The sequence below is a fragment of the Dromaius novaehollandiae genome, chromosome 3, assembly GCF_036370855.1.
Source record: "Dromaius novaehollandiae isolate bDroNov1 chromosome 3, bDroNov1.hap1, whole genome shotgun sequence".
NCBI classification, from domain to species: domain Eukaryota; kingdom Metazoa; phylum Chordata; class Aves; order Casuariiformes; family Dromaiidae; genus Dromaius; species Dromaius novaehollandiae.
The window spans coordinates 106,060,089-106,204,267 of record NC_088100.1 but is presented as its reverse complement, the minus strand read 5'-3'; the positions used below and the strand labels follow the sequence as shown (position 1 = coordinate 106,204,267).

The following is a 144,179-nucleotide window of genomic DNA, read 5'->3' as shown; positions in this document are numbered from 1 at the left end:
AATGCAAAGTTAAATGCATTCCTTCTCCAACAGCAAGGAACCCAAGCATTCTTAAATCATCTCAAGGAGACACCACAGATACCACAAAACTCAGGTATCCAGACATAGCTTATAGATTTTGACTAAAATCCTAGAGCAAAGAAATCTCTTCTTTACTTGTGGCTTCACCTGAACACTCAGTGCTTGCTTGTTTGCTTGCTTGTTTGCTTGCTTGTTTGCTTGCTTGTTTGTTCACTTTTTTAAAAAAAGTGAACTGAACTTTGAGACAGAAGGTAAAGTTTAACTTATCTATTTCATTTTTTTCTCTGTTATATCTATTTCCAACCAGGTCTTCAAACTGAGACACCTCGAGGAAAGTAATTTTCTCACTGCATTTTCAATATAAGTGGGAGAAGAAAATATAAATTCATTACTGGAAGACCATTAAACAGGACTATTACCTCTCTGAAGACTTGTTACATTCATAGGTTCTACCTAACTAGACCCTGGGCTTCCCAAGTAGAGAGGACAGCCACAGCTGGCCTGCCTTAGGTAAACCAGCTGGCAAGACCTCTTTTTGACTGACCTCCAAGTTCTTCAAACTTGGAATGAAGTCATCATTCTGGCAAAGTGGGAGACAAAGGACCCTGGTGTCAACAAAACTCAGCTCTTACTAAAAGTAGAAAAGTCTGAGAAGGGCTCAAAATCAGCAAGAGATAATCATTCTCCTAACCAGTTTAATGAAAGCCAGTAAACTTGGATCAAAAACTCACAGTGATCACCCTTATACAGTAATCATATTCCAGCACTTTTAAACACAATGATACATCACATATAGTATGCATGCCCAACTTTTAGAATAGAAAAAATGGGAAACACCAGTGGCACTCTGTGATAACTCTGTGGCACTAGTTGGCTTCTGCATGTGGACTGCTGCAATAAAATGCATTGCAACAGTATGACAGTTCCCTTTAAAGTCTGGGATCCTCAGGTCAGCTATCTCTGTCTCAACAGAGATGTCTCAACATCTCCTGCTTAAAAATGTTTAGTGCTGGGAAGGATAGGCAGATGAAGGTGATAGACAGAAGACAAGAACTTGGGCTGTACAGCTACCTATAAAGGACTATAGAAAAGCGGTCTTAGCACAGTCCAAGAAGTATCTGAGACAAAATGAAGATTATGGTGAACTGGAAATTCAAGTACAGCTTTGAGAAGAGCATGGAGACTCTTCTCTGTGCCAGTAGGAAATGGACAAAGGGATCAGGCTAGAAAGAGACTTATAGAGAGGTCCTTTCCCGGTGAGCCTTGGAGTCCAGACTAGGAATGGCATGGCTTATTGCTAAGAACTGGGGAAATGAAAAGAAAAACAGAATTTAAATGAAGCCCTAAACCAGGGATAAAATACAGATTATAAAAAGGAATAGTCAAAGAAATTGGGGGATTTGGTTTTCTTGGTGAGACCTTGAGGAAAACATTTTGTTTTAAAACTACTGAATTTGCAGATGTCAAAACCAAAGGCGGAACTAAAGGATGATCAGAGCGCAGTACTGCACCACAAGGGGAAAAAAACCTAGAAGCCAACCTCATACCCGAGTGCAGCTGGAACAAGATGATTGCATTAAAATTTGAAGATTCAAACTACTAAAAATAGAAAATTAATCATTAATTTGGGGGGGTTTTTTGCTTTGTTGTTTAGCCTGTCGTTCTTCAGCCTGTCGTTCTTCAGGCAAAATCTAACCTGACACCACATTACACCGAATACCCTGTGCAATATAATCTCCATGCTGTCCTCCATGTTATGTTTCCGTGTTTGAAGAAACATGGGGAAAATCTTGTTTTTTCAGTCATTACTTGTCTTCTCAGTTCACTTCACCTCCACTTTTCCTCTTTTACTTTTTCCATTTCATGTCGTTATTTTTCTAGCTCTCCCCTGAACTTTAAATTTTATGAATTTTCATCCTTTTTAATAGTGCTCTCCATTCCCTGAACATACCTACTTGCTGCATCCCAGCACTTTCCTTTTCATCTCCATCTCCAAGTAAAAGACCACTCCTTTGCTCTTTAGAGGTTGATGAGTACTAGCTAGGGGCAATCACTTCTTGTCAGATTAGAATCTAAGCTATAAAAGTTTCAGGAACATTATAAAAAGCCACAATTCCATTCATGGTTTCAGTTTAGGTCTTCAGGGACAAATGTCTACATTGCAAACACAGCAAGCACACATAACATTAAGATTCTTGATCCTGCCTCAACACAGTGGTTGCATTAGATCATCTCTTGCAGTCCTCTTCCAGTTGTGTGGTTCTCTGATAATTAGCAACTGTGTTGATAAAGTCAACACAGAGGCCAAACAACACAAAGGAGCTGCTTTCCTCCCCAAGGGTTGGATTCTGGCTGAAATGAATTGACAGAGCCGTGTTAGACAATTTGCACGGTTGTATGTGCTCTATAAATAAACAGCAACAAGAGATACTCTGCAGCTGGCAGGTTTTGCCAGCACCACATTTACATATAAAATATTGTTCTTAATTAGACTGGACTATATGATCTCCTGAGGTCTCCTCCAACCTGAATTTTTCTCTGATTCTATAAAAGAACACAATGATATCATAGAAAACTTTCGTTTTGTTCAAATATCTCAATTTTCTTCTTAACAGCCTCACAGGGGAATTTATGCAAACGTTTAGAATCAAACTTTCCGCGCCTCTGTTTCTGCAGGTGACAAATGCTGGTGAAATAAGGCTCAAGTAGGAACAGGCAGCAGCTATTATTGTGCCCGACTGCAACCCTAAACTCATGTTGTGTAGTGCTTGCTCCTAAGAGTCATTTCACTGAAGCCAATGCAAGTCCAAAGTACACTGTACATGCTGTGGGTCAAGTCTGCATGCGTGATGTGTAAGGGTTGTGGAATCTGGCACCCAGCACATGCGATCCACTGTGCTTTCAATCCAAAGCCCAAAACAAATACAATTGGTGCACTTTAAACATCTTGCCACCTTTGTGAGCATCTAGCGAATATAGCCTTTGTTTGTTTGCCAATCTTTTCACATTGCATGAAAATTTTAAACAATTTCACAGCCATGGGAGTGCTAATTAAAACATTCAGCAGTTTTACTGTCTGAGTAATGTAAATATGATGTAAAAAGAAAATTAAAGAGCATTTACACAGATGCATGCTTGTTCATTGTAGCCATAAAATCTAGCTGCAGGGACCTGGCAAGAGCAAGAGTCTCTTATTCTTCAAAACAAGTTATTCAGCAAAAAATCAGACACTGAACTTTAGTTTGGAAGAGTTATTCTTTGTTAGGTTCATTTTTTATTCATTCTTCCAACGCCACACTTCCCTATGTTTTTCATGGTTTATATTACTGGTCACTCAATTTACTGCTGAAATGGGTTAAAAGCTGACTTGAAACAAAATATTTGTTTCACACTCTTGAGGTCACAGTCCACACACAATTTTTTTTCCCCTTTTACTCATGTAACAGTCTCTTTTGGATAGTGAACCCCAGTCACAGAGAATAAAATCCACTGAAATGTCAGTGACAGGCTATTCCTAGGACAGAGGAGGCATTCTGGAGTATCTTATTTTCCAGTGCTGGTTGATGTTTTGGTCTGGGATTTCAATAATCCCGACTACTTTGTTTACACTGCAAAGAAAGGAGCTTTTTGATCAGGAGGAGCTGAGTCATTCCTTGTTAGTTTTATCATTTTGCAAGGAGCAAGAGCTGATGCCTGATCTTTCTCTGACCTCTTATTCAAACTTTTTTAATAGATTCCCAGGCTGATGTATTTTGTTTAATCATGTCTTTTTGATATGCAGAGGAATCAGATATTTCTTCATTTGGTGTTACATGATGTCATAGGCAAAAGCAGCAAAAACCCCATGAGGTTTCCATCTGGTCAAAAGGTTTACTGAGAGGGTGAGACTCAATCCTAGACCTTTTTTCTGGGTTCTGAGATATTTTCAGGGCTTGGGGGGGGGGGGGGGTTTGGAGGGATGCTGTTTTGGTTTTTTTGTTTGCTTTTTTTTCCCCACAGACATTGTAAGACAAACAGACCATGGGTCAGGTAATGTAAGCAACAGACCACAAAACCATTGCCAAAAATGTAACCACCCAATAGACTCTGAAGGAAAAAAATCATTTAAGTGACACATGTTAATAGTATTGAATTCAAAACACTTGTTTTGACATCCAGATGTTGGAAAGTGCCATATCCTGATTAACAAAAATATTTTCTGGTCTTTCAGATCTTCCTTCCTTATTTTGATCACAGTTCAAGTTTTGGAGAAATTCTTTCCCACTACTGTCCACTGATCACATCACTGAAATATTTCAAAATTTTAACTTGTTTCCTATAAGGAAAAAATGGAAAGCATAACCACAAATATTTATGTCAGTGTCACTACTTATTATTGGAAGCTTAGTTCAGTCTGCTGCAGTGCTGTTACAAGAGCATACCATCGGATATGGCATCCAGTTCCTCCAGGCATTTAACAACAACAACATCAACACACACAATCTTTATAACCTGGGAAAGACACAGTATCCAAATGGAAAAGTGTGAGTGACATGCAAAAATCTCCCCATGCATTTTCCTCTAATTGGAAAACTTTGAAAAGGTATGTCAGTCTTATCAAAAAGGATGAACTTGAGGCATAAGGCAGCTTTGGATTTCCTCACTCAGTAGAAAAAAGGAGAGAGCAAGATTCTGATGTTAACTCATTCAGAGCAGGCACGGCCACTTGTGATACTCTGCAGCTGGGTGGTTGCTTAGCTGTTTGCTACTACAACAGACCCAGAGCTTTCCTGCAACTTGGCAGTGAGGGAGGGGGGGAATTTAGAGGAGACTTTAGAGAAGGGAGGAGAAGAATAAGGTATATTAGTTCCCTAATAAGTCACTATATAATAAAGCTTGTTCTGATTTCAATACTTTCTAAGAGTAGAACAGGTAAGTGGCAAAAGTCCCAAGTTTATCCTCTGCTGCAGAAAAGCCTTCTCTCAGTCCTCTTTTTCAGATGGATAATCTCTAATCAGTCGGGGAAATAAAGGCCCTTCTTTTTTTTCAAAGGTTTTCAAATCTACCAACAGAAGGAGCTAATGATAGGGAGTTACTGAAATATAAGGGCAATAAGAACAACAAGGAAAGACAGCATCAAAGTAGCCTAATCAAAGGCTAAAGGAAGTTTGGGGCATGGTCAGCTTCCCCCAAGTCTCAGATCAGAGCCATAGCCACAGATTTATTCTGTTTCTCGATTTAACATGTTTTTGATACATTGTTACATATCAACCAGGCAGCCTCATTTTCCAGCATTTTAAGGTTTATGACCCATTTCGGTTTCTTCCTTTATTTTATGGGAAACACATATAATGAACTGTATTGCAAATATTGGGCAAAGTCTTGTCCTAACCTAACATGACTGAGCAGTGTGGGAGGAGGAAGTAATGACTTCCCCCTGACCTGTGTAGCTGACATGAAGTCTGCCAAGAATTACAGACTCTTTGCTCAAGGGAACACAGGAGCAACTCTTCAGAGGAGGCAGGGGGGTGAGTATGTCTCCACCCCCTCCTGTGCTCCATGTGGCAGAAGAGAGTGGCTGCACCACTTAAAAAGAAGTAGTAAATTCCTCTCCACCTTTTTCCCCATCGGTAGTTCGCTGGGGTGGTGTAGCTTTGCACTGCCGCTTCCCAGATTGGTACAGTTTTGCAGTGCCCACAACATGGGGTAGCATATAAAAGGCATAGTCTAGCCCATTTGGAAAAGAAACTGGTTTTCCTGCATGGCCAGAAAGACAGAGCTGTGCTGTAAGGCTGAAATTTCACAACAGAACAAAAATAAAGCATAGCACTGTTCCAGAATTTCTCGATTCTTATTCTAAACAGTAATAAACCCACCTCCCAAACCCCAGTCTGAACAAAATATTAGCATTCGCTCTGCTCTGGTTACAGCTCACATCCCTCTTAATACCTCTTGCTCTGCCATGAACTATTTGTATAAGAAAGGCTTATGTTTGAACTGGAATTGGCACAAATAGTTACCCATTGGATATTCTTTTTCTGCAGAAATCTGATCTCTTTCAGTGCTTCACAAATCACAGAATCCACTGAGGACAGAAGCCTGCGCTTTCTTCTTCTCCAAAGAGAATAAAAAATCGTCAGTAACCCTGACAGCTTCCTGTAGTGTGGCTCTCACAGCTTATTCCAGATGAGCTGAACATTAAACTTGCCATAAAAAAGTTATGATGGGTGGATGTATCTCCCACACTACTCAGAAATTATTTAGTGAGTTTTACCATCATCACCACCAGACTGTAACCATTTCCCAACCCTCTGAGAGGTGGAAACAGTAAGATTTAACTTAAAAAAAGGATCATAACAATGACAAATAAAAATAATAATTATCATAGGCAAGAAAAATGATCAAAACTTGCACAGAAATGGCATGAACAAAAAGCACACGGAAATGTGTGCTTTGTGAACGACTTGACCTCACCTACTCAGGTATAGCAAAGCCATTGAGAGATCTTTGCCAGGATCCATCCAAGTCTGCATGGGAGCAGGGCTAAACAGCAGCAGGGAGGCAGGCCCCGTACTGACAGCAGGAGGATATATTTTATTTCTGCCTCCACCAATAACTTGCTGTGCCTTTGCAGTCACTCAGCTAGCCCTTCTGCTCCCCAGGCTCCTCACTGCGTAAGGCGAAGCACACCCTCTTTACAGGCTCTCAGCCCACTTTATGGTAGTGTATGACAAGCCCTGCGTTATATTCTTTATTGATCCTTGTGAATGATCAGCCACTGAAATCTGTCAGGCTGCCACTGATGTCACCAGTGATCACCAGCTGAGGATCTGCCCCCTATGGTTTTCTTCTTACTGAGCAGCTGCTGCTCCTTTCTAGTGGATTTGGTTATGTCATTAGCTTTTTAAAGAAGGGTGAGGAACCTTAAAAATGCTTTATGCTCTCAAGAGATCTGGAATTTCTCAAAAAAAGTTCTGATGTTTCTCAAGCCTCCCTCCCTTTCCCCTTCTGAAAAGGTTTTTAAAATGTGGAATGTGGTGGGAAATTACTCAGAATGTAATAAAAATGTACATGTAAAAAAAAAAAAAATCTAACTCACAGCTTCCTTGGCTGGAGTGATGTCCCAGGGCTGGATCCAGCTCAGCAATGCTCTTTGGCCTTTCTGTAGCTTTCTCTTTCCAGGACCACATCCCTCATTTAGTGTCTGCTTCCAGGATCCCCTCTCTCACCCGCACACACCACATAAATATACAGACACACAGAGCTCTGACACACATTTCTTTCTATGGCACAGGATACCCCCCAAAGCTTCTTCTCTCTTTTACAAAGTTCAAACAGCCCCTATGCAGAGCACCTCCCTTCTCTCCCCTCTGGTCTCCAGCTAGATATAAACAGTCCAAAACACAGTTTATTTACTGGATGTCCTTTTTTAACTGTTTGGTCACTGCATCATTCGTTTCTCCTCCATAGGTATATTATAAAAAGTAACAAAAACACTTCTGGAAAGCACCCGCTGCCAAGACTTTTTGTATTTTACAAGGTTAATTTAGATTGTTTGTTCCATACACACACTTACAGCTCATCAAAACTTCACTAACAAATAACAGTCAAAAACAACTTAAAGAAATGTGGATGCTAATTTTGGAAAAGGCCATATTAAAGTTTCAGTAAATATGCCTCTAAAGATTAGAAAATATTTAAATATAAATACGGGGGTTACTTTGATGTTTTGCAAAATAGAAACAGCCACCAAATTTCATTGTTTTGGTAATAATTTTAGCTTTGTTATCCAGAAACTGCTTTAAAAAGTACAGTGTTCAGAGCTACATATGCATGAGTCATTCTCTCCACCTCTTTTATACCGCTAAATATTCCTGCCATTGCCATTTTTTAACTCCAAATAGCGTGTTGTTTACACCTTCTCCATAAACACATGGAACTTTTTTTTAATTGAAAGATGTATTGAAGATGATAATTACTTTTCAAAAGAGCACTGCAGAACTGAGCCTGCTCATTTGAGGCTCAGGCTGAATGACTCACATGTAATTCAGTGGTGTAGAAATGGGCTTTTCAAAGCTAGTCACAAGCATGAATTGAGGAAAGCATTTCACCATGCACTCCATTTTTAAGCATGTAATATTATCACTGAAGCTGATTAGACTACTTGCATGCTTAAAGTTAAACATGGGCTTTAGTACCTTCCTTGGTCATGCCATAAATGAGGATAACTTAGATACGTAAATAGTTTAGAAAACACTGTGTCCTTAAAATAACTTTTTACCCTTTGAAAACACTTGTCCATTTCAGATTTTCCATCTCTTAGGCTCTACTGCCATTGAAGGACACAAAGTTGAGTATGTTAAACCTCTGGGGCTTCCCAGCTGGATCACTTCTGGTTCCTGAGGTAACTCGCTTCAAATTGGCCGACAACCCTCTTTGCACTGCAGCATGTAGCACGGACATGCTCCCAATGACCAAAGTTCCCTCTGGTGTCTAGGCGCTGCTCTCCCACTCAGCTCTTCTTCTGAGAGGTTTGTGAGGGATTTAAGTGATGGGGGACCTCCACAAGGGATGAATTTTCACCCACTAGGTGCTTCTGTTTTGCCATTGCTATCCCAAAGCGCAAACTCCAGCCTATGCATTATCTGAGTCACAGGAACGGAGCTCAGCATGACAAAAGCAGCAGGTCTCCCAATCTTATAAGTTATTTTAAGTTTTATTGTTTATATGTATTTATTCAAATTTTGGAGGCACTGCATTAGTGAACACCCCTCAAAAGACTCTGCAAGTCTCCTGTGTGGATGAGAACTGAAGTGGGGTCATACTTTCTCTGCATTATACCATTTTTTCCAGGCTGACAGTCAATGGTGACATTATCCTGTCTTCCAGGATAGCTGTTCTTCAGATGAACAACTCCCCAGTAATACAACAAAAGCAGTTGTACAGAGAAAAGGATATAATATGTCTCTGCTATTCACTCATATTATGACACTGATGTATTTACAAAAGCATGGCATTAAACTTAGAAACTAGCCCAAAGTGCTGTTAGGTACGTTACTAGACTGAAGGAAACTATCTCCAGACAAAGAGGAGCCAGCAACAGCTTCACAGAACATGGTTTCGGCAGAAACCCTCCTCTTGGCACATGAGAGCTGGCTGGAGTTTGGGAGCTGGGGTATAACATCGCAGCCGGGTTGCAGGGGTGAGCTGTCGCTTCCTCCTCTTTACAGTGTGATGAACTCTGTGCACGGGGACATGTGAATGGGGAAAACTCTACTTCTACAAACGGTGTATTTTTCATGGTGAAATGAAACAAGAAAACTCTAAAGAAGTTACATTCAGAGCAAATCAATACTGTTTCCCCTCCCTTTAAAATTATCTGGAAATGTCTGTACAATTAAGAGTCTTTACAGTCTTGCTAGATACTTGGGGGAAGGGCTTTTTCACACAGGATGTTTACTTCATGGCTGCATTGCTGATGTGAGTGTTCAAACCAGGTACCAAGAAATTCCTAGCAGGAAAGAGTGACCTTTCCTTGTACTGCACCACGAAGTGTTCTGTTACAGATGCTGAAGTGACCACAGTGAACTCAGGGTAACTCCATACAGCCACCTTGCCAGCTTTGACCAAAGAAGCACTTGGCAGAGTTGAGCAAAGAGGGACATAAATGGTTCTTTCCGGTCTTCAGTTTTCAACCCACCCCCCACCAAGGCCTGATATGGATAAGTGCTGCAGCAGTTGAAGGTCACCAAGGTGATGAGAAACTCTCTATTTTGGCATTTGCTTTCCAAGAATTTCTTCAGCAAGAGAGAGCTTCCCAAGATCAGAGACACTTAGGCTGGAGTAGAGGTGCAAAATAGCAAGGGTAAAGTAAAAGATACGGTGTCTTGATACCAGAGGAGTTATTCCAGATCTACACATACATCTTAGAACAGCATTTAGCCCACAAACTTCGTGGTTAAAAACACTTCTGTCGCGTTCTGGAAATGTGGAGCCATGAAAACCTTTTGCTCTTTCCTGGTGCCAGAACAAGGCTAGAATTTGCAAAGCAGGTTTTAGGAGCCCAGCTCCTATTGACTTCTGATGACGGAACACAAACATCTTCAGGCATTTATTTGCTAAGACACTTGGGGTAATTCAGCCAGTTGCAGATAGTGTGCAGAAGTGGAACAAACTGACATCTCTGTGTTGTAATAGGTGCTGTCCTGCGTGCACAAGTCTAAATATTATATTGATGGGTATAGTGTGGATTATTCATGTGCCACAGCTAGTCACCACCATGACATATAACACAAAAATCAAAATAATGACACTGTACTGATATGCAAAAATTGCAGTGCTTTTTATGAATACCAGTTGCACCTCAGCTACATAGAATGCTCAAAGTCTCCCAGAGAAAAGCACAGAGTAAAGAGTGCTGTGCTTGTCTCTTAAAATTCCAAATTCAATTTTGTGTCTTTTGGAGTTCTTCCGAAGGAATGACAGTAAGCAATCAAAGAAAAAGATGTGTAATTCTATCGCTGATTGTATTGGAATGTCTTGGAAAAAGAAACTCATGGAATCGCTGAAATGTCATTTTAGTGCCAGTGTGAAAATTACATCCAGATTACTTTGCTTGAACATTAATGACACTGTAGAGGCAGGCAAAATTAATTGCACTTTGTGCTATAGACTAAGAAATTAGTGAATGCACCTGCCTTGCATAAATGGCAGTGCTCTGCATGCTATTAAATTACCTCAAAAACAAACATAGGCAAAAATTATTGAGTCTGCTTGCACGCTGGAGAGACCTGCTCCACATGACACAGCAAACTTAACTGTACAAGGTGATTAGTGCTACAGCATTTGAACTTTATAGCGGATGGCAGACAATCTAATGGATAATTAAGCAAAGAGCTGTCCTACTACTCAGCTTTAATGAATACTGTATTCCAAGGGTGAAAGCATGGAAAAGTATTTAGATATGATTTGCTGAAAGAATTACAAGGAATCTCACTGCACCCATAAGGACTATGTTGACATGGAAGAATAGCTGACCATTTAGTCTGAGTAAACTATTACATAACAGCTAAGCTATAATAAAACCCTGATTCCAAATCAAATAAGTCTCCCAGACTGCTTAAAATGAGTCACCAACAGCTTTATAAACATACAAAATACTTGACAAGGAAGTCTCTGATAATTTTTTAGTAATTATGTCTGTGAATTGTTCTCTGTTGACATCACCATTAGAAATGGTTTCCCATAAGTTTGCACTGCCTGTTAACATCTGCTCATTAATCACTGAGGCTTCGAATATTTCTTTCATTACAAGTTTATTAGAGAGTTTACACAATCCCAAATCAGGTTGTTCGGAAAGATGTTTAATTAGCACAGAAACAATAGCTAAAGACCATACAGTGTTACTGTGTACAGATTTTTATGGCTTCAAATGCATCTTAACAAGAGATGATTTCACAAGGCAGTCAAAGATGATAAAATACCTGTGCCTCTCAGAAATTTGTAAGGAATAGAAAGCCATTTTTTGTGTACTTCAAGGACACTTCTAAGCCTGACCTATGTTCTGAACAAAATTGTAAAAGTTTTGCACCAAAATGTGATTTGGAAGTAAATGCAGTGTCAAAACTAGAGATCAAGCAGTGTTTTCTTGAGACAGTCTAACAGTCAGACTGATACAGTGACCAGATGAAATTGGCCTAAAAACGAACATGATAAAGGAAGGATATAACCAGGGCCTGAGGAAAGAAGATCATCCTGGAGGATATGATTTTTGAGAAGAGAGGACAGTCTAACAGTTGCAACACAACATTTTGGAGGCAGGAAGGTCCTAAGTTCAGTGGGAACTAAAGTATCACCAGAGGCAATTCACTTGACCTTTTTGGTACCTCAGTCAGCTAAGCTGTAAGACTGGCTTCCATTGAAATCCAGATGTTGCCTCTGAATTAAACTGTCTTGAGTAAATAAGTTACTGAAAGAACTGCATATCAGAAAAATGCTTTAGCCAGAGGTTACTAAAGGATATTACTAATGACAGACAAATGAGGAACATCAGAGACTGCTATATTTGTAGATACTTCAGGCAGAGATGCTACTTTATGTAATGCTTGGAAGAAAATAAATGAATAATGAATGTCATTATATTTTGAAGCAAAAAAAAAAAATCATAGTGAAAGGACAGATGCTATAGTTAAATGAAAATTAAAATCCTTTCAGAAAGAACAAAGCTATGGCGGCAACTCTCAGCAGGTTTCATAGGCTTCAAAGATGCAAATGAAATCCTACATAGCATAGTATATCTTGCAAGACACAAAACTAGGGCCCCTGCAGACAAACCTTATAGGAAGAAAATACTTCAGACACCCAGTAAACACTTGCACTGCACTGCCTACAAAGAGGCAGATACCAGCCTGCTCTGCACACAGACAATGGAAAGAAATCATTGGAAGGAGTCCATGAGAAGCCAAATGGAAGACGATGTTGACTGTGCCAAAGGCTCTGACTCCACCCGAGCATGGCTTCGTCCTAGGAGAGTAAGCTTTGTAAGAGGAAGTTTGGGTTGTGTGCTGAGAACCCCGTTTGGCTTTGCATTTCATAGTCCCGCTACCATTTCAGCCTAAAAATTACAGGATGGCAGCAGCTATCTTTCATCCAGCCCTGAAGTTTTAAGCAAGTAGGAAATTGGAGTTTTATTTTCCTTTAACATCTATAAACTGCTTGATAAAACAAAATCCAAGTTGTGTCACAAGGGATTTATTGCTCTCCTCATTAGCACAATTAAGCATGGCACTGACATAGTTTTCTAAAATATATTAAAGAAACATTAGCTAAATAATAACTGCTACCAAGGCTTTCAGAAAGAAATGTTCTTGCTGGTAAGCTATTTGAAAAAAGAGGTTGTGGCATACTGAACTGCAGAGAATACCAGAACTCAGCAATTTGGAATCATTAACAGAATGTATAATCAGTGAAAAACTGACTTTGTGACTCAATAGCAAAACATGTTCACATTATTAGCATTAGGATTTAACCTAATTTGTGTACAACTACTTTGTAATCTGATCTACTATACCTGCCCAAGTGCACAAAAAGGAGTGAGATGAGGATCCTGATATGGGCCCATGGTTTTGTGGCCCTGATAAAAAACAGCATGGGGAGTGGGGCTGCCTGCCTATTGCTTGCTCTGCAGAGACATTTTGGAGAAAAGAGTGACAGCAGAGGTAGCAGTTGAGATGGCTAGGTCCAAAGGGCAAGGGATAGGGTATAATAAACCATTCCCATCTTCGTCGGGACCAAAGTCCTAGAAACTGCAGCTTTGTAAAGTACCTTGCAAGGATAACGCCTGTGACAGTCACATTTATCTCCTGTCCACAGCTGAGGACTACATATAACGTCACAGCATGACAATACGTAGCACCCAGCGTGCAGACTAAACCATGGAAGCAAGAAATGCCATAGATGGTGATCGTAAGCCCAAAACCAATAAGCAGATCTCTGGGTCTCGTGACTATGTCTTTCAAGTTCCTCATATTTGCATATTTTTTACCTGTGTTTTCATCTTTACCTCCTTCCTTCTAGGGCTTTCTTTGGAGTATCAAGCAGAGTAGCAAGAGCTCCACCTAGCACAGGTTGCTATACTGGAGTGGGATGGACAGTGATGTTTACACCTTTCTTCTACACAAGCAGCTTTGGTTTGAAAATAGTCTCTAGAAATGAACAGGGATTTTGCCATTTTTTTATTATGTGCAAAATGCTAGGAATGTTTAAAAGTAACAGTAACCAAAGTAACAGGGAATAGGAAATAAGAGAGACATTTATCCCCTTAGAAACAGCTTTATTCCCCTTGCATTTCTACAGGAGCATAGACGTTTTCTGTCTGCTTTGGCACCAAAAGCAACTTTTTCAAACATCAGGAATTTTTCGGCCTTTTACAAGGGTTGCCTATATTGGATGTGAGAGCAAGAAAATGGACTTCAGTTTTAAAACACTTTATCACTGCTACCAGCGGGACAGTGTAACAAATAAGAAATTCTCTTGAATGAGACAGGCTGCTTAAGAAATATATAATTTCACAGCACTCCACAGTCTCTTTTTGCTTTGTAAACTAGTTTCTGCTTTGTCAGATCCTCTCAACTAATGACATCAAAGCAGCTGAAAAACGTCGACTAGGTTAAGATGAATGTATGTGTCACTTGCACTCCTCTGGCTGGGAGGTAAGTACATTTCAGCACTGGATAATAGGTATTTTTATTGTGACAGTGATCCAGCAAAATCAGTCACAAGGAACCTGATCCAAAGTCCATTAACATCCGTGTAAGTTTTTCCACTGATTTCATAGGCTTTTAATCAGACCTACTGCCTCTTTTACAAAATCCATCTACTCTGATCTTTGAAAGAGAAGATTAGTACAAAGCAAATGAGGTACACACTGCCATGAAGGTCATAATCACCAATATCCTATAGCATGTGCATTAGACAGAAATTGGTGTAGTCTGAGTTGACATCAAGAGCAATTTAGAATTAGAAGAGGGTATTGAATAACAGAGTTTTAAATACAGTAATTGTAAGGTCTTTGAAACAAATACTATCGCTGCGATTTGGGAAGCCTAAGGAATTTAATCAGCCATTCTTGATCTAATTGCCAGAGTGATTTTCACTCTATCAAATGTGAGTTGTAACTGCATTTGAAAAGTGTGACATATGATAGGCTTCTGAGTTCTAATTTAAATCCTTTATTTATATTCTCAGACAACATTCTGAACACAATAGGTAACCTAGTCTGCAACTCCTGTCCTTTTTCCTATGACACAGTGAAGTTAGTACTGAAATGGCCATAAGAATGGCTCTGGAAATGGCTCTATGACAGCTAGTAAGGGCTGAGTTATTGATAGTTACAAAGAGCCCGAAATCATTTTCTACTAGCATACAGTATTTTAAAGATTACAGTGAGCAAAATATCAGTCTTTGTCTGAAATCCCAGAGTACAAGAACAAATTTAGGAAAATGAAAGGAAATGCTTCTTCACAGTGTGGAATTCATTGCTGCAGGAAGCAGTTGAGTCAAATAATGTGTCTGGATTTGTTACAGTACTGCAATGGCATTGGTAATAACAACTGTAATTTCAATTTAATGCCTCAGTCCTGCACAAAATAAAGCCATTGCATGATCTGGGCTTTGATCTGCATATTCTCTGAGGCAGGAACTTGCATTCAGAATTATCTGTGAAACTCACACAGAGACTACAGAGCACAGAAATGACGGCAGAGGCGGCATGGGTGCCCTGCAAGGCTCCCGGCAAAAGTTGGTGGCCCTAGCAGAACAGGAGGGACTTTTGCTGCCTGCCCCCAGCTCAGGTAAAATGTTTCCTTCTTCAGGTGTGGAAATTGCAAGTATAAAGGAATTCAGGGGTAACTTACTTCACTGTCTTCCAGCTTGTCTAAATTCAGCAAAATACAGAGACCTCGGAAAGAGCAGAAAACTGATCCCATTATTTGGGTTTGAAGGGTTATGTGGCTGCACTTCTTCCTACACAAGAGAAAATGGGCAAGTGCTTTCTGTGAACTGAGGAGTGTGGAGAGGGGGATGTAAGGAGGCTGTAAAGAAATGTGATGCAACAGGGCTTGGGCCTGATCCAAAGCTCAGTAGAGTTGATGGAAAGAATCCTAATGAGTTTTGGATCCCAGTCCTACTGAATTGTAACTGTGCTCCATAGGGGACACAGAGCCCATCTTCACTAGCTGCAAAATGCACAGTTATTTTCAAGCAAGGCTGAAACATTGTTTGTTATTGTTATTGTTATTATTGAAAGAAGTATTTTCACAGCAGTGAAGGTCAGCTACAAATGATGACTCACTTGCACCACAGATCTACACAAATAGCATGTGCTAAGATTACCATCTGGTATAACAATCTACATCACAAGACTCCACATTTCCTGTTACCCAGGGTAAGTAAATTTCAAGCATGAGGGAAAATTTTAGCAAGTTTCCCCAAGTACCTTTGCAGAAAGAATAATGTGGCTTACACAGAGGGGGGAAAAGAAAGGGAAATTATGAGGTAAACGCGACTCCCCTCCCTTCTGCCCCCTCGTCGCATAAGAAGAAAAACATATGAAGTTTGCAGTTCTCATTTCTATCGTATTTAAAAAGTCAAATCTATGTAATGAATACCTGCCTGGAGGAATGCCAGCAGGATGCTGACAGCCAGGCTTTCTGCACACTGTTTGAAAGGGATGGTGTGCATTTCACTCACTCTCTCCCCCTCTCTTTCTCGCTCTCTTTTTTGTGTTAAGACAGTGTCATGTGCAACAACACTATAAAGAGCTTTAGGGCCTGGAAGCGCTCGTTGTGATCTCCTCCTCTCCATCTCACTGGCTGGGCCACGGCCCCGAGCTGTGGCGTTGCCTCGGGAGCGCAGAGGGGCCACCGTGCAGCCGAGCCGGCCTGGAAATGGAAGAGCCGTCTGCTCCGTCCATCACCTCCAGCACCTCGCGCAGCCGTAGCCCGCCACGGTCTGGCCGTAGGTAATGCTGATGAGCTAAACGCACAGGCAGGCAGCAGGTCTAGCTGACATGCTAGACAGACAGCTTTCTAAATAACTTACAGACACGAATGCAGGAAGGTGAGATGCCTAGCTGGAGCAAATTGGCTTATTTCCACGGCCGCCAGCAGGCCCAGGCAGCGTGACAGCGGATGAGGATCTTGTCCTGACTGGAATCGCTCCCATTACTTTTACACCTGTCCAAGTAAGCAAAGGGAAAAGGGAATTTCTGTAATAAGAGTTAGCTTATACTTACGAGGTGCTGGGGGGTAATGTTTACCCCGGCAAAATTTCTCAGTGCCACTAACCCTTGCTTTTTCATGTCCCTGTGTCCTATCTGCCCTTTCCATCACACGCATGCACAGAGAGGCAACATCCTCGCTGGAAACCAAATCCAAAGCCTAAGTCACCTCTCAGCATGAAGTTTTGACTTTGCAGGCTTACAGGTTGCCAGATAGCACAGCTTCGACCTGTGATCTCACCGAGGTCATGCCTGCGCTCCAGTCGCAGCACACGGTCCCTCTCATCAGCAGATCCTTGTGACCAGGCTGCTCGCTGGCCTGCTTTTGTCGCCAAGGGACGTGAACCAGCCCCTCCTCCACAGACGCTCCCGAAACACGTGGCTCTGGGATTTGGCAGGAACTGAAAGAAGGACCTGAATCTGGGAGGAAAAACAGATAAGTCTTTTCCAGACAAAATAGGGGTAAATTAAATAAATTAATAAATAAAGCTGGGCAAGCTACTGAAAGCCAGACATTCAGTACATGAGCAAGGTGGCTGGGAATCCCCTTTGGGAGTCTGGCAAGCATTTCCTTGGCCTCAGGGAGCTAGTGATGTTTTTCACCGTGACTCAGTGCAGTTCAATATAAACTGCACAGAGACAGGCCCCTGCAAAGATGAGGGAGATTTCAACTCTCCTTCACATTTCAGGCAGAATCTAACATTCAAAAGAACACTTCTTTTTGTTTGTTTGTGAAGGGCTGGCATGGTCACTTTTGAAGTCTTATCTTTGATGGGAAATATCAGGAGGACACGAAAAGGCAGCCGAGCAAGAAACACAGAAATTGAAGTTACAAGCAGAAGTGCCCTTCTCTACCAGTTCTGGGCACTCTTCCTGCCTGCCCTACCCTGACACACCCCTTCTAAATTCCCCTTCCAAAATTCCCCTTTGTGGGGCTCGCAAATGCTTGAAACCATCTCAGGGAAAATGCTGATGCCCAGCCATGGGCAGATCCTCAGCCAGGATAAACTGGTGTAACTAATTAGTGTAAACTGATGTATTGAAGACGCCTTCTCAGGTAACATCATCTGAAGAGAAGACCCTTTCTAAGTGACGAACTTCCTCGCATTTTTCTCCACAGCTTTTGGTGTCTATTTTACAACAAAAGACACTCAGGGTGAACATCAGATTTTCCTGAATATTTTGTGCAGGGCTAAGGCTATTGTCAGTGCCTGCAAAATGACTACTGCTTTCTGAATTAAAACAAACAAACAAACAAAAAAAAAAACAGGAAGTAATGAGAAGATCATGAATTGAAGCCCTGTGCAACCTGCTTGCTGACCATTTTCATTCACTCCACCAACATACATCTAACAAAACTGGTTTCTATAGATGAGGTAAGATGGAAGACTTTTATGTAGCTGCATCTCTACCTCCATAAATACTGCTGCCCCATGGTGCCAAAGAGACAGAGCTCCCATTCTGCACTGGCATTTAGTCAAAACAGCCTGCAAAAGCAGGGACAGCACCTCAGAGTAAGGTAAGAAATCCGTCAGTGAATATAGGGAAAGAACCAATTGTTTTACACTGGATCATAGAAGGTCAAACTTTTTCCACTCTGTGATCTAAAGAACCTTTAGAGAAGCTTCAAAGAGTTAGATTGAAGTGCGAGTATTCTCATGAGGTAGTAATATACACAAAACACCATACTGTTTCCTGTGATATGCAGCATCTATTGAATATATGATGAAATACAAGGAAAGCCTGGTATCCCAAAGCTTGTACCACCCAAGGTCAGACCAATGTCATTTTTGTTCCTCATTCTGGTTTATCACAGCCTAGCCCAAACTTGCACTGATGCAAATTACTCCTCCCTTGAATCCACTGGAATTACACTACTGTGGCACACAAAGAACCAGTGTGAAGGCTCAGTGTGCATGTATCAGAACAGTTAGTCATGATACAGTCATATGTAACTTCACATCCTAATAAACTGAAACAAAAACTCCCAAACCCCCAAATTAACTTTAAATCATGTCTTTAAAGGATGATAGTTTGGACATAGCAGCTCAAAAGAATTTCAAAGCAGGGCAACTGTAGGGATATTACACTTTTCATTAGGCTGTGAATTTTTTTTTTTTTTTACATTTTTAATGGTATTTTCTTATTTTGTGAAAATATTGCCTAAACCCTTCTCTGAAACCTCAGGACCAAGCGTACAGAGTTCATTAGCAATCCTACAAGAATAAAACTGTGACTTCAGCACTTCTGAGTCATTCTTAACACATGAGACATTTTCTGGAGAATCCAAACATTTGATCAACTTTATGAGAAATACCTGTGACAAAAAGAAAACATTCAATGAGTCAGAGATGTCAGTTACAAGCTTTCAAGCACTTTTATACTATAAATAATGAATATGGACCAATACAGTTGAGAAGGTGGTTTATAATTCTACCAATGTCCTAAAAATATCCTTTTTAGTTTTTCATGGTTTTGTTTATTTGTTTGTTTCAAAGCAAAAAAGACAGGCACTCTTCACATCTTGCATAGTCTTTCATAGCATAAAGCAAAACAAACTGTGAACAGAACTGCAGAACTGTACACAGACTGTAGATTTCAAACAAATGAAACACTTCAGTATTTTTTATTTCAACCACAGTTTGTTTGGATGGATAAGCACTGATGTTGTTTTTGTGCTTTTTAGGATTTGTTGGTTTTTTATATTCTCCTTTTCTGACCATTAAATTACTGTGCCTTGGGACCTGATTCTGCATCACTGGTGTTAAGAAGAAACTTACCACTGACTTTGGAAAGACCACATTCATCTGTCAGCATCTTTGAAAGATGATCTTAGACATTTTGATTGTTGGTGTCTATTTTTAAGTGTCTTACAGTGCCTTCAGTTTCAGAAAATGCTGAATGCCACTTCCCTGAAATGCACAATCTTTATATGACTTGAAGGCAGACATCTGGAATATCTATCTGCTTTGCTAGATCTTACTTTTTAGTCTTCCATTTTTGCTAAGCTCTCCGTCAGCATGCCAAGAAACACTGACCACCGGTATAACAAGGAGCAATAAAACCATTCTAGTTTAGCCTCTCAAAGCTCATGTAGACTTAATTCTACTTTTTATCATTATCAATAACACTTCGACTGAGAAAGAACAGGATATTTCCTTTATGCAATTAGACAAATATCCTGGACAGAGAAAATGTTAAAACTTCTAGTTTCACTTATGTACTCAATGAGCAGACAGGCTAATTCCAACTGCTTAAAGGGTTCTTCCATTCTTTCATAGTCTCTAGGCCTAGCTGTAATACTTCATGCTTCCATTTTGTGAAGTTTCTTGCAAAATATATTAACCTCAGTAAGAAATCTTCAATTCCCACGGAGAATTACGTTTCAAAATGATGCTCCGTGCTAGTAAGTAATATTTTTCCTGGGCTTCCACATATGGCAATATTTATCTTCAAAGTTTTCCTCCTTGGCTCGTAGGCTGGTTTGTAAACCAGATGGTCTTGTGTGGCCTAATTGTAAGATGATTTGTTGTGTGATTCAGTAGCATTGTTTATTTGTACAGTGGTTTGATGGAATTTGTAAACTGCATAATATTGTTTTACTGTGTTTTCTTTTATGAAACAGCCACATCTTGCTCTGGCATTTGTGGCGGCAATTATAATTAAATGTAGTTCTCAAAATACTTTGATCTCTGTTTGCTTGCTGCATTAAACTGGTAACGTAACAACACAAAATTTCTTATTTAAGCAGGGAACCAGTGCTGGGTTTGAAGGCTGAGTGACTGCACAAGTTTTGTCCTACAAAAACAGCTATATTCAGACAAATAAGATGTTAAATTGAATGGTGGAAATGTGATGGCTTTTCGGCAGTGTCAATCATCTTATTTATTTGGAGCTAACATTTTAGTCCCCATTTTAATGAACCTCTTTCATGTGATTTCTGTAGAGATATGTTCGTTGCCTTTCAAGACAAGAATAGCTTTGTCCTATTTGATCACTGCATATGGTTACTTGTATTCATATGAGTGCTCCTTAGCTGTGAATATATTTAGGCTGCCAAGTCTATTAAAAGATCTAAGAACATTCTGGCCTTACCACTCAGTTTCCATCATGAAAGGTGCCTTCAAGGATCTGTTTGGTTTCTGGTGAGCAGGCTTATGAGGGGTTGCTGTGACTGGGAACCCAAGGAATAGTTTGGAGAACAGGGGTTCCAAGCTTGGGAGATTGGGAGGCTGCTTTGATTTTGAGGAACCTAGTGTCAAGCCAACCCACTTCACTTAAGCTCCCATATCTCCTGGCTATTGTTGGCATATGTGGAGCACTGACGGGCTCAGTTCAATTTCTTATTCTTTTTAAAGAGATGTCCACAAACATACAAGAAAATCATCACCATGATGAAACCAGATCTCAGGAGACAGACTGCAGAGTGAAGAGATATAAGAAACAGGCTTGTCTTTTAGTCTCTGGAAATAGTTCCCTTAAAGCAGAGGCTGAACACAATGACCAAGCTTTTAGTCATGTAGCTGGCTCTGTACTAACTGTGCGTTAAAGTATCTCCAGGACTGCTGATCAGAATCCTTCCAGTGTCATTGCATTTCTCAGCAGTAGAAAGCAAAGGCTATTGTCCCCTTACAATTCTCTCAGCTATGTTTTATCTTGGTGTTGTACCTCTGTGCCTGTCATGTATAGGCATATTGCGGTGTACTTCTTTTTAAGGTATTTATGAGGCATGAATAAGAACCAATAAACCAAATATTTGTTTATATGGACTGGGAATTGTTTTAGTACTGAGATGCTGAGCCTGTAACCTCCAGTAAGTGTTTTACAACAGATTTGGAAAAAAGCAGAAGCATCACAGTCTCCTAAACAAAACCTGTAATTATTCCAGTAGGGCATATGGATATAATGGTGATTCACACAAAAAGGCAACAAAAGAGTCTGGCTGATCTTTCATTGTTATTTGGACATGGCCTATTTCTCATTCGTGTATACAAACAGGTTGTGTTACAGATTATCCTTGGAAGAATTTCAAAAGACTAGTTCAAAATTCAGAGACAGGAGCACATGGGTAAGTAACGCATGTTCACATTGATGCTTAAGCTAGACTGTAGGGAAGTTACTTCCACACCACGCCTGGTCAGTCCAGGAATGTGTTCTCATTTTTTACTGCTATGACAGAGGATAGACACTGATCTTGCACTTTCCTAAGCAGGTCTTTGTTTCATATCAAAATTCAAAACTTCTCTTTCTGCCATTTTGACTCTGGAGAGATGGCATACAGCTCTTCTTGTTCTTTGTGATCATTTTTACCCAGATAAACTTCCTTCAAGCTTCTATTTTCTTTACTCTACTGAACATCAAGATGTGCTTGAACACAGTCTGAATTCTGTTTAGACCTACCTTATCTCAAAGGCCTATCATAGCTTCATTCTCATGTCAGGTTGCAACTTCTCAGCAGTGAATAAAAACCCAACTGGAAGTGAGCAGTACAGAAAAATAGCTCAGTTAGAGCAATCTGCTTCTCTTTTCAGAAGTGTCAAGCATGGCAGCAGCACATCCCATTAGCTGGTAGAGCGTATTTGCACTGAAGTGCTTCACAGTTTTCTCAGGGAGGAGGGGGCTGAGCTGTGCCCTAGTGTTTCCAGAAAGGCTTCCTATTAGGACACATTCACAGGTGGAGCAGTTCATGCTAGGGTGAGGGGTGTTTATTATTTCTGCGGAGAATGCTGCCAAGACTGAAAGCAGTTTATATTAGCAATTTTTTTTCCCTAAGAATTTTTCTGTTTTTCAACAAGAACCTGAAAACCTGAAATTTTCATTCTTGTTTTTTAAATACCAAAGAAGAAAGAGGAAAAATGTTTGACTTGGGAGATTTTTTTTTTTTTTTTTTTTTTTTTTTTTTACTGTATGTTTGGGCTGGTGGGGAAAGCCATTCCAGGGTACAGAACATATTCTGAATTGAAAAGCCACATAGGGCACAACTTCACTCTCCTCAGTGCTTTGTTTCGGCTATTCAGCAAACTCAAGTAGACGTTGCTGTGTTAACTCAGCTCATGGTTTCAAGCTTTCTTTTACAGTCAGGAACACTGAAAACTTGCTTTCATGTTTGAAATGAAAGTTGAGATACTGGTATAACTGTATGACCCCAACAACCTAGAGTGCATGTGACTGAATTGTGCTTTCAAGCTAAGCTATGAATGCACAGTATTTCTGATTGGAGAGTATGAGACAAATATATTTCAGCAAAGTCTGATAAAACTTTGCAGATAAGTTTATCTTTGGGCTGAATTCCAATATGAAAAAGTTCAGCCTGAAAATGATTAGAGAAAGCTACAAGCAACTGAAAAGGGTAGTTCCCCCTAAGTTTAGCGGGATAATATACACACGCAATACACAAAGCACAGAAGAATTGAAGCCTGTATTAAAGGCTACATGCTTTTATTTTCAGTAGTGTTGCGTGTGATAAAATAACAGCAACACTTTGCGAGATGTACAAGTTTAAGTGAGAATAAGATCATTTTCCTTCTTCAGTAATTATCATATTCTTCATTTTTTGAGATATGTTTCAAATACAAAGTCAAATGTGCAACATAGATGCTTTCATGTAGGCTGTTGCAGGTGGTCAAACACTTTTTGAAAGCACACACCCTATGTGTGAAGGTGCCAGTTAAACAACAAACTGGGCCTGACTTTTCTTGTCTACTTGACATTAAATCCTGGTTTGTTCCCCATTGAAATAACTGGCGTAAAGCTAATGTAAGAGAGCTGGGAATAAGACCAGTCAGTTCAACTCAGTCGCTTCCAAAAGTCATTTCCTGCATCAGCAACACAAGTTACAAAAAGAACCTGCCATTGCTGGAGTAACCCAGAAGTGAAATGAGCTCTGAAATTTCCTTTTTTCCTCCCTAGGGTCATACAGTAAGATTGCTAAGAATATAACTAGTTAAGCTGTCCAGATACTGCAATGATACTTAACAACTAGATGAAGAGACTTATGAATACTGAAGAAATCACACTGTATAAACATTAAAGTCAAATACAAATTTTAAAGAGAGCTCTAAATTTATATAGATCACTTCAATCTATGCATCCACACAAATGGATCTAGTGTGAATCGATTCCTTCCTTTCTTGATATGTAAAATCTTTTTTGCTGGTGTATAGATGTGGTTTTCATATCTGCAACCTGGGACACCTATTTTTTGTGTACACAGATTCAGTGACTTCTGATGACAGACTGCCTCCAGAGTGGCAGAGAGTCACTGATTCCTCCTGCATTGCTTATAAAAGAGGAAGAGGTTAGTTAAGATTGGGGAATCTGTCAACCACATGTTAACAGCCACACAGTAAAATCGGCTAGCCTCCACCTCCAGCCTGGAGTGGTGAGGGACAAGTTGATGGATGGGATGAGCCTCAGCATGTACCAGAGTCCAGCCGAGATGCAAAGCTGTCTGGAAACCCCTGGTTTGCTTTCTAGCTGTCATCTTGCTATTGAGAGGTTGAGCAAGGAGCAACACCTTTCCCTCCAAAAAGTATCTGGAGAATGGCTACCCCATTAATTCTGGGCCTGACATGGGATAAAAGGAGCCTAGAGAGCAGGATGAGGAGGAGTGAACACAGCATGGCAGGTACAGGTTAGATTATGAAGCGAGTGTACTACAGCAGGACCAACTCTGCCCTCATGGGTTGGAGACAGGCCCAAGAAGCATCAGTGTCATGTTATAGGTTGTGGCTAGTGAAGCAACTGAACTCAGCTAGAAAAGCAGATCAAACCCATGGATCAGCTACTGAGGAGCAAGCGCCTGACACTAAACTAACTTATCCTGTCTAGGAAGAATTAGGTTGTCACTCACTAGAGAAGCAGAGCTGATACAGACCGTTTGGCATGGATTGACTAATCAAAGTTGTATAATTGTATGTTACACTGGAACCCAGGACAGAAATCCCACTGTGATTAATTTATTCCTCTCTATGAGGAAGGTCTGTTCAGTGAGATAGTTATTTGGATGTGTCCCTGAGGGTCTTGTGGACACCAGAACACAACGTGTTTTCACTGTTTATATGGATTGCCACTGCTGAGAGTGCATTTGGGGGGCCTGTTTTGTGCCCAGCCTGCAGAGAACCTGAACGGCTCATAGAACTGCGTAAAAAGACCTGGCACTAGAGCAACTCTTGGTTTTAGCGCTCAAGATCTCTTGCTCAGTCCTTGGGATATTGGCTGAATTTTCAAATACCTGATAGACATAATTTGTTACTACAGAAAAGTGAAGGTACTTTTAATACTAAAACAAGAGACTGAGACCAGAAGAGCAGTTAGGGGTGTTTAGTTATTGGAAGTGTTACTTATGGTCTTGTTAATAGCTCATTTGAATTATGTCTCCTGACTGATAAACGTCTCAAAATATATTAATGACTTCCAGTTATTCCCTGGTAGATTTCTACCTCCCTTAAGAATCCCTTAAGATTCCTCTATTCCAAGACAAAGTGATGAGAAACAGTAACAGCCCTTTGTGCTATGCAATCACAGCCAAGGCCAAAGCAAAAAGTGCAAGAAAATCCAGTGGTTTCTCTATGGCTTCATTTAGGGCCTGTACTTTATGCTGACATAATCCTTCTGCTGTATTCAACTTTACTGCTCTGCTTTCTGTGACCTGGCTCTGTCTACATCAATTGGCTGTATCTGAGACTCAAGATCTGCAATGATTCATCTCCTGTGTTACACACATCATAGCTAGATATCAATGTGAAAAAAAAATAGCCAAATCATATTCTTGTTTACAGTCTAGACTTTTTTCACAGAAGTAGTGGAGGAAACAACATATTTCAGAATCTCTCTAAACCCAGGTTTCCCTCCCAAATGTTCACAAATTGATCCAGACCACCTCTTTGAGAACAGGTTACACACTGCAGTGGAATGCATAACTTGCCCATGAACTGCTGCATATTTTGTCCTTTGTATTTACATTTTTCCAAAGGAAAAAAAAAAAAGGCAGTTTTTTCCAGATAAAGATATTTTCTGCTTGTGATGGATGAAATAAATCTGCATGTCCCTGAAGACTGCCAACAAGTTTACGCTAGGAACTGGAACGAAGCCATCAAGTCATTTCACATGGGTTCCATCAGATGGCAAAAAACCCATCACACCAGTCCCATACTGCTGGTCTTTTAATCGCTTAAGAATGAGGTGACCTAAGGTCTTCGTATCCCACTATTAATTCCCTGGGAACCAACATGATGTGTAGGGATACTCTGACTGTCTCTGACTGCCATTACGACAAATGGCAGTTAGGTCTGTAGATCTTCCTACCTCAGGAAGAAATAAAACACCCCTGCAAGGCTTGCACCTGGCATGCTCAGAGCTGCTCGAGTGCAAGAACTTCCGGCACCTTAAGGCTTCACACACTCCAGCAGTGAACGTGGCCATTAAAGTTTGTTTATAAACCAGTTGCAGGGATTGGACCTGACCAGATTTTGGAAAAGTGGTTCAGACTTGAACATTACATCAGAACTCTAACCACCTGATTTCAGACTTTGGTAAAATGGGGACTCACATGTTAACATTTTGGTTTGATCCATCTCTAATTAGCTGGAAGAAACAATATGTAAGAACTGCCTTCTGCACCTCATGGTGTGTTTCACTGTATAAAAAGAGACTCAAGTCCAATTTGCCACTTGTATCTAGCTTGTTCCCTGTCTTATGGCAAATATTTTTGCTCTAAGTTGCATGGACTGTTTTAAGGGGGAGCAGGCTACAATACCTGCAAACAGTACTGAGACCCAGAGATCAGTGACTACTGACCCTTCCTCCATTCCTGCCATCATCTTGGTTTGGCATTAACACACCCCACTGAAAGGCAACATTTGTTTCTTGGACCACCACATGTTTTAAGAAAGGTTTATACCCAAGGGATTCTGTATTAGATTCCAACAGGTTACTTCATTAAATGAGCATATCAAATTTGATTGGAAGTTCTCATCAGCTTTCTGTTCCATTTAATTTTATTTTTATACAGATGAAGAAATTACTGTTACACCCATACCCACTGACAAGCCAACTACATTACTTCACATCTACTTTATAACCACATATAATTACATAACCGCTCAGTTTATTTTCTTCCAGAACTCATGGCTCCTCATAGAGTCTGTTCCGTCTGATCTAAGAGGCAGATTTTGGCCTAAAAACTGGTTTTCAAGACATTTACATGGTTTGGGTTTTTTCCTATATTGAATATTCCACATTTATTAACCACAGTTTGATTCAAGCAGAGCAGAAAGGGCTTCCCTGATACAGTTTGGAGAGGCTGTGTTAGTGAAGGGAAAAGACAAACCCCAAAGCAAAATATTCTGCATAAATAATTTACTTTTAGTTGGGCGTAGCTCTTAGATTACATCTCATTATCGTGGGAGAGCTCCCACTTTTTTCAGCCCCACACTATAAAATCTCTCTTAGCACAATGTGTTCCCTCCACTTTGTGCCTCTTTAATTATCCATACAACTATGATTCTATGTAAAAACGCCAATCCACATTCCCCCTCAAACGCTCCCATTATTCATTGATTTCAGAAATAAAGCAGCCAGAATTGCAAAGTATTCTCATCTGTAGAAACTCTGTGAGGGCTACCTTTCATAAGAATGGGGCTGGCAGATTACATCCATGTCAAAAGCATGTAATTACAGTTATATAACTAAAAACAGAATGAAAATTAGTATCTGACAATGTTTGCAGGACCACATTTTATGCTAGTATAAACTCACTGAAATCAATTAAGACAGACCACTATAAGACTGGAGTATAACTGTGGTTAAATGACCCCGAAGATTGTTTTTATGCTCATCCCAAGTTGCATTCTTAAACACATATTCACAGACCATGGGGGCCATTTGTTATAATTTATCACAATAACACTAAACAGTTTGGCATAAACATATTCTTTCTCTCATGCCAAGAAATGCTATGCACCCCTTAGATCTCAGAGAAGCCACCAGGAGCAGCAGACGTTCAGCCCTTCTTGTGAGCAGTCTTAATGTGGAAGCATTTTCATGTATGATTTTATCAACTTTAAAAGTCGATAAAAGTTATATCCTGCAGCCCTTCCTCCTGTGAGTTTTATTTATTCACATGACTAGAGCTGCAGAAGGTCTAATAAAGCAAAGCTCCTTGATTCTTATTTGCTTAGATAATGCAGTTGTATATTGCAGAGCACACCGAGAGAGACTTACAACAAACTATGCAATCCTATTTCCCTGTCAAAGAAAACCACTTCCACGCAGCTACATGTCTGCTGTTAACAAACTGAAATAACGGTGGTGGTGGTGGTGTACCAGCATTTCTCACATGCACTTTGCCAGTGACAGAAATAACGCCTGAGTAGGACTGTCACGCTTGCAGAGTCACAGGATAGCTCAGGTGGGAAGGGGCAATCCTCCCTCCAGCTCAGAGCAGGCCCAGTCAGAGCAGCCGGCTGCTCAGGGCTGTGTCCAGTTGGGTTTTAAGTATCTCCAAGGATGGAGATGTCACAAGCACTGGACAACCAGTCCCAGTGCTTGACCACCCTGACTGTAAAAACCTTTCCTTGCATGAAGTCAGAATTTCCCAAGTTCCAGCTTATGCCTCTCATCCAAAACACAACCTCATCCCATACACCAGATCGTACAGAGTGCAAAATCAACAGTTTCACTGAGCTCTGCTAAAGGATGTCATGGTGTGGGCCCATTTACCATACGGGCACCAAGAAATGGATTCAGATCAGCTTCTCACCTCCCACAGCACTGCAGAAACAAAGAACAAACTATTTTGAGACCCAGCTGATCTGAGTTCAAACCCATTACCAAAGATAAAAGCCACCATTGTCAGTAACTGCAGTAGCACTTAGGCAAAGAGGTGCTGAATTAACAATGCATGATTTGAATGAGGGATGGGGCACAACTGGGCAGTGGGGTAATGCCTGTCCTACCCAGGGCAGTCTCTGTCCTCGTACACATGGGACACCGCTGTTCCCAACAGTCAAGCAGAGCCATTTCTTTTCTGTAGGCCAACAAATATTTTGCAGTTGCTCAGGGGGAAGCAATCCTTAGAGCAGAAGTGATCCATTCTTACCCTAAATGGTTTTCTTAACCTCAGTCTATGCCGTACCATGTCAAGGTCACACACACAAAAAATGCTTTGCACTGATTAAGTTGAGACAGAGCTAAGGAATTTGCTACTTCAGAAGAACACTGCCATATGAAAGCAACACCAGCATATAATTGAAATAATTTATTTACCACTAGAGCACCACAAAAACAGACATACAATGTGTTAAAATACAGAGTAATCGATCACCAAAGTACAACACAGCTGTCCTTATGTTCTTTTTTCCTTTAAACCATGCCAACCATACAATTATATTGTTGTTAAACACACAAAAAAATGCTGTCCTAACCCACTCTGCTAAGTGCTAAGATTCCCCCTCAGCCCTACCCAACCCCTTCAGGTCTGATTTTTCAAGGGGCTGAACATTTCCTGCCAAATGTTGGGTACCACCAGGTCTCAGTGACTTTGCTGAGAGACAGTGGTAATTACCTCTTCATAAGAAAGCCTCTGGTACAAGGTCTTTGAGCTGTTGAAGTCCCATCTAAACATCATTCGGGGGGATTTACATCGCATCTGAGGGGTGCTTAGGCCTCACAATATCCCCCTCTGTAGAGGGGAATTTCATCCAGGAGTTCTGCACGTTGTAGGATCAGGCCTAACATCCTTGATAACTAAAGGGAAATATATGTCTAATAATGCCCCCCACCCACCAAGTTGTAGGAGTTTCATAATAGAGTATTTCAAATACTATCAGTGCATTTCTGAGGAAAAAAAGTAAAAACAAAAATATATCTGATTCTGGGGTAATGACTTGAAGGAATAAGGTTTAATACTTAGATTCAGAGAACAAAAACTCCAAACCCAAACCGAAATTTTCAGCTGCGTCCAGCGCATAGTGAGTATAGTTGGACAACCACGGTATCTTGTATTCCACTTTTTCAAAACAGCAAGCTTCAAAACTGGCTCTGAGCTGCATTCGCATGGTAGAGAATTGCAAAAATGTTTTTAAGTTTTTTAAAATGTGTTCATTCTTGCTCCCTTTCCTGCCCAACAAAAACACACTTCTCATACTGAACCTGATAAAACTACTTTTGCTGCTGTATACAGCAAAATCCAGAGTATTTACTACCCTGAGGAGTTTCACTGAGTTCAGTGCATCTTCTCATTGGAGTAAATCTGGCTCACACAAGTGTTAGCAGGACAGATTTTTCACTTGTTAATCTTAACTCACTAAATACATCAAAACTCTAACATATCTCCTCCTCTGCACTGAGTCAATGCGTGGGATTAGATCATCTGTGGGGCTACATTTCCATCTAGGCAGTAAGCATATGCTCTCCTGAAGTCCAGAGGAGCAACGCATGCAAGCCACTGTGGTACTTCAGCTTTATATCAGTGTTCTGCTGAAGTTAAAGAAATTGCACTTCTTAAAACTGGAGCTAACAACATAAAGCCCAGGAACGTCTTCCTGATACCATCTAGGTCAGTGACAGAAAATGTCCTTCTCATCCAAGTAGTTTGTTTCTAGCACAGTTTTCGAGCTTTGCCACGCAAAACCATTCATCATGTGAAATGAACTGAACACTTCCTCTTCAGGATTTTTTTGCTAATTTAGTTTGGGGATTTTTTTTAAATGAAATGGATGATGCAGATATTTTTAAACATGTACGAGAACAACAAGATCCTAGGAACCTGTTTCTTTTTCCTTTAAAAAAAAAACAGTAAAGATTTTTGTGCAAACTCAATTAAAAAAAAATCTGACAAAGCTCACAAAATCAAGGGGCCGATCCTGTAACTGCTTACATGCACCGATAGCCTCCAGGGGCCTGCCATGCCCTTAGAGAAGTTAAAGGCAAACCTCTTAACTGCAATAGGAGCAGGATCAGTCCTACAGCCTAACTGCAGGTGAAAGTCCCTGCTGTGTGACAGGCCAACGTGAGGCCTTTGCGTGGATAACGTTCCCACTCGAGCCCTGCTCTGAGGGCAGTGCTGAGGCATCCGCTTCGTCCCAGCCTCCTGCACAGTGGTGAATGTCATTCTCTGTAAGGGTTTGCCTCACCTCAGTCAGGCTGAGGCATCTTTTCTCAAAAAATCTTGCTCCCTGTCCATCTGTTTAAATGTCTATAGCCAAAAAAAAAAAAAAAAAAAAAGGTGTAGAAGTCTGAATCACACTGCAATTCAAATGTTACAAATGGGGATGAATTAGGAGCGAGGGAAGGAGAGATCGTTTTAATCCATCCTTTTTATAAAACAAAAAACAAATGGAGTCAGGTAGCTTATGTCATAATGATGAACAATATACAAAGCACATGTATAGCAATTATTATAAAACATGTATTTGTAGTGCAAGTCAAAATATAGGGACTCTACTCATACTGGCCAGCTAGAGGGAAACACACGATTCTGAGTGATCAAAAAGAGCCCCAAATTCAAATTCAAACTCATGAGAGCTGACAGTATTACAGATTACAAAAATATGGTGAAAATTTACACATTACACATAAAGTACTTAATTTTTTAATAGTTTACAAATAGAGATCTACAGATATGTTTCCAATTAAGCTGGCTTTTACTTTTACTACCCACCTATTGTAATACTCTAGGTATGGTTACATATACCAAAAGAACAAAAAATCCCATAGCATAGCTATACAGCAACATATTAAGGTCTGAAGATTAGACCAGTACATGTTAAATATTTCACTGGTTTACTAAACTGACATTTTAAAAATCATTTACAGTAAAAAAAATCTTATTGACTTGTCTTTGAGACTGAAACAGAGTGTCCTTTATTAGTAAGTTATTCAGTATTTAAAACAAGGGTTTGAGACCTTACAAGAAGCCTCCCTAGGCAGCTGGCATGAAAAATAAGGTATTTTAAAGGCAGAGTTTCTCAATAATGTAATAACTGAATTCTATTTTAATTGAACTAAACTAGCCATTACTTTTCAGAATCTTTTGAGCTTGAGTTCCTTTAGGCTTTATATGTACTTCTGGCAGCTTATTTGGTCTCCACTTTATCCACATTTGCTGGTTTTCTGTTTTCCAATGGTGATATGGAAATGTTCGTTTGATAGTTTTTACACACAAATAAATAATGCACTGTTAACTCTAAAACTAAGAGGAATGGGTAGGATGCCTATTGCGTAACAATACAGAGAGATCAAGTAAGGCACGGGACAGATACAGCAACTCCACTTCATGGGATTTTCCTGTTTTTTTCCTTTCACATAGTAACACTAACAAATTTCTTCCAGTGTTTATTTTTTAAAAGGTTTTTTTTTTTCCTTTAACTTTGCTTCTTGTCTATCTCACACTATGTGTAGGTGAAATGTAGGATAAAGGCCTTCAATGTTTTGCTTCAGATGCCAGTTTAAAAAAAAAACAAAACAAACTTTCAAACAGTTCAGACTAGTACCGCTTTTTTCTTCTTTTTTTTTTTTTTTTTTTTTTTTTAACACTGATGAACCTGGGTTTTCATTTTTCTTTCTTTCCCTCTCTCTCTCTTTCTTTTTTCCTTGGTAATTTTTTTTTAATACACACACGCCACGCTGTTTCGGGGGTATTCTTTAGCTGCATTTGCAAGACTTTACGATCATGTTGGACAGCTGTTCAATTTTGGGCGTTTTGCCAATGTAGTACAGGATGGTGAGGGGCTCTAAATCCTGGGACACACAGCACGGAGAGGCAGACGCTTCGGGATTTATGGTGTTATACAAGCTGAGTACCTAAAAGAAGAAAGGAAAAAAGGGTGATTAAGACAGTTATCCCTGCCTTCCTGACACTCTGCAAATCACATTCCTTTCTGCTTCATTTCTTCTGACGGTGCCTGACAGGAAGCCCACTGAAATCAACAGAAAGATTCCCGCAGGGTAGTATTTTAGTACGTTTCTCCAGTTCAATCTGTTGTCACCCCTGTGAGTTTCCTAAGCTTTTAGCTTGCCAGTATTAAATCCCAAAACAGGGACATGCCTGGAGCCTGCCTTGAAAATGTCACCCTTCAAATTACCAGGCATTCGTGTCTTCAGACTACCATTTGCTGTCCCAGGATTTAGGTTTTACAAGTGCACCAGAGGAGAGAGCCCTTCAGCGCATAAGCATGCGTCTGCTGTTCATCCCATGCTGCTTTTTGGTAGGTCCATTAATGCCACTGTGCAAGAACCATGACTCAAACAGCAGTTGCTCTTACTGAGAATCAGCTGTGGTGAAGTCAGCAGCTCCAGCGCTTTCCATCACATTAGATTCCTATGCATGGGTCTCTGCGCGGGAAGTATGTAGGTTACCCACTGATGATACATAGGTATTTCCGAGGATGCCATTAATGTGTTAGCTAAACACTAGGTGACCTTTTCCTAGAGCTTCAGCACAACATTTACAGCTTAGAGAGACAGAAGACCTGTTCAGGACAGCAACACTACTTACTTTATTAAGCAACTTTTGACTCCTTGGGTAACTATCCAAACCACATATTTTTGACCATGACAGTTATTCTTCCTCTTTCCTTAAAAAACAAGTGCTGCTCCAAACTATGTACACTATTACAGCACATCAGCAAGGGAACATACTTACCATATTTATACCTGTGCCTGCTGACATGGCTAGTACTGCAGTGACACAGCCAGTGACAGCTATGAGGGCCATCTCCATAGCTACAACAGTTTTACATACCAAAGGGAAAGCAAGCTGCCCCTTTGACCAGAGGAGTTCTCACTGCTGGCTAACGTTGATCTGATATTTTAAAGGTGGCTTGGAGAGAGGGAGACATCATTCTTAGTGTGAATCTGATGGTAGAAGTCACACTTTATGACAACTGCAATGCCTATGTCTGCCTCTTACATTTACTGTCTAGACAGCCTTACTGTCAGTAGAGAGAAATAAGCACTTTAAGGCACAATTCCACTCATCCTAAGGTAGGTGGCTAAAATACCACATCCAATCCCTAAAATAAAAGACACCATCCCAGATGCCTGTCAGTTCATCAGCATCCCAGACAAAGAGTCTCTCTTTTACATACAAACTTTCAAAGTGCGAGAACTTTCAGAGGAAAAGAAGAAATACATGTATTGGCACATTTTCATGAAATGGCAGTAGATTCAGATCATTTCTTGGTCTGGTAGCAGATCAATAACAATGGAAAATGAAGAACAGCAGATCATAAAGTAGGTGATAATCAGGCGGTAAGATTCAGCCACACTATTACTCTGATAGTGTCTCCCTCAGTGCCTCTCCATAGAATCCATTGCGCCATCTTTCACTTATGCTCTTCAGTGAAAGGTCCCTCTTTCAGGCAGCCTTCCAAAGCTACACCATGTTAATATTCAGAAGCAGTATTTGATACATCCATATGTCATATTGATGAACACATTAGAAATAAATCTCTGGGACAATAAATGCCCTCTGCTTCAACTCTAGCTTGAGGTCATGTATGGGTCCCTCTGTAGGGCCATATTTCATCATCCTAAGTTATTAGGATAATAAATGGAATCTTTTGGCATTGGTACTGATGACAGTCCTAGAAACACATTTCATCCTGCAGTTATAAAATAGAGCTCCTGCAGTTATAAAATAGAGCTGAAAATTACCAAAGTCGTTACTTACTCTGCTGTGCTGAGTATCTGAGCTCCATAAATATGGGCAAGCTCCTGCACAGAAATTAGCATGATACCCTTTAGGTTCATGAATCCATTTCCAGCCAAGATCCCTCTTGAAGTCAATATAAAGTGGACGCAGGCAGCAATTATCCTGCACATTCCTGGAAATAAAATACAGACAAATGCATCAGTCATAAAAGCCTACACAGAGGATAAAAAATAATCCAGTTGCTTACTCCCTGGAAGATGCTTTACAGGCAGGGAATTCTGATGCCCAGCAATTCACAACCAAATCACGCTAATCGTAGCTTATACCGTAACTGAAATCAGGTGCTCAGGCATGGCAGTACTTGCTTATACAGCCAAAGCTAATGGTTTGTCTGGAGAATCAGTAAGTGTTTTTCTCCAGGTCCTCCTGAATGGCTTATCCGAGTAGGTGAACATATTGGAAATAACAATTTGCTGATAATTATGGGGCTGCTAAGCCTGGGAATCATCCCATATGAAACTCAGTTTCCTGCTTTCTAAGGCTATAAGCATCCTCATTTGCCATTATCTTCCCTCAGAGGGGAGAGCGCTTGGCAGATACCAGCTGCACGTCCTACGCAACCGTGAGAGGACTGCTGGACACAGACACCGCTGGTCTGCAAATGAGGGGCCAAGTCCTGTATAAACACCTATCAAAAAGAAACATCAGCTTACATTATAAGCAACTACATTACACCTCAAAGGGACTTAGGTTTGTGTGACTATGTAAGTATACTGAATATAGACGCATAGTTACCTAAAACAATAGGCAGCATCTAGAGCACGCTTCTTCCGCCGACTGGGCTGTTGCGACTCAAGTCTGTAGGAGGGTAATAACATTAGCAGAAGATGTGGGGTCTTCCCACTGTATTTTTTCCTATTGGACTTTAAAGCTTTCACATCACCACTGGAATATGTGTAGTCATCAATACCTTCAAAAAATACATTTTGGTGATAAACATTGTGTTGCTTTTTCTTCACAAATTAAATAAACCATCCCTTTAAAAATATTCTTTCAGAAACTGGGCAATGATGGTGTCAGCTGAGTGTGTTTACTCGCAAAGTGGGGGCAAATTTCAACCTGAGATCCCTGCATTAAGACATTCACAGTTCTTATGCATCTTTCTTATCTGCCATCCCACGTTCAGAGCCATCAGAATGGCTTTTCAGTACATTTACCAAAACGATTGAAATGAATAACAGAAAAGACATCACTTACTTCATCCCACAACATGTGCCTACTCGCTCCGCTTAACTTAGTTTCAAATGTCCCAAGCAACGATGCTTTTGCCACTTCACTTAGGGCAGTATTCCAATCTCCAAGTAGCTACATATCTTTTAAAACCTCCTAACACCACTAAAGCTACTCTGGATACTTAAGGTGCACTTCCCACTGCTTACTGCTATCCCATTAGTTCTCTTTATCAACCATTACTCTACCCTGAATAACTCCTCCTCTCCATCACATTTACCTCTTTCTCATGCTTGTAAATTCTCTTTCTGTCTCTCATTGGGAGTCCATTTAACTCTGCTAATCTCCCCAGGAAATCAGTTATTCTAGGCCTTTCTTTTGTATGCATATGGCAAGGACATTGATCAAAATATTTCTTGTTGAAGTGGAAATCAGTGACCTCACATTTTGTATTTTCTCTCTTGGAACACTAATTGCTTTACTAGCTTCTTATCTTGGCAACAGCATGGGCAAAAGAACTCAAGGTGTTAGCCTTTTCTATCAGTTGAAACAGCGAATATTATGCTAAGCACCTTTTGAAAATTAACCTCCTGAAGCAGATAATGCTATCTAAAGAGAAAAAGATAGACTTTTCATTTTGTAACACACACATTTACAGTGATCAAATGTCATACCCACAATTTTTAAATTCATAGTAAATATACAAAGTGGCCTTAATCATACATAGAATGCTGATAATTACTTAGCAAAAAAACCCCAACACAGTGAAACAATGGTAAAAAATATAATACTTGAGAGAGATACAGCCAAATCCTTGAAAAACAAATAAATGAACTAAATCATGATATAATTGAATAAATGAGAATTTCACAAACAGAATTTGGGTTGGTTCTAATATAGCTATATTGAGTATGTACCGGTTAATGGTAATGACTGCACAATCAATGTCAATTAAATAACAATTCCTTTTTTGAAACTGAAACGTGGTTGAAAAACAAAAGGGAGTTTATGTGACCTTGATATACTTGCGCTATCTCACCTTGTCTGCTGTCCATGAGAAGCACACACATCCATAGCCCTAACTACTAACTATTATTTATTATTTAATAGCCACACAATCCAATCTTTAATTTTTCACCAAGCAAACTGCCTGCATAAAAAATACTATGTGCAATGAATACACAAAATACAAGTTACAATAAATGGAATGTGTCAACGATGGTGAGTAGATATAGAGATACTCAGTGTTAACTAATGTAATTTGGTTAAAATATTACTGACATGGCCAAAAAAAAAAGTAAGAAAAAAGTTATTTAGTATGCCAAAAGAGCTGGAAGTATTTTTGCAGGTACTTACAAAGGCTCTAATGCTCTATACACAGTGAGGATAGAGGAAGGAGCCTCTGTATAGCAATTCATCCCATTCTGCAACAGGTAGGATGATTTACATCCTGACCATGTCTTTCTCCTCCCATTGACTGGGTAACTGGTTTAGCTTAGACACCTACTATTAGGCAACTTAAGTTAGATGAGATGACTTTTCACTCTTGGATACCAGGCAGCCAGTATTCAATGTCTTTATGTCATGGAAGTGACTCTCCAGGGAACTGTGCCCTCACCATTAGAACTACCTTTCTCACTTGTTTGGAGAAGTTCATGAGCAAACTAGCCAGCTGTTGCCTAGACTTTGAAAATTTGCCATGCCAAGGATTGTTTTCTCTGACACACTCATAAAATGCACCATGCTCACACACAGATCTACTGCAAACAGTTTACATGTGTGCCAGATATGATCCTAATTCAACTTTCCAGCTGTCATCTCCTCTACTGAAGCCTGAACCATTACAGTGCTAGGATGGACAGCAGTCAAAAAGTTTAGTTTGAAAGCACTCAGCAAGTTTTCTCATGACTATCCGACAGTGGCTTGTCTACTGTCCAGTAGTCTTCCCAGATCCCCTAGATACCCAAAATTGAATGTATGTATAGCCAGTGTGCATGCTGCAAACTGTAACATGAACACTTAAGGACATCAAGGCTGAAGGCATGGAATGAAACAGCTCACTCGTACCCTTTGCTTTTAGAATAGTTCAGCTGATAGTTTTACGCTAGTGCCTTCAATACCATTTCCTACCAGTTGGGAATCAAGATTCTCAAATGAGTAAGCTCTCAATAAGCTGAATTCTATTTTGAAGAGACAGTAAGAGCTCTTTGTTTCTCTCCAGAGTTAGCAAGTATCATAACATTTTAAGAATTTTTTTTCTTTCATTACCTGCAAATCTTGCTTCAAGCTCCTCACTTTTATTTGGGATGATATAATTATTGGAAGGCACGAAGGTGCAGCATGGACAATGTAAACTTATCTTAAATCCAAGGTTCCTGTCTGCAAAACACGAAAGTAAGTAGAATTGATTTTTACATGTGGAGTGAACCTGAAATAGTGCTGAATTAATGGAGGAGGAGTTGGGTCAGGAGTGAGGGGAAAGAGCACTTGTCGTCACCTCTGTGATGAAGCCATTCGTGTACAGCCTCAGTGACATCAAAAGATAACCATTCTCCTTCAGCTCTTGTTTTAACTACTTTGCTGTCAATGTAGCGCTGTCCTGGTGATGATAATTCTTTGGATTTTAGAACCTGCAAGAAATAACAAATATGACTGCCTACATGTTAAAATTTAGCAGGTTTTTATCAAAATAGACAGCCAGTTAAAACAGCAGCAGAAACAATCACAGCTCAAACCCCTACATAGCAGATGAATATTCGGGCATGTTGTCAGTCCATTTCAGTACTGAAAAATAACAGTGTGTTTCTTAGTACATGGTTTTGACAAAATCTTTACTACCTACTTCAACAGCAACAAGAACAGGGACTAAATCACTATACTACTTAGTAAAGGTGACTGTCTAATAAGGTCTTTGATGTCTCATTTCTCTTGAGATTTGTGCCGCAAATTGTCTCTACCCATCACCAGTTGTTCCACACTTCTAAGTGCAGGGGTACAGCCATGGCATCATTCTGCCCTGTCACTGCTGCAGGGCATCCCACAACTAAAGATGTTTGACCCTCAAAAATGAAGAAATGTATTCCCATATTATCTCTTTGCTTTATAAAGAATTTTCTCAAAGGGTGTGGGAAGAGGAAGGCGATTTGAAAACACCCTACAGAAATCGGCTTATGCTGTCAAGTAAAACACTTGCATATTCCTTGCTAAGAAAAATAACACGATATGAAAGATGGCACAGAACTCTTGTCTCACAACACAGGTGGACAACGAACCACAATAAACTATGACATCAAAAGAGAAGTTATTTTACCATCTTCAATAATACTTACACTGGCTAGAGCATACCAGATGCTAAAATGGAACCTGTATATTATATTCTGTACACTGACGATATATATTGCTCACCCATAACTAATCTGTGCACTATTGCCTTATCAGTGCTTCCAGTTTTCCCTTTGATTTCAGTTACTGGTCACACATTAAACAGAAAAAAAGTATGGTTCATACAGCTAATCTGGGGGCATGCAGAAATTCTGTGAGGTGTGAAACTTCGCCACACAAGGATTTGTGCAACAGATGTTGCTGCTTCTGTCCAGATTTTGATCTCAACTGTCGGTATTTGTGTCACAAGGTTTATCAAAGCTAGCTATAGAGCATGCAACAAAACTACCTTTAGAAAAAAAGTCTTCGCTTTCAAGACACAGGAGCATGTGCCTAGAATGTCAAATCTTCCTTATGTCTAAACAATTGAGCAAGCACTTTCCCACACACAAGTATAGACTGCTATTATTTTCTCTAACTTTTGAAAGAAAACAATTGGGCTGTTGGCTGCTAACAGGTTTCTAGTTTCCTGGTTATTACTATGTTGATAGTTCTGTGATGCAAGGAGCCAGACTGCAATGCAACGTTAAGTCAATTCTAATCAAGAACATATGATAACACCACTTTGTAACTTTTGGCATGTCAGCCATGTGACTTCGTATGTTGTTTTGGGTTCTTCCTTTATTTAACCACCCAAGTCTATCTCTAAATGAATAACTGGCAGACATTTCTCATTGTTTCCCCTTATTTTCTCAACCTGGACCTACCTGACATCTAGTAAACTGTGTTGGTAGAAAACAATGGTGAAACTGCATAAAATATGTAAAGAAAAATATTTCAAAAGAGGTGTGAAATTATGTCATCATGATAAAATTATGTTTTTCAAAATGAAAAAGAAGCAACACTGAAACGAGCAGACTCTATATGCCCAACAGAGTTTCCCTTTTTATTTCATTGGAGCACTAGACCTCTCAAATGCCAACAGTGCAGGTCCTATGATAATATTTGTCTTATGAGAGGAACAGCAGTGCAATAAGCTATAGCTCTTCCTTCTGACCAAGGCATTTACAGTAGGACTAGGGAAGTGGAAAGACATGGGAAGATGTTGGTCCAAATCCAGAAAATTATCAGGCCCTTAGGTAGAAATTGAGGGCATTCGAACATTTAACATTGGGGCCCCTTTTTATGAGGCAACCTTCAAACAAAGTGTTTGAACAACTGTTTATAGAGAGTCTGACAGCACAAGGAGGCTCTCATTGCTCAGCAGTGCCAGAGGGATAAGAGAATCAGTAATCACTGCTGGGAAAGTCCCAGAGAAGCACAAATATAACTTTGCCTTCCCTTTGGTCTTTACTCAAGTGTTTCTGAGAATGTAACACAGCTGTCATTCTGCAGAGATATGTTTGAGGAGGGAAAAAAAGAAGGCAAGAATTTGGTTCTCCCCTTCCTTTCTGCACAGTCATATCTTTCCAAAGACTCCAGAAACTGCATACCTCACAGCAGGTTTGGCAGTGATATAAGGACCTAAAAATAAGTAATATGTTGAGAGTAACCTACTGTTAACTGTAATTGATCTTCAATACATTATGAAGACTCAGTTGCACCTTGGAATCCAAAAGAGAGTATCTTTATCCCAATCCCACTCCCATGAAAAGACAAAGTCAAGGACTGTCAGTATGTACCTGTCATGAAAGGCATTTATGAAAGTACAAGAGATGATCACTACACATATTCAAAGGTAGAGGGAAAATCCATCCTGACCTATGAATCAAATGATAAGAAAAGCATTTGTGGGTTTCAGAACAGGGATGACATCAGTGTGGATTAAAAGAGCTGTGAATGCTATACTATATGATCCATACTGATAGATAGCTGAAAGGGAGGCTTCTCTCCAAGTTGTTTATGCAGCATGTTCTGGAAGAAAGTTATGCCAGCAGGAATGAGCAAAAGGGTCACAAGCTGAGTACAGCATAAGTAATTTCCATGATCAGCGTCATGGGTTTAGCAGGCACTAGTAGTTCTTAGGTAAAAAGCTACTAAGTGTGAGTACAGCCACACCGTGAGATTAGCAAATCTGCTTCAGTCTCTGCATTCTACATGGTGATAAATAAAGTGGTGTAGCTGTAAAAATTTCTGACCTGTATCCACAAATACAACGTGTTCTTCAACTGAGTGTTCCACAAATTATTATGTCATAAGCACTCCAGGTTTTCTCTGCTGTCCTCCCTCTTTGGTCCATTGCTTTGCACTTCATCTCTGGTCATACCTTCCACCTCAGTAACATCCTTTTCTTCCAGTACACACTGAAGCCCGTTCCCTTTGGAAAACTTCTTTTCAGTACTTCTGACACATTCTTCCTGCTAGATCAACTTAGTTTTGTTGCAAAAAAGAACAGCCTTTTGTATGCCTTGCAGCTTCTGTGCTTGAAAGTTTGTCTACTTCTTCCAACCACTCTGACTGGTCTTAGAAGACCTTTACCTATAAACATTGCTTTACCTATAAACATCACCTTGCCTTTGTGCTTAGTCCACCATAATCACATCAAACCCCACTATCAGATTTCAATTTTAATGCTGTATCAGCCTAAAATACTATTGTATTACTTGTATTTGCAGGAGTTAAATGAAAGATTAAAAAGTGAAGGCCTTTGTCCAAAAGAGTTTATCTGTAAAATCTAATTCACATTTTCAGTGCACTAAAAGTATTAACAGAAGACGAGAAGAAAAAAGAACACAGGAGAGAAGACTTTAAATCTGCATGTAAAAGAGACTGTGAGTTAAAGTTCCACTTTAAACCTCTACCATTGTCTTCTGGCATCTTGTCTAAACACTCCCTCTTAAAAAGGCATAAAGAGTTTGATATCTCTTTGAATCACAACCTGAATTGCTAGTCTTTTTTTTTGCCTTTGGTGCATCACCACCTGCACGTAGAAATGCCAGATTCAATCACTTGCATGAGTAGGAGACAGAAATTCTGCACACACAGCCTCATCCCCCTCACTCACAAGCAGCACATTTGAACATCTGCATGCATAAGTAGCTGACAATGTACAAAAAGTGCATACATGCAGGTGTGAGCTTGTACACCTTTACACATGCATGAGCAAAAGCTCAAGACCAAAATATTCTAAATTTAGATTGTGCAAAATGTCTGCAACTTTTAAATACGGGATGTTCTTGTAGGTAAATCTGTTTGTTTGGTCCTGCTTTCAACAGAGGGATAATGCATTGCTGCCATTTTTAAAAAAGGATTACACAGGGAATATATATGCATATGATCACATCATGCGGGGATTAGCTGAATACGTGGAAGTGTTAAGAAAAGGTTATCCAGCATACTTCTGGCCCAGGGTGCACAGGAATTTTCCTTCAGTAGCATTGCTTTAAGTTTTAAACTTTTTTTTGTCTGGCCTCTTTTCGTATGAGATTCCTCCCTTCCTCATGAAAGCAAACTCTTAGCCAAAAATCTTTTTAAACACTTCTCATCACAGTATCTTCTATATTTGAGCCTTGCCTTCTAAATATCATTTTCTATGGGCACTGCTAACCCTTCTCCCATCATTTTTTCTGTTCTGACTTTTCTTAAAAACACACAAAAAAACCTTTAAAATACCCACGAAGGATGTCTAGATATTACATAAAGATACCGTCAGCACTATAAGGAAACACAAACACATACATAGTGTGATTTACCTAAATGAATAAAGCAGGTAATTGTTGGAAAGGGCTGAGGAAGCAGCACAGACAGATGCAAACAAAGAATTGCTCTTGCTTGTACATCTTCATATATTTAGGAAGCCTCCTTGGTGTTCTCAGCGATGAGAACATTTACACGCCACCTTTATCAAGCCTACCAGATTTCTGGTATTTTATTAATCCTGTTGAAATCTTCTGCTCTTTATTTCTATAAAGGCATTCTGCCCAATCCTGGTTTTTAAAGGGGAGATTCTCTGCTGTGCTGGCAGTGATTTATCTGTGTTCCTCCCTGTCCGTTATGAGGAGACTCGACCCCGATACTACCTTGCAAGCATATCCTGAATCACCATGATCTCTGCAATTAGTAGTGAAATGGTTTAGTTTCATCTCAAACTGGGTGCAGAAGAATAACAAATGAGTTCCCCGAAAAAGCTGATCTCTAAAATACTTCTGCCACCTGCTCTGTGTATTTGTCAGCTCAATGAGAGTGTCTTAACTGATATATCTTTTTAATTTGAGTGTCTTAACTGATATATCTTTTTAACTTAAGTATCAAAAAGGTGAAGTATTGATAAAAATATTGGAGGATAAAATTATTTATGTGCATGCATGCTAATACTCCCAAGTATAACTTGTATAACAAATATAACTATCACTATAGGTCAGCTCCAAGTATAAAAATAAGGACAGTGATTGTCTTAGTGCGTATCTTATGAACTGTAAAGTACACTGAGAGTGCTATATAAATCATAATAACAAACAAAACTGTTTGAAAAAAACAGTAGAAACATGTCATCTTTAAAAAAATGAGGCAAATCAGAGGCTGCTAAAAATCAGAGTACCAGGATTTCATGTCAGTGGAACTGTAGCAGTTAAAAAACAAAAACAAGAACAGAAGAAAAAACTCCAAGATCCAAGACTCTGTTAACGGAAACAGATAAATATTTTGCTCAAATGTTTGTCTACTTCCTTTCTCATATATATGTAGGCAGCTAAAGTAGGGGATAGCTGAACGAAAACATTAGTGTATGTATTCTAAACACTAACTACTGAAAGCAGCCTCCAGAACGGCCTGTCTTTGTGTCTCATTACACACATCACAGGAAAGAGCTCCACAGAAAGACACACTGGTTCTTTCAGATAACTAGAGCTCCAGAAGAGCAACTGGCTTAGTTTATTTCAGGCTTGATGGCCTGACCAGTAAATACTCTTATTTTCCTATAGATACCACAATAAGATGCCAAAGAGCAGGAAAATTACAATTAAACATAACTTACAGAGCAATAGTTTTGGCTAATAAATTCATCACCTCCCAGAAAGCAAATAAACAAAAAATTGACTGTGGTTTGGCTGTGATGATAAACAGGCTGATGTGTCAATGACATACACCTGCTGAAGCCAAGAAAACTGAAGGCACACATCAAAGGCTATACTTTAGCAACAAGGGCATTTTATAACTAGGTTTGAGAATAATGGTCATCAAGTGGTAGGACATATTTTTGGCAACATACGCTTTCTTTAAAACAAGCTGATGAATTTGCAAAACATAATAATAAGATCATCTAGCCACCTAAAAATACCTCTCTTGTCTTCCATGTTGACCTGGAACTCTGGATGGTAACTGCAATCAGACAGTGTGGTTTCTAGCCATCACCGAATAAAAGTAAATATGGTATTATCTTGTAAAAGCCTCCTATTAATCTGTTTTTTCTCTCCATTTATTCTGAACTGTCTGATCTCCTCCCTCCAGATGCTGTTGGCTCCCTGATAACTTCCTTCCTTCCCCTCTCTATTATTTCAGACTTCTGTGATGTTCTTGTATTACAACATCTTGGCGGACTCACTAATCTTTCTCTTACTTATCAGTCATTATCCGTGGTTTCCACTGGAACTTCAAGGGCCTTTTATGATAATGGAAATAACCTGACATGTACTTGTGATCTCAAAGTAAATAACTCCAGAAAACAAGATCCAGGGGTAAGTTATGTGCTGGTTAACATTGGAGCAGAGATAAGTTCAGCTATACACAGCATCATGGCTGAAAACAGCCATTTAGGATAACCTCTTTGGAATTAACAGAGTACTGCAAGGGACTAAAACATAACCCTGTGCAATATAACTAGATTCCTAAGATTTGCACATGCAGCCTCTTGTGGCTTCAAAATTTGTATGCACTATTTGCTGCCTGATTCCTAATTTCAAAGGCCTCTTCAGATAGAAAGGACTGGATGAAGTCACTGAGAACTGAAGTTTAAAGTTAGAAAACAACCTCCATGTTAGTCCTCAATCCTTCCTCACTCTCTTGTTCAAGGCCTTGGATGTTGTCCTGGACACAGGGTAAGCAAACCCTTAATTCTATTGCAAACCACTACAATCTCTTCTCTCCAATTTCTTATTCAGTGTATGTTAAAATATATGTTGTAAAGTGTAAAACCTCCACATTCTCTGTGTGAATTTTCAAACTCTTTTTGTAACTGTTTTGCAAAAGATAAGGCAGATTCTGCTTTCAGTGCTATGGAGTCAAAAGGGGTTTATAGCCCTCCTGTTTATCAATGGAAGTCTTTCCATTACTTGCAAAGGTCTCTGAATCAGGCCCAAACTGAGGGCAGAATCTTTAGAGACTAGTATATGAGATGCAGAGTGCCGGCCAAAATACAAAGGTATGGAGTACTTGCCAAAGTTTTAAAAAAAGCTATAGCTCTCTGATCCATCTGCTCAGAACTTGCCAGACACGTTCTTCATGCAAACTTGCAAATAAAAAGAACATATTGCACGCATAATCCAATCCTTTCTATATCTGGATGGGCTACAGCTGCAGCAAGATTCCCTCACTGTGCTGGCTGCTACTCACTTTAAGGTGAAAGAAGGTGAAGTGTGAAGAGGGTAAACAGATGAATGGCTAAAGCAGGTCAAAAAGGGAGGGGACATCAGATATTTTAGGGAATCACTGCGACTGCCTTGTTGCATCACCCTGTGGTGACGAGAGGAGCCTCAGGGAAGAGAATGTACCATGAGAAGGGATTTCCTCCCCATTTGTTCCCCAAGCAAAGCCTTCCTCCTGCCACTGAAGATACATGTGCAGTATAAGTTGGGGATGCAGCCCTGAGGCTGTTCAGTCTGATTTATGCTTAACCTGGCAGGAAGACTCTGCATTGCATAAGCAATAAACAAGAATGGAGGGTCTGGGGTCCTTCTCTTGGAAGATTTTGAAATACTGAGTGCAATTTCCTGCCATTTAAGAGATTTTTAAGATAGCTCCAAAGAAAGATTTTATGCAAAATGAAGCAAAACAAAAAAATCCTGTGAATTTATCTAGTACTTAGCTCTAACTTGCCAGAGGCACATTATGTTTTATTAAAATATCAACAAAAAGGAGCCAAAGTCAACAACAACAGAGTGGGTTCTCCTGTCTCCTAGCCAAATCCCCCGAGTCCTGCAGGGTACTCCTGTGCTCATCTCCCCTCTAAGTGCAGGTCCCACAACCCCTGCCTCTTCCTTGGTCCTGTCCCTGACAGCCGTATTTCACTATCTACCATGTGAAGCTTTGTTGGCCAGGAGCTCATGTTCTTTTCCTACACCTCTCTTCCACAGCTTTTCCTCATAGGCTCAGTACTGAGAAAGGGAAGCAAAGCAGGAGGTCCAGAGTCATTTTGTTGTCTCATCACTGCTGGCTGAGTGACACTGAGAGCATTTTTTGGAGTCTTTTTGCTGAGGGCCTGTCACCTGCTTGTCAAGTTTGAAAAGGCTCTATAGCATGGTTTTCCCTCTTTTGGCCTAAGACTTAATCTTCTTCCTTTCTTCCAGCCATTTCTGTTGGCTAGCTCGCCCTGAGGACAACGCTACCCACTCCTCCTGAACACCTTACTTTCCGTGGACCTCAAGGGATCTGAGCTACCTCCTCATCACTTAAGGGCTTCCTAGCACAGAGCTAGAAAGCCAACCTAATATTCTTCAGCGTGACAGCTACTATGCTGCCGAGTTTGGGTGAAACTTGTGCCTCTCTCAGCACACCCTGGTTTCTCTGACAGTCTGCAGCTTTAACGGCAGGAGCTTGACCCGGCGAGCCAGAGGCCTGCTTCTGACCTACGTCCCACATTGCTATGCTCCCCATAACGTGTACCTACCGCAAGCGGCAATAAACCTATCAGCTCAGTGCCCTAGATTTCTGCGCACAGTAGTGCATAGCTGGGAGGATGCACTGGCTTATGCCAGTAGCTAATGGGATATTATATACTTCTTCAAGTCATCTTCAATAACTGCTCTGTTCCTGGCAGGAGGTGGCTGCATCGCTGATAAGCTCTCGAGTCACAATGAATATGACGCCGGTGTTAAATACCTCCCTTAACCCACGCTCGTAGATCATTTGCCAAAGGTACTCTATGCATGGTCTCAAATGTACTGAATTTTTGTAGGAGATACAGTATCTGGAACAAAAAAAAGGATTCTGGAACAAAGAGAAAGCAATTTGACTGAAATATACTGCAAATTAACTTCCTCTGATCCTCTGGGCCCGAGTAGTTGCTCGGGGGGTTTCAGGGGCAGGAGGGAAGAAGAGGTTGGTAGAGCAGCAAGTTATTAGGCCCACACTTCATGCTGCATTTGGCACTTCAAAGAGCACTGCACATTTGCCAAGTAATGTAACCTTGCAACCTTTCAGATTACAAGAGTCTGGTTTCAGGACAGCAATACAGAAATTGTGAGATCCAAACATATTACTTTATATGTGGGTCACAGAGACGGCAGTCAATTAAAATCAAATGCCCCAGGTGATATCTGTAATACAGATATCCTGCACCAGTGCAGAGCCACAAATCCTGCTTCCTGATATTTTGTTCCATTGCATGAGAGACAGTACTTTTTGGCAAAAAAAAAAAAAAAAAAAAAAAAAAAAAAAAAGAGAGAGAGAGAGAACAAGGCCCCTCTGCTCTTGATTATACTGGGATCAATCTGGAGTAGCTCTACTGTAGTTAGTGTAAATTGCCTCAGATTTGCACTACTGAGATTTGGCCCAAATTTATAGTAGCTCACTCTAAACATATTCCCTAACTGAATAACAAGACAAAACACTGTCTGAATTGGAAGTAAGGTATTTGAAAGACTGACTGTGGTTTAAATTTAAATCTGACTCATAATGGGGTAATATGTTCCATAGCATCTTCTTTCTTTTACCTCCAAGTGAAGAAAGAAGCCCTTAAAAAAACTGGGGTTAATGGTGGCTGGAGCATAGGCGGCTCTTATTCTTCAGCCCTGACTGAACACTGCAGGAGCACTTGGTGGGGACCAGGCTCTCCTGACACAGAAGGACCAAAGTTCTGCTCCCGCTTTCTTCAAAATCTTCACTGTAATCTGTTGTCCCCCTTGGGCTTTAACCTGGTGCTGTACGTTTACTCTGACTCAGCTCTCTCTTCCTCTAATATTTCATGCAGTATATTCCTCTGCTCCACAGTCTATCAGGTACCCACACATGCAGCAGCCTCAGACAATGACAATGAAAAACAGCATTTCAGCCGCATTTTTCACAATGCTTTATGATGTGCTACCAAAACATGGCACTGTTTCCATAGGAAGCAATTATTACTTGTTATTATTTGACAGTCTGTACATAATAAAACTACCTTAAAAACAATACGACAACACTTGATGAACAACTGTTTTTCACCCTCCCAGTGTTTTGACTTGTCCAGCTTTGCGGTGATGCCTATTTATTTTTTGGAATGCTTATTCATAAAAGACAAGCTTTTTTCCAAAGGGTGCAGGGGCTTTATTCATAAATACAGAAGCACTTTAATAAAAGAAAGATGTGATGAAGTCTTCAAAGCAGGCAAGAAAACTGATGAACAAAGACATTCCCATAACAACTGAGCTTTATCTGATCAAATTCCAATAAAGCCTGCATTTGGCATAAATCTTTAAAAACATAGCAAGGGCCACTGGAGGATGCTAAAACTTGTTTATTTAATATTATTCCTCCTCCCTTCCCCCAAAGTACTTTATCCTCTTAATATTTTCTGAAGACTTTACGTACGTTAAAAAGCGCATCAAACGGACACACTTAAATGGAAGGATGGGAAGAGAAGCACAAAAGAGCTCTGCATCTGAGCTTCTGCCGCTTTCCTTCCTTCCAGCTTCCCACTCTCCAAAGTGCTGATGTTCAGCAACCATGATGAACATATTAACCCTCACTTTCACAGAAAAGGAACAGCAGAAAGGAGAGTGCCCTTAATAAATGTAATTCTCTGTGGCTTCATTTACCATAGCCAAGAAAAGACAGCAGCTTTTGTATCTATCTTATAAAAGAAACAATTCCTACTTCTGTCAGTTTTCTTTTATTATATTCCATCATATGACCGCTTAATATGTGCACTGTGCTTCCCATTTGCACAGGAACACACAGATGTTGGCAGACTAATCCTTAAATACCAAGGGTAGTATTCTTGGTGAAAACAGATATTAAAGGAAACCGTTTCCACTCTCTGGGATTACCAGTCACCCACTGGCTTCAGTGGACTATTCGAGACATGACACTGGAGTAAAGCATGTTGTACAATGCTGTCAGGGGCCTCATTTGACATCATGGAGAGCTAACAGCAGAGACAGGTGGGAACACGGTCCTGCTGTTCCTGCTCCAGGAGGAGCCACAGGGGCATGGCATGGGCTCATCATGCCAAATAGCCCCAGATTGCCTTACTGGAGTCGGTGCAAACAAGGCTGTAGGAAAACAAAAAGTCCTTTTCTGATGTGGTTTGGAAAAAAGAGGCAACTGTTAGCCCTGGGGAAGCCTAGACAAAAAGGTGCAGTCTTTTTCTTCTTTTTCTTTTTTCCTCCTGCAATTTAAGAGCCAGGTCTGTAAGGTCAGGGCACCACACACACCCCAAAAAAAACAGGAAGAGAAATATGTGTATTGTTTGTTTGCTTCTCTAGCCATTCCTAAAACAGTGCTTCAGAGTACTATTGTCTTTTCTGTACCACTGGTGCATAACAGTATTAATTTGCCACTGGACAGAATCAGAGAGCTCCAGGAGAGCAATTAAGAGATTCGCATGTGTTCAGGTGGGCTGCTTTCCCAGGAAATCACAACAGGTGAGATCTTACTCTCCCTAGATAATTTCTGCCCCTCTTTCTGCTTGACAGAGAAAGAAGAGGGGACATAGGAACAATCATTCCCTGAAACAAGTATGAGAGAAATTCTGAAATCCCTCATCAAGCAGATCTCAACAAAACAAAACACTAAGCAACCCTGAACTTAGTGAGAGAAAAAAAAGCTAGTAATTAAGTGTTGATTATGCAAGAAAAAAAAAAATCACATTGCTCCTTCTGGACATAGCACTGGCAAGCCCCACCAGCACGCATCTCACAAGAAGACGGGAAGCAGTGTTTATGCATGGACATTAGGTGCACACGCCAACTGTACTAGCAGTCTCCTCTGTGAGGCTCTGTCCATGCATAGCTTTTAATATTGGAAGCACAGAAGCCTGAGAAATTCTTTAACCGTTAGAGAATGTACTTGCCTCTCTCACTTCTACTGAGATGAGCATCTTCTTCATTCTCCTCTTCTCACATATTTGTTCTTTTCTCCAGTGCTAGACACTCCTATCACTGAACTGTTCTGAAGTTCCTCCTGCATCACTAAGGCATCAATGCTTTGACCTACCTTTCTCTACCTTCAGCTGCCTTAGATTCTTTCTACTCTCTAAAAGTCATATTCTGATTTCTACACCCTTCTCTCCAACTTCTCCCTGCTTTTCCTTCTCCTGTGAAACACTCACTGCATGCTAATCTCAAGTGTTGTGATGGAAATCAGATTTAGCAGTATTTATAGACTGCGATTCTCCTACAGTGAGAGCTGCTAGTAAGGAACCCATGCAGTTCAGATCAGCCATCACAGAGATAAATGAATACCGGGATACAAGCTTTTGCAGAGCACTGCATATAGGACTACAAGAAGTGGTAAATATGACTGAAGAAAAAAAAACAGCAGAAAGATGAAGGATACCGAGTATCTGGAACTTATAAGAAGTAAAGCAGAGAGAAGCACTAAGAGGCAGCTCTATCATTTTGATAGGTGCTCTGCAAGAGAAATGCTCCAGAGACAGCTTGCCCCTCTACGGACAAAGGAGCAAAATAACACACCTAACATCTGATAGCTACCTCTGGCTTGCCTGTTATTTGATATAGGAAATATTTAATTCTACAATAACCTGCACTCACTACTCATCTAACACATCACACACTATCCCTCACCCAGTCCAGAAAAGAAATTGCTTTACTCACCAGCTATATAAAGGACTAACATACCAGCCCTGGATGCAGATGTCAGTCATTTCCATGGGCATAGGCTTGCTGGAGTCATGCTCTCTCAAATAAGCTCCAGCTGTTTCTCATCACAAGGCAAATTCTCAGCCAAGCAAAGGCCCTTTCTTCCCTACCTCTGCTGAACCCTTTGTGTCCCATGTTCTTCAAATGTGGTAATGCAATGAGCTGAGCTCAGGCACTCTCAGCTATACTCCTTTCAGGTAGCTGATTAACAACTCTCAAAAGCAGAACAACGGGAAGTCCAAAGATACCCTTGTCTCCTCTAGGATGTCTGAACAGTGAGGTCAAGTCAGAACAAACAATTGCTTTTACAGACTGGTGGGGCAATGTCATGGGGACTTGTAGTGTAACTCCCTGTGATCACTGTAATAGATTGAGAATATCAGCAACGTTCATCAGAGATTCCTGTTAGTTTTATCTTTTAACAAATGACATGTTGTTTAGTTAACTTTTCTCCCAGCCTGTTCTCAGGAACAAACACAGCCAGGTTGCAGTCTTAAGGTCAAGCATTCAGTGACCACCTGCTGACCACGTTCAGTTGGGAATCACGCTTCTGCTACGTTTAAACAGTCCAGTGCATCTTTTCCTGCTGTTGGTCTCTCAGGTTGGCTTACACAGTCACTTTAGCTAGCACATGAATTCCCCTGTCTCTGGTATCTAGAAATATGATTTGCGCTTGAGCAGACCAGGCAGGAAAATGTGAATATGCAAAGTGTGGGAGAAGACTAACTCAAATTTGAACCCATGGGATCTGAACTGGACCCTATGGTGCTGCAAATTCAAGGCAGTGCTCAGGCACAGCTAACAGAAATGGGAAAAACATAGCCAAAGCGGAGTTCAGTACACTTTGTTTTAAAAAATGGCATCTTACCTAGCAGAGTCTTCAGCAGAACAAGTCCCAGGTTGCTGAAACAACCATAAGGTTTGCTCAGTATAAAACTGTTGTAAGTTAAACACCCTTTTTGTTGTTGTTTTTCTCAGCAAGATGAACTAAGCTCTAGATGAAATACATTCTAGAAAAGATTTGCACAAACAAGTGTACAGATTCTGTACAATTGACTTTCGTGGAGTTTAATTTGTGCTACATGATACATTGTCTAGCTAGGAGAACCTCTACTAAAGCTTGTTAACATACAGAGGCTGCTCTGGGTGGTTGTGATGGTTCCTATACAGGACTGAATTTGCTTCTTTGGTGATAATGCTATCTTACCAAGTTTATAAATCATCTAATGTTGTTAGCTGAAGTGCGCAACGCAGTTTTAAAACAAAAAGAATACAGATAAACCTCAACAACCTTCAGGAGTAAAAGAGTCACACGGTCATTTTCTTTCTCTCTCCTCAGTACCAGAATTTCCCATTCTCTCACTGCAACCTCTGGGCCATCGTACAGAAATGAACCAGCCTGAAATTGTTATGCTTTGAAACTCTATTAACAATGACGTTTCTGCAAGGAACAGTTAATAGGCTTATCCTGAGCACAGGCCACAGAAAAGGAATTTCATTTCTCCTATGTAAACTATATTATAGGTCAGGTGCTGGGAGACAGAGATGCTTTAGGATTACTGTTTGATATCTTGTTCCGTCATTTACTTAAGGCAAGTCATCAACAGTTAACTTTAATAAGCCTCCTCTATCACTGTATGCTGAAGCTTAGAGTCCTGAGGCATACCTTCTAGAAAAGTTTGCATATTTCATCTTCCTATGATTTTGAAAGATGTTGTTTCTAGAAGAGGCACAGGAAGTGGGAGGTTACTTTTGAAAGATGGGACTTTGTCACTTTTCCCTGTGGTTTACTCTACCTGTTAAATGGGTATAATGCTAGTTTACCTCGTAGAGGTGCTGTGAAAACTAAAGAATTTACACATATAAAGCACTTTGAGATTTTGCAATGAAAAGTGATAGGGAAGTGTAAAATTGTACTATTCTTAGTAATTTACTAGACTGCTCTCTGGAGACACCTCAAATCAGTTTTTCAGCTTGGCCAAGCCTTTTGCCTGGGAGGCCTGATCCTTTCCCTATGCAGCAACATTTAAACCAGAAGTAACCGCACTGAAGCCAGAGGCATCACATCTGTGTAAATGTGAGGTGCGTTAGGCCTGGCGAACGTGATGAGAAGGCAGCGGTACGATAATGCAGAGTAAGAGCCAGAGCTTTACCTGATACAGTTCTATCCGTTGTTCTGATACCCGCGCCTTTGAGTTCTGCAATCGAAAGACTCTAAACTCTGCCTTCACCAAGTTGGAAGCATTTTTCTCCATCGCTGAGACATCAAATCTTACGATTCTGAAGTAAAGGCTGTAGTAGCTTGGTGGGATGGCATCTGCAAAAAGTCAGCGTAAAGTTTTAAAATGATAAAATACACTGTTTTTTCAAACACTGTAATACAAGAGAGCCTCAGGAACCAGCAAGGGAAATATCTGTAGCGTGATTCAGTTTCCAATGGCCAATTTAATATTTTTAACAATTTAACAAAAAAAAAAAAAAAAAAGAAAGAAACACGTGTTTGATTATAGGAATAGCATATTAGTAGAGATTAACAACCATTTCCAACTGAATTTCACGGTGTGCATTTAACCCCGCTCTTTCAACGTACTGGTGGAAAATCCTGGATGCTAATAAATGGGAAAAAATTCATAACAGTTGGTATCTGGCAAATGCTTTCAGTCTTGCATACAGTTGATCAGATCTGCTAAGAAGACATGTAATTGCAGATCATTTGTTCTGTATGTTCTCTGAATCCCATTTCCCCCATGAATCTGGAGTATAAATAAAGTATAAATCAGCCAGCTTCAGATTTTATTCTCTATTTAGTGACAAAAGAATTTTAGTGGAATAAAATATTTATTCTGATTATAATAACCAGGGCATGAATAGGAGAGAAGAAAGAAAAAAAGGAAGAAAAAGACAAGGAGATAGTAGACAAAAATAAAATTATATTCATTTTGATCGCTTGGAAGCAGTAAAAGTCACAAACATAACCCCCCTCATTATACACGGGGGAAGAGCAGAAAAAAACAGTTGGAAAAATTGAACCAGGTCTTCAATAATCGTGTTAAAAATATCAGTTTAGGTTTCAAAACAGTCTCCTCTTCCTTCCCAATTGTAAATGCTGACTGAGGTTAAGAAGCAAAGCACTTTTGCATAATTCCAATTACCCTAAAGGGTTCCATGATTTTCTCAGGCTGTTCCACCTAATTCCGGCCAAAAGCAAAACAGAAAACCATGTGTAGTGCCTCTGAACATGCTCTGTATGTGTGACACTCTCCACACCCTGTTGCTTGGCAAGAGTTTCCTCAAACTGCGGAGGGGGCACAGTGAGCCAAAGTCAGGGATGAGTCGAAATGACTCAAAGGGCCTGATAAAATCTCCATTCAAGCTGATGGAAAGGTTTCCTCTTCTCTTACATTTTTAAAACTGAAATGTACATAGAAAAGGAAGAAAGATGAAATTTTATCATGATGGGAGGAGGCAAAGATTCTCAGCAGAGAAAGCAGACTTCACAGGCTTTTTGGGGGCCACGACAACAGAGAGACTTCAGACAACAATTCTAAAACATTACATTTTTCCCAGTAGTCAGTAACTCAGGACTTGCTGTGCAGTGCCAGGAGACACCCTCTACAGCAGAGAGGTGAGCAATTAAGCCCCTGCAGAAGATCCAGGCTTTGTCAGAGAGCCTAGTGAGGCCTCCTGCTCAACACCTTCCCTCAGTTTCGCAGCTATCTAGCACATTAATCCATTCATCTATTGATGCAATAAATAAAAATATATTCTTTTGGAATATACATATTTCTTAACAGATATAATACACATAATATGTAGTTTCTATGTACAGCAATTGGAGAAGACAAATCCAATATATTTAGTTTTATTTCTAGCTGTTAATGATAAAAAATAACTTGAATAAACCTTTAATAATACATATGCATATTACTAATACAAATTAACAATTTAAAGACTGTATTGCATATATTCAGTGTCTCTAGACTCATTGTTTTTATTATCTGAACACATTATCTGAGCTGATACATTGCTTCCAAGCAATGTAGCAGCTCCAGACAATACAAAGAAGCACCACTCTCAGTAACACATTTAATATGCAGGTTGTTGTAGCTCTTCAAATAATTCTTTCTAGGCTTAGACTGACTGCAGAATAAGTACCAACTGCAAGTCAGTCAAGAGAAGAATAAAGTAAAATATTTAATCTGTCTTTACAATATTCACAAGACAGAAAATGATCAGAGGTGAACACTCCTAAAAGAAGCCTAGATATGAGAAAATCTTCAGATGATAAAGGACAAATTTAGATCTCAACTCTAGATGCACTGTGAGGGAAGACAAGCCATCAAAATGCTTAAAAAAATGCTGAAAGAGTACTTCCCAAAGGAGATTCTCAGTACGGTCAAATGTGTGAGAGGTACAAATATGAACAGGAAATCCCACGCTTCCTTATGGTCCCCTTTAATTAATAATAATAAAGAAGCGTTCTCAAATTTCCACACCTGCAGTGCTCTAAAGTAAACTGCATCATGATCAGTATTCTTGCCTACCAGGGTTATTGACAATTTTTTTTGCTACAATCTTATAATGAGAACTCAAAGAAAAATATACCAGAACTGTTCTACTAAAGCAAGTAATTGAGCAATTGAGTAATACATTAGTGTTGGTCTCTCTCAAAATACTCGATGAAGGCCTTCTAAGAAAAGCTTAACCTTATTTAATGGTCATCTTAATTTTGACAGACTTTGAAAATTTTTATAAAAGCTATACACTTCAGAGGTTATATCCTCATTTAAAAGAGAAATAGTCTCTTAAATTTACTTTTCTGCTATAGGAAGCTCTGAGACTGCTACTTGTTCTTCAGCCAAACCTAATCCTGCTAAGAATGTAATTTGGCGTAATAATATGTATATATATGATTGATGTTTCCAGGATGAGTCGTAAGTTGTCCTTCCCTGTCATTTATTTGAGGCATCAGCCTACAATTGCATTCCTTGTCGATAAGCCAAACTAGTAAATGAGCACTTGCCCTGGCACACACAAACCCTGTTCATCTTTACTGTATTTCATATTCAGAAAATCCTATTTAACCCTGTTTGATTTAAATTAAGTTTCTGATTTATTTCTACAGGTTTCTTGCTCTGTCTTTGTAGGGATATTTTCTTGTTCATCATCAGTTTCTCTATTTTAGATTAGATTGGATTAGATTTAGATATACATTTACAGATTCCTGTTTATTAGGAATCTGTGAACGTGTATCTGAAAGGATTTTCCTACCTCACCTCCACGTTTATATTTTTTCTCTCTTTCTTATGTAAAGAAGATAGAATCAGACAGAGAAGGAATACTGTTGTAGTGTATATGTTTTTGTGTTCATGTATGTAAACATTTGTTCACTGTATACACAAATGCACTTTCCATGGGAAGGAAGGTGTAGGGCACCAACAATCTGAAAGGAATGAATTCTTATCTTATAGAAGTTTCTTATTCTACAAGATAAGTATCCTTATAAATCTTTCCTTCTTTTACAAGATAAGCATCCTGCAAAAACCCACATGAGAAATCTGGTTTACTTATTCTATCATCCACAACAGTATCCACAGGAAGTCAGTTCAGGAAGAGGATTTATTCAAGGACAGCTAAAAAAAAATGCCTTTTTACTGGCTGGAGCCCTTCTTCTGTAAAAGAATGGCTGACTGCAGCATTGGGGTTTACATGAAACTTAATCAACGTTAAGACAGAGAACCCTATTGAGTTTACAAGGTTTTGGATTAGCCTTTAAGTGATTTCAGATGATGCAATTTATATCTTTTTGTGACTCCACCTTAACCTGACAGTTGTGTCAATTCAGACACAGTTGGACACATCTGGGCTCCCCTCTGATTTTGGCCCAATGATTTCAGTGGATGCCACGTTAACTTTGACCAAGCTAGCCTGCAAACACAGTTATGCTGTTACAGAGTAGACTCCTTAAGTATTCTTTGAAAGATTATCACTAATGAGTGGAATTAAACCAATATGTTTCCCGTAGCTAAGAAAACATAATTTTCTTTTGCTTTGGAGAGAGGGAATACTAAATGCAATCAAAGATTTCATCTTTATTGTCTTTAAATTATTCATTAATTCAACCCCAAATCACTGAAGACTTCCAGCTGTAATAATCAGTCACAATCACCACAGTAAAGTTGAGACAACAGCTACAGAACAGTTGGAGAAGGTGAAAGCAGCATCCCTTCCACCTCCTTTTAGTCCAACAGCTTAGCACTCTCAACACCTACCCAAGATATGAGCCTCGCAGGCTCAGCTTTTTTCTTCTTTTTTTGCTTGAACAAGTGGAAACTTCATCAGCTCTTTTACACAGGAGAGTCCAAATTCCCAGGTTAAAAAGTACTGTGACACGTGAATGCTTGCTGAGGGCATAAGGACAGTGTGGTTTCTGGGCCTCTTACTGACTTTGTTCAATTTGGTGGAAAGGCTGAAACCCAGGCACCCTCTAAGCTCCTGTGCTAACAACTAGGACAGAAAATGGCCCTGTTCCTACGGAGCAGAGCAGCACCAGCGGGAGGGATGCAGGGAACCTCTCCAAAATACTGAGCAGTGCTGTCAGCAGTGTGATACCTGCCCACAATATTGCTCCAATTAATACTTCTACAGGATGGAACAGTGTCAACAGGAAAGGCTGACCACATCCTGGACCAGTTGCCCAAAATAGCATACAGACACCTAGGCATGGCTCCTGGCAGGAGACAGAGATGGATTCAAGTTCCCTTAAACTGAAAGGGGGAAATGAAGGCGTTTGTTTCATCCTAGAGATATTCCCCAAGTCAGGGATCTACTCTATAAAAGGGTGACACTTTTGCCTTCAACACTTGCGTTTGATGAACTAAGCCCTTCATTTCCATTGCTCTTCTCACAAGTACTGAGTGTACCGACATTTCAAAAGAAACAAAACATTCTGTTTGACACAGGGCTTTTAGGATTTGGGCTTTGTTTCTGGCAAGAAAAAAGACCTAAGTTCAGTTGTATCCAAACTAGAGTTTTCCCCCCTGAATTTTCATTTCTCCTATTGAATCAAAAAATTAATTATATGCACAGCACTAGTTAGGAAACGTAAACAGCTTTTCTGTTCTTGTTGGAAGAAGCCAGACAGGCCGACTTCACACATACACCCACACTGGAAAGGCTGAGAGCTTCATCCTAATCCTTCCATCAAGGGCTTGTAATAAATGCTTCAAAGATTTATTTTTATTTCTTTTTGTGTTTATTAAACTTTGGAGGGCTTCTTTTCCTTTTTCTTTTCTTTCTGGTGTTTTGCCCATTCTTTATTACAGCAGCTACAAAACATGGAGTGTCCTTTTTTTCCTCTCCCTCTTCTTTTTCCTCCTCTTCTTTCTGACTGCAGTACATGAATGACCATGTAGTGGGCTTTGAAGCAGCACATGCAAATATTTATAAGAGTAGCTTGATTGTTATTAAATGCAGTTGTTATGCTTTCTATGCTCTGGCAAGCTTCCCTAAACCCTGTAACTATTAGGACCATTTAGGCTGTTTAGATTTCAACTCACTGATAGCAAATCCTACGTTTTTTTTTAACAAGCAGCAGCCCCTTTGCATAACATGACATTGTTTCTTCTCCTGTCTGAATTTTACTCTCTGATCAACATATGGGTTCTTGTCATGAGCCAGGCCAGACATCCCTTTAATGACATCAAAATGTGATAAGTGAAGCAGCATGCTCAACAGCATGGAAGGAAGGGCAACTTGTAAGCTAAAGCTGCTCATCTTTTCAGCAGGATCCTGTCCTTCTGTCTGGCACACTCGGGTCACAAATCCTCTTCTCTTTTCCATGGAAAGTCTCTCTGAGAAATTAGAAACTTGTCTAACCCATCTGGATTCCTAAAGCTCATGGATAATTACCCTGCTGACCCCTCCTGACCCTGACGTGACCACAGAATCATGCTGGAAACAGGCTCTCTAGAATGACAGTGGATATATAAATACAGAGAACCAAACTATGGAAGCCTACAGGTTATATCTGGGAACTGAGACTGGCCCTCAGAGATAAATCAGCTGTACATCAGCTTTTCATTATTTCTGAAACTCTATCCTGCTGTGACATTAAGTTATGAACACATCCATTAGCTAATCAGTGCTCTTGGACAGAAATACTTGTGCAGCTCTCTATTCAGACATCATTTGCAGCCTCTTGCAGCAAGTCTTCAGAGTTGGACTGCACAAAAGCAATATAAGAGACACTGCACTGGCCCTGTGTCCAATTCTAGATTTGCTTTAATATTCCAGTTTTCACCTTCAAAGCTGCCAATGAACTATTATCTATATCTGTCAGCAATCATTTGCTATTGAGGTCAGGAGGGACATTGTGCTGAAAGTCAGAATAAAACTACTGGGAACATAGCAAATACAGTTTTCAGTTGAGGCTTAATGGCTCTGGAGCAGCTCTTCCCACAGAACAGGATATATGTGCATCTAGAGCATAATGCAAGGCATATATGTTCTGTTATTGCACCTTTTGTTAGTGAAGAACTCATACAAAAAGACTGGTAGCTAGATGTCTTTCACAGACATATAATCTATCCATGGCAAAGTGGTATAGATGATGAACAATTCTATATTCCCTGATGCCTTTAATCTTGGTATTTACTGCATTAAGTAGCTGTGGATAGCAGACACTTAGCAAGAGACAGACAGGCATAAATACAGGAAGAGAAAGATTTCCTCAGCGAAACTGAGAATGAGAACAGGTTGCGGGCCCAACTGCGCAACGATCCTTTTAAACATCAGAACAACTAAAGACTAAAAATTGAAACCACTTCCACTCCTGGACCACTAGTACTGATTGCTAGACCTGCCACTGCAGTCAAATGGGGAAGCCTCAGTATGTGTTTACTAAGAAAACGGATTTTAAAGTCATGAGGTTATTCCAATGGGGAAAATCAAAGAAACATAACTCTTGTCCTATCGGGACTCCTACTGCAGCTATTTAAACATGACTATTTCACCAGCTATGCTAACAGAAGCCAATCTCGAAAATGTTTTCTTGGTATATTAGCTAACTTTTTTTTTCTTTTTAATGAAGACACATTGGGCACCAGACATTCAGCAGGGAATCCATGTGTGTAATTATTATGCCATAAAGTGGTTGTGAGGACTCAATGAATGTCACAAGCTCTCTGCAAACGCTAGGCTGCCAGAGCAAAAATGCTTGGTAGTACTCATTTAGTACAAATACGTACTTTATTCCTCTGCATACATTGTCTCTGTCAAGCTCTATATGCCCATAAAATATAAAGCAATCAAGGTCTAGGTGGGCACAGATTTACAACAGAACAATTACCAGAGTTTGTGACATATTCTCCACTGCTGAACCACTTGCTATTCCTCCTTAAAAACATACTGAGCTCCATGAGAAAATATGGAGGAAAAAACAAAAAGAAAAAAAATAAATGATGATCTCCTGATTGGAGAATTAGGAACAATTAGGCCAAGACAGAATTTTGTGAAGATATGATTGATCGTATTATGTGCTCCTTAAAACCTGACAAAGGGCTTCTGGTTCTGCTGCTACTTTCTCATTCCTTCACCATCCTGAGGGAACAGAAGACTTGCCAAAGCTCTGACCTCAATCGTACAGTAAGCTGGCGGTCTGGCTTCCGGTTATCGAAGTAATTAAATCTATCAAGCTTCTCTTACTGCTCTGGGGTTTGGTGGACTTTTGACATTCTTATATAATTGTCTTTTGTATTCTTGATTTCCATAATGGTGAAAAATATCCTGCAGTGGTCTTCGGGTCAAAATGCAACTGGCATAACAAGGCAATTGAGGCAGTGTGATTAGCCATTGGAGAATCATAATTAGGGATTAGGTTGTGTTCTCACAAAGAGAGGCAGTAAAATAAAACTCAAATCACTGGTGTTGTCCTAGCAAAGCTGCTGCATGGGATTCGTGATACAAAATGGCTTATGTCTTTGGCTTCGCTATGAGGGTCATTCTGAGGACACAAAGAGAAGAGCATCTTGTTACATGCTCCCTAATTTGTGTCGCTTCTTCTCTACGAGCACACTGGAGTTGTATGAGTCCTACAGTGAGTATCAAGAAAACCCTGACAAGAAAAGCTACTACTGCAGTTTTAAGGTTCTAACAATGTAAGTCATTTTAGACCTGTGGGTTTTTTTTAATTGTTCTTCCTGGGCTAGACCAAATCATGTTGCAAATTAAACCTCAATTGTATTTAAATGCTGCAGCTGAAACTGACATTAGATGTTCCTTAATTTGGTCTGGAGACCATTGTAAAAGGGCTGTATTCTTCTTGTATCACTGAACTGTCTGATTTAACTGAATCTAGTCAGCCAGAAACCCTCCATTTAATTCCTTTTCCATTTGGTCATTCTCTCTCTGTCATTCTTTCACAGCTATTTCCAGGAAGCTACCAGTCTCTGAAGTCTCAATCTGAAAAATAATTTAGTCTAAAAAAATCAATACTATCCACACCAGCTAAAAACCCAAGAAAGACAAAGTATTAATTTTCAGCAGTCAGCTACAGCATCTCTTTTTATTTCCTCCTTTTCCTACTGGTACCATAGGAAAAAAAATCCTGCTGGACCAAGATCACATATGTTTGTCCATCTTCTGTGAGGTGCAACACTGACAGCCAGGAGGCCTGGAGTATGGCAGATTCCCATAACAAATCCTTCTTGAAAAACGTTCATGGCTATTCCATCACCCAGAAAGTGAAGGAGAATGAAACTTAATACCAAAGAGAAATACTTCAGGAGCACTCTGCTTTATCTGAAAGCATGGCCAAAAGCCTCCGGTACAGTCCATATGATCATCCTCCTGTGAAGGATATTAGAGGCATTGCTGTCTGATATAATGCTGCTGCAAGGGAACCAGGAGTTAATGCAGGTACATGCTAGCACAGAAACACTCAGGTTCTCTTTCTAGATTGTGCTACTGATGCTAATGTGCTGCTAACACAAATGAATTAACTCCTTTTGTGCACTGAGCCAGGTTTTAAAGACCAGACCAGATTTTCAGGTGTTTTGCACCCAGTGATTTGAGGCAGCTTTTCCTTCTTTCTTCTTCTTCTTCTTTTTTTTTTTTTTTTTTTTTTTTTTTTTTTTTAATAAAGATCTCCATAAGAAGTTGCAAGTGAATGTTTCTGCCCTGATTTTCAAGGAGCCCAACAGTTCTTGTGATGTTTTGAAAATCAGTTGTGGGTTTTGGCACTGAAATGGAACTGGATCTCTTGGCCAACTAGTCCCAGCCAACTAGTCCCAACTTAGTCCCAGTTAAGATGTACAGAAAACTTTGACCCTAAATCTTGTCTGCTCCTTGGCTCACCTTGTCTGAAAACATACAGCAAAAATACTCCGTCAGTCTCTGTGAGCTGGAGAATAGTCACATATGTAGAAAATAATAAAAAATAATCAAAAACATATCTGCAGGATTAGAAGCCAAGCCACTAGGCTACACAGAAAAAGCAAATTACCAAAAAAGCAGAAAAGTTACAAAAACCCCCTGTGCATCTCTCCTCTCCCTCTCTTTGATTCTGTATATCAGCCCTCATCTAACTTGTCAGCGCAGTATATCACTGGATGTCAGTGGAATCGGCTACTCTGCTTTTCTCTTCCCCTGACACTGGCTGAACCATTAAAAAAGGATTACCCCATCAAAGCTACGTGCTGTAACTGCAGAGGCAGCAACAACTAAACAGTTCAGAGAAAGAGCTACTGCCTACTCCATTACCTTCTGCATCCTGCCACCTAGAAAGTGATAGTGAAGGAGGCAGGCTGGCCAGCAAGTGAGGTGTAAATGTCAGCTGAAATCACCACCTGCAACTACAATAGCCACAATCCCCTTTCATCTCTGATTTGTTATATGTAAATGTCTCCAGACTGAGCCATTATCTTTGCACAGATCAGAGATGCTGTATGCAATCAAAAAGTGATGCTCACAGAATAACCCTTTTCTGAGCCAGACTGCAGTACATCTGCCTGAAGAATTGCAGTTTGAGTCTTTCTCTGGCCTCCCTCCCCCCCCCCCCCCCCCCCCCATAACTGCACATTTGCAAAAAAGATTAGAGAATCAATGTGTTTCAGGATTGGAAGAGAAATACTGAAGAAACGTATACATCAATGCATAGCCCTTCCACGCACAGCCATGCTATTTACTTAAGAGGAAGTCAGTCATCTGTATAGGCTGTCCTGAATAAAAGGGAAATATCTGTGGAATGCATAGGAAGAAATCTGAAAATAAGGACTGGAGACAGTGCACATTAGGTTTACATCTTCAAATGTGTGTTAGGATAAATTAGCACGGAGGTTTCTAAAACTTTTGTCGTTATTACTTTACAGCCATAGAGCAGCAGTGAGGCAATTACAAGTCACAATCCTGGTCCTTCAGAAACTCTCCTGTCCCAAGAGTGCATTCTATTGAATAAGACTCTATTCCTTTAAGAAACTGCATTTTTCTTCTGTAGCTTTAAGAAAGTGAGGACTTCCCAGAAGATCACTTCTGCTATAAAATAAATTTCTACGAGCATTAACTTTTAGAACAGTCAGACTAAGTAAGTACAGAGCGCTGAATCAAACGCCTGGATCCAAACCTCTGAAGTTGGAGGATGATCAGAAACCAGACTCCACTTGTTGAAACTTCTGGCTGAAATGAAAAGGGAAACTGTCCGGTCTCTTCTAGGAAAAAAAAATTCCCCCCCAAAACAAAACCCAAAACTTTTTTTTTCCCCACTCTGATTCTAGTATGTGTTCACAAGCCATCTTTTGTCACTGCTAACCCTAGACTGTTATATCTGCTGTGTGAGCAATGCATAACGTTACATTGCTGGGAAAATGATTAATGGACCTCTATATTCATGCCCAAAGCACAGAGAGTACAGACGAGACCAAGCAACCACTGGTAGCGGCACTGTGACAGCCTTAGTGCTGAAGGCTCCTGTTTCTTAAAATGAACATGGAAATCTTCCCACATTATGAATCTGCCCCTCCAAATTACACCTCTCTGGATGAAGCAGAACATGTAGCACAGACCAGCAACTGACTGATCTTCCTCTCTGTGAAAGATCAGCTATTTGCCTACTTGCAAAAACCGAAGTAAAAGGAAAACTGGGTCAGCTAGCATGCAGCATGTAAATACTTGCAAGTCTCTCTCAGATGTGCAGTGCTCTGTGTGTGCTTTCTGATGCTGCCTTTAAGATTGCTCGGAAATGAATCTGCTGAGGAGAAATTCCACAACAAAAACTCACCAGACTCTCCTCTTTGCTTTCCTTAAATCTTTTTAGGCACTTGGCTTGCTCTCACCCTTCCAGCTGAAATGCAGGGGCCAGGCAATGCAAACAACACTAATGCATCACAGAAGAGCTGTTTTCGGGTCTGAATTTTGAGCTGTTGAGCAATGTTTAATTGGGGTAACCTAAACTAACTCAGGAATATTTTGAAGAGCTGCAAATGCTGATTTTTGCATGCTGGACCATCTTTCAGGCATATACAAATCTTCCATGCATTTTAGAAAGTCTGAAAGGTATGACCCCAATTCTTCTTTTTTCAAAGCCCTATTTACACATCTCCTTTCATGCAGAGAAGCCAAAAAGGAACGTAAATACAAATCGTGCTGCTAACTATCTTTGCTTCTCAATGAAGACATCTTAATCTCATGGCAGGTTAAAACATACAGCAGGAAAAAACAGCAGAACTACTGTCTTTCCCAAACAGAAACCCCTTAGAATCTCACTGCTGCTTATACAATGCTACAATTTTAATGGTGAGAGAAAAAATACATCTTCACAAGTAAACCCAGCAGCTTTGCCTGCTGCTCCATAATGAAAGCATGTCCCTCATTCCTCGGTCTCATGCCACCGCAGCAGTCCCACGACTATATGTTCCTGATGGGAACTGTCAGATCCTTTTCTGCTGGGAAGATGTGTGACAAGCTAACAGCAAAGCTGCTGCATCCATCAACAGGCATCAGAACAACTTATAAAGTTACCGAAGCCTCTCAGAAATCTGAGCGATGCTTTGGCCCCATTGAAGTCATCGACAAAACATTTCCACCACTTTCAAAAGGCCCAGGAATTCACCCCCACACTTGTAAACATAGAGAGGATTTTCACACAAGACAACTGTCTTCAGCCTCTTTGCCTCATGCTTTCTGTCGGTTTAGGTTGCCAACAAAAGGTTCTTCAGCTTTCAGCAGTTATTTTGTGAACATTCAGGGAAGAAGAACTCCTTTCAAATCACCATCAGGTTCCTTTGAATGAAATCCCAGATTATCATGTATCACCACTGAAATCAAATATGTAAATAGATGTGTGTTGTGTTTGGAAAATTCTCAGGTATGTACTTTGCTATTCTGCTTACACTGGAATGCAAGAAAAATACTCCTAGTGTCTTTCATCTCTCTCCATGGAGTGCTGCTCCTCTTTCAGCTAGGAATCATAGCAAGAACTACCAGTACACTCTCCTATCTCCTCTTAAAAGAAAAAAAAAGTACTCATCAGGGAATACAAACCAACAACCTCAAAGGCAAAGGCAGATCTTTTGACTTGCCTGCGTTGTTGAGCTGAGTGTTTGTGACTGCAACAATTTCACTGACTTAAAACAGATCAGATCAATCTTCTATCGTTCACAAGACTGACTAACAATTTTCCTCGTAACAAAGACAGTGACCTTTTCTTTCTTTCATTTTCCAACCTCTTTTTTCCTGGTTGCATACTGGTAACATCTTCAAAAGTAACCTGTAACAAGAGACCTCCCCATTGGTAGGATGAAGGAACAGCTGTGACCATAAGTCTAGCAGCATCACTTGTAAATCATACTGCTTTATACAGAGACTTTGGGGTGCTGACTGCAGTGGTTAAAAAATCCTGAGTAGCCATCATTCCCCCACAAAACCGAGCAACCTCAAATTTTTATGTAATAAAATATTTTCTCCTCTCTTATCAACAATAGACTAGGTGTAAGGTTAGATGTGTGTGTGTGTGTGTGTGTGCGCGCACGTGCATGTGTTTGAGAAAGAAACTATGCATATATATATATTTTTTTAATTTTTCCTCTTCTTGGCACCTTTCTGATAAATGTCACTTACATGGATGCTTAGCCAGCTGGATTAAAAATGACTTCACGGTGTTATCTCAGTGCCAGCTTACTAATGAGCTATATTTAAAAATATATATATTGTGCAGACATACTTTTACTGAATCCATCAGACTCAGTGAAGCCACTACTTCTGTTATGAATCTGTTCTTCCCTTCAGCATGAAAGAAAGACGCTGGGCATATCTACATACATCTGCTTATGCTCTGCATATCTCTCTCTTCATAGCTCTAGGATTTCTGCAGGCTTTGAGGCCGAGGCACAAGGTCAGCACCAGGCACGTGGGAACCGATGAATCTTAACAACTTCAGTGGGAACCTGCCGCAGATGGACAGGATGCACCTGCACTCGGAGACAGCAGTCGGGTGCCAAGGTGGCTGCTCGGGCCAGCTCAGAGGCAGCAAGAATGCATTTCTCAACACACTGCACCAAGTGCTAAAAGGATTTTTCACCATTGCTTGGTAATAAACTGAAAACTATAAATATGTCAGGCAAAGAAAGTAACATTCTTTTGGCTACAGCTAAAGCTCCTAGAGTGCACACTGGACAGCTGGTGATACTTCTCAGTGACCTCTGCGCAACCCAGTTTTGACACTTTCAGACATAGACTCAGCATTTTTAGGTGGCCCCACACCTACCAAATGTAAATAACTTTGACGCTGTGATCACGAGACTAGGCTCAGAGCTGGGCCAAAGACTTTTCAGGAGGGTGTGAGAGATTAATCTACAGAAAACCTCAAAATTAACACTCACTTTAGGCAGTCTGGGACCAGAGGACAAGGGACCAGAGGACAACCTCATGCTCTTTTTTTCCGGCAGTGAACCACGCTTCAGATGCTTACACTGGAGCAAAACACCTTTTGAAGTGTTTTTCCCCAGTATAAGCACGTGAAGCATGCTGCATGTCTGCAAGGGAGGACATCATCACGGTCAGCATCTACAGGGTGTCAGTCCCAACCTCCAGAAAGCAGTGCACGAACCCTGGTGAAATCAGCACACACCTTATTTTCCTCTAAGGACTTGAACTCCCCTGTTATTCTGGTCAGGTGACCATGTTAACGTATATTATTGTCCCTATCCTACAGACAGGGATATTAAGAGTGGTTATGTAACTCAAGCAAGTGAAAGAATCGAGTGTTGGTCATGTCAGGCTGCAGAAGCCCCAAGTGCCTTGCTTAGCCCACTTAATAATACAATTTACAGAGTAGGTGGCCAGCTGGCAGGACCAGCCAGCTGTTGCTGCAACAACAGCCTGGAGACAGTGCTGTCCTCAGGTACTGAGGGGTCCTGCTCCCCGCGGGCCCAGGGAGCCTCGGCGGCGTTTTCTGGGACCCCAGAGGGCAACTAGTCTAACAAGGACTGTGACTGAGCCTGATCCTTAGACAAAAGCATAGGCATAAACTTCCAATGCTAGAAATCAGATCAGTACATTTTAAAGCCTAATCTCTCTAAGGAAACACACTCAATACTTCTTTTAAGGTAAGCTGTGCTTAGTCTGTAGAATTAGGCCATTCACCAGTAGTCGGTTCTGCGAAGCCTGCAACTCCTACAGCAAACACGCTCATCACAGGCTCTGACCTGCGCGTTTTAGTGCTGGATGACTTGAACTGTGTTTTAAGTCTCTGCGTATGTATCTGCATTTTAATTTTCTATGTAAAAGGGCCTCTAATCACAACTATTGTTATGAAATCCAAGAGGATGCCTGGAAATCTCTTGGATATATCCTCAAGATTATAAAATGCCACAGTGGAACAACACTATACAAAAATCTACTTTACAAAAAATGTAACACAGAAGAGAGCTGTGCTGGGGAGGAAAAAACAAAACAAAACAGAAAACATTTTGAATTATTTAAAGAACTACTAGGAAAACTTTCCCCAAATCCAATTTTCTCCAACAGTGTCACAACAACCACAAAGCCGTCATACATGACAAACTTAGTGGTGTTGAAATCAAGAAAATGGCAGTGAAAAGACATTCCCAGGCTATTTCACAATTCAGTTTAATCTGTTTGTACTGCTGTGTTTGTGTGTCTCTCTACCTTAGCACAGAGTAATCCAAATTTCTCTCTTTTTTTCAAATGTTTTATTTTCCCCTCTATTCTTCTTCAGGGTGATTTAACTATCTAGAAATGAATGTATGTGAGATAAGTGATAAAATCGGCCTGAATCTTCAGTAGAATAGCAGGACAAGAAGCCTACCACTCTGATTCAGAAAAGAACCAAGGCATTTACTTCACTTTAAATACAGTCCCGCTGAAGTCAGCTTATGAGCTTTCCTAAATAGCCATGTGCTTAAAAGCCTTCCTGCATCACAGCCCTTAACAGTAAGGGAAAATGGTATGAATTTATTTCTCATGAAATTCCTTAGACTGAGAGCCCAAAGGATCAAATCCTTGATGCATCTCAGTCTAGCAATGTGATTTTCCCTGCTGCTTTCTCAACCTACCTAACATCTGTGTTCTGGAGAGAACTCCTCTGCACAGGAGTAATAGAGGGTGTTAGTTTTCATGCCTATGCTATTAGTGGCCTTCCTGTTCAAACTACCAGTGAGAGAGATGAAAACGAGTGTCAACTTTTTGTGCGTATTGAGAGATTTACCTACCAGGCTGAGCTCCTCCCATTCATGTCAAAATCGCTATTACACAGACACTTGCTAGTAACACTCTCCAGACCTCCCCAGCCTGGATTAAATTTCAATCTAGATAGAGGCATCCTGTATTGCAAAATACTTTTCATTTTAAAGTGGGAAGAGAGTACTGTCTCAACTGAAAAAGACTGTTAACATAGATGTCTTACACAGAGATCAAATTAAATAGTGTATCCCACACAACCCAGTAGAGCACTGGTCTTTGCTCAGTCATGGATGAGCATATCAAGTAAGAGCATACTACAGACACTATCCTTAGCTGCCTTCCCTGTTAACCTGAAACTTGGAAGTGGTGGTGTCCTACTGCTATAGGGCAGAGGAGGGCAAAGTACTGCCTGTTAGCTCCAGTTGCAGACCACTGCACCAGCTGATTTACCTTAGAACTGCTGTTTTCTGAACAAATTGTGAATTATCCTCTCCCTCTCTCTGTTTGCATACTTATCTAACCCCAATCACCACATTTTTTAAGCGCACATCTACCATTCATCACAGTTGGTGGTAGCTGTTTTACTTCTGCTGCCTCATCTCACTTGGAGCTCTCCCATCATTTCATTCCTTTAAACCACTGAGCCATTTCCCCGCTTTAATTAGTCCCTTAAAACTTTCCTTTCTCTTTAAGCTTATGATTATTCTTTCATTAAGAGCATTTTGTGGTGCCCTTTAAGCAGAAAAAAATGAAATAATAATTAAAAAAACCAATTACACTGTCAAGTTCTGTACAATGGAATATAAGTACAACTTACAAGAAAAAGAGACAATGCACAGATTGCTAATGAAGGTAACACCATCAAGTTTCACCCTCTTCTGGGAGGGAAAGAGTAAAACTGAACATACAATCATAAAATACACAAAATTAAATAGGCTTCTACAAATGAAAGTTGCCTGTGAAAGCAGTTTCCAGGTCTATGGTCTTAATTACTACATAAATGAATGGAAAATAGGATTAAGGAATTTGCACAATTGTAACACATCCTATTTGGAATTACAGCATGTCTTTGAGCTACAATCGCATGAAGGCATAATCAAACAAAATCCAATTGAACTGGAGCCAATTTCCCCCTCATATTTCAGTTTGGAGGACAAGAATCTGAAATCACTCTCCAGCAGCATTCAGATGAGACTGAAACACAAAGTATGTGGGTGCTTTTGCCAATCTCCCTCATGTCTTCTGCAGCTTTGGATTTTACAATTTGCTCAGATCAAAAATGTTTATGAGTTCCAGCATTCGGCTTTGGCTCATTGACCAGCTCTGTTTGTAAACAAGACTTCAAGCACTGATTGAGCCATGGAACATGATCTTCTCTACCAGTAGAAGTCTTGTGACCAGACAGAGCCATGTGGGTGCAAAAGCAAAGCATGCATTGGGGCAAAAGTGTTAAAACTGCTGTTGTGTCATTGTATTTGCAAATGTGAACCGATTCTTACATATCCCCCACCAAGGCGAGACAGCTTTCCATCCATGGTTAGAGCAGGTCTTTCATTTTTTCCCTTTCCTTTTTCTGTTTTTCTTTTACTGCCATGCACAGTGATTTTAGCCTGAATAAACTGCCCGTGAGTTACTGTTCTTTACAACGTCTTCATCTAAGTCAATTACCCAGGAAGAATTTAGCATGCTGTACCAGCTCATTCAAGCTTTTCTTCCTCAAGCTTAAAATCTTCCTAACTCCCCACTCCTTCACAGGCCCGCTCTTCATCTCTAGTTAAACTGAAATCTGGTAAATATTACACTTACAAGGTAACAGGTTTGGAATGTGAAGCATCTAAAGCTTAGCATAGTCTCTTCTTGGCACCTCAATGTATATACTTTGTTGCCTAGTGCCAAACAGTATTCAGCTGGCTTTATTCATTCAAATAAAGATATTCAAACCTAGGACTGTATAAACATTGTTTACCAATCAAAACCATAGTTAAAAGAAATGCCTTCCTAAGGGAAGCAGACAAATGCCACTTGCCTTTTTACAGTCCCTGAAGAGCAGTGTCTCAAAAAAACCTTTCGATCGGGGATACAGAAACGTATGCTTACATTTTTGGTACCAAGCCAATGGAAGGAAGATCAGGCTTGGTCTGTTGTGCTTTTTCCTCCCATTGCTCTCCCTGTGACATTACCACCTGCACAACAGCAACGACTGGCATATGCAAATCTCTGACATTTTGTAACAAAGTTTACAGAACCGTATTATCAACCAAGTGAAGGCCTTTTCTGGATGGAGCATCTGGTATGCATTTGACCACTGCCCTGCTTATACTGAATCACCCCTAGATGTCCATGAAGTATGACACTTAATGAATTACGGAAGCCAGACTGGAGACATCTGCTTAAAGCTATCTTCCATAACTAAGAAAGCAGAATAGGATGCATTTACTTGTCCTCTTCTTCATGCACAAAAGATACTGTTGATGCTGAAGAATAAGAACAAGATTCATAATGCAACGACAAAGTTCAATTCGCTTTATAATCAAGCATTATTGACTGGCAGGCACTTTCTGCATCATACTACATCAAACTTCAAATATTTCTTACCCACTAACTTAAGGCTAAGACCTACAGAGCTATGCGCTTAGTTTTGAAAAACACTAACTTCCAAGGGCTTCCCTTAGAACCCCAAGACCCCCGAAAGCAAGAAGAGCTTTTCTGAATTTAATACTTCTTTCTGCTAACTTAATTGCATGGATTATGATTCCTCATATCCAGCACAACAAATCAGAAAGAGAAGGATTTTCAGCTCACAAACCTCTTCTGTCCAATGTCAGTGTAATGGCTGGCCATAATTACATGCTAATATATATTTAGCTCTGAATGTTATAGCTGGCTAAATTGTGAAGACTTCTAGAAGTCAGCTGCACTGACTTGTTCAAGAAACATTTATAGATTGGGATGGGGAAAAATTATAAGTGTGCAGAATTCAAAATGCAGATAAGAAATATATCCATCTCTCTTCTTCCGGAGCTGTCAGTGGTCTCAGGATTTTCCCAGTGGCATTGTAACTAAATGCAAATGGATTTTGCTCTTATTATACATTATAGAATTGTTCCCCTAAATAGCTTACTTGGCTGAAGCCACAACATTTTTCAATTAGTAGTGTCTGTGAAAGGAGCAAAGACGACCCAACTAAGAGATTTACACAATACATGGAAGTAGGTGTCTAGTATTTCCTCTGAGAGAAGGTGTTAATGACAACAGTTGTCTTACTCTTTGATAGAAAACTTACCCCTGTATAACTTTATTAATCTACATATAGACTATTCAGTGCTCACATATCTTGCAGCAATCTAAGAACTTCAAAATATTATGCCTTTCTAACCCTATTCTCAAAATCGTGAAAGCCCAGTCTCCTCCTCATGTGTGAGAAATGTATTTCTCTACTGAAACTAAAGAGAGAGACTATTCCATAATGACATGCCTATGAGAGCTGTATTAAGACTTGACAGAATACTAAAAAAATACATTAAACCATTAGTCGAATACTCATTGTACCATCAAGCTTGACCACCCAAACTGATCACAGGTAACAAAACTCTATTAGCAGTTAAAAAGAAGCTGACACACACGCAGAGGACAGGATCTTGACCATAGCCACCTGCAGTTCAGAAACTGCAAAAAGATTCCTGTCTTCTCCTGATATAAAGAAGTTCAGAGCAGCCAAGGGGATAGTTAAGTTGTATCATGACACTTCAGACTGCACAGCAGGAGATAGCTGGCCATCTCTTTGCATGGTATCTACACTCTTGCAGGCATGAAGATGTAAAACAAGTCTTCTTCTAGACAACGTTCTATAAAAACACTATGATTTTGATGACAATGCAAAAACTAACAGAAAGCCACTGAAGTGGTACTAGAGCCTCAGCTCAGTATCAAACATATGGGAAACACTGAGTATTTTTAACTAACGGTTCTACTTCAGTCACTTCTTGTTGATACCAGATCTGGAACTGAGTAGCTCTGGACCTAAATACAGACTTTACCTCTCAAAATATAAAACGGAATCCAAAAAGACACCAACACTCAGCACAGATGTTTATGTAAGAGCCTCTGACCAATGGCTTACCATTGCTTCTCAGACCCTGCTGTTTTGTTCAAACATTTTTTTTTTAACCTAATGCTAGAAATGTTCTGAATACTGATGACAAGAACTGATTTATTCTGATAGTCTACTTTTTACTCAAAAACACCTTCTTCATGTCTAGTCTAAGTTATGGTCTCCAACCCTTACTGGCCCATGCACAGTAACAGTGAGTAAATAACACTGTTGTGAACAAGTGAGAGCCTCGCCAGCATGCTTCAAAATAGTGATAAGTTAAAAAAAAAAAAAAGAAAAGATGTTTTGCCAAAAAAACTACGGTCAAGCGTTTGAACTTTTCAAGTTCTAATGTTTGTTACTGCTATTACAAAACTTAGCTATTTCCGACAGTTTTATTTAAAAAAAGAAAGATCATTTTTCTGAAACATTTCAGGCTAACATAGTGTACGATGTCCTAGACAGCTTTTTAAGCTTTAAAACCGTCCTGCTTCAAATATTGGTTAATGCAAATCTGGAAAGTTGCCTTGTCTAGAGTAAAATCATACACAGATTGAAAAAGGATTAAGTTTTTGTTACAATATATGCACTTTTTGTATTTTAACCTCCTACTGCCTGGATTGGAAGAAGAGAGGAGGGGAAAGAAGAAAAAAACCCTGACTGTTACAATTTACTGTAATGACCACTGCTGCAATATGTACTCTCTTTTCATAACACACAGAGTAATATGGGGCATTACAGACACTTAACTGCTACTTTGCAGTGTGGCCCCTCCTTGAGACAGGTTAACACACCAGAGGGACCACATGAGTAAAGGACACAAGTCCATATTGTAATGAGCACTCAATTCTTGTCTGTACTATTCATAAGGGAGTTTTCCGGTTTATAGGGCTAGTCTAGTTTTTTTGGATCTTACTGAAACAGCTAGATGGACCCAGTTGGATTTTCCAAAGCATAGGACAAATATCCTTCACTGAGACACTACAACTATCAGTCACTCAGGAGTGTGGCTACCCGCTTCGGATTCATCAGCAGAGGACTGGCTTTTAGAAGTATTTCACCAAGACTGCGTTTCTGATCTTCTTTTTTTTGGTGAGTTTCTAGTTATTATTGCATGCTGATCAACTCTTCCACACGCCAAAGGAGACGTCACAACAATAAAACTGCGGCGCAGAGCAGCACAGAGACACATCAGTAGCAACGGGTAGGAACACAAACCACAAGGCACATACACAGGTGCTCAGACTTCCAAAGACCATGGAATTGTGTCCAAGCTTAACAACAGTCGGCCTCTGGCCTGCTGGTTTTAATGGCGACTTTTGCTCAATTATTTTCATCCCTCCAACTCTACCTGAAGTTTCATCTGTTTTGTTTTACTTATCCAGTCTGTCCTCCTCCGAACAGTAATTTTAGAAAAACTGCTTCCATATTTGCAAGCAACCGTCTTGCTGCTTTCCTGGGCAGGCATATGTGTTTGAGACAAAATTCCCTAGAGAAAGAGGCGTGCACACAAACACATGCGCGCACGCACACACACACACATATATTCACATGAAGAAATGAAAAAATAAAAGAATATGTATTTCAGACTAAGATGATGACATCCAACTAAATATTAGAAAAAGATGTTCTGACCGTTTATGGTTCAGAGGGATCCAAAACTAACGCAGACTCCAGACAGAGATCACATTCGGTGAAAGAGCTCCACAAACGGCATCATACAACACCATGACTGCGATAATGAATATGGATAGCAATTACAGAGTCAACGTCTGCATTTCTTAAAGATCAAAACAGGCTAGGAATGCATCAGTGGCTTCTCAGAATAAGCTACAGAATGAATCATGTGCAAACACATAAGTTCAAAGCCGCATGAGAACTACAGTGGCTCTCCAGAGCAAGCTGTAAATTTCCTGCTGTATGTGCATTATTAGTCGTTCCTATTACTAGGGTTACACAGGTATTTGGTTGACCTACATCTACAGAAGCAGGACTCCAGTAATAGTCTTTCTTCAGTCACTCTGGCTCAGATTATACGGGATACTTAAGGTTCTTACGAATCACATTCAGAGGTAACACCACACTGGGAATGACAGTGTGAAACAGGGAACTGTCCAGAGGGCTTGTTGTTGGGCTTTTTTTTTTTAAGTAATAGTTGTATACCCTGGAGGCAGAGTCCATCTAAATGCTGCTATAGAAGAACATGTCATTGTGAAATATCATTACATGAAACACAGTACGTTTCAGGAGTATTCTAGCTCTACCCAACCCAAGGTTGCCCTACCATCAAGATGAAGGACTCCACATTTCAGAGGTGGAACTTCTAAATTCACAGTGAAGGCATCTCAATAATGTACATGAGAATTATTACATCTATTACAAAGAGGTGATGCCTTTTACCCAGGTCGATATATTTGACACACGTAACGTAACACAACAGGATGACGCTTTCAAATGTGAACTACTGGACACTTCAGCTAACCACACCATAGTTAAGCCAGGTAACAAAGAAGAAAGATATGCCATTTTTCAATTTGCACAAAAATGTTAAGAGTTTCTTTTACATGCACAAAAGCTTTTTTGGAACCCAGAGGAAGCAAAACCATAATAAAAATTAATTGCGAATATTAAGATGACTGAGAAAACAATCCAAGATACTTATTAAATTGAAAGGAAGAAAAAGCAAGAGACACAGGGTAGGTAGTGTACGGCAGATAAGCAGTTCTCATTGCAACATTGCAGCAGAAATAACATGCTCTGACACTGCAAGGAAAGGTGAAAATAAGTCTTTTAGTACACACACTGATTGAGATCACATCAAGAATATTCCTTTCAGTGCTGGACATCTCCTCCCAAGAAAGACAGTGGCAAAAGGAAGAGAACTCAGATCTAAGCAGCAAGATCTGGAGGCTCCAGAGTCAGATGGAAGACAACAAAGACTAAATACCAATAGAAAAAATAATGGAATGGGTCACAAATCAACCATGCAGTCTCATCTGAAGCATGCAATCATCAAAAAGGGACAGTAACTTTCCAGGGCAGTAGTACTTGTTCTTTAGGAGAAGTTATGGAACTGAAACTTGCTTGTGGAAACTTACTTTTCTACGCATTTCTGGCCTCGGGATGATAAATACAAAGAAGGCAGAACAGAGTGGACCAGAAAGAGTAAAGTGAAGTAAAGCCCACTCCAAGAAAGACCAAAAAAAAAAAAAAAAAAAAAAAGCACTTATGATGCACATCTGGCAAATTTAGCATCTCTTTAGAGTGCGATATCCAATGTAATTTTCTCCTTGGTTTGACACAGTTTGATATTTCACTTAACTGTAGCTGGCAGATAAGCATCAATTTTAAACTAATATTCCATGTGGCATCTAAAACTAGTGGAAATGGCTGGAAAGCAACACATTTCATCCTAAAAAAGGGTAGGATTAATCTCCCTTTGGAGGATATCCTTTTCCATTCATGGTAGAAGAGCCAAAAGAACTACCCTAATTTTTCAGCTACTAAAATTAGGTAATATAGATATCAGTCCTAGAGACTTGCATTCTTCTAACTTGTACTAAGTACCTGGATGACTTTTAGGACAGTGCTTAGTTTCTTAAACTGAGTGAGTTTTTTTGAAAATTGTAGCCCTATTCCTTCAAAGATGACTTGGGACCAAAAATTTGTGTACTTGGCTTTTAAAACTAGACTGAAAGAAAAGGACATACCAGCACTGGTAGGGAAACAGACCATTTGCCTATCAGATCTCTTGTAACCTCAGCTTCTCTGACATATATGCCCATGTATGTTTATAGCTGAACTCTTAACTATACTGTCTAGACGGCAGGAGTAGTCAGTGGCTTCTCACAAAGAAACACCAGTAAGTTCTGGGAAGCTTAGTATTTTTGTCCTTTTCTTGGCAAATATGAAAGCTTCCCTGCCTCTGTATGTGGCATCATGAAGAATATACACAAATACTCAAATCTCAAATTCCATTAAAGTTCACAAAAACATCTCAATTTGGGAGATCAAATGAAATGCATAAAACAGTCCATGAATAAGCTTTAAAAAGATGCTTATTATTTTTATTATTACTGTATTTCACATTTTATTAATAAGCTGATTTTTATTGCCTTTTCCTCTCATAGCCAGTTACTGATTACAGACATTCAAAGAAAACTCAACTGAAAACTAAAAAAAAATACATTAAAAGAGAATTTAAATGGCTCTTCTCATGATTTATCTCTAAATCTGTGCTGCCACTTAATTTTCATTTAAACAATTCGAGTAGCTGAATGCACATTCTGATACAAGTGACCAAATCAATTCCTGCTAATTTATTACTCAGCACTGAAAAAATTATCAAGAAAACATTCCTGATCTGCCAGGAAAAACTGTGCTACAGATCTGACCAGAGTAACGAAGACAGAAGTAGAAAACAACTTCCCTCATCTCCAAAATGTGAAAAAGGTGAAACACAAGCCCAAATGAGCTATTAACAATAGGCTGAGAAAAGAAAAGCATGCGTATCCATGTATCCATGCATGTAACTGACACAAAGTTAATACTTCATGCCTACACTTCTGAGATCTTGATTAACTAAAGGCCAGAGCTAATACTCTGTTAGCAATTCTGTGGTCAACAGCTGGCACTTTAAACAGTTGCTGAATTTGGTATGATATCCTCCAAACAAATATCAAAGCTGTACCAGGTCAGGTTTCATGAGGGTCAAGCTACCTCTTACATAAGCACGTAAAATTCCCATGGATTAAAATAAAAGTTACAAACACAGTTACTAAAAGTGGGAACGGGCCCGCAGCTAGGTGTTAACGCTCCCATTATAAATTCCCATTCTCCATGGTTTAGAACGATCTTGGAAACATTCTGCTTCATAATTAAATATGGCATAGCTACCCTTAAGATTTACCATTAAAAAAAACAAACAAACAAACAAACAAAAGAAACTTTGCAATAGATTTCCAAAGGAATTCAAAGTAGTACTGTGCAGGTACATCAGAAGCAGACTCTCAGCTGGAACACATCGGGGCAGTACCACTGAAGCGGATGCAACTATGTGAAGTTACAGCAGCTAGGGATCTAGCCCATGCACATTTAATTCATTTTGAAAACAAGCTACCAATGTGCTAAGCTAACGATTAGGTAAACAACACATACTTCTCATAAACCAAATCTGTGGTTGAATGATGGCATTTCAAACACATAACGCTTCTCTTTGTCGGCTCCCGCAAGGGTGGAAGGAAGAAAGCACAGAGATAGCAAGGGAGACATTGAGACCGAAGCAGGGGGAAGAGAGAGAAAAGGTAGAAAAAATGAGCTCATTAGCAAAGTCATATAATCCATGGGATCAAATGTAGGCCCCTGGAAAAATGATGCTTGGAAATCACTAATAATCAGAGGAGATAACACATTAGTGTCCTGGAGACCTGGGCAAGGTACTGTGCTAACACAAAACTTAAGCAGTTCCTATCCAAAAGGCAAAGATCAAGGAACCTGGCATATTCTGTTTCTCATAAATATCAATTATATGATTTAGGAGAGCAAACCTAGCCGGTGCTGCACATTCAGTCAGGGAGATGTTACCACTTTGCTTTTATTTCTTGAGGAGTGTAAGAAAAAGTTACTCTCCTAATTCATTTGTTTATTTCAAAATCAGAGGCATGAAACAAAGAAAATGTTCACAATTTATTTCTCCACTTTTCTCATCGCTTCCGTTTTTGAAGGGGAATCAAATCCTAATTCCACCTGAGAGAAGGAACGGCAACAATAATACAAGGCAGGAGGTCAGAGCTGAGGCCTATTCCTTTCTTTTGATAGCCTCTTGTAGGCACCTGCACAGGGTTTAGAGACCCTTGAATAAAAGCTACTAAAGAATGCTACCTTGGATTGATTCTTAAAATGAAAAAAGGGTGATGGTGACAGCATTCAAATTTGACAGGTACCTGTCACACACAGACAGCAACTCGGTTCACTGTTTGCAACATATTTCCACAGAAAGGATTCCCAAGGCCTGTCTCACCCTTCCAAGCAGATGGCAAGCTACAAAACCAATGAAGTTCAGCACGTGGCAAACAAGGGCCACCACACAACATAAAAACCCACCAGGCATAGACAAGTGACATTTGGTAAGGTAGTTTCATCCCTTCTGTCCACAGGGCCAACATACAAGCTTGGACACAAAGGACTGTGGACATCTACACAAATTTTTCACTTATCTAAGCTTTTGAATAGTTTTGCCATAATGTAATCCATTAGCCCTTAGGTATTTTAGTGTTTGTTATTGCTTCTAGTGGCAATTATGCTTACGTGTAAGAAAAGATGTTTTAAATAGGATATAGCGTCAGGTATGGAATATCAGAAGGCTGTAATAGAGCAAATGTTATCTATAAAAAAAGGAAAATAGGAAGTAATAAGGAACTATAGACAGAAAAAGAATGGAAAAATATTCAAATGAAATATTTGCTAGCACCTGGAAGAAAACAAGGGGTTGAGTAACAGCTCACATGGACTTGTCAAAAGCAATTAGTGTCCCAAAGAACTGAAGTGCCTTCGGGACTGGATAACAAGCTTTGCAGATAAACCACAGATGCCATTAATCTTGACTTTAGTAAGTTTGGACACTGACACATCCATTATCAAATGAGGGAAATATGGTCTAGTCAAAAAATACAGTATGCAGACTGCAAGACAGGAAAACTGAATTGAGAAAATACTTACCAGTGGTCCCCTGTCAAATGGAAGGACCTATCAAACTAGGTGCTGCAGAGCAACAAGCTTATTACAGAACTCTAAAACATGGAGTAACGGGTAAATCTAGGTGGCTCAGCCAAAGGAAGAGAAGACTGAAGGTGTTACAGAAGAAAAAAAAACCTTCAAGTATGTAAATGGTTACTGGAAAAAGCAGGGGAATGATCTGTTTTCCATGTCCATGACATGAGTAGTTCTGAGCTGCAGCAAGGGAGGCTTGTGTTAGACCTCAAGAAAGTCTCTGGACACCAAGGAAAATGAAGCTAATACAATAGGTTGCATTGGGAGGCTGTGGTGGCGACTGGAAGTCTTTAAGAGGTTACACAAATATGTATCTGGAATGTATATACACACTATATAGTCCATACCAGCTAAGCAGCCTCTTGAAGTCCCTCCAGCTGAGCGAGTCTTCTGTGATAACTGGCTGTTGGCAAACAGCTCACATTTCCAAACAAGCTTTATGAATGCATCTATTGATACCGACATGCATGTCAGATACATTTATACAAAGTAATTCAGGAATGTATGCCACTAGGTCAGGTCCCAGAGGTTAAAGATCAATATATTAACACTACTACTGTCAACAGACCTATGCTCATTCAGTCAGAACTGGGCCCACTATGCAGTAAGGTAATAGTATCTGTGAGCATGAAGCTGAAGCTCTCATACACAGAAAACTCCTTTTACAGTCGCAATGAATGACAGCCTTCTAAAATTCTTTCTGTGGGAATGATTTGTACGTGCTATTAAACACAGAACTACAGACAATCAAACTTAAAGATTTGTGTTTCTTTGAAACATTCTGTTTCCTGCGGAATCCACTTAAAATAACATCTGCTATGACTATACTGCATGTAGCTATCTAATAAACCGTAACAGCTAAAAATACAAGCCCTGTGTTAAAATAATTTATATTAGTATGTTCAAAATATATAATACAATCAGTAAAATCTCTGTAGTATTAATGTCAAGCTCACGCTTAAAACAATTCAGTAAGTAATTATGACTGATATTCCATCCCATGGTCTTGAATTCCCCAGGCTAGGATGCTATGTTGTACAGTGCTTTCTTCCACTACTGATACATCATCTTGGGAGAGCTTGTTAGAGAAAAGTTATATTCAGCATGCACAGTGATGGTGAACTTTCAGTGAATTTACTATCCTGTGCTTTTTTCTTAGTCTTTGGCATTATTTCATCTTAAACTTTGAACTTCCTGCTTTTGCTGATGTGCTTGTCAAATGAAAGAGTCCAACAACTGAAGCCAAAAGTTTGACCTCCATTACAACTGGTTTAATCTTCTGGGAAAATATCCTCTTGACTCCAATTTCTCTTTTCAGGCTCATCATGCTGCCGATGAGAAATTATAGTTATTGGAGTTACAAGGCCATGATTTATGCCTGGCCTTGCAAAATAAAAAAGTACCAGTAGCCCTGAAAGACATGTGAAGGTTCTCCATTTCTCATGTATGATCACCGCCTAGACAAGTATGCTGGACCAGCACAGTCACAGGATGAGGAACACTATCACAGGAAGAAATACTTCAGCTCATAGGAAAGCCTTTGGGCTTTGAGCATTCATGCCTTTTGCTGATTGTACTGTGTAACTGTAACTGATTATACCATTGAATATCATTATCTGACTTGCCAGTTTAGACGGGGAGATCTGTAGGGCTGGAAAAGTACTTTCAGATCAACAGCGCCTCACACAACAGCATCCTATCTTCATCGGGGCCTTGTGCAACTACTGCAATACAAATATTGCGGCATTCTTCACTTTGCCTCAATTGGATAGTGTTGTTAGATGGATGCAGCATGTTTCTATCAAGAAATATTTGGCTGAACTTCTACTGGAGTGAAATGATCCCTGTAAATACATGGACAAATTGTGGTTGGCCCTTGGTTCCACACATCAGAAAACCCTTCCGTCAGCAGCTGCAATATGGGGTGAAAGTTGGCTGATGTGCTAGCAGAACCAGAATGGGAGCAAAGAAAAGGATCTCTGTTACAGGAGCTGTGGAGAGCCCTGACTCACTAAAAGTGGGCAGTCATAACCTCCCCAGCTGGACTATTCCTACCCATGAATGTTTTACTTAGCATCTCTCAGTAACATGCTAAAAAAAAAAAAAAAAAGAAAAAGAAAAAAAAAAGAAAAGAAAAGAAAAAAAGACTGTCAAGAATAAAGTTCTTTCTTAGTATTTTCTGGAATAGAAGAACACGACTGCTTTTACATAGATTTTTTTTTCCTTTGGTCACATCAATGAATCCAAGTTCCTTGTCAAAAGTGATGAAAAAATTGTTATTAGTAACACAGAAGAATAGCAAAGCCTTGAACTAAGAGTGTTTGTCCCTACCTGCTTGGCTGCCAGTACCAGAAATGGTACAAATACTTTGTAAAACTAAAGGGAAGATAGGTATCTTTGTATTTACTTGAGGGTAACAAAGTCTCTAAAGTAGAAGGATCCTAGGCTCTTACGGGCCTTCCAGCTTAGGAACAGGAATACAAATTCTTACCAGGAAGACTCAGACACAACAAGTGGTTTTTGCAAAGTACAGATGTGATGTATTTGCTCTGGGTGTTGTTGGCTGCTTTTGGCAGCCAGCAAGGGGCATTTTTTGTGTTTTACCTGCAGAGTGTGAACTGCAACAATCCAGTCTGGAATTGTATAAAGCACAGTTCACTGTACTCAGAATTTCACAAAAATATGTAAACAAAGTTTCTTCCATGTGTCAAAGAAATTGTTTTACTATTTTGAGAAGATTTCCAATCACTGGTTATATTGAGATATCCATCAGTTCCTCAGATATGTTACTTTTTGTCACCATTGGTTCTGTCAATTGTGAGTTGAGCTCAAGCTAGCAACTCCTCACCTTTTGCTGATTTTACTCAACATCAACATACAGTAAACTCTGAACCAGTAGAAAAACAGAAATATCCCATTTATGAAGGTGGCATGAGAATCCACTGCATCTCCACGCGCCTGAAATGTCTTAGGAGGAAAAGAACGCTGACAGACTCAGGCATGTCAGACTTGGGAGACAAACAGCACAAAGTATTCTTCGTGGTAGTCATTTTCACATCAGGTCCTCTTCTGAAACTTGTCTGTGATGAAACCATGACAGACGACAGATGCTTCTGAACTTCTCAGTAGCTTAGAAGAGAACTCTTCTTAGTTGTGTTCTTTGACAAAGGCCTCAAAAATGGAGACCAAGGAGCTAAGTTTAACTGAGTTTTAACCAGCTGAATCTGCAAAATTTCATTTCAAAGAATATAAAGTGAAGCATCTGCAATGCTGCTACTGATAGCAACTTGCCTGAAGCCTCTGAAGGCACATGTAATGCTGAAGCACTCCTCCTGCCAACACTTCATCTCAGCAACAGGGCTCAGATACTCTGCAATACTCAGGGCTCCAAAACAAACTCACAGATTCAAATCTCCCCAGAATTTGGGGGAAAAAACTGTTGGAGTTAGAATGTTACAGGTTGCATCCAGCCCTAAATATGATGAAACAGAGAATAAAGCATAGACCTAGGTCCTATTCTTAATAGAAGAATCATGTGTATATGTCTAAACAGAGAGGAGACTCGTGCAAGCTGATAGCGATGGTGGCCAGCCACGTGGGAGTGCCCACCTTCCCTTACACAGCATTCAAAATCACATGCAAAGAAACTCACTCTGACACTGGATTGCCCAGCACAGACTAATATTTTAAATCTATTACTATTTATAAGAGCAAGGGGTTTTTTTATTATTATTGTTAAGGAGTGGGCCTCACTGCTCAGCTATTGCGCCTGGTAGATTTAGAAAGTGGTCAGGAAGCTTCGGTATTGCCTTGCAGAGAGTGGAGGAGATGAAAGCGAGTCCCACGGCATAGATTCTGTTCCTCTAGCCCCACCTCTGCCAGGAAGCGCTCCTGTTCTCCTGGCAAGCCACACAGCCGGCTGCCTGCTCGTGCTCAGCCAAGGGTCCAGAGAACAGAATTTCCAAACTATTCCCTGGCTGGAGGAGGAAATGAAAGCAAGTCATTTTCAAGAAAAGCAGGTTGGATTGTCCAACCCTTTCACTCTGGGGAGCAAAAAAGAAGAAGAAAAAAAAGCAAGAAAAAGGAATTATAAAAGAATGGAATGGAGAAGGAAAGGCAAAAGAAAACTGTATTTTTTTGTGCTGCAAAGAAGTCAAGATTCACAGACTCAAAGCACAGGCAACACATCTTTAAATGATTAAGATAAAAACAGTGGGTAATAGATGAATGTTAGAGACGGAGGGAAATGAAAGATTTTAACCACATTAAAATCAGGCAATCTTTCCTGCTTCGTAACAGTAATTACAATTAAAATGATTTACACTCTGGTCCAGTGCAAATCAGGAATAAAAAAAACAGACTGTAATCCTCTCTTAGGGACAATTCTCCAACGATCGGAAGTCCATGCCACCAGCTGCCTGAACACAGGAAACGCACACCTCTCTGCCCATACAGGGGTGCTGAAACTCTCAACAATTTTCCTCTGTTTTTCACCGCAACTGGCCTAAGCAGCTCCCAGTCAGCTCATTTCTGAGGATCCCTAAAACTCTGCAAGGATTGTATGGGAAACATGGCTGCTCACTTGGGGCCTGAGATGCTGCTGTGGAGAAGGATTAGGAGTTGCAGTACTAACTGTACAGAACAACAAAGCTTGGAAGAGCTAGACTAAAGAGCTTCACGTACAACTGGCCCCAAATTAATGGGTATCACAGGAAAGATTGATCTTGAAAATGTGGTTACTCCATTTTATAAAATAACCTGTCAGAACCAGATTCTTCCCTGAAGATACTTATTAGAGTTAATTCCAGTTTACTGTTAATGTGGATGAACTCAAGGAGAGTATCAACTCTATTATTTAAGTACAGTTTGTATTAAATCATAATACATCTTGCCACATGGAGTCACTAGCTGAGTCAGTTGCTTGCATGTCTCCCATGCTTGTGCTATGAAAAGTGGAAAAGAAACCCCAAAACACCATCTGCCTTCCCAACTTGTGGTTTCTTACAGCAGAACTAACCTCACAACTGCCCTGTCCCTATGACAGAGCAGTTGCTGGCTATACAAGCATGACATAACAGATAACCACCTGCTTTGTATTTTGTCGTTAGTAAGGCTGCGCTGGAAGACATTAGAGTGGGAAAGTATTTGCCAGCTACAGCCGAGGGGCAGTTCATTCCAAAATCTTGCTCTAAACCACCACACAGAGCCAACCTCACCATTTCACTGGGTGACATTAAGGCAGGTTCCCACAAATAAGGGCAGGAGCACACAGGTCGGCACTCATGTCGCAGCCACCAGCCTCCCCAGCACCCCCAGCCCAGGCTGCGGGTGGCACCGCTCCACGCTAAGGCAGTGGGCTCACGTCAGGCCTTCACATCTGACTCCTGATGAGACACAGCAAATCTCTGCTCAGCAGAGATTCATTCCCAGTGGATAGCACATATTCAGGCTTAGTACCATAAAGGAGAAAGTTGCACAAAAATGAACACAATGATGAGCTAAATGGGTTGGACAGTATTTAGAGGAAAAAAAATGGAAATGATAATTGGCATGTTTCATTTACTCATTATATAGGCAGAAATGATACAGTCCCACAATTAAAAAATAAGACCCCCTCAGGTGTGGCAGGAACTGAATGCAACTATAAATAAATAAAATTAAAAAACACTATACATTGCAAACAGAAGCAAAAGTATTAACTGCTAAGAAATACTCTGCATTAGAAGCTAGCAACTACAGACAATAGATGAGAAAATCAAAAGGGCACATGAACTTCATTGCCAACAAGCTTGAAGACAGTATTTCCATAAGTTTGAAAGAAGCTTAACAGTGATACTCATCTATTACAAGATAAAAATGACAGAGGTAATAGTGCAGGAATATTAAATGTACTTCTGCTGATAAAAAAGCCAGACAATCATAGGATGGGATTTATTCCAGCAGCAACTCCAGAAGATCTTAAACAACAGCTACTACAATCAGATATTGTAAACTAGCATGCTCAGATAACTTGCATCAAGACTTTAAAGAGTTATCCAAGGAACTATCTAAATTATTAAGACTGTCTTTCAATGAATCCCAAATACTGGAAAGTATCTTAAGGATTTGAGGCAGACTACATTTGTTAACACACAATGTATAAACAGAGCAACATATGCCATTTCACATACACAGTCAGCCTTCTATTGATCCCAGAAAAAAATATGCAAAGTACAGGAATAAGAATGAACTGATAGGAATTAAAGGAGGATACCCAACATGAGCTCAAGGAAAACAGATCCCATTGGTCTGGTATCTCAGTGAGTGAGACCGATAGTTGCATTGATAGGACAACTGTGTTAGTATAATATACCCAGATAGCTGTAAGACATTTAAACTGGTGTTACATGACAATATCATTAAGAAACAGGAACAACTGCATGGCCATGTAGTAAAAGAATGAAAGCCTTGTTTTTCTGATGGGACTCAACATATAATAGTAGACAGGAATTCGTTACTGAGAGACAAACTTCTAATGAGGTCCCATAAGGCTCACTTTATAGTCCTGTAGTATCTAATATCTTTATCAGTTGTCTGGAAGAAAACTAAACCATTACTAATCAATTGCAGATGGAATAATGATAGGGATATGACAAATAATGAAGATGTGTCACTAATACAGTGACTTGAATTGCTTGGTACACAGGGCACAAACAAATATAAAGATGTAAATGTCAGTGCAATGAAGATAAACATCTAGGTAAGAGAATCCCAACCATACTTATGGAGTAAGGGACTCCATCCTAAGTCGGCACCTCTGAAAAGGAACTGGGGACAGGAGGACCGTGGTGGATAATTAGCTAAATATGAGTTGTTACTTCTCCTAGCAGAGCTCCTCACAAAGTTACTGCTGAAATTAGGTGTATAAACTGTGGGATGTTGAATTAGAGCAGAGAGTCCGTAAATATGCATGTATTTGATAACGGCACAGCTGCTGTTGAAATACTGATATCTGTGACTCCAGAAGTACATGAATAAAGCAGAGGGGTTTCAGAGGGGGCTGCGAGAATAAACAGGGTTGGAAAGTGTCTCAAGGAGCTCAGCGTTTTTAATTTATCAAAGAGCTGTGGCTTGAGCAGAGTCTATGGATCTGAAACATACACAAAGTAGGGTAAAGTAGTCCATGCTGAGGCCCTGTCTGCCCTAGGCCAGGGTCTTCCAGCAGCCAAACCAGCTTGCTTAAAGCTAGACCAGTGCCCTTCCACAAAACTTCCATTTTCTGTTAAGTGCCTACAGACTGCACACAGATTTGATAATGGGTCTTCAAAATAGCAAGCAAAGGTATAAACCAATTCAACTGCTACAGCTCGAAGCTAAACAATTTAAAACAGAATGTAAGAGGCTCATTTTTAATGAATATAGTCAGTCAGCGGAATAATTTACCAAGTGTTGTGCGAGTTCCCTTTCAAAAAGGAATTAATTCAGCAAAATTCAATGGTCTGGAAAATGCAGGTAATGAAACTAGAAGACCATAACAGTGGCTTCCAGCTTTTTAATCTATTAGTATTAATTCTACCACAACCCCAAGCCTCCCAGAGCAACATATGTCTCACCTTTTCTAAAGCATAGTAACATATTAATTATTCATTAATTATGAGTGTGACCAGGTCTGGAACACTACACCTTAAAGCAGAACCTCTCGTCCCTGCTGAGCTTAGTGCTGAGGTAAGAATTCAAGTTCAATCAGAAGCCTGCTTGCAGGTCTGTTACGTTTAAGATGCTTTACATTCTTTGACACTGTAATTTCGCCTTATATTAAATAAGAATCAAAACCTTTGATTTCATATCCCACACAAAGTGGTTTCAGATCAAATCTGACCCCAACATGACATGGGAAGTACCACAACAGAAATGGTTGTTTTTAGACAAAATGTAAACCAAACTCCATTCTTTTTTTGGCTGTGTTGGCTGTTGAGTCTTCCCAGGTTTTGAAAGATATATAGTAGTAGTAGAATTAGTACCAATACAAACACAATAAAAGCCAGCACCCAGGACACTTCTAATCAGCAAAGCAGATTTACTTGATTCAGGTTTTATCTGAAGAGAAGGCTGGGATCCTCAAAGGTTACTAAAGAACAAGGAGGATCTAGACTTCTGTTTTACGTGCTTCTTAAAACACTATCCACAATGACTGTTCTGCTTGCCTAAACAGTCACTGCACAGACTCCAGTTTCAACAACACAAGGAAAAATCTGGAGCAGCTTTACTGACTCAAATTAAATTGTTCCAACTTTTCATCCACGCAAAAAAGATGTACCTCAAAAGTTAACTCATTACTTTGTGAGGCACTTTGAAACATATCAAGTCAGAGAGGCTTTATGTAAAACCACATGCACTTTCATGCTGCAAGTACAGCTCTGCTCCCAAACTACTTGGCTTTCCAGTTTGTAAACTCAGCATATATCATGCAGCAAATTGACTTTTAGAAGTTGTTCTCCTGGCTCCAGCTCTATTCTGAACTGACTTTTAAGATTTTATTGATAACATAAAAACACCTTGTTGGCTAAGTCCTGACTTTTCTTTACAGTCCAATGCTTAGGGATTTGCCACATTCTTCTTCACAGCCTTCAGATTCTTTCCTGTTCTGGATGTTGAGGTCCGATTTTACACTTGTTTATAAGAAATCTCTAGATGTGGAGTGATGAGATTCTAGACAAAAACTTGCTGTAGGCAGGATGATAGAGATATATTATGGCATGTTTATTTGCTAAGACCTTCACAGTCAAATGGTCATTTATTTTAGATGGGGGAGGGGTGGAATACCTAAGAAGTACAGGACATGAACTCATGCCTCTCTTTCTGCATTCTGCAATTCTTGCCATATTGCTGCCATATGCTGTTCACAGATGACATCTGCCATCAAATACTTCTATCAATAAGCTACTAAGGTATTTATTTTTAAAAGTTCTTTTTATTTCTTTCCTTTTGCGCAAAGCCTCATACAGAAGACTACCTCTGGTGGCAACTCAATAAAAGGGGAAGTACGTTACAGTAGCATGTCCCAGCATATCTTGAAGATGTGGCTGTTCTCTGAAACAAAGGCGCAGCACTTAATGCCTGATGCAGACTTTTGCAGTCAATGGAAAGACTTCAGTGTTTTCAGCAGGCTTTGGACCAGAGCCCTTAAACTGGGGAACATACTCTCAAAAGGCAGAAAAATGGAAAGATCTGGCTGTATCACATGTATAGCTGGCCTTGTGGCAAGTGTGCATTAGGCAGATTCCTTTCCAAACTCTACCTCAACAAATACACTTCCAGCCAGAGAAAATTAAGTCTCCCAATAAAGTGGGTAAATAACAGGACTCCAACTTGGAAGGAGGTAAGCTCCTTTAGACACATGATATTGTTGTAACTCGGCCTCTGGCCACCTTTATAAATATCTCTTTTTCTAGGTCCTTTGGGGGCTCTTTTCTTCCCTGATTAGCAAGGGGAAAGTGAAAATTCCAAATACATGGTTCCTAGCATTGGGAAGAAATCTAAGCGGTAATGGGGGAATCCAGATTCAAAGACAGAGAGAAAGCTCAGACCCCCAACAATCTGAGTTCATCGTAACCGGGAATGAGCCACTCACTTTGTTCCCTTGCTTTCCAAACTGTATATCCTGGCAGGGAGCCTCTCAGTTCGTATCACACCACCAGCTCAGAACAGCAAATTTATTTTCAAGGAAGCTGGAACTTGTTTCTCACTCACAAACCTAAAGCTGTATGTACTGTCTGCTGCAAGAGCCTGCCATTATATGCTAGGTAAATATGCAACAAGCACAACAAAGGAAACGTACAGACATCTTTCAGCATACCTCGATGTTGAAATGTGGCTACTTCAGTTCCAAAGTGTACATCAGGAAAAATTCAAGTATAGAGCAGTGACTGGCACAAGACATAATATAGCCCTTCTTCTGCCAGGGAGGCCCAGAGCCAACTATGACAGCCAAGAAAACTGGGCTAGATCATTCAGAGATTGGGCGAGAATGAGAACACCAAGGATCTGCCTGGATCCAACACATTTCCAGGCAGATTAAAATGCTCTACCATGTTAGAGAATACAATATATTGCTTAACATTCCCTGATGGCAAGTGTCGCATGTGGAAGCATCTCCTGTAGGCATGCAGACGAAGGAATGAACTGCCAACATCATATGTAGCAGTGACTCTGACCCCTGGTCTCCATACATTCTGCTTACTAGGTACTCACCACATGCTCCATTTCAGTATTATCCAGTCAGCTGGACTGATTCCAGCATCAAACCTCCAAAACACAAAAACTAGGAACCGCAACGCAAAGAAAAGAGCTGTTCCTCTGTCATTACATTCACAGGAGAGCAGTGATGTCTCTCAGTTTTCCCAACTTGGCCCACTCCTGGGATAAAGCAGAGGCTGAACATGAAGAAGCAGCCTGCCACACGCTCTGATGACTGCTGGACTCCTATCACTTTGTGCTTGCCAGCCACCCCTGGCTATTATTACAACCCACTCCTGTATGTGAAGAGAGTAAATCTGTTTCACCGTATTCATACGGTACTTTGAAGATGTAAAGTTCTGCAAGTGTTATTCTTCCTCATGTACATCTTGGCAGTCCTAGAGAAGCTCTTCATGACTGTTTACCCAAAGCACAAAAAGTTCAATTTATATATCATATTGGACAATACTCGCCCAAATATCAAAGGCTATTCTGTGTCCAGTTTGGGGTAGTTAGAGATTGCCTGTAAATGCAATGGTGGGCTCAGATTTATTCAGTATTACCCACAAGCCTTCATCAAGTATGGGATTCCTGAGCTAGGTACTATCTGACCAGAAAAGTCAGTGCTGCTAGATATTTGTTCCTCACTCTCCTGAGCACAAAGTCCACCCAAATTTTTTCAAGGAATGAAAATCAACACGTTCTGATTCCTATCTCTCAATCACAGCCATGGTGAAGACAAGTTACCACCACTCCACTTCAGCTGAGCTAGCTGATGAACCGCAAATGCTATACGTAAGCAAAAACAAGTAAGAGAAGGGACTTCAACAGCACTTACTTAGTTTGCCTTTTAAAATTCAAGGCAGGGGTTTAAAAGAGATGAAGCCAGGGAAAACACTGGATACTGACACCAGCCAAACAGGGAAAAATAACGAAGTTGTAAGACTGAAAAACTGATATGGAAAGAATGACAGATTTACTGCTGCATTTGATGCACGTAACCACTGATAGACTCTCCCCAGGAAGTGTTGAAATTAGCATCACTGAAACAAATCCAGAAGCTAAAAATTAAATTATCTTTCCCAGAACATTCCAATTTGGGCTTTGGCAACAACAGATGTTTTAATGTTCTTGAATATATGCACGCACATGTGTGTATGCACGTGCATACACACACACACATATATATTTAAGTACAGTATCCTCTTTCACACAAGACTTTCCTCTTGGTTTTGACAAAGTCAGATTGAAGTTATGGTCATTCTGCAAAGTTTTTTTTTCAAAGTCTATGTCCAAATGAACAACTGTCAGATTAAACAACCAATAAAGATTCTCACAGCAACTTCAAGCTATGAATGAATGGTTACTTGTGAACTCGGCTGTCAAGACAGATGTGGTATTTGTCAGTGCAGTGTGGGTTAGATATAGTGGGAAGGAGCAAACAAACAAAGCCAAAGGCCACTGTCACGACATTTTCCTTTTTCCCCCTTCAGTTTACCTAAAATGATGCTACAGCTTTTGCTGAAGCGTAATACAGTAGTCAATATTTTCACTCAACTTGCCATATTTATTTAAAAAGCAATATCAACATGAGAAAAGTAAAAGAAAAATGGGGGGGGGGGAAGCAACAGGGTCTTTATGATACAAGAAAAATATAACATTGAGGGATAAATCCAGATCCACAGAAATCAACATATCTTTGCAATGTCGTGATATGGAATCAAAACCATATGGAAGTTGCAACATAATGTATCATTTTTGCTACATTAAAATGTATTATTATGAGGACCACAAGTTAATTCAGGTTGGAAGGGCCATCTAGTTCAACCTTCTGCTCAAAGCAGGGTCAGCTATGAGGTCAGCTTATTATTTACAATGATTTATATAATTATGCACAATTACCTGAGGTCAACTTATTATTTAAAGGCTTGTACAGCCGCTGCATGCCAGGATCTTAGCCGCTCACCAGCAGCCCATTGTGCTAGGCCCTGCACATCAGCAAAAAGAGGCTGCTGCCCTAAGGAGACTTCAGTGGGAGAAAGCTTAGCTATAGCGAAGATCCTGACTACATTGATGAGCATACATTCAGTTAAAATTAACTCTCATTCATCTTCCAAATCACACCCTGAACCACGGGAGAGATGTTCTAAAGATCCCCTCCAATCTCTCAGCCACAAATCTGCTGCAGGGATGACTGCATAGTTCAGCATCTCCTGGAAATCAAACATGTATGCCAGCGAACCCCTACAGCAACACTGGATATATTTCTGTAGAGCCTGGCATTTTGCAGTGAATAAGCAGTCTCTCTGCACTGCTGCCCAAATTCCTCCTCATCTGACTTCCCCCACGTATGAACTGCCAATGCAGTTTCCCCGCCGAAAATCTGATAGTTTTAGAGGCCATTATGCTACATGAGGAGGCAACTTCTGCACTCTGGACCAACTTGCAGAGCACCAAAAACGTGTAAAAACCTGCTCACCAGACAGGTCTAATGAAGCCAGGTTTAGCACTTCAGTTCTTCAGGTCCAGTCCTGTACCACTCAAGCTAAGAGAACCACAGTACTAAACAGACTTATGAATCATTCTTACGTTCAAAACCAAGTGCTCACACTGGAAGGAGATAAAACACAGCTCTTCATACCAAGTTTTTCCAACTTACTGATTTCTTCTCACAGCTAAATTTTTGAGTTTCTTCTCCACACCTTTCAGTTCTATTTCTTGTATAGCTGAGCGCCCAGTTGCAGTTTTAAAAGAGCAGTAAGGACAGTAAAGACAAGTGTGGGGGAGATGTTTTAAGAAGAAACATAGCTGCTGTAGATAGACTACTGCAGGAAGCCAACTGATAGCAATGTTGCAGTTAGGCACCTACTAGTGGATATCAGAGATTTAAAAAGAAACAAACAACAGCTTGTGGTTGAAGGCAGGATGCAAACCTTCTCTAAACAAATGACCAAAGCAAACTTTTTAGCCTAAACAAATCAGCTGAAACATCCATAACACAGTATTAAATTAAATAATACCTGGGGAGTGTATCATTCTCAAGCTAAAAACTGCCTGCTTGAAAATGTACAGCATATGGTTTCACAATAGGAATGAAAACATTTGTGTATCTTCACTAATGACTTGTTTGTCAAGATATACTGGGAGTCTCCTCTTAATCTGTAACACAGAAAGAGTCTAGCACAGACATTACAGAGGCAAAAGAAGCCAGCTGCCCAACACGATAAGACTCTTTTGGGACCACAGGAGTACTAAGGAGTCCTTTTTTCCCCTCTCTAATAAAGTTTCCAAAGTATTTCCTTTTCACTGGGCTCTGATGCCCAAATGACAGATCTCACAGCAGTAAGAAGGATTTGAACTGTCTAGTTTTGTTCCCCTCTGCAAATGGCCCCCGTTCAGGAAGCTAATTAGGCATACACATATGGACTTACGTTAATGAGTCCACTTGTGTGCGAAGCTCTGCACAGGTTTCAGCACCTTACTCAAGAAGCTCACAGAGGAAGACAGTCAGGAGTCCTCATTCATATTTTTCCTCAGCTCTTCCATAAGCAAAAATCTCAAACTGACAGCAATACACTCAAGGTGGTAACTTCAAGATAAAGCAACCATACAGACCACTACTGTTCTTACACAGGGCACCAAGGATGAGACAGACTAAAATCAGCAACCAATGAAGATTAAGACGATACTGTTTTCTTTGTACCATCACCTACTCACACCTGGTCCTGCAATTAAACGGAGCCAGGAAGAGCTGCATGAGTGCTGGGCATTCCCAGTAGGCCTCCAGCAACAAGCTCCCTCCACCATATGTGAGGGCTTCAAAGAGCAGCAGAAGACAAGGAAACCTTTCAAAATAGGTGTCTGGGATCGTAAAACATTCACACTGGCAAAGGGCTGGAGACTGGGGAGCGGTAGGGCGGTGATATATATCTAACTTTTTCACAGAGTAAAAGTGTCTCTTTAAAAGAGACATCAGAGAGAAACTCACGAAGGGGTAGGGAAAGGGCTTTGGAATTTAGTCCTACATTTCTGTCTCGCAGGTCTTCCAATGTCCCACAGTTAAAGGGCGACGTGGCTCTTTTTCTTTTCCAGACACTACCTGCTCTAAAAGAGAGATGGTGACACGGAATTAACCACGCCAGATCAGATTCTTGATCCCCCTCCCAACTTGGTGCCCTACATACAGCTGCAGCAAATAACTGACCATTCAGAAGGAAGTCAGAAAACACACACAACACACCTTACCATCTGCTTGATAAGAGTCGGAGCGGGAGAAGAGAGCTCTCTGATTTCCATAGCACTCACCTAGTGCACCAGAACATACTATTTTATTATCACTTAGTAGGTAATGACTACTGTCCAGAAAATTACCCTGCCCCTGTTTAAAGTCCCTTGCAGTTTCCCGTTTTTTCATTACCGCAGAGGAAGACTGCCCTGAATGCCATTCATGAATAAGCAGCAAAGAACCATTCCTTCCACACCTCTCCTCAGGGAAGCCTTCACAGTGTTTCAGGTCCTCTTAGCAGAAGAGAGCAAGCCTGGTGAACATGGGTTAGGCCTCCTACAAGAGGTGGTCCAGGCAGCACCAGCAGGCCATACAGTCAGCATAGTTAGAAGGGTTTAAAACAAGGTATTCCTCCCGAGACTGTTGCCATATCATTAACAACATAGGAAATCCTGAAAGATTAAGCTCTGTGTTCTGCTAAATGCAAACACACGTGAGCTGCACAGCAGTAGCTGTTAACATTTTGGTAATGATGCAGTCAGCACAGGGAGACACAGAGCACAGCCACTTCTGTGCTAGTAATGCCAGTACCCTGAAGACAAGGAGCCCACATGCATACAAATGCTGGTAAATCAAGTCCTTGTTGACAAAGTAGAAGCATGTCATTGTGCCCAGCCAGTTTATAATGTTGTCTTTCATTAGGCAAATATTCAGCAGAATGACAGTCTATGTAAAGCAATACTCACGGATTATTTCTTCATGAAAAGATAAATCCTACCTCTAAGCTCAAGCTGGAACTTGTAGAGGCTACTTTGTACTAAATTAGTTTAAAATCCAGGTAAAAACACGACCAAACCCAAAAGAACTGTGATTTCTTAGGCTGTTGTGTATTTACAGACTCCAAGCATGCAGAAAACTCAAAACAGTCATTTACTTGCATAAGCCTTAAGCCATCAGTACTGACCGACTCACTGACTGCGATACAAATTGCCATGAATGAAGATTACAGAATTACACCCATAGCCCTGCAAACATGTGTTGCCTATTTTTCTTGAGTGTCTCAGGTATGCATTAGTATTACAATTTGCAATCCACAGCTGTACTGGAATTTAATTTCTGTACATTATCAGTGCAATAGTTATCACTCAGCCTCAAATCAATAATTACCTTAAGTATCAGACCCTGTATAATCAATGAAGAATTGAGGAATAATAAAATTTTCATGTGATTCAGTTTTCACAGAAATCAGTATTAAGCATCTAGTCAGATAACTGCTTCTCAGCACACAGCATTGAAGATTCCTGTCTAATGTTGCATTCAGGTTCCGTACTCCAACTCCCTCTTTCAATAGTGCTGTAAAACAACTCCATTTCTGACTGCCAACGGAGCTGAAGAGCAGATTTAAGCTTTCAATATCTAATCCATGCTGTTGCAAGCACAACACATGTAGGCATGCTTCATAAACAAACACATTCTGATTTTTCAAAACCTCTTTCTAGAGTATTTTTTTTCCCACTGCTACTTCTCGTATCTGTTGTTTTGGGGTCTGTCAGAAATTGCTGCATTTCCACATATATTCTGACTAGATGCGGCTTTAACCTCAAGTGGACGGACTGTCAAGCCAGATGCCAGATGCCCCCTTACTTCCTCAGTGCAAACTATCAGTAAACCTTAGCATAACTTTACTTTGAGCCTTAAACTAACAGCATGTGAAAAGATTAATATGAATAAATTCAAAACTAATCAGAACCCTTCTTTAAATGTTGACACAGTATTATTTATATCCCATAAATACCTTCTTGACTAAAATTCATCCCAGGAGATTGGCACCTTGCCAGTTCTATTCATATTTACTGTATTTATATAGTACAGTTGGCCAAGGATAATATTTAAGACAAAATATGCCTCGGGGTATATACAATATCTCTTATAGTTTTCCTTTTAAATCTCCTCATTGCTAAAAATATTTAGTCTGAACTTTATAAAATGCCCCACAAAGACCTATCAGCAATCCGTAGTGATATATTGCTGACTATGAGTATAATTAGAACATATTTGTAATACTTGGGCCGTAGTCAGTTACTGAACATTAGCAACTTGCGGTAGAAACTGAACCGCTGATCTTTCCCATGCCTTCCTCTCAGCAGACCTTGACCTTCAGTGCGCTCGCACTGTACCCCGTCTCCCTCCTGCCTCTCTCAAATGCAGCAGAAACCGTAGAGTTAAAAAAAATCAATCCGACAAGTTTAGGACGAAGTGGCTGTGGCTGCCAAGGCTGCACTTTCAATTTCTTCCTTTAAAATATGGTGGAGTGATTTCTTCCCTCCTGTCTTTTTTGGAAAGGTTCACTCCATCCAGTATAACTAGAGAGCAGTGGAAAAACAGTTAACCTACTTACTATGATGTTAGCGACAGCACTTGCACAGTAGTACTGGATTTGCTGCTAAATGGCCTTCTGATCCCAAACTTCTGATGCACTCTGTTGGTAGATACCTGCAATCTACTCTGCTCTTCCAAAACCTCTATCGATACTTTAGCACAAATCTGGCCTCTGTCAACATTTTAAAAATAGATCCTCTTTTGTCAACACTACCCAAGTCGCACACCACAGATATTTTAATTTTCTGGAAAGTATGTGGCTGCATTTTGGACTATTGGTTCTTCGCAGTTTGTTCATGTAAAGAAAAAGGATAGACGTGCGGTCAGGGTTGATGCGTTTCTGCCTTCGGAGACTCTGTCACAGGGTCAACTCTGTATGTCAATTAGCCTCTATAACCTCCATTCACAGCGCTCGCTACTCTGTCCGGGCATGACCCGCTAGGTCTCAAAGCAAAGTGCTGACTTTCACCAAAAACACCAGCAAAGTGCTATTGAATACTACAATGAAAAACTGACCTGATTTCTGCGTCCTCGCTCAATGCTATTCCTACACATTACACCGAACCTCTTTGCTCATACCCACTTGGCTCCAATACACATTTTTTTCAAAAAGTATTTCTTCCCCGAGGGTAACAAGGGTGGAGTATATTTATCATGGCTATTATGGATGGTGCCATGATTACAATAATAAAATGGCTCTGACTGCCAGGATGTCCTGTACCTGATGCTGTCATTTAACAAGAAAAGAAGAAAGGAAGGCAGCTGCAGAGTGTGGGGTTCAGATACTTTGGCTGGCATCCTAGGACTATCGCATGCAAGACGGAGCAAGCCCCAAAGCTACAACTCGCTAAACTAAAAATAAATAAGAGAAAATGCAATTAGAAACTCGCGGATAAAGTTACCAAGATGGCTGCATTATCTATTTAAACAAGAGGTACATGCTTTTCAAAAACAGACAGCAAGGATACAGGGCATCAAGCGGTGGTGGCAGGGGAGAAGAGTGAGTGAAACGAAAAGAGTAGGGACTAGATTTTGGATATGCTAGCGGTGCAGTTATTTTTTACTTCTGGTATTTCACTTTCCCCAGTACGATGATGATCTAGATTCTTTTAAGGGAGTGCTATGCTTTTTCCTTTTTTTCCCCTATACACTCAAACTTTGCTACCAAAACAAAAAGGCATGTTGTTATGATTATTAATCATCCTAAGTGGATTTGGTCAGCACAGAGCATTTGTACCCTTTTATTGTGTAAAATGTGGTGTGGGTCATCAGAAGGTCGTTAAAAACAGCCAAAGGCAGAGGGGCTGAGACAGGTTCCAGGAACCGAGGCTAACCAGAAGGGAAACCTTCTCTGCACCTGAAATGAAAGCACCCACGAACCGAAACGGGTGGCGAGCTCAGAGAGGAGGGAGGGAGGCAGCATGTGCCTCCGTCCTCTCCAAGCACCAATGCGAATAGCGGTCTGCAGGACCGTGTTCTGGAGGGGCGCAGGGAGAAGGGAAGCAAGGCGAAGCCGGTGACTTTTTTTTTTTAAGTCCTCCTTTTCTTTTCAGTTATGGAGAGATGGAAACCTGCCCGATCCAGACACTCCAAGGGAAACAACAGCAGTGGAAAGATATTTTAGGAGACTGCACATGGGGCCGCAGGGGAGCCGGGGATCTGAGCCCGGAGGTGGGGAGGGAGCGGGACCCCGGCGGGGGGGGAGCTCAGGTACGTGGTGGGGGAAAGCAGAGGCACCCGGAAGGGACTCCCACGGGGGACCTGAAACCCCACAAGTCTGGAGACAGCTGAACTCCCCACACACACACACATACACCCCCACCAAAAGAAACCCTATGAGCAACCAACTGAGAGACTGCACAGGAGAGGAAAATGAGCAAGTAAGGAGGACTATGATGCATAGGGCTGGTATTTGGAGGTGCCGGGCACCGCCAAGCCTCCGGGGCAAAATTACACGCACATGCACAAACACAGAGGACTTACTTTCGGGGTAAAAAGGCTGCATGTCTATTTTGTAAACTTCTTTGGCATAATACTCCTCGTCGCTCCTCTCCCTTTCGCAAGTGGCGGCTCTGTGGTTGGCTTTCTCTTGCAGCAGGTCCCTGGTGCTGTTGTAGATGGAGATGACCTCCGGGGGCACCTCCTCGGGCTCGGGGTACTCGTCCGGGGGGCTGGTGAGCTTCAGTTTGCTCAAGATCTGCCCCCGGATCGCCTCGATCCTCTTGCGCATAAACTGATCCATGTCGAGGGTGCTGCAGGTAGACAGGCTGAAAGCCACGGTGGCCAGATCCAGGGTGAGGAACACGCTCAGGAGATAGCAGTGCATTTTAAGTGTTTAAATACAGCGCCCCCAAAAAAGAGTGACTTTAACAACGCACAACAACAACAAAATTAAAAAAAATAAAAAGGGGGATGTGTGCAAACAAAGGGAAGATCTGCAGACAAAATGCAGAGAAAAACCGGACTGCAAGGACGCCCTGCAATCGAAAAAAGCACGGGAGTCGCCAGTGAAAAAAACAACAACAACAATAAAAAAGAGGCGAGTTCCTACAACTAGCTAGAAGTCGGGGGTGGAGAGAGCGGGACAGCCAAAACGGGGAGGAAAAAAACCCCAAACGGCCAAACAAACCTGCAACTCAAGTGAATCGAAAAGAGACTGTTCGCAGGGAGCTGGCGGCGCAGGGTGGAAAACAAAAAAAAAAACAAAAAAAACACAAAAAAAAAGGGAAGGGGGGGAGAAAAAGCAGCGATGGGTATTAAAGGGCGCTGCCGCAGCCGGCGGGGGAGCGGGTGCCGGCGCGGCGCTGAGCCCCGCCGCGCCCGGCGGCTCCCGGCGGGCAGCGGGCACCGCCCCGCGCCGCGCCGCGCTCAGCCCCCGCGGCGGCGGCGCTCGGCTCGGCGCGGCGCGGCGAGAGGCGCGCACGTGCGCGCCCGGATGCGCGGAGCCCCGGCCCCCGCGGCCGGGCGCAGCGGCAGGCGGCAGCGAGCGGCGGCGATGCCCCGGCCGGCCGCGTCCCGCAGGCTGCGGCGTGCGCCCCGCGCTGCATGCACCGACCCCCCCCGCCCGGGCCGCTGCGCGCTGCGGGGCTCTTTCCAGCGCCCTCCTCTTCCTCCTCCTGCCGCAAAGCCAACCCCGAGCCGCAGTCGAGGAGGCAGCGCCGCGCCGGCAGCCTCCCGCGGATCGCGGCTCGGCGCGGCCGCCCGGGCTCGCTCTGCCCGCGGCCTCCCCCCGCTCTCCGCCCGCGGCGCTCCCGGCGGATCTAGCGCGCCGCCCGGCGCCCCCCGCCCGGCGCCCCCGGCCCCGCTGCTCTCCCGGCGAGGAGGGGACCGGTGCCAGCAGATAACATCACGGCCGCGCAGGGAGAGGGAGATTTATAAGGTCTCCCCGCCCCACGTGCTCGCCTCTCCGCAAAGTGACGTGGTGGGGCTCCATGGAGCAGAGGGCTCCTCCGGCTGCGCCCGCGGCCCGGCTATTTATTCCCCTCCGCGCAACAGGCGAGGGACGCGCAGGAGCCTGGCTGCCCGCCCCGGTGCCTTTCAAGGTGCCTCACCCCCGGGGGGGGAGAGGAGAAGGGAGGGAAGGGAGCAGAAGCAGCTCCTGCCAGCTTTTTTTTTTCTTTTCTTTTCTTTTAAAGGAAGGCTTTAATGTTTCTTGCACCTATTATTAAAGTAATTGGGCCAAATACCACCCTTGCTCTAGAGGAAGAATTAACTGCTGTGCTTATGCGCCTCACGAAAACCACTTGGATGTGTTTCTGTTAAAGTTTGCAGGGGCGGAGGATTATCCCGCATAGCTCTGCCCCTTGCATCATCAGCAGGAGCCGTTCAGTTTTTGCTCTGCCCAGTGCCTCGCTCTTAGATTTCACTTCCAAGTGTGTTTTGGGCAATTCTCGTAACTCCCCTCTGACAGGCTACTTGGTAATCGGTGCTACCCACGGAGCAGGAAGAGAATGAGAGATGATGATTTGCTCCTTCTCTGAGCTCTCCTCTCCTGCCAGAAGTGTGCAAATACATCCTCATCTGCACTTGACAAATTCTCAAGCCCCAAGTTCTTCGTCCGAGTCTGTAATTCAATTTTTCCGCTACCTCTTTTGGCCACAGGAAACATCACAGGCTCAAACAGTTGCTTTATCCAGTGCGTGTGTATTGGTAATGTCTCATACTTTGACCTCAGTAGGACAGCCTCCCACCTCTTCCCCAGAGAAATTATTCTACAGTCTGCTAGACATCCCTCAACTTCATGCCATAAGGCTTTTCATTCACAGGCCATTTATCACCCCGTACATCAACATTAACTTCATAAAATGATCAAGTAGCCTTTTTCCTTACCCTCACCAATTTTATCCCTAAATTTCCCTCAGAAAATTAAGTTGTCACAGTTTTTAGTTGGTAGGTTAAGACACAGAACGAGTTTCGAAGCACATGCTCCCTGTAATGGCAAGGCTATTTGTAAAGATCCTCTTCTTTTTCTAAAGAGCATGTGTTTGTGGGACATGCTACCAAGGTGTTCTGAGGAACACAGACACCCAGGACCACAGCTGGGCCACTCCCCATGGCATTATCTGTTAACACATGTAAAGGAAGTGAGATAGGATGACTCAGATCTCTCTGAAAACACAGAGAGAGTCACATAAGACATAAATCAACACCACACCACTGAAGTCCAAAGAGTTTCTCTGTTTTACCACTGTTCAGGGACCATCTTCCTTCTGTGCAATGCCAGGAAGTTTTCCGAACCTTCAGAATGGCAGCCCCAAAATGTGAAGCAAGATTTTCCTTCTCAGTATATCTTGAAGGAAAACAGCTTCCTCAGAGCAGTCATAGCTTTGATCTGGGGAAGATAAAAGGCACCTAGCACACACTGAACCACTTGGCTGTTGTTAGAGCACTGCCCATCACTTGCCTTGGGAGCTTCAGAGCAGAACAGTACACCCTCCTTCTGCAAGGGCCCTAGCACGGGGATGATTGGAAACTCTCCATTATCTCTCAGAAGAGCTGTGCAGATTTAGTACTGCCAGATAGCGAGTGTTGTGATTCTTTCAAAGTGTATTTTTATTCCAGTTTGGAAGGAAAACCAAACTTTACAGTATCTTTCACAAAAAGAAATCCTAGAGCCTCATTGGTGCCCAAATCAAAGCAACTCCTAATACAGACTACCAAAATCCTGACATCTTCCATGCCAGGGCACGCGGCAGGCTGGGCGGCGCACACAGCAGCAGATGCTATGTTGGAGCTTCACAGGAACCCACCACCTAAGCTGCCAGAGATCCAGCCGGGCTGACAGGACACCAGTTAGACTAGATTTTGAAAGTTTCTGAGACTCTTTCTGATTTGGCAACCTTTTCCCAGAATTTTTTTGACTGCCTAGAAAAATGTTGGTTTTGTTCTCGTTCAAGATCGCAAGTTTGCTTCCGGCCTGACTCCTGGAGCTTGACAAGGAGCGTCAGGCTTACCAGGGTTCAGAGCTCCGCTTTGCCTCGCCACCGTAACAAAGCTGGATTCCCTAAAACTTTCTGGCATCATCATGGTGATGTTTTTGCCATGCAGAACTACTCAGGAGCAGCACAGACAGGCTTAGGCTTTTCTGTCAGGAAAGCCCAGACCCCAGCCACTCGAGCTAAATCCCCAACAGCTGCAGAAGGCCTATCACACATGCTTGTGCTGTTCTGATTTACCCCAGGAAAGGACACCTACATACTAGCCAAATCATTAAAATACACATCAGCATTCATAAACACCAACTTTCCATTTTGCAAATGGAAAATATCTGGAACATATACATCATGATATACATCATGATATGCCTGATCTTATTTCCAAAAATCTCTCCCCTGCGCATATTTTGTTTTAGCCATAACAGCACTGCAAACTACACTCTAAATGGGTGACGTTTTTACCTTGATAAAGTGAGCAAGACACTGAAGGGGTAATCAAAAATGATCTAAAATTAAACAGCCAAATTATGTGCATTGTTCAAAGCTGCGTCAATGCCCTTCTGCACAGGTAATTTGATTTCTACATGATAACTTTAATTTTCGCTATCCATACATATGTCAAAATCATCACAATTATGGCTTCGTATTTTATCCTGAAAGGGATTTTTATTTATTTTGAAATACTTTGTATTTAATTTACCTGTTAGCTTCGAAAGCTGTTGGGATTATCAGGCACTAAAGTTCAACTAGGTTTACATTTATCTGTTCTCTACCTTTATGAAATGGACTCATCCTGCATGGCCATCACTGAAAGCTTTGACTGAAAAAAAAAAAAAAAGCAGGAATTGGTCCTTAGCGTATGTACAGAGAAAGAACTGTACTTACCTGTTCTTGAGCTTTTAATTCAATACAATACTGTCTTTTTATATATTGATTTTTTTTTAATAAATAGTGACTGTTTATTACAAAAAGAGGGACACCTGGAAAGTTACTTCACTAAACTTAAAGGTTTCGTGTTTCCTATTAACTTAAAAATTATGTGGTCAGGATTTTACAATTTGTGGTTTCTTTTTAGATTGTTTTGGTTATAAGCAAATATGCTGTGTGAAATACAAAAGCAATAATCTTTCTAAAACTGCTGATGACCAGGTCATTAAGTAAGGTGGCTGGCCACATTTCATAAACTAAAGAACATTGTTGGAAGAGGAATAACTTTTAAAAGTTAGGAGGTGACTTTCGTAAACTCGCACATTGATGACGAGTGCAGGATGATTGCACAATTAATTCTTTGTGGCACGCACAGAAGTCGGTGGCAGTTACTGTGGTCATGTAGACTCTCAGTTATTCTGATGCAGGGCGCTAGTCAAAAGCTTTTGAATTCTCCGTTCTATAAAAGTATATATATGAAGGTTCAATCTGTAGAGCTGAGGTGGCACCTAATAAAGGTGAGGCAAAGAGATGACAAATAATGGAAAATTGTAATATATACAGTAATAAACTCCTGGATTTTACTGTTTATTATCTTTAGTCAAGTAGAAGTCCATACTTCTGTGCCATACATTTCATTAGTGTGCACAGTAATGCCAACATGAATTTGGGAGCAAATCCTACTGACCTTACTAATGCAAGCAGTCCCACTGCCACTGGGATTGCATTTCAAACAACCACAACCCACTCCTGCAACACATACGTTCCAGCAGATAATGGCTACTTTTTATTGCGTGCTGTTTAATATGCAAGACTGCTATTCATATATACACACATTCATATGTAACTACTTGCCAACTTCACAAATCAAAGGCATGTTTCTGCTTCTTTTTGTACCACTTTTCTTAGACCTCATTCATGCAAATAGATTCAGTAACTTCAGCAGAAACAGTCACAAGAGAACGGTCAATAGGATGCAACCCAAAAAAACATGAAGGAATCACTTCTGTTGTCTTAGGGAATGCTACCGCCTCCACCATGATGCGAGAACACAGTATGACAGCAAGCAATGGTATCACACAGCAGTGCAGAGTATGTGTCTTAAAAATTCTACCTTAATAAAACAAAGCTGAGGGGACATCCAGGATGGGATTACCAAAAAAAGAACTTTTTAAAAGAATCCTGATACTGAGACACCTCAAGACAGAAAGACAAAATCTTGGTGGAACGGGGAATGTTCAGGAGATGCTGAGATATAGCTATCCCTTGGAGTAACTCCTCCCCAAAGTCCCCCAAAGATCAGAGGAACTCTGAGTACAGAAGGGAGCGTGACCATTACTCTGTATTTCAGTTATGGTGTTATTATCCATCTATTGCATGGCTTGGGTTTGACAATCCGGAAAATAGCTTCCCTGCAGTAAACTCATCCACTCTCTTCAAAGAATAATGCAGAATATTAGCAGTTCTAAGGAATCAACAAAGAGATCAATGGTCTAAACTCTTTATCCAAAGAACAGACATTTGTTTTCTATAAAGTATGCGCACATCAGAGCTGCATCCAAAGGTTTTTTTGCCCCCAAAACCAATTCCCATCTTTAAATCATTCACGACAAAAGTCTTGACAACAATTTTGTGAATGTCAGAGAAGTTCCTCCCATGGTTACACCTCCCAGTTTGATCCTCTCATGTGCTCTTCCAAATCTGCACGGCATCCCTCTGCAGGGGCCATGCTAATCTTCTCTGTATCATTTCAGTTTCAGTATATGTACTACCACCAAAAAAAAAAAAAAAAAAAAAAAGGCATTCCTTAATCCTAGCACCTGTGGTTTTAATCACCACAGGAAATCCTGTTTCCACTAAAGTCAATAAGACTTTTGCTGTAAATATCAACAGAGGAAAATGATCAGATTCACTAACTATAAATTTCAAAAATGGAGAAATATAAGTGCAGTGGTATATATACCACAGGGACTTGACATCTACTTTTAGCAAGAATGACGAAGTAAAGACAGTAGAATAAAAGTTAACCCTTTAATCTCAACGTTTGAACTCTTGACCTTCATCTCTTTCTCAGTACACAGCTGTCACATGCTATTTTTGAACTGCTCAGTGATGATTTAAGTTAAGCCTCACTAAGTATCACACAAATGATACCTAAAATACTGTATTTCTAACAGAACATCTACAGGCACTTGATCAGCAAATAAAAGTCATGTAACTCCAGTTAGAATATGCTTCTAGATGACACTTCTGCTGGTTTCTTTAAGAAGATTACGTATCAAGCAAAATTCAGTGGCAGCGACTTCAAAAATGGGCCAGCATTAATGTAATACTTTAAGCCATATTCTGCCCTGCAAAACAAATGAACAAACAAAAACCACAGCCCTGGAACCTGCCGGTGCAGCCTACACAGAAAAGGAAAAAAAAAAAAAAAAAAACCCAAAAACCCTAATAAGCTAAAGTTGCTTCAGAAATGCTTTTCCTAATGTTTTTTAAGCAACACGTTTGAGATAATCCTAGGGAGTTTACAAAATGCAATGTATTGTTTTATATTACCTCAGAGGGTTTTTTTCTTTTTTCCCCCCCTACATGCAATATTAAGGTTTTGTGCTGCATTCACAAAACCAGTTCTGGAGAAGGTCTTTTTATTTCTTCTCTTCCTTCTCCTCTCAGCCTTACACATTTTTAAACCTCCTTTCTATGTCTGTCTACTGAAATCAATGGAAGCGATATTGTTGCATGGCTGATGGCATGATACCCTTCCAGTGAGACAGTTTATACATGGTGACTAATTCTATAAATAGAACAGAAAGCTCCACTTCAGCTGGGATTCGTTTCCATGCAGCAGAACTTTATGTAAAGCTCACATATTTCATATTATTCTGAAAGTCATTGCATACAAAGGTTAATTTGTATCTGAGCATAAAATACTGACTTTTTTCCTTCGTGACACTGGAAGAAAGGGCATGCTTATTTTGTCAGTGCAGAGTCAAAACACTGCTCAGTGCAATAGGAATATAGGAATATGAGAAGACTTGTAAGAAATTTTGCACTTAGAATTGCATACTTTTTGACTCTGTGATAATGCAGAGGTTTTATATTCATATGTTCTCATATAGGTTGTCAGCAGAGTGCAGATTACCAAAAAGTAAATTTAAGCCTACTGCCACTAGTCTTCCTCTTCTGATGTACATTTTCAGGCCCATTAGCTATAGCTTGCCTCAGGCTGAAATGACTTACTTGTTTATACAGCAACTGTGAAATTAATTTAGAGCTTGATCTAGAACAGGCCACCTAAAAGGAGTGGCTGAGGTGTTCAGTATCTTCTCAGTCAATGGTGTCTTAGCTGAGATTGCCATTAAAGACAAGAGCTCTCCTGGTTTTCGGTACAATGCAGCCTTAGAAACTAGTCTGAGATGAAACATTACTGTGAGGCGGTCACTTTTGCTTTCTATTCGACTCAAGCTTGTGATCTGGAAATAGCATAACCTGAGCCTCTCAGTCCTCCCTGACTAACAGGTTTCCTGCCAGTATCTTCTATCCACACTAGTGCAACCCTTTACTTACGAAGCCTCTAGGGCCTGCACCACCATTTCATACAGTGTTTCTTCAGCCTTCTGTTATCAAGACCTAATAACAGTCCCTGAGGATAGAGTCGTCTCTTTGAGCGTATTTTGAAGACATGCAAAAGCGAAAGAAGATGCACTGATGTCAGAGCAGTGGAACATTCACATACAGTAATCTCCTCATATTCAGGTATTCAGTTTATTCATATAAGCCAATCCCTGACTCCTAAGGCTACAAAGACAATTCTACTGTACTCCAAATTAAGCCAGACCTAGGGCAGATTAAACCTGCAAAGGCCACTTATGGACAGGGACAAAGTCCTAGCTGTCCCACTTTCTGACATGCTGCATACCCCTGTATCCTCTTGGATGCCACCCTTATCATACAGCAGGCCATACTCTGCAAAGGAAAGATTAAGGAGCAGAAGCTACAGACAATACTTCCACTGTTGTAATTTTTCATTGTGAAAGTTCTATTTCCCATTCAGCATCATGTGCTATGTCCTTCTTTTACTTTGCTCTGCAGCATATTATGATTATCTCAGTAGGCAAAGAATATGATCTGCAACTTTCTTTCAAGTCTGAGGCCCTGTTGACCCAGCAGGTTATGAGATTTATGTAACTGCTCAGCTCTCTCAGCAGAAGGGCTTCTAAAAGCCCTGTACCCAGAAACATATGTTCTGTGCTTTTCTTATTCATGTCAGCCATAGGCACCTGTTCAGGTCTGGGCTGCATCTGGGAAGAACAGAAACAGCTCTACCTATACATCTGGCAGGCCCAAACCAGGGGTTTAGAGTGGTGCCTTTTCCTTCCATAAAGCTCATGAGGAAGAGTTTGTGCAACACTCGTTTTAAAAAGCTATAGCTCTTTAACAGAGCACATAATTAGCCCATGTGGATGGTATGAATTAGCAATGTGTGCAGTGAAACATTCTTTAGAATGAAAACAACCTGAGAATACCTCCCCTATCCTCCAAGCCAGGCTGCGGTTTAAGGACAAAGGTCTTTAAAAGCATAAAGGAAGATCAAAAGAATTGCAGTGTATTTCACAAATTTGAGAGGCCTGTATTTTCTAGAAAAATAAAATCAACAGAGAAAGGTACTATGAAAACAAGATTTAAGAACAAAAGACATCAAGAATGGGAGAATTCTCTTCATTAAATGTAAAAGAGCACCATCTGTCCCTTGGACATTAGCTTCCAAGTTTCTCCCTCATGTATATAAGCTAACAGCTTAAATGACTACTCTTACAAATATTTAAGCATCATTTGAACATCCACCTCACTAACAGAGCAGTCAGAGCTTAAGAAGGCATACACGTTGGCTGACAATGCAGACGTCAGACCCAACAACATCTGGCACAAAGGACTGAGTCCACAGACCCATCATTCAGGTATCTTTTATGAACCAGTCAATCTCCCTCCCACCAGTATTGGGAAGAAATATTAAGAGAGTAAAGCATTAAACTGAGTTTTTTCCACTTTAAACTAAGTTTAGAGCAGTAAGTTCTCAATTCCTATGGATAAGCATAATGCTTAACAAGTGTAACAAGAAATTCAGTGACTTGTTCAAGGCAGCACAGAAACATACCCAGAGCAGGTAGAAATATTACTTAAATACCATATTTGCTACATAAGGACATATTCATGAGTGACTTCTATGGACACTCCTCATTGTGTTTCGTGTATTATGCAAATTTATCCTGAATTACTACTGGTTCAAACAGGCTGCATACCTTTGACCTTCGCAGGCCCAATCCACAAGGTCACCAGCAAGATATCTGCATATTGACAACACAGTGCATATGGAGGAAAGAATTACATACTACCTGCATGCACTTTTTTTGGTAGTTTGGCAGGTCATCTTAATTAATACCCGCTAGTAATGGTGGTATCCCTCTGACCATTTACTATTATCTTAAAATAGCAGCAAGCACAGAAAGCATACAAATCACCCTCAGTACAGGAAACCAAAAATTTAGTTCCACAATGCAAAAGCAAAGCAATTTGCCATATGTGTCAAGTCAGATGGTCCAGCATTGCTTCAGCAATCACTGAAGTGTATAAGAACCAAAGGCAAAGGTCTGTCTCTGGTATGCGTAATACTGACATTATAGAAAAAGACACAGGTAATTCACTTCCCTTCTTTCTTGGACTATATTCTTTACATAAAATATATTTCACTTCCACTTTATTTCTCCATATTGACACCAAAAACTTATTATAAGTGCTCCAACAGTTACACAACAGAATAAAAGTAATTAACACAGCAGATGGACAGAACAGCAGTGGTACTGGAAATCTTGACCCAAAGGTTCTAAGAATCTTTATAGTCTTTTGCTGTTACTATCTAGTGACACCCACTTGAAAATTTTATGAATTTTTCTTTTAGTAGCGAAGCATTTCTTTCATAAGCTCATAACTAACAAAAGATTTACGCAGGTATCGTCAAATATTTCACTGCACTGAAGAACATCAGTATACAAAAACACACTATGTTACTTACACCTTTAGCTATGTGACATCCTTTATTTTTGAACCTTAAGCTCTTCTGGAACACTCATATGTATTATTAATGGGAAGCAGATCTACACAAGCCTGAAAATGCTGACAACATGATTTTGGTCACCTTTCATCTCTAAGAATTGCTGTCAGGTGGTGACTATGTCATGGGCAGAGATGTGAAAGTCCCAACTATAGAAAGCAGTAAGTTCAAGTACTTGGCCCTCTAGTAACAGGTTTTAATTCATGTGCCCAACCTTAGGCACCCATCTTTAAAATAGGTGCATACAAGTTTTTGTACCCCAGACTTAGCACACTCTAAATGTAAGACTGCTCAAAAAGCATACTCTTAGGAAGCCTTCCCAGCGGCAGAGCTGGGAAAGAAGCTCAAAACTGTTGATATCTATATTTCTATCCCCCACTTCACACATTTCTAATATATAATTGCCCACAAACTTCGCAACTTACGGATCACTTGAGAAACAAAGAAAATTCTCATTGAATACACTGTATGCAACCTGAAAGTCAGTGCAGTAAATATTCAGGATAATAATCAAAAGCAAACATTCATACAACCAAGAAAGCTTTTCACTGCCATTTTGCTTGGATAAAGGAATGCTTATACATGTATTTCTACTCTGGGAATGTCCTCCATAACTGGGATAAAAAACAAAGTTAAAAGCAACAAAGTCATTCAAAAGCCAAAGGCCCTGAGTCATAATCTCTAACATTACATTCATAATGCAGTTTACAAAGGGTTCACAAATGGCTAGTGGAGACCTTGGTAAGTAGTTCTATAATCAAACAGGTCAATAGGTTTTAAAATTGTGCCAGGCAAGCCTTTGCTAACTTCTGCTTGTGTTCACACATGCCTATAAGATGAACATTAAAGATTAGTACATACCAGTAGGTCATATATTTAACCATTTCTGAAGTATGCATTAGGCTTCTGATAATAAAAAGTATAACCAGTGTATCTTTTCATAGTGAACTATTTCTATTAATGATTTAAGTATTTTTGAGAACACAATGTCTGTAAGAAATATTAGTGGCACCAGCCCTCAGTACAACTCTAATCCTGGTTAGCAGTTTACAATTAATAGCACACATTCTGAAAAGAGAATTAAGAAACATTAAGAAAGTGTTGCAAAATAATGTTTGAGAAGTCCACTTACTGGCATGAAAGAACAGGCTATTGAAATGATTGAAGGACTATGAAGAAATAGTGCTTTTTATGAGTATTCCTAAAAAACACCTTCCAAAAAACCTGTGGAGTCACTTATGTTCATGAGGTTTTATCTGAAGGCTTCAAGAAAGTGTCCTAATTCATTTTAAGATTTGAAATCCAACAGATTAAACACACTGATTTAAACACAGGGAAATCATTCCAAAGAATGAAGCAGTACGTGAAGACAAACACGACTGTCTTCTTCAGTGTTGGAGCTATTCAGTTTAGCTTGAGTTTTATTTAAACTTCTTCCTGAAGAGAGAAAAGCAATTAAAAAGATGCATTTGAAAACAAGTATTTTGTCTAAGAAATATCACCCCTCCCTACATCTGCAAAAAGAGATAAAGGAAAAGCCTGCATCTGCTAGATAATCTACATAGGTGAAGTCTTTTGAGATCCACATACTGAAAGAGTTTAAAGCCACTGCTTTAGATAGCAGTAAATGACACTCTCCCACCTTGCTTTGCAAAGAACGTCAGTCTCCAGTGTCTAAGTTTAACATCTTATTTAGCACTAGGGTCCCAGATATTAAATGAAATCCTAAGATTCTTCAACACTTCAAGCCATCTCCTGGCCCTCTTACTCCTTACCTCAGCAAGTCTTGAAGAAATCATTAAGCAATTTGTAGGGCCTGGAAGTGAGCAACATCAATGACTGCTCTGTGTGGATATTGACTATGCCAGGACTCATTTCATAAGAATGAGGAGTTTGTCATTTTCAGTTGTGTGAAGTGTTGTGTGCCAGATGACTTCTGCCTTCCTCCCTGGAGACAGCTACTGAGCCAGCTCTAAACGGATGCAGCTATACAGACCACCTTCTTCTGGAAGCATTAGATAGTCAAAACGCTTTTACGGCTTCCAAACAATTTAATTCTCTCTTAAAAAAGAAGGAAAAAAAAAAGCGCGCATGTGCGGGAGAAATTTAAAAAAGCCCTAATGCCATTAGGAAGCAGCAGGGGCCCCAGATAGCTGCTTCCAGCCCTTTTGTTCTGCTCATCTGTCTGAACCTGGAGAGCACCTGCCGCACAGCTGCAGGACAAGTGGGAGCTCTTTCCTCCTTGCTCTAGCAAGGAAGACTGTACGGCGTAATAGTGACAGGCACAAGAAGGATATTCCACCACTGCTCCCAAAATGTTTCCCTAACAGCAGACCGAAGAAAAGCAGGGGGAAGATGGTTCTTTATTCCATAGGCCAACTCATGCTTTCCTTACTGAAAAAGTTAGCACAATTAATGCGAAGGGAAACTAGACCAGAGGACGACAGACAGAGACCTGACCCTACGCCTTCTCTGATTAAAAAACCTTGTTACTTGCATGCAGTCCATAGAATATTAAGCCCTACATACTTCAGGGTTGGCTAGAAGCCTAACAAAACGGGAACCACCCCATCCTTATTGGCTTTATATAGATAGGTACAGAAATACACAAAGTTAAGATGATTCATGCTCTCTGGAATGAAGGGCAGCAGCACAGCTCTTCTTAAGCAAAGATATTCATAGGAGAAGGCAAGATGGACTGAGAACTCTGAGGGGTGGGAATAAGCAGCAAGAGGTGGTTCTTTTTAGCTGTAGTAAAGGAGTAACATTACTGAAAAAGTAGGTAGGTAGGCCAGCTGATTCTACAACCAAGAGAAGAGACTAGAAGATTTCTGGGCCAAACAGGGTTTAGCTCTTCTTTTGACTAGCAGGTCACTTAAAACAAAACTTGCAAAATAAATTGGTGCCAAGTGCCTAAAATGAAAATATACTGCTTCCATTTGCTCCAAGAATTCTGAGTTTATTTCTCTTTTCTTGAGAGAAACCTTTTATTTTTGGAGGTAGTCACCAATTTAAGTTATTCTAAGAGCTGCTCTGCACATGGCACAACATAGGCAAGGCAAGATGCAATACCAAATTTATAAGGCTATCAAGTTAGACATAAAAGTCTGCATATTATGCTTCTTAAAAAGTAAGAAATGCTCTCTACCTACAGGCAAAATACTGAAGTACTTCTGTGGAATTTAAATGCAACAGGAGCTCAAGATTTTTTTTTTTAAATCAGTATTAATATATTCCGTATTTTTCTTAAAAGCACAAGTGACACTTCAATCTTTGCATGAAAACATTACTGCAAAAATGCAGAAAGAAAATTCATAAACCCAGAAGAGCTATGAAAATTCCAGAATATTTTCAGAGTCACCTCAGGATGCTCTAGTTTCTAAGAATAAAATAGATTTTTTTTTTCCCCAGGATTTGATTTCAGATAGAGACTGGCGGTATCAGCCAGGATATAAACAGTATTTAGTTTTTGTAAGAACAGAGAAAACTAAAGTTACCATCATCAGTATCTTTTTCACTCCGTAAAACTGTAGATTTAAGGCCGCTCATGCAACTTTTCACAAAAAGTAACTAAACTCTGCAGAAAAAAAGCAATGCCAAATTAGACTATTATGTTATTTTATAGACTCAGAATTCATCATAGTATATTTTTGTATTGCGCTAATGAGATGCCAGTTCTACTAGCTGAACAGTTATACAGATGTCTAACCTTCAGAAGCTGGGATAACCATATGTCAAACTTCTGTGGTTTTGCCACTTGATATTTTGGGTGTATGCCTTCATTTGTGATAATAAATATCAGGCCACAAACTAATATCTCCTCAGATATCTAATATGTTTAACACTCAAAACAGCTTGAAAATCTAAACATTTCTGCTGTTAGCTTTGAGTTTTCCTCAAAGAATTATGCTACAATATATACCAGATGAATAGGCTAGTGATAACACAACTATTGCCAGTTGTTAGGATGAGTTTCTCTCTACGATTTTGTAGTTTTTTATTTTGAAATACACACAAATTTTCTTCTCCTCCCATCCACAAATGCCTTAGTTTGAAAATCAAAATCCACTGTCCTAGTATACATTTCAACGCTGAAGGGTGAAAATTTAAGAGCAAGTCACTCCTAATAGCATCCTATATATAACCACATAGGAAGAGAAGTTTGTACATGAGAAAACTGTAGCATCAGACAGAATAGTATTATGTATTTTAAATATCAATTAACAGGCCCTAAAGCATTATCTTTATATAGTAAATGGGGAAGTGAGATAAAGTTAAACAAACTACACAATATCGGACAATCAATCTGAAACAGAGAAACAAACAGAATTCAGCCCGAGCCTCGCGTTTAAAACTCCTTAACCACAATGTGATTCCTTCTGTATGCTGTATATAATGTGCTTACTTATAATATGCAGTACTATGTATGTTAGCTCCTGCTTTTTCACAACCAGGCAACCAGTTAGGAGAAATTGCTGTAGTTTAAACAAAGCCACTACTGTTATACTTTCCAAAATTTTGTACTCTCGCAGTACACACCTGAGAGGAAGGGCTTTTGTTAGACCCTTTAATGACCTGAAGAATTAGCATTATAGTTGACTAAACCAACAGGATGCATCTCATAGGTCCAGCTTCTTACTGAAAAAAACAGAACACCAGAATTCCAAATGGAGCAACACTGAATACAATTTTATTCAGCATTACTAGAATCACCTCCCCCCAAATGAAAACAAGAGCAATGACTGTCATTTCCTTTCTAGCCAGTCTCTTAAGATATATAACTTCAGACTTGCAATGGAAAAAAAACATATATATACAAAGCCAATCAGCAGGGTCAAGTCTCTTTTTTTACAGTTATATTTCCATAGTTGTCTCCAATCAAACTAATGCTCCAAGACCAGAGCTATCACATTAATAGTTACTTTTCTTTATTATCTACAAAACCTTTCCTGGCCAAAGTAATAAAGACTCTACAGGAGTCCGATAACTTTACAAGGTGATGGCATTTCTGTGTTTATTGTAAGCCATTTCTATTGCAAATTGCTAACAACTTTTCAAAGTGCAACGCTGATTTGGAAATGCAGACACACTAATACATCAATTGCCATGACTAATGTATAAACTTTTAATGACCTTGGCAAAATCTATCTTTCATTGGGTAGGTGCCACTATTTTGACTGTACAAATGTTTTGGAAATATGTTGAAAATTATACATGTTTTGGAAAATATTTCAGGATTTCAATATAGTGAATGAAGCTGTATTAAATAAAAGTTTGAAGTGGAGGAGAAAACGCACTCCAAACTTGTGCGAGTCTCTACTTTCTTTAAAAAATGAGACACATCCTCCAAGTGTTGTACATTCATAGAATGTTGACTTTTTATCCAAACAAAGTAAGAAGATAAAACATTATCTTGAATAGTTTTCACTTTCATTCATCAATCACTTTCATTTTCTTGTTTCAGACCACCTCCTTGTTCAATATTGCTTTCTCCATCACTCTCCTTGTCCCAGTCTTTCATAGATGCTCCCATCATGAAGTCATCACGCAGTATATTCCATTCTGGCCCCTCTTCAGACTTCATTTCACCCTAAACGTTTGAGAGGAAGAGAGGGAGATGAGATGAATGTGAAAAGGTGTCAGTGAAAGATGGAAGTTCTTCAAACAATCAAAATAACATCTCACGCTTTCAGAATCTGCATTGTCAGATATACTGAGGGCTAGCTATTTATGCAAATTGATATAGAAATAGGCAGGACAATCAAAAATGATGCTAATAAGAAAACTTGTTTTAATCAACTAATAAAAGAATATGGAAACAAAACAGTTATTGCTCATGGATGAAACAGTCAACCCTGGGCATGGCTTCCTTTATTAAAATCTTTCTTGGCAATCAAAATGGATTCATGATATCATTTATTAACCCCCAGGTGCTGCTTCATTAGAACAGTTCTTGGCACATTTCTACAACACAAATATGGATTTAATAAAGGCTTTAAAAAATCCAAAATTTAATATTTAACATATTTTGCAATATGTGAACCAAATCCCCTTTATGTGGATTATTACCTCACTACCTGGGCTTGTCATATGGTGCAAAGCTGCCTCTAAAAGAAACTGAAAGTTGATCTACACTCAGCAAGCCAGCAGCATCTTATTCCAAATTTCCTGCTTCTTGAAAGTGGACAAACTGAGGCCACACTACATGGACTGGTGAATAATAAAGAAAAGCAATAGGAGCTTAGTTTTAGGTTAGTATTGAAAACATTGCTAGGCTGTAGTTCTTCTAAATGACAGAAAGTATTTGGGCAGTGCAACAGCCCCATCCTGTGGCAACAGTTTTAAAGAACAGGATGAAGTAATTCCTACATTCTTAATGTTACATGTCTTGATGTGTAATGTTTCCCACATTCTTAATGTAGGAAAATACTCAAAATTGTTCCACATACTAAAAGAGTATTTCAGTGGTTTGACCCCTAGTAGCAAAATATTGCTAAGGAACAACATGGGTCAGTGTCCAGTAAACAACCAAGAAACCTTTCTGCCAAACAGAAATCGGGTGCAGTGGAAAAAAAAAAATTACTTTTGCAGGGCCTTGGAACAGAATTATACAGGCATCTCAGATAGTGCTTTTCCCAGCTCTCCCTGCTCAAAAGGGCAGGACTGACCTGACTCATCACTGTAAGTAACTGCCACCCCCTGATGGTGGATGGGGATAATCTGTTATGGCATCCTTCTGTGTTAATACTGCTTGATCAAAAGCAATAATTGAAAGAGGAATGCCCCTCGATAAGATGCCTTTGCAGATGTTGCTTTGCCTACTAGATGCAATAACTGTAGTAAAGATGATCGCTGTAGACACTGTTCATGCCTCTTCTTTGTAAAGCATAACCATGAGCAATAACTGTTTTGTTTCCATGTTCTTTTATTACTTGGTTAAAAGAAGTTTTCTTATTGGCATCATTCGGTAAATATGCAATACATCAGAACATACTAAGCTTATATTTATGCTGCTTCCTCCCAGAGACTGCATGAAGAATTTAACAGCAAGAGAAATAAGGAATAGAAAAAGCAGATCCATCACTATAACACAGCATAACACATCCACAGAAGCTATGTGGGTGCAAGAAGTCTGCCAGCCAAACAAGACATGTTCTTTTAACAGCCATTCAAAACAGAAACAATCATTTAGAGATGTGACTTGTTCTACAGTTGTTTTAAAATTACTCTCACAAAAATAGGATAACAAGTCTTAACACCTTCCTCCCCAAAACTAATCTCCCAGGGCCCAGTTCAAAAGAGAGAAGCTCTACAGCTGTTCCTCAAGATGCTTGTACTGTGTTTTGGGCTGTTTTTTGTCTTCACAGCTGCTCTCATTAATGCCTGTTCCTAAGGGTAACTCTCCCATCTCCAGCAGCAATGGAAAAAAATAACAATACCCTTTTTCCCCAGGGTAGTGGCTCCAGTCCACTTTCACTCTTGCAGCAATTGACTTCAAATGCTATATCCAGTAAAGCCTGAAAACATCTAAGGCAGAGTAATCAATAAACTGGAATTGAAAGCGTAAAAGATCAGGTAGGTCCCTAGAGAGACCTTAGAATATCCATGTGGGAGTAATCTGTATCAGTGGAAACACTGGTACTACCTTGAGGAACACAAGGAGAGCAGTTTTGTTTTTAACTGTATTCCAGGTTTTTTTATACTGCATTCACCTTTCCAAAGGGAGAGACCAAAAAGATTACTGAAGTCACTCAGCCTCTCCTTTTTTTTCCTAAATCCTAGACCTCTTAAAAATCCTCACTGTCTGAATGTGCCCTAGAGTAAAATTTGAAATAAACAAAAGGATATCCAAATATTCCATTTTCCTTAAAAAAATTTTTGATCTTTTTTCCAAAATGTCAAATAATAATCAGAAAAAAAGAAGAGACACTCCATGCTTTTCCACATGCATAGTTTTTTGTTTGTTTGTTTGTTTTTAAAGAACAGGACAGAAGCAGTATGTTATTGTCAACAATGACAGGGAAGTGCTCAAACTTAGAAAAGCCCAATGCTCAAATTCATCACGATCTTATATTCTGCAAGAGATTAGTCCTGCTTCCTGGCTAGGTCAAGAGAACAACAGGACAAAAGCAGGACCTCAACAAAAGAGGGATGCTGATCCGACATAGCATTACCTACTATGTAACGAGCCACAAAGGTTTGAACAGAGATTTACACAAGCACTAAGGAGAAAGACAGAGGCAGCATGTCTATGCCTGAAAGATGGAGATTAAATGCTTGAAAGCAAATATTTAATCAATTTTAAGCATGCTGCCAAGTGAAGAAAAACCCACGTTTAGTATCTTCATTCCTAACTCATTTACTGTTCTATTTTCCCCTACAATAAAAACTACTCTAGTCTTTTGTATCACAAAAAATTCCTGAAGTCTTATCAAAATATGCAACAAGACTATTTGTATAATTAACAATTAGTTCAACTGTAATATCACTTCCCAACTTGTTTTAGTTAAGAATGTTAATGTGTTTGGGTTTTCAATGCCATAATCTAGTTCATCTAAATAAAACAAAACTGATTCCTAGCACTTGGAAAATAAACTAGCTTTCATTCCATACAACTACTTTGAGTTTCCAGTCAGCTGTTCATCCACATCTCCCACATTTCATTACAACACTGCTGAAGTCCCCTTTGAACATCCCCAAATGAAAACAAAACAGGCTATATAAACATCAGTGTGTGCTGCTACATAAAATGGATTCCTCGAGTAAGATAAAAAGTGAAGTATTTTCCCCCTGCTTTAAAAACACATCTGAATGAGTTTATTCCCTGCCTGAAGGTGTGGTAACCTATTTTAAAAGACATGGAGGTGAGGGGAAAGCAGTTCCTAAAATATCTCACGATATTTATCACTGATACATGGTGATGCACTTGTTGAAATAAGGTGAAATAAGACAGAACAAAACCTGAAGTTGTGGATACTCTAGTGCAGGTACCCATTTGCTATGACAGACTAATAGTTAAATTGAAAAGAGAACAATAAATAAAACAGACGCTATCTTGGCTGCTTGGTGTGTCACTTAAGTTATAACAGCATCAGTTCAATCTGGCACAGCAAGGGTCTGAAGTGAGGACATGTTTCCTGAACTAATTTTGCTTTGAAGACATACTTGCAAAAATCTGCACCAGGACAAGACAATCAATATTTCTTAGCTAAGTCCTAAGAAAACAAAGAAAGCTTAGGGCTGACACACAGAAAAATCTTGCTTGCAGGATGTGTTATTAGGATCTCAGCTAGGACTGTCTCCTGGATGCTTCTGAAGTAATCGATCTGTGAAGGCCCCACGGCACCAGCAGCATCTATGTAACCATCCAGTTAGAAATACTAAAGCTAGGAAATTAAATAACCCTGGTTTTGTCCGTTTCTTTTATCACAGTAAAAGTTTGGAGCTACATAATTCACCCTTGCTAAATGAAATAACAGTAACCATCTTGAACTGAGGCTTACCAAGCACAACACAGGAGCTGTTGCAGACTGCACTGCCGCTTCTGAAAGCTACTGCCCTTGTAGCAGAAGCAAACATGTAACTGCACATCAGTTGCATCAGTCTGCAAACCAATGCCCTAGCTCAAAACCTACTTGCCTTGAAAGCTTAAGGGAATTAAGCCCAGTCTGTCTAAGTCACAGTACATTGTCATTTCCCTCTACTGCTTTACTGGGACAGCAAATTCTTAAAACTGGAGTGGCAAAGTTTGCCAGAGCCCTATGTATAAGTAGATAGAAGTCCCATACTGCTTCAGTGCAGTATTGGTAAGTAACAGTATTAAAAAAATATATATCTGAAAACAGGACACAGATTAAAGACAGCATTTCACTCCGCTTTCCACCAACTTGTCACTTCAACCTATCTCAGTTTCTTCATCTGCAAAACAGGAAAAACACCTACATCACCACCGAGATTCCCCTTCAGCCTATCTGTATCTAGAAGACATGACAACTGTGGGGTATTAACAAATGCACATTTTTCAAAACTAAGAATTACAGTCAGCGCTCTGGGCTCCCATGCCTTTGCTCCATGCACAAGATGAACTGCCAGAGCTTGCAGAGGCATCTCCCTTTACCATCACATACAATAAGCGTTTATTTGTACCTGTCAAGGAAGGAATTTCTAACATAAATATCTCTAAAGCAACAATTTTAGAGTCTTGAGAAAACATTTCCAACATATCTAATTAATTCGAACCGCCTACCCAGTTTCCTCCATTTCGCTCAATACAGCCATTTGAGAGCTTGAAATATAGGGAGGCTTTTGTCACAACGAAGGAGTTAAAAAGTGTAACTGCCAAAACGCCTTCTCACATACGTCTGTTTGACAATTACCCTTTCCTATCAGCCTGCATCTTTCTCCAAATGACCATTGCTATTTTGCTGCCCATTCCCAAGCAAGTTGGTGTAAAACTACCTCAACAGGACCAGCAGAGATACCAAGAGGTGTGTGAAGACCCCACATGAAAGCACTGGGAAGGGGGAAAGGAGATGGGAGACAAACACCACAAGCATACACATTACCCCTAGACTTGTTCTCAGGGATACCCAGCTTCCCAAGCCAAGAGAAAACAAGTTGCCTCTAGGCTGGGAGCAACAACAACAACAAAAAATGCTACCTACAGTATCTAAAACAGCTATATAAGGAGAAACTGAGTGTAAAGATTTTTAACAGAAAAATACTTTGGTTTAATCATTAGCACTGCTTGCAGCTTTAACTGATTTGAATCATAATAATATCTTAAGTATATGAAAGCTTCCTATATACACCTGATCCTGAAGGGACAAAAAGCCACAGGCCTGAAAACAGGGACTACATTCCATACCTGCAACTATCGTGAACTTCTGAGCCAAAGGCTCACACCAACACACTTTATTGGATTTTGCAAAGCATTTTCGAGCTTGTAGAATGCCCAAGTTGAACGGAGATCTCTTCTGCTCCACAGTAACTCTGCACATCATCTACTCCTTAAGGTAAGAGTCATTTAACACATATTTACATCCCCCCTCTAAATGACAAATTTGAGTGACTAAAGCGAATTGCCTCGGAATATTTAAAGTGACACTGTACTGTGGATATCAACAGCAGCACAGGAGATTTGTTCACAGCATGAACCACAAGGTCTCTTGTGCACACTAGAATCTGCACTGACATTTCTAGTAAACAAACAGAAGAATGAATTTTTATTTTTTACAGTGTTTTGAATCCTGCTGTTCCCGTTCAAACTTCTCTGCAAGTAAAGCATTGGAATTATTACTACAAGACAATGGAAGCACATCAAATACTGATTTTCATTTTGAGCACAGCCAGAAGACCACCCAGAACTTAATGGCCTGCATGAGGCATCTCCCCATCCTCACATCCTCCTTCAGGGTTTACTACAACCAGGGATGTGTGAATGAGAAGGAATGTTTTGGGTTGGCATGCAGAGGCTTAAACACACACTAACCCATGAAAGGTCAGAACTGAATTACAGAAATTCTAAAAATAAACATTCATTTGGACTTAAACAATGAGGAAAGATCACTAATATCATTATTAAATGCTCAACTGCAAAGAAGCATAACAGAAAGCACTTATAAGAGAACAGATTTCTTTAACCCTGGTTCATTAGAAACCTTATAAATTGGTATTTCTGCCAGAAAATAGAAAAATATTTTAAAAACTCAAGTGTGACATGGGGCCCTTCTGAATGCAGGAAGCTTTGGAGTCTTCAGTGTTTGCCGTGCTCCAGTTCTGACAGCAGCCATCTCAGAAATCCTTCCACCACACAAGGAATTTACCACACACTGCTGCAAGGTAACCTCTGGCCATACTGGCATTGAGAGTCTCGTTACACCTGTTTTTAAGTGATGGTGAAAGGCATGGAAGTTTTACAACTGGGGGCTACTCACAGAAAAAACCTTTTTGTTCCATATAGCACCGTGCCCCTTCCACAACGCACACCTACACACATCACTTTTAAAAGGAATATAATCAACTTGAAACCTACTCAGTTGAAACAGAGATCTCAAAGATGCCTCAAGAAATACAGTAAGCCTAGCTCCTTGCAATTTGTGACTTCACAGCTAAATATGCACTTCTCCCACCTGCACACAAATGAGTACTTTTAAGTAAGAAGTTAAGTAATAAGAGTTAGTTCACAGCAGACTACAAATCATTACAGAGAAGATACCTAGACAGACAGAAAGAACGCATTCCTCATATTAGGTTATCACATAACACATTTGTACAGCAGGTTTTCCGATACTGTTTTCAGTATGCCATCCCTACTCATTTTCAGTCACATTCGTTTTTTTCTATGGTAAAAACAATTATCTTCATCTATGTTTTTACCTTCACATTTGCAATGCTTATTCATCAGCATTTACACCACCAAGAGTGAAATCACTCCCTATCATACGACCACTGCTTCCTTGGTATTCCCTTGATGCTCAAACCCTTTTCTTGACCTCTAAGTCTCTATACATCTTGTATGCCTAATCCACTTGAACTGTAGGATTCTTAGAGCAAGGACAATTTTGATACTGTTTGCACAGCACCAAGATCAAGGAATTCTTTACATAGAGACCCAATCAGCACTGTGGTTAAAAACAGCCTCTGATCAAGATTTTTGTATTTAAAACACTACATGTTGCACTTCTACTCCTTATTAGATAACAGTTTGTATAGAAAGTTACGGTATTCAACGTACTTGAATCATAAATCCTTCTTCATAAACCACGTAAGGTTTAAGGTAGCCACAGTGCTTCACAGAGAATCTTAATCCTGATCTAGAAAAAAAAAGGCTGTTCTTTAGAAAGAATAGGTTTTTTTAATGCAACCTAACCCCAAGCCTCAGCTAAGAGCAGTCTGCCAAATCCTGTTCATTTCGTGCCAAAACTGTGAGCTAGTATGGGTTAATAACCAACAGCAAACTTGCATGGACTCTGTCTTACTGGCAACTTTCACCAATTTTCCTAAAAGGAAAATAGTGAACAAAGAACTTCTCTATTTGGAAAGATGTGATTCAAAGTAAAGGAGGAAAGAACAAGCTTTTCCAGAAACTTATCATTTCAGCTCAGAAAGGAACACCACACAACTTTCCACAAGTGATAAAAACGTCTTCTATCAGTCAGCTGGTCCTACATTTCTTTATGTGCATTTCCTGCAGTAATGGAGAATTATGGAGTAAGGATCAGCTCTCACCCTGCACACCACCCACACCTACAACATCCTTTTCGCAGGTCACCCAGTTCCCCAGCCCTTAAACCACACCTGGAAAACATGTGTGTGATAAAGGTTATTTCCTACAGGTGATGCTCAAACCATTCACTGTTTTCCATCATGATTCAGCAAGAGGCACAGCAAAGCAAGTTGCAAAAGGTTATCTTAAACAATGAAGGCTACAGTAATGACAAAATTTCTTCACTTCCAACACTTAAGAAATTATCTCATATCTGATTAGGAACAAGCAGGACAACAGCTGTCTCTTGAGGACTTTCACTTGGGTCCTGAAACAAGTGCACTGATCCAAAAAACTGGGGGGAAGGAAGGGGAGGAAAAACCACAGTAAATTAACTTTTGTGTATTTACTGAAGTCTGTAACACTACTAAGCAGCCTGACTGGCTAAACCCTCCTCCAAGTTGTTTTTTTAAAAGTAGTTTAAAACTAAGAAGGACTATGCAACATGCCCATGATCCCAATCTCTTATCTTACCAAACTATCCTTTCTCCTCATTTCCTACCCTTCCTTCTCCTTCAAAGTTTCTTCACAGGTTTTTCACAATGCCTGCAGATCAAGAAGAAAAACCACATACAGAAAACCACATACTTCAAAAGCAAACTGAAAAGAGGTCAGATCTTTCCAAGAAGACAGTTTTAGTATTATTTGAAGTAACAATAGGTTCAAAAAACAAGCAAACAAGAACAAAAAAAACCAATCACCTAATATCTGTTTTAAGTTGTCAGTGACTTTCAGAAACAGTCATTAAAAAACAGAGTGATTCTTCAATAGGGAAAAGAAAAAAAAAACATCAGCAACCCTCTAGCCATTCTTTCAGTTTGACCCATCACTCCTGAACTCTACCAAGATAAACAGGAGAGTAGGTGTGCAAAGAGGTCTCTTCTAATACACATCTTCAGCACTCTGAAAATCAGAATATTTTATACCTTAATGAAACTTCAAAGTAAGGGAATCACTTTTCAAGATAGTTTGCAATAGAAAGTGCGTAGATGGGGGAAACAAACTTGTTCAGATAGACAAACTCCACTCTTTATTACTTCCAGAAAACAATCTTTTTTATATAAACTTTTTGAAAAGCTTAGATATATTTTCTCTTATGAAATTAAGAAAATGAAATTTTTATGAAATTTGAATTAAGCCAAAGGTAGAGTGCTGCTTTTATAAGGTTTCCAACTCAATTTACCAGATAAAAGTGAAACTGCCTTTTTCTTTTTTTTTAAGCTGATTGTTCTTGAAAACAGGGCTGTGCCTACAATCCTAACTTTGTGAGATTTATTCAGGGACAGTGTTGGTTGAAACTCTTAAACTGACTCAGTAACAAAAGTCTATAAGCAGTATTCAGAAGTACTTAACTATTAATTAGTGGAGTTTAGTCAGTGGCCAGAACAAACTTTGGGGCAACCAGGTAGACAACTGTTGGGCAGTCAAGAAATTTTGTAAATAAACAGCCAAAAGAACTGGAATTTGGAAAAAGTGAAAGGTCCCCAAAAGAATAATGGCCTGAAAGATTCAGGAGAAGGAAGAGCTTTCTGCTACCATGACAGGCAAAAACGCAGAAAATATGAAAAGAAAAAAAAAAAGAAAGAAAGATTTCCCCAACTCTACTGACTTTCTCATCATAGGCTATTACGCCTTCAGTCAGTAAACCAGATTAAAAACAGGTTAAACTCAAGACAAATTTCCATGAAAAATAACTCTGCAGATCATAGTTTTAGACTTCAATAAAGCAATTCTAATAGGATTAGATATTTTGGATGTCTGTGCATTGTGTAGTTACAGGAAGATCAAAAGAAGATGTATACCACAAGATGTACAAATGTACCCCTCCCTGTGGTTGTTTTAGACATAGTTTTACTGAAAAACAGCCTGGCAGCAACATCTAGGAAAACAAAGTAATACCATAGTCGCCTGTGCACTCCTAATCAAATAGCAAGGCAAGTTACTCTCAAATATTACAGCTGGAGCTGGTAGAGCTGTCTTAATATTGTCTGACATTTCAATCACTAGACCTACATTGTTATAAAATTCCCCATACTTCAGCTCCTTAGCTCCTTCAGCTTCAGGCAGAAGGTTTTGGGGAAATCTGAACTAAAAATACTTAGCCCTTTTCAAGGTGAGATTAACCTAAAACACTTTGTCAACAACAGCTCTAAGGAGGAAAAAAGAAAAAATTTCTTACAGGCATCCATGAAAACCTTCTGCCATTCATCTTTGAGACTTAAAATCTGTTAAGGACTTATTTTGCAGCTGGAAACGTGCCTTTTGCTATCTTCATGGACATCTTTGCAGATCTGGGGGACCCCCCCCACCCCAAATCTCAGGTCTTCTACGCTCAGTAGAAATACATGAGGCATTCAGCAGTCAAATTCTCTTAAAAAAATCTGTTCTCACTGATCACATACTATCTGCATCTCTGAGGAGACTGCATTAAACTGGACCATTCACAGATCATGTTGACAACAAGCGAACAGGTCTTCTTCCTGTGCAATTAGTTCTAAGGGTCACTCTAGCATCAGGCACCAGAACGCAAGACTGAACATAGGACATGCTTGGTCCTGCATTGCCAAGGGAAAGAACCTGACAACAACATAAAACATGAAGAGGATAAAAAAAGGTTGGTGAAAAGAGAGCAAAAGCACAATCTTTTTCCCTTTCTGACTTCTGATGACGCATAAGAGAAGACTGGCTGTGGGAGACTGAAAAGGAGAGGAGAGGGGGAAACCTGGGAATAAGAACACAGGGAAAAAGGTGAACCTGGTGAGATACTGCTGTTATATAGCCCTTACTCCTCTATGCTGCAGCTGAACTCACAGCATCAGGTTCCTGACATCTAATAATCAAACACACATAACACGCAAAGACCAACATTTCCATGTTACCAGATATGCATGTTACCAGCTACAGTGCTAACTCAAATGACAGGGACCTGAACTTCTACATCTAAACACCCAATTCTGCTGATGACACCAACAGGGTGAGCCACTGTGCCTTCCTGTAAATAGAATTAAAAAACTAAAAGGTTATCAACAATAAACTTTTAAAACCACAAAACTACCCTTTATCTTAAGGAACATAAGGAAGTTCGGATATAGCAAACTGATGGCAGCCTGCACGATATTTATCCATAAAAGTTTAAATTAGAATACAATGTGTAATTAAGTAGTCAACAACTATCTGGCCAAAACAAGAAGTTACACTAAAAACATCCAAGCATATAGGAAGTGGCCTTCAAGACATGTATACATATTTGGGAAATAGAGATAAAAAATACAGGATTCATGAAAGATTCCAAATTAAAATTTCTGTGCATGCGGTGGGAAGACACTTACTAAACTCAGGAGAACAAGTCTACTCTGGTTGCAGCTGAACTAAATTAATATTTGGCTGCCCCTTCCAATCTGCTGGAATACATGCGTGTGTAGTCACTCCTTCGATTAATTCTGTAATGCCAGCACACAACAGCTGTAGTAATAAACTACTGCTACTCTTCCACCCTACAGTGTCATTATCACCTGTTGAGATAAAAATTTCCTTTCAAGATTAAAAGGGGTGTTGATACACCTTGCAAAAGTTGCTAGGAGAAATCTATGCTTTCAACCACACTTCAGAAATAAAATATTTCCTACAGCTGGTTGAAGCAGTTGTTTGCATTCCTGTCCATCCGAACAGGTGTATGGAGGAAAACAATCAAGCTTTTTACATTTCTGTACTATGGAAACCGGAAAAAAAAAAAGTAGAATGACATGCCAATGGCCACCACTTACTGCAGCTGTAAGAAAGAGAAGGCAGTGCCACAGGTTTTAAACAGATCTAACTTTTCAACTGGAAAACACACTTATACCCTCATTTAACTTGACAAATAAAAGCTCCCATTCCACTTCTTAAGTTCCAATCAAGAACATCAATCAGAGCAAAAGTCAGAACTGTAGCAGTTCTCCTGCCCTTGAACAATCTTGAAACTACTACTTAGAATTAAAACATTTATGGATTTTAAGAGTCTTATGAATAAAAGAAACATCTACAGCCTACCCGACTCTAATCATCTGCACTTTAATTACTTACCAAACACCAGGCTCATTTATAAAACACACATCAGTCAGAAGAACCTTTGCTAGAAAGTTTTTTCAGTTCTCAGTCCAGCTCTAGAGTAAGCACTGAACAGTCTCATATGAGTAAGAGGTGACATGAAATAACTTACATTATTTTCTGCCAATCTTTTCTCTTTTTAATAAATTATTTTAGAATAAATACTACTTTGAGACCAATACAACAATTTTTTTCTAGGTGCTATCACAACATGACAATGAAATTGTACTTCCAAGTCATGTAGTCAGCAGTAAAGTTTATAGAAAAATTATTTTGCGGAATTTGGATCATGGTAACTGAAGTAGAACAGAAAATCTTGTTCTTGTTTGCACCATTTAAATGCTCTGCAGCAGATCTGGCATGAAAAAACTTACAAGTTGAAGCAAACGTGGGTGATTCAGAAGACCATGCTTCAAAGACTTAATTCAAAATTAAAGGTTCCCAAGTGCAGACTATGCTTGTCACAAACAATATTTGTAAGTTTTATGCCAGTTATTTATTTTATCATCCAGTAATGCTTTACAGGGAGTAGCACAAATGATAAGTGAGAAGCCAAGAGCAGAGTTTTTGGTGCTTCTCCTGACACCATGTAATGAATGACCCTGCTGGAACTGACATGCAGGCAGGGAGAAGAGTTGAGTCTGCCCTGGGAACGTTAACTCTGAATTGCTTTGTTCTCATACAGTTAAGATTTCAGGCTTAATATAATTCACTATATCAGTCAACATGTCTGTACAGGTCTGAGAGATCAGAAGCCTCATTCAACCTTAGAAGCACAGTTACTTCCTTAAGCCATAATACTAACAGTGCCCAGAAATTTGTTAAGGATACTTAAAGTATCCCTTGAGTCTAATCTAACTCATTGGAGTCTTGGACTTTAATTGGAGCACTGGGCTTTCATTAAAACTGGAGTGTGTTATGTATATTAACATAACCTGAAAGTAAGAGGTATGAGAAATGAAATTAGCCTCACCACAATCACATACTAAAATCTATCCTTGAAACATACCATGATAAGAGAAAGAAAAACTGTGTAGGAGGGGAGTTTCTTGTTTCCTTAACTAAGGATTTTAAAAGAAAAGGGTGCTGGAGAGTAAAACATTTTCCTAATAAGGATTTACCACAATCTGTAATTCATTATCATTCAACTTCAGATCACCAGTTCCAATTAGTTCCAGGCCAGGCCAGATGAACAGCTGACAGGCTACAGAAAAGAAATTAATAGATTCGGAGCTAGTGTAAGAAAGAAGTGTCCATGACAAAAATGCCACCTATGTTAGACCCTGTGATGTCTCTTTCAGAAGCAACTGTCTGAAAGGTTATTCAAAAAGAAAGGAACTTATCTCTATAGGAAAAAGGAAAAAAAAAGAAAAAAAAAGTACAGCAAAGCTGCATTGGAGTAGTGCAAGGAACCCTTCACCACCACCATCTACTGCTGTGTTTGTTCTATGGTCATAAAGCTGACTTCAGCCTCCAGGACTGGAAAGACAGCATCTCTGATATGTACATTTTTTAAACCAGTAGTTTAAAAATACATTTCTTAAAGTATCTTACAGGTGAGCAGTAGCAAGATACAACCAACACATATTGAACTGAAAACTTGCTCTATAAGGATTGTGTTGAACAAGACTTGAAATGCCTTCTATCTCCTGACAAATGCTATTTAAAAAAAAAAACACACACAAAAAACAAACCAGTAGTATTTTTAAATTATTGCATTCTTCTCCCACATTGAAAGGCTTTCAGATGGGGGGGGGGGGGGGGGGCGGACAAGGGGATGGAAATCAAATGATTTTACCCAGAGGCAAGCACTGTGTACAGTACCTTGGAAAAAAACAGGGAAAAATATTACACAAGTCAGCTGGCTCAGCGAGGATTAAGAAATACCTTGATAAACAATTAATGATATGAAAGGCAAAGCTTTTGGCACCAGGTCAGAAGAGTAATTACTCCCATCTGGGCACACGAAACCTGAAAGAGGGCTACAATTTCAGATGGCAAAAGAAATTTTTTTACAGCATTATAGTCTTTCTTTCATATCTGTATTGGGTGAGGGGTGAAAACTCGCACCAAATAGCGTTCAGGCCAATGGCTAAAAAGCATGTAAGACCATAAGCAGCAGAGCTCTTTTTGCAAGGGCACAGGTTGCCTGTTTTTCCCATTAATGGAAGAAACTGACAGAAAATGAGAGAACAAATTGTAGAAGTAGGTTGTGCTAAAGTGATAAACCTCAGTGCTATGGGTGGACCTTTACAGAGAATACATTTTCTTTTTCATATGCATATATATACATGACTAAATAATCAACCACAACAGAGCTTTACAAGCTTCTACACATTGGGAAGAAGTCACCACCCTTTAAAAAACATGGCAGCAAATCTTGCACTCACATATCACTGCAGAGAGTAAGAAAAAGTAAGTATCTGACCCATCTCACAAATATAGTCAAGTCTCCTTTGCATAGCACAAGGCTTGGATAAAGAAAAGTTTGCTTTCACTGGGAAAACTTTATTCTCCTATTTTTCTTGCTGACTGCTTGTTTTATGTGGGTGGGGTAGTGTTTTTATTGTTCTGGACTGTATTTTAATTGATGGCAGGGTGCCTGGAGTTTGGGATTGGCATCTCTTCCATTGTTTATGTTGAAATAAATAAATATATTCCCCCCTCTTTTTTAAAAAGAAATGCACGCCATGCTCAAGTGCTAAAACCAAAACAGGCTGCTACCAAAAAAAAAAAAAAAAAAAGGAAAAAAAAAAAAAGAAAAAAGCCACACAAAACAAAAACCACACACACACAAAGACGCAAAAAAAAATCTCACACCTACATATGACAAGAACAACCTACTGGACTCCTGCTCTAAGGAATTCACCACCTCCACAGAGATCAGCCTCATCCCTGCTTCCCACCCTCTGAAAAACTCACAAAGACCAAGAAGCAAAGATATGATGCAGGAAGCCAGCAGTAGTGTTCAGTGGCAGAATGTTTGTACAGTTCTAAGGAGGAGACTGAAGATCAGATTTTGGCTTCAACCTCAAGCATCAACAAGCAAGAGCACAGGAGTATGCTAAACCGGTAAAATATGTTCTCAAGAGAAAATAAGGTGGATTAAGAACAGCTTGAAAAGAGTTCTTAAAGAGTTTGGTTCAGTATTGAATGAAGAGTCACTGCAAAAGGAAAAGGAGGAGAAAAGGAGGGTTGTCCATATGGGCAGACCTGACTACTCCAAAAAAGCAAGTATAGCTTTAAATTCATAATGAAAAACTCTCAGGTTTGAAGTTCTTGTCTGGGGAAACATGAAAACATCACCTATCAATGCTCAAAAAAGCCAATAACCAGTCAGCATCCAAAGCATTATTTCTCCAAAGCACTTAAATGGAAATGTGCTGGTACTGATGCTTCCAAAAATCAGACATTTGTTCAGGAGTAAAGAAACATTTGAAAACTGTTTTCTGGCCTAGTAATTAGAAAAAAACAAAGAAAAAAATCCTAGTTTTTGCTCAGCTATTGAGTCAATGTCAGTCTGCCATGTTTCTGCAGCTGATAAATCCCATGGTTGTCAAGTTAATAATCCTGGCCAGCCTTTAACAACAGCAGTAGTAGTAGTAGGCATTGCTATTACCCTGAAGGTTTTTTTTTTTGCTGTTCCTGGGGAAGGTGGAAGAACCACACACACATGCGCGCTCCCACCCACCCAAACAAGCAAGCTGGAATTATTTAAGGAGAAATAAAGTGTCAGCACCAGGCTAAATTGTTCTCATTATCCGAAGAATTTACAAAATATTTTAATATTACACTTGCATGAAAATTCTATGAGCTCTTCATGCCAGGCAGTGTTTCAGCATGCTCCCCAAGTGCACACAAACAAAAAACATATGACAAACTGTTGTCTCCCAACTGATTAAAGTATTTCTTCTTGGCACAGAAAAGCACTTAGTTAACTGCTATGAGTCTGGGCCAACAGCAGTATTCCACCCACTACCAAGCACAAAGTTCAAACCTGAACACAAATACGCTTCAAAAAATGGGCAACTTCTGAAATGAGAGAAAGAATAGGTCTAAGCAACTTATTTTTAACTTGGAGCTACTTGACAAGTTGAAAGGACCAGCAAAGAGTTGGATGAGTCCAACAACATTGTCTCTCTCACTTGAGCACGTTTGGAAAAAGTAAAATATGTTAAAATACTTCTTTCCAAAATTTCGCATCAGCAATACAGCCACACCAACTTATGTACACAGAATTAGGGAAAGAAAAATCCTACATCTAAGGTTTAATATGTCTCTTAATAGGCTGTCATTATAGTTTCTTTCCATCATAACAGTTTCTTTCCATCATAACATTCATTTGTATGGCAAAGCCTCTCAGTTCCAGACACCATGATCATTCAGAGCAAAGGAGTTCCAAATGCCCCAAACTGTGCATACACACAAGTTGTATGGTCCACTATACCATCTAAAATCCAGAGTTACCACAGGAGACAACAGGCCTTCTACAATATTAAAAGGCTGTTAACTATTATTGCCCAAATTGCAAATTTCACAAACCTATTAAAATCTAGCAGTTTCTGTTACATGCTTGGTGCAAAGTCCAACATAAAGTCCATCTTTCTAATTTAATTTTTTTTTAAACACAGCTAAACCTTATTCATAGACAAGGCTTGATGTCCCACAAGATAGCTTCCGCTGTTCTGTATTTTGATACTCAGAGAGAAAACATGCTCAGAGATACTCAATCCCCAATTGGCTTAAAAAAAAAAAAACAAAAACAAAAACAAAAAAAAACCAGACAATTGGATAACAACTGTTCTAGAGAGCAGGCATATTAACGGATAATAATTACACTGGGGAAAGATCCCATGCGAGTTATTTTACTAAGATGAAGCCTACCTGTTTACTTTTTGTGGCCTTTCCAGAGGGATTCTGGTTTCCTTTAGCACCTTCCATGCTTCGTAGAACATTGATGAAGTCTTTCTTTGAAACAGATGACATCAGTTTAGCACGTTGCCTGTCAGACCTCCCAGCTTTCTTCACCTTCTCATCAACGTTCTTTTGGTGCATCCTGACAGCATTAAATAACTGCACAACACCTCTGGGATGGGAGGATGAAGGGGAGAAACAAACAAACAAAAAAACCCCCATCACTTTTTACATTAAGTTGCCTTTACAGAAATGAACGTTCTACCAAAGCTACTACTCAGCACAGATGCTAGCTCCAAAAATAGTTATTTAAAACCTCAACTCAGTTAAGAAGTAACATTCACTACAAGGTAAGAGGCTTTCAGTTTCCAATCTGCCTTCACACCTATGGGGTCAAGGCTCATGCGCTTTAGCTCTGTAACTATTCAGATCCCAATATAAGGATGGTACATTGTCCCAAGATTAATGCAAGACCACGTGCCAGCCCCAGAAGCATGTTATTCTTCCTACAACCAGCTGTTAAATTCCTTAGACAGGATATTAAGAACAGCATAAATAGAGGGACAGGGTGGAAGAATGAGTCCTGTAAGAAGACAAGTATACTCAGGCAGAACATGAGCAAGGTATTCAGCTAGCTACTGTAATGCAAAGCAGGCAAATGAACACAAGAAAACTGAATGTTGTATGGAGAAGACAAAAAAAAAATCCACAAAAAAGGCAGAAACAATTGTTCTGCATATTTAAAGTATAAAATTAACAAAGTGAGGTGCTGCAGTAAAGCAATTCTGCTAAGCAAATACTACATTCTTGTCTAAGTATTTGCGCTTTCATAAAGCTTCTGAAATCTTTTGCTGAACTTGATACTGTACAATGCAGACCTGTATATAAATCACTTGGCTCCTGCTAGTCACTTCTTAAGAGTTCAATCTGATTGGAAACAGATTACCTACACAGGCTTTTTTTCCGTCTTCTCTTCCTCCCTTTAAGATAGCATATATTTAAGGAAAGCATTCAAAAAAAGGAAAAAAAGAAAAACCTCTTACCTCGTGGCAATTCTCTGAAGATTTCTCTCTCTGTCTCTGTCTTTGACAACATCTGGCTTCACTCGGCACATCATTTCCCACTCCCGCTTTTTATCGAGCTGTGTTATAAATATTGTTATGTGAAAGAACATGGAGCATTTGAGATTGTAGCATACTCTGATGGAATATGTCGCAAGAGGGGGAAAAATGATAAATCAACAAAGCTCAGTTTGCTTGAGGGTACGGGGAACTCCAGAATGTTTTTACAGGGCTGGACAATGGGTCTGAGGGAAGTTTCTAGCACTGCCACGTAAGGGGCCCCAATCAAATCTCAAACAATCACTTGCCTCTATAACAAAAAAGATCAGAGTCACACCACGGTGACGCCTCTGGCTGGAGACAAGCAAAAGGAGTCTAGGGAAAACCCAAACACCTTCACACTGACTGCTAGGGACAAGGGAATTATTCAAAGAGAGCTTTCAAACCAATCCTCTGAGCCTTCATAAACTGATCACACAGCAATTTATACATAATAAAATCCTGGACCTATCAAGACAAGTATGCCATATTTTGGGCCTCAAGAATTTTACTTCCTCTGCTGAAATGATCACGAAACAGCTCTGTGATCAACAATGGCACGTGGCAAAGACTACAAAGAACAGAACCCAAACATGAAAAAGAGCACAAAGTACCCACTGGAGAAGCACTGCCAGGTACGACATTGATCAGTTTGGCTCTTGAAACCATGAGCTTCAAAACAGACAAAAATCATTTTTCCCAGTATTATCACTGGCCACAGCAATGCCAGCTGCATATTCCCATTACAACAGTAGAAAGCTGTATTTCCCCAGCCCCTGCCTCAGGAGTGAGGTAACAATGGTGACTTTTTTTTTCCCCCCTTCCTTCTAACAATTTAGCAGTGTTCTAGTCATGGCAACGTTGCATTAAGTCTGCGTTACACAAAAAGTCTTTCATGGAATTACAGAGTCCTTATCTTTATAATTCCAGGCAGACTACTATGAATACATGAGTTTATGACCATGCTTTGGCCTTTGATCAAAAGAACTGCCCTATTCTAGCTTCCATCAGCAAGAAATTAATAAAAGGCAGACTGTTTCCAAGATTTTTTTAAGGTTGAACAAATCACATTTAGAGCCTTGCAGCCTACCTCTGCTTTGCAGTACTGGATGAAACCAGGTATTTAGGTAACCATAACTGAGTAAACACCTTACTGCAGTCCTCTGTATTTAAAAGGCAGGCTATGGCCTAACCACAATATGTCCCAGACTATCAAATAGATAAGCCAGTTATCTCATTAAAACAGAACGGTTGAGAAGACACATTAGAAGTATTTATACATTTTTAGCCTGAAGAGAAAACAGTTATAGCCTGGAATTCAACTTCCACCAAAAGCACACAAACTACTTAATTGTCAACATAGTTTTGTTTTCATCATTACAGTTTCAGAACCATAAGTAATTCAGAACATGGTCATAGTAATAAAAAACTGCTATCAGGAAAATCAGTGAGGGGAGCAAACAGTGAATCACAGGCACATAAAGGATTACTGCAGTTTCAAACCAGAGGCCTTTGATTTTGAAAGTCACAGCAGAATTTAATGGAAAGCAGTTTTCTAACCTTTCTCCCTCTCACCTTCTATGACAGAAAGGCAGAATTATTTTCACTTGTAATGCCCAGAAAGGCATTTATACCCCAGATGAATAGCCATTAGGAAACTGAGCTTCAAGCAACTGCTTTTCATTCCCTCAACAGCAGAAATACCTTCGACTTAGAGCAAAACTGACCGCAACAGTCCTGCTGCCAAAGATGAGCCTGTGTGATGGCCCAGAGAAAACAGTAAGGGAAAAGGCCTTACAGCATGCCTGCCTGGAAGATCAGAAAATTCAAGCTACTTGTGATCACAGTGAGGAGGAGATTCCAAGACTGAGAGAGATTCTCTGAGTGCTCTCCCAAATCCCTGCTTAGGGGCACATCCTCATCTGACTGTGATTGTACAGGGAAATACTTTGTTTCTTTCTCACCTTCCTCCTCCTCTCCAATCTCTCCTGTTTTTCCTTCTCTCTCTCTTTCTCCAGTTTTTTACTCTTAGCCAAGATGATGGACTTATTTTGCGGAATCTTTTTGTTGAGCACTTTTGCCATGGCATCTGCCCAGCCTGCACTTGGGCCAGCTTTCGAGCTTGATGCCTCTTCCACCACATCGCCAAGAGCTGCCGTTTCATCCTCATCATCACCCTCCAAGGCTTCACCTCCTGAAGAGTAGCTGTCTTCAGGGAGCCCTGAACTTAACTCAGAACCTAGGGAAAGAAAGCAAAAAAGGTATCAGAATTTCTTTTTTCTGGTGAGAACCCATCACTGCTTGAATTTCCTCCATGTGTAAATGTTACCAGAGTTCAGGTCCATGCACTGCCTGCTGTTACAATCGATTCCTCAAGACAGTGTCCAAGAAAGCATGCACCACTATAATAAATTTATTAGAAAGTATACAGTGTAAGTATTTGCTCCTCCTAGCAATGATTTAAAGTGATTCGGGTTGGGTAAAAGGGGTAAGACAGTCTTGGTAATTTATGACTAGATGAATGTTTTGATGATTCAGAATCAAAATCTAGGTTTCCAAAAAAAGATTTCAGTACAAAAAAACCTATAAATTGTATGTATACATATATACACAAACACATATTTATGAATGTATGTATGTATGTATGTACGTACGTACTTGCATACAAACTGCAACAGTGACACCTAGTGTTTAAGTGCATATAGCCAAACTGATTAACCAGCAGGTAGGTGGGCATTTCCTACATAAAAGCAAAGCTTGCTCAAGGGAAATAAGGCCAGCAAAATATGGTTAGCAAAAAAGGAAGAGCACACTTTGTGAATTAAGACAGTTGTCAGGTATCTCAAAAGTAACCAAAGGCACTGAGACTTCCGATATGAATAACTGCTCAGATTCTTCTCTCTCTCTCTCTCTCTCTCTCTCACACACACACATCCAGATTTCCTTCCTCCACGTTCTTAAAAATAATAAAAAAAGAAGCAATAAAAATATTGGACTTTGGAATCAAGCAATAGCAAGACATGAGAGAACAGCCAACCAGACATCAACTCAAATCTACATGAGGACTCTTCCCTCGTTAGTCTGTTCAGTGGGTCAAAGAGCAAAAATAAGATCTTCAGCTGTGAGGGTGATTAACTGGAATGAGCCTCGCTCCGGTTTAGGGTGTACTGAAATGTATTTGGTTGTTTCAGTGGACCCATCCTATCACATAATGAAAAACAGTACAAACAAGTGTCCTGCCATTATTAGCTACCATTCTACTAGTATTTGTACCACCCACGTTTTTAATGAATTATTTCACATATACTTTAAAAATCCCCGAAGCAAGTGATGAGTAGAATCAGGCTGGGTACTGACTTCTACACAATCCCACTAGCAAGAAGACAATTCTCCAGAGATTCTGAGATATCAGTCGACTCATTTTAGTCTATCTAACACTCTCACACTACTTCAGAAAAAATATTTAAAAATCACAATGTTATATACTACTGAATCAAGCGTTTTAACTTTTAACATTTTAACACCTTTTTTTATTTTTTTTTTTAACTACCACCCTTTAATTACCTTTATCAGCCAAACTGTTAAGAGACAGCGGTCAGGACTGCTTGAGAAGATCTGTTTGCCACAGAACCATGCAGCCAGCATTAATGATAGTATTATCCTCTCATTCATTGTTAATCAACTGCATATTTACTTACTTCACAAGCATAAACACAACCTGTGGCCAGACTAACTCATCTTGCTGCCTTTTCCATTTGTCTTCCTGAACCAGCAATGAAACAAACTAGCAGCAAAACTGTTAACCAATTTAAAACTAAGCCTCTAAGGTCCAGACATCAGAGGACAAGAAGGCACTTACTTGGTCATCATTATGGAAAGAAACAAGAGTATATATTTATATCACAAATGCAGAATAGAAATACTTACTGAATACTTGTGGCTTATATATACATACATACAGTATGATTTTTACTAACTGTATTACTGTTCTGTGTTCATATTACAGACTTTAAAGTACGAATATGGTCATGATACACACAGCAAGAATTACTGTTTTTTGTAACAGCCCTTACTATAAAATGGAAATCTGGAAGTAGAAAATTTGTTCAACACATTCAGTAATTGCTAAAAGCTGCATCATCTTCACCCTATCAGTATGTTTCCATATCCTGGTTTCCAAAGTCAAAATCAAACTGTTGGATGCACAGAAATAGAGGCACAGGTAACAAAGTTTGACAAGTTTTCAGCCCCAAGCCTTGTCCATGCTACAATATCACCATCCTGTTTTAAAAACAGGAATTAATTCATATTTGTGGCTTCTTATACATACCAAATCTAACAACTACCTAAAGTGTGAACCTGAACTCCACACACTGTTTAGGAACAACTGCTACAGTTACCCATAAAAACCACTGCAGGCTTGGAAAATAGAAGGGAAGTTGCAAAAGCATGCATTAATTTTCTTCTTTATATCACTGCCTCTGCCAATAGAGCTAACTAGGAGGGTAATGCGCCATACCAAAAACACTGTGGAAGACGAGCAGGACTTCCAACAATTACAGAAAGGTGAACAAGGCTTCAACAACAAGCCATGGCTTATTCTGAGTATGTTGGAGAATCTTTCAAGAGCAAGAGATGAAGCACATGTATGTCAAACTAACCAAAACTTCATGAATTCTATCACAAGAACCCCCCGGAGTTCTGTTCCAAGTTTCAAAGGTTCAGGCCTGCCATAGTTTCAATATAAAAAGTCCTAACTCTGTGGTGGGGAACATTACATACATCTCCACTCCTTATTCACCTAAACTTGCGGAGGGATCTAGGTGCGGACACATACTATTAAAAGTATTGGATGTTCAGAAACTAGTTCTCACAGCAGCTCCCAGGCCAAGTCTCCCTCTTGGATTCAACGGCAACCCTCAACACCAAAACCACGGTGAGCTAAGCCTCCAAACGGACACGGTCTTGCCTCTTCCTAGAATAACGATAATGAAAATCCTTCCAACTGCGTTAAACAATTAAGAAGTGATTGCAGCGAGTTAGCTACATCGCAGCAACGCGCAGAGAGACAAGAAGCAGTAGCGAGCCACAGGTGGACGACGCAAGAGCACCGCGTCCACACGGCGCTTACGCGCTGTGCTCTCGCTGCGGGTTGCTGTTAATTGCCGCATCTCACACGTTTCCTTCAGCGCAACAGGCCGCAGACAGACGGACACCGCTCCCGCGTAACGAAGGACACCGCGCACACGCGGCCCCGCGCACCGCAGCTCTCCCGCGAGGCCCCTCCCAAATCCCGACTCTTCCCCAGCACCGGCGGCGATTTGGGGGCGCGAAGGGAACGGTACGGGGGGGGGGGGGGGGAATTTGGCCTAGGCTCGGACGGGGCCCAGGGAGCAGGGCGCCCGGAGGCCAGGGCAGCCCAAGGCGCGGCCGGGCCGGCCCTGCCAGCCCAGGCGGTCCGAGGAAAGGGGGACCCGCGCCCGCCCAGCCGCCCGTTACCGCTGTCCGCCTCCTCGCCCCTCCGTCCACGTGGGCCTGCCACGGCCGCCGCCATCGCCACCGGGGCGCGCGCTCGCTAACCCCTTCCGGCGCTGCCCGCGGAACCGCGAACGCGCGTTCCGTCTCCCAAGGTTCCGGGCCGGGCGGCGGCCTGCACCCCGCCGTGCTCAGGCCCCCGGGGGGAGGGGGAGGCGGGACCCGCTTAATCAACACGAAGTTTCCGTGGCCTCAAAGCCGGTGCGCGGACTCACGGCTTTTGAGAGCAGACAGCGACAAGGCTGATCACCCGGTCGCTCAGCCTGATACCTCTGTAAACAGGCACGTCTGGAAACGAGTGCCGGTTAAAGCACCCAAATTGTAGAACAAGCAAATCCTCCTGAGTAATTTCTCACTTAAAAACGCTTCGAACTAAACAAATGAAAGTTCGTTATCGAGAACTTCTGTTGTTATGCCAATTAAATTGCTGGTAGACGATTAAATATCCTTGTAGTCCTGGCGGTGCGGTACGAATTCCCCGGAGTCCTAAAAGGACGTCTGTAGGTATCGGTGTACATAGCAAGGCGTGGATGCAGGTCTGCTCTGAACGCTTGTTGTTTTAAGTCGTAATCATCCCGCCTGTTCGTATGCGTCGCTCTTTCACACGTTCACTGACACCTTAGAGAGCCTCTATGTATAAATATATATTAAAGTAAGGGGGTAGCGCATGTTGTAAATGAGATGCAATGCAATATAGTATATATAATAATATGCAATAATAAAATTAATGATCTCAAACTGGTGGGTTGATCTTAAGATGACCATGCTGTTTTTTAAAGCTCGGTTATTATGTGATCATGCCTTAGAAAAAAAAGGATAGGGGAGAAAAATGTTACATGCAGAGTATTCTTCACTATTTTGTAGGTTTTAAAGCATTTACAATACTATTTAATTTCTGCACCCTGTATTTTTGTAAATAAATATTTGATTTTTTGTTGCTCACCTGCATAGTCAATGATCTATATCTTTGTACTTCTGTCATTTGTTGTTTTTTTCCTAATGATGTGTGTGGCAGCCAAGACAGCATATTCCTTTTGCTACCTTAGTATCAGGTGGAAACAGTAGAAACTGAAGAGAGTCAGAAAAGAGGGACAGAATTTATTACATGGCTTGGGAAACTGGTTTACAAGGAAAGATTAAAAAGGCTAAATATGTACATCGTAGTTAAGTGCCAGCTAGTAACAAACACTATTGGGCTTATCGTTTCTCTCATAAGCAGCCCAGCGTGGAAAAAGTTTCTGTCTAATTCACTGTTACAAGCAAAGAGAAATCCTGTGTTGAAGAGTATGGGGTCTCTGCTATGGTCTTCAGAGGAAAAAGCAAACCATAAACATCCACATGATGTTTAATGAAGAAGCCCAAGTTCTACTGGAGACATAATACCTCATGTTTTGCACTGTAGGGCTCAAAACCAGGGTGTCTGCCAATAGTAAGCACTAAGGATTTGTTAAGTCTGCTCTGTGATGATAAAGCCACTTACCATTTGTTTGGCATGATTCAGCTCTGAATCATGCTGCATCAGAAGGGACACTGCCAGGAAAAGGTTATTAACCTAGATAGACAAGAACACCTTCAAGTATGGTGACTACTCTCTTCATTATCTAGTACATACACCTTATTGAACGTGCCTTAGCATATTTGTTTTGGAAATATGTCAAAATCTTCAGATTAAGTCTTGTAATGGGTTTACTGGAGTAAATGATGAATCTGAACCCTCTTACCTCAGATCCAAATTAACAAGTCATATGTTTGATAGCATACTTCCCTCTACAACCTTCATCCAAAGCATTTGTCAGCAAATTTGTTTCCAAACCTCCTTTCAAATGAGTGTCATTGTCTCCCATCACAGTGGCCTGAATGTTTTTCCGTATTGAAATTGTGGTTTGAGGAATGCTGGAGATACAATCAGCCTAGAAAATCTTTTCAGTCAGATAAAACCTTCCTGTTTATCATTGTCAGCAGCTTCTGATGAACAGCTGAGGCACAAGCTGGTATTCTGCGTGTACAGGTCTGTAGTAAAATCATGCTAATGAGACAGAGCAGGAAACTTTTATCTTTGCATGCAGCAGAGCCAACGTCTGAAAAAAAATGTAAAAAGGACAGCACAGAGATCTGCAGTCTTAACATTTTTTTTTTCTCTTTAAGATTTTAACTGTGTGATGTTTTGGCTTAAAGTTAAAATATCAGCAATACTAGGCTATAGCCCAATTGAGGTGGTTGCCATGTATTCTACATTACAAAAACAGTAGCAACAAAATGAAGACAAAGCCAAATCTTCTTAGAATGGTGGAAGAGCTCTCTTCCCTGCTGTTCTTTTCTCTTCTGTTCTTATATTGCATATATCCCAGTAACATGCTAAGCAAAGTGTCTTACATCTGTCGTATGCTTGTTGTCAGTTTGTCTCTAGGAAAGAAGTTTGCATGGTACATTTGAACATACATAAATGCACAGACACACACCCAAATGCGCAATGGGTTTATGTCAAAGAAAACAAGGTCAAAGAAACATACCTTGTGCCTAACGGAGATAGTAAAGTTTTTTTTATTATCCTTAGTGCTTGTGGGAAAGCACTCTAGAGACTCAGTTCATTCTGTGAAAAAGTATTCTTGCTTATACACACAAGATTACCCTTATTCTAGAAAGTGCTATAGTTATCAGCTAAGATCTTCATCCCCGAGTGTAGCCTTTCAGATATCCTGGGCCCAGGCCACAGATAGGAGTCAAGTTTAGACTTGATTGGAAAGCCTTTGAGACTTTGCTGGAAGCTCGTCTGAATTTGGTGCCACTGGCAGTTGTAATCACAGCTGGTTCCCAAACTGACCCTCAGAATGGCCTCCTGCTCCTGCTGCCCTGTTTCCCAGGTACTGTGCTGGCCCCGGTTGGCTCAGCTGATAGCTGCTTTTCCTCTACTCTCTGCTTGCTGAGGTTCAGCCTCAGAAACTCTGGAGCCTCTCACATGCTCCAGTATTGCCCTGAATTGTTTTTAGTTTGGGATCACACCTTTGGAAGCCAGCACGGGAGAGGAATATAGTTGCAATACACTCATGGTAAAATGTATTGCTGTGGAGTTAGTTGCCCTGCAGAAGCCTGTATTAGCTATAGTTTCACAAGCTCCAAAACCTTCATGATCTGCTTATAGACTACGTTTCTGTAGTTCAGCCAAGACATAGCGAAGGGTACAGCACATCATACAGAAAGACAGGAGTGGAGGACTCTTCTTGCACATTCCATATGTGAAAAAAAGACAATTCAAAGTAAAACTTTTTAACTGTAAATCAGAAAATATCAAATTCAGAAATGAAGCCTGGAACTAGCTCATTACCTGCCTGGATGTGACAGACTCTTCTAGCCAGACAGAGCTTGTGTGTGGCTGATAGCTCAGTCTCAGTGTAGAATCAGACATATTCTTGCCTAGGATGGCTACATCACTCTCCAGCAAGGAAAGGGGTAAGAGATGGGAGGTGAAAAAAACAGGGTTCTTTTCTGTTCTTACCATATCAGTGCTGGAGGGGGAAGAACTGCTCTTGAAGTCCTTTTTTGAAGGGAGTGGTAACCCACAGTAATAACCGTTTAAGATCAGGTTGAGATGCATGTGGCAGCTCACATGAGATAGATACAAATATTGTGTCAGGGTGACTACAGTGTTACACAGGTATCACATCAGCACTTGCACTCAATTCACATACAAAGCTCTTCTTTATAAACATATGGGTCTGAGGCAGTCTGTTTAATGACTTATATCACACCTCAGTGGTGTGATATAAGCTCCAAGACCTTATGTTTTAATCCAGCTTTGTTCTGGATATTATGGACTTCCTTCTGCCACATAACCGGAGAGTTTATTATCCACTTTTGCTGTAGAGAAAAGGAGATATATTCATGAGCTCTTAAAATCCCAAATAGGTGAGAGAGCATAAACAGTCAAGGCTGGAACAGGAAAAAAAAGAAAGAGAAAGAAAAGAAGTAATAGAGATAACAGGCTATTTTAAGAGGGAAGTAGGTAGTCCCATGTTTTATTTTTCTTAACTTCTTGGCAATAAAAATCACTGGCATATGTTGCTTTCCTGGTAATAGAGAAGTTTAAATTAATTCTGTGCTTGAAGGCCACCCTTGTTCCTTGTAATTACTGGTTCTGTCTATACCACACAAGTCAGAGCTGTGCAGGAATCCCTGAACTAACCCTGAAGAAGCTGAGGAGCAGCCTGCAAGGCATCATGTCCTAATATACCTGTACCCTTTCCAGTACCTGAGCTATATCTCTCCAAACTACCTTATGCATCTCTGTACTGCAATGTACATTATCTCGAAAGAAATATAAATCTATGTCACTTGGAGTGCCAATCTCACAGATCTTTTCTTTCTGAAAGCAACCATGCCTGTTTTGGAAGATTTTCTTCCAAATATCACTCAAATCCTCCAAGGCTAGAAATCATTGTTTTTCCTGTGACAGTCTCTGGTTTTGGATAAACGACTTGATTTCTGAGGTGCATGAGAGTAAACAGCATTGTCCTACTCCCCCTAGAGCACTTGAATGGAAAGCTCATTAAATATTTTGCCAAACCCTTTTTCTTCCTTTTCTTTGCACCAGGAGAACCTTGTTCATGAGGAGTGAATTCTGACAGGGCTAACAAATTCAGAAGGTGTTTCCTTTCATAAAGAATAGGAGTGGTTGCTGGGCCATTGGTGGGATCTGACAAAAAGGCCCGTATTCCTCAAAGGAGTTCAGAGAGTGGTGTAAAAATATGAGGGACTTTCAGAGCTTACTGGGAACACTCATGAACCACAGGAACCTCAAAGCAGTTTCTATTGCTCTGTTTTGATGCCAGTCTAATGCTTTGATTTGATACTGTTTCCTGTGGAGCCGTTGAGCTAGCTTGAGAGCTTTGCTGAGCAGTTTGGTGAAGCTCTTGGACACTGATAAACCAGCAACCACTGTTCCAAAAAAGGCTCTTGTGCTCATAAATCCTGTTCTATGCCAGGAACGTCACTGCATGATATGGCAAAGAACTCCAATTATTTTTTGATTATTTTTGGTAATTAATAAAATAATTACGTAACCCAGCAGGCCCATCAGCACTTCTCTGTGTACATTTTTTCTTTCAACAGCTTGCACATTCTAATTCAGGGCCCTAAAATAATGAGACTCAGAATGTGACTTGGGGAAGGGATGAGATAAAGGTGCAAACTCTTGGAAGCTGAAATTTGATTCACAGTTTGGAAATGAATTAACCTGCTTTCTCAGACTCCTCGGAAAGCCACATTCTGGAGAGTGTATCTTAGAAACTAAGGCAAATACTCTGTATTTTTCTTTCAAACAACTGTATGAACATCCTCTCTAAGCATGCAGCACAATGCAAATGTAACTATATTTAGTATCAGTGGCTCATCCTTAGTTTGGGGAACAGCCACAAGAAGGAAGCTGAAGTGGTGCAACTAAATGCAAAGAGGCCTTTGGATCAAGATCTTTATGCTTAACTTTCAATAGAATAGACTAAACATTATAACTGTGATAATGTCTAAAGAAGTATTTACATAACCCCTTGTTCTGTGATGGAAAGTGTCATTGGTATTTGTCAGAACTGAGCCCTGCGGCATTCCTCAGGTTTCTGTGGGGTTGCACTCCACTTCCCATATATGGGGGCCTTATTATCCAAACATCTCCATGTCTCTGATCTGTCCTGTTGTATTTTCTTTTCCTGCTTTCCCTTGTGGCTGCTACCACTCTCTTCTTCTTCACTTGGTGAACAAATTGCCTCGAATCACACATATCCTCAGAAGAATTGCCCTTTCAGGTCCAATGGAGGCTGAATCCCAAGCCGAAACAATAAAGTGCAAAATCTTTGCCACCTTGTAAGTCATATTCACAGCCTGATTTCCATCCTAAAAGAGATCAATAACAGCAGACAGAAGATAAGCATGTTAAAGCTGCCACAAGATTTAAACCTGTTTGTTTTCATCTCTGTTTCTTTGGCTTAGCTGGAGCCATGTCCCATCCCCCCTTGCAACTCTTCAGGGCATTTACAGATGACGAAAGAGGAGCAATTCTTGAATGAGTAACAAAATACCATGCTTTCATATAATAAACACTGTTCTAATCATATATTTAATAGAACTCACAGAAAGTGACATTTAATAAAGCATCATAAAACACCATGTGATGCTTTGCAAATGTTTTATCTCATGAAGGATCTATCTCAGTTCCTGGCAAGGTTGAGTAGAAACCCTATTTCTCTCAGTGGGTCCTGGGCCTCATAACAACCTAGTACAGTAAATTTTAACATTTTTAGGAGGATGAAAATGAGGCATGGAGTGGTAAGTGCAACATTTTCAAACTTCTTTGCCTGAGGTTGTTCCTCACTTGTAAGCATAAATACATCTTTTGGGACCTAGCTAAATACTTGTACAACTGTTAACTATTTAAGCAATGAAAATCGTAGAAA

At 40.2% G+C, this 144,179-nt stretch overlaps 2 protein-coding genes and 1 non-coding gene across 4 annotated transcripts; all 3 read right to left on the bottom strand.

The window, feature by feature from the left end:
• Positions 1 to 29,021: 29,021 nt before the first annotated feature.
• TGFB2 (transforming growth factor beta 2) lies at positions 29,022 to 99,914 on the bottom strand. The gene is made up of 7 exons (XM_026108365.2): positions 98,350 to 99,914; positions 53,149 to 53,312; positions 38,161 to 38,293; positions 37,932 to 38,042; positions 35,229 to 35,403; positions 34,452 to 34,605; positions 29,022 to 32,581 (listed from the first exon to the last, which is right to left on the bottom strand). Exons 1-7 carry the CDS (start codon positions 98,690 to 98,692, stop codon positions 32,423 to 32,425), a joined length of 1,239 nt encoding a protein of 412 aa, XP_025964150.1. The 5' UTR covers positions 98,693 to 99,914; the 3' UTR covers positions 29,022 to 32,422.
• Positions 99,915 to 104,405: 4,491 nt separating this feature from the next.
• Positions 104,406 to 104,503, bottom strand: LOC112988212 (U6 spliceosomal RNA). The gene has a single exon (XR_003260477.1). It is a non-coding gene; the product is annotated as a U6 spliceosomal RNA (small nuclear RNA).
• Positions 104,504 to 113,505: 9,002 nt separating this feature from the next.
• Positions 113,506 to 137,824, bottom strand: RRP15 (ribosomal RNA processing 15 homolog). 2 transcript variants are annotated; one of them, XM_026108314.2, is made up of 5 exons: positions 137,704 to 137,824; positions 134,169 to 134,443; positions 132,148 to 132,245; positions 131,075 to 131,276; positions 113,506 to 114,427 (listed from the first exon to the last, which is right to left on the bottom strand). In XM_026108314.2, exons 1-5 carry the CDS (start codon positions 137,756 to 137,758, stop codon positions 114,275 to 114,277), a joined length of 783 nt encoding a protein of 260 aa, XP_025964099.1. In that variant the 5' UTR covers positions 137,759 to 137,824; the 3' UTR covers positions 113,506 to 114,274. The 2 variants fall into 2 exon arrangements, with proteins under 2 accessions (XP_025964099.1, XP_064365774.1); XM_064509704.1 differs by lacking the exon at positions 137,704 to 137,824 and adding an exon at positions 137,006 to 137,314.
• Positions 137,825 to 144,179: the final 6,355 nt, after the last annotated feature.

Coding starts and splice junctions, on each gene's coding strand:
- TGFB2 (XM_026108365.2), bottom strand. CDS start 98,692: ATGCACTGCTATCTCCTGAGCGTGTTCCTCACCCTGGATCTGGCCACC. Junction 53,313..98,349: donor GCAGCCTTTTTACCCCGAAA/GTAAGTCCTCTG, acceptor GACTTTTTGCAG/ATGCCATCCCACCAAGCTAC. Junction 38,294..53,148: donor AACGGATAGAACTGTATCAG/GTAAAGCTCTGG, acceptor TATTTCTTGCAG/GTTCTAAAATCCAAAGAATT.
- RRP15 (XM_026108314.2), bottom strand. CDS start 137,758: ATGGCGGCGGCCGTGGCAGGCCCACGTGGACGGAGGGGCGAGGAGGCG. Junction 132,246..134,168: donor GATTGGAGAGGAGGAGGAAG/GTGAGAAAGAAA, acceptor TTTATAACACAG/CTCGATAAAAAGCGGGAGTG. Junction 131,277..132,147: donor CTTCAGAGAATTGCCACGAG/GTAAGAGGTTTT, acceptor CTCCCATCCCAG/AGGTGTTGTGCAGTTATTTA.